The sequence below is a fragment of the Delphinus delphis genome, chromosome 13, assembly GCF_949987515.2.
Source record: "Delphinus delphis chromosome 13, mDelDel1.2, whole genome shotgun sequence".
Taxonomy (NCBI): domain Eukaryota; kingdom Metazoa; phylum Chordata; class Mammalia; order Artiodactyla; family Delphinidae; genus Delphinus; species Delphinus delphis.
The window spans coordinates 35,185,420-35,329,598 of NC_082695.1; positions in this window are offsets into that span (position 1 = coordinate 35,185,420).

Consider the following 144,179-nt stretch of genomic DNA (forward strand, 5'->3'; position numbering starts at 1 on the left):
TGTCTTTTGGTTGGAGCATTTAATGCATTTACATGTAAGGTAATTATCGATATGTATGTTCCTACTACCATTTTCTTATTTGTTTTGGGTTTATTATTGTAGGTCTTTTCCTTCTCTTGTGTTTCCTGCCTAGAGAAGTTCCTTTAGCATTTGTCTTAAAGCTGGTTTGGTGGTGCTGAATTCTCTTTGGTTTTCCTTGTCTGTAAAGCTTTTAATTTCTCTGTCGAATGTGAATGAGATCCTTGCTGGGTAGAGTAATCTTGGTTGTAGGTTTTTCCCTCTCATCACTTTAAATATGTCCTGTCACTGCCTTCTGGCTTGCCGAGTTTCTGCTGAGAGGTCAGCTGTTTACCTTATTGGGATTCCCTTGTGTGTTATTTGTTGTTTTTCCCTTGCTGCTTTTAATATTTTTTTTATTCAAGTTTTGATAGTTTGATTAATATGTGTCTTTGCATATTTCTCCTTGGATTTATCCTGTATGGGACTCTCTGTGCTTCCTGGACTTGATTAACTATTTCCTTTCCCATATTAGGGAAGTGTTCAACTATAATGTCTTCAAATATTTTCTCAGTACCTTTCTTGTTCTCTTCTTCTTCTGGGACACCTATAATTCAAATGTTGGTGTGTTTAATATTATCCCAGAGGTCTCTGAGACTGTCCTCAATTCTTTTCATTCTTTTTTCTTTATTCTGCTCTGCAGTAGTTATTTCCACTATTTTGTGTTCCAGGTCACTTATCTGTTCTGCTGCCTCAGTTATTCTGCTATTGATCCCTTCTAGAGAATTTTTAATTTCATTTATTGTGTTGTTCATGATTGTTTATTTGCTCTTTAGTTTTTCTAGTTCCTTGCTAAATGTTTCTTCTATTTTCTCCATTCTATTTCCAAGATTTTGGATCATCTTTCCTATCATTATTCTGAATTCTTTTTCAGGTAGATTGCCTATTTCCTCTTCATTTGTTAGGTCTGGTGGGTTTTTATCTTGCTCCTTCATCTGCTGTGTGTTTTTCAGTCTTCTCATTTTGCTTATCTTACTGTGTTTGGGGTCTCCTTTTTGCAGGCTGCAGGTTCATAGTTTCTGTTGTTTTTGGTTTCTGTCCCCAGTGGCTAAGGTTGGTTCAGTGGGTTGTGTAGGCTTTCTGGTGGAGGGGACTAGTGCCTGTGTTTTGGTGGATAAGGCTGGATCTTGTCTTTCTGGTGGGCAGGTCCACGTTTGGTGGTGTGTTTTGGGGTTTCTGTGGACTTATTATGATTTTAGGCAGCCTCTGTGCTAATGGATGGGGTTGTTTTCCTGTCTTGCTAGTTGTTTGGCATAGGGTGTCCTGCACTGTAGCTTGCTGGTCGTTGAGTGGAGTTGGGTCTTGGCGTTGAGATGGAGGGCTCTGGGAGATTTTCACCAGTTAATATTACGTGGAGCTGGGAGGTCTCTTGTGGACCAGTGTTCTGTACTTGTCTCTCCCACCACAGTGGCACAGCTCTGACGCCTGGCTGGAGCACCAAGAGCCTGTTCTCCGCACGGCTCAGAAGAAAAGGAAGAAAAAAAAGAAAGAAGAAGATAAAATAAAGTGAAATAAAATAAAGTTATTAAAATAAAAAATAATTATTAAGGAAAAAAGTTTTTCAAGTAAAAAAAAAAAAAGGAGAGATAGAATCCTAGGACAAATGGTAAAAGCAAAGCTATACAGGCAAAATCATACACAGAAGCATACAGATACACACTCACAAAAAGAGAAAAAGGGAAAAAAATATATATCGTTGCTCCCAAAGTCCACCTCCTCAATTTGGATGATTCGTTGTCTATTCAGGTATTCCACAGATGCAGGGTACATCAAGTTGATTGTGAAGATTTAATCTGCTGCTCCTGAGGCTGCTGGGAGAGATTTCCCTTTCTCTTCTTTGTTCGCACAGCTCCCGGGGCGAAGGGAGCTTCTAGTGTGTGGAAACCTTTCCTCCTTCTCACTCCCTCTCACTGTTTTTTCTTTTGCCGTACCCAGGTACGTGGGGGAGTTTCTTGCCTTTTGGGAGGTCTGAGGTCTTCTGCCAGCGTTCAATAGGTGTTCTGTAGGAGTTGTTCCACATGTAGATGTATTTCTGATTTGTGGGGAGGAAGGTGATCTCCGTGTCTTACTCTTCCGCCATCTTGAAGTTCCTCCCAAATTTCCCATTTTTAAAAGGACATCAGGTGTGCTGGATTATGGCCCACCCTTATGACCACATTTTAATTTGATTATCTCTGTAAAGAACCTATTTCCAAATATGATCACAACATATAAATTTGGGGGGTGGCACAATTTAACTTGTAAATCTCCAAAAGGGACTATTCCTTGCGCTTCTAGAATAGCTTATTGCTTTTCTGAAGACTTGGTTTGTTCCTTGCTCTAAAGTGGGCACAAGTACGGAAATTTTAGGGCTGGAAAAGGGTGAGAATACTGGAGGTGATGTTTTGGGAATTCTCAGACATAGATAAGCAGGAGACTGCTTGCAAACTGTGAAGTACTTGATGTTCCATGTGAATTACCATGCTTAAGATTCAACTTAAGATTGATATGAGAGTTCACAAGTAATTTGACCTCCTGGGTAGCTTTTCATTAGCTTTATCTCTGGCTCTGATCTCTCAGTAACAGACAGTAAAAGAGTTGAAAGAGGCAGAGACTCTGTACGTGGCAGAACCCTGGGGCTTGCTGTGAGGGACGTGGTTAATGGAAAGGAGACAAAACCCTGTTGTACCCTTATTCTGGCCACAAGAGTGTACCCTATTCTGCTTACAAAAATCTAGCTGTGGAGAAAAATGGGGAAATAATTCCTTTAACAATAATTAGAACCAGAAAGGAAATAGCAGAGAGGGTGTAAGTAGAGATATTTCTGTTTACAAATCTCAGTGAAATCTTAGTAAAATTGTGAGGAAAAAAAGGCGAGAGAGTAGTTCTTGTATAGCTATGGGAAGGAAATAGTGAAAGGAGCATTTCTGGAAGTGAGTGCGCTGTAGGGTGTGGGATAGCCAGCTGCAGAAAGTTGCCCCATCCTGACATTACTGTAGGGCCTGGCTTAGCTCCAGCGCCATGTGCTCGTCCCATTCAGTTCTGTGCACCCAGCTGCACATTCACCCCAGTGCTCTGGGTTCCCTTGCTCTCTGATTCCCTGGCTCTAAATGTGGGCTGTCTGTTTGTGATTCCCGATTTTACCACCCATGCAGTCCTTACTCCAACTGCTGTGCGAGTCTTTGCTGAGCAGGCTCCCTTGCTCTTAGAGATGCTGTCAGCATTGGAGAAGAGAAAATCCCCCTGCTAGTTCAGTAGTGCCATGGAACCCCAACCACAGGTTCTTGCTTCTCCTTTTCTGGCTGAAGGAATGAATTTGTAGCCAGACTGATCAACCCCTCTTCTGCTCCCTAACTGCTTGAGGAGAATGAAATCAGAAAGCTGCTTATGAAAACTTCCTAGAGATGTAAAAATATGTATATTTTATAGTTTCAAGGACTATGCAGCTTAGGTGTATTTGCTCTGGGGGTGAAAAGCAAATTCAGTGTGAAGTGGGGTGACTCACTAGTTGCTTTTATACTTGAGTGCTTCAGCCTGCCATGCCTTCTGGCTGGGATTTGACATATAAATTTCATTAGAAAATATTTCTTTGGGTTGTCAGAGGTTGGAAAGAAGAATGCTGAGACTGGAGGATCACAAAGACAGGATCTGAAGTGGGCAGTATGCTAAGAGGATGCTAAGGGAAAAGAGAAATGAGAAGGGTCTTTGGTGTTATACATAAGCACTGGATTTGCTTCTTGCAGAGAGCGTTAATTGTGGTTTCTCTGATTTGTAGAGACTGGTTTGCAGAGGCAGGGACTGGAGCCTCCTGGGAGGCATTCTTTTTTCCCTTGACTTCCAAACCCTTGTCCTTCTCCTTGCCTGAAACCTCAGTTACTCTGCCTCTCCTTGCTCTCTACTCCCTCCTTCCAGTCCCATGTCATTTTTGTAGTTGTCTCAACACTCCCCCGGTTGCCAGACTACTTGTCTTTCTTTCTTTCTTTAGAAGACCCCAGTACAAAGAGTATAAAGTTTTTTTGGAGAGGGAAGGAGGAAAGGCAGGCTCTTAATGAAAAATAAGGACAACAGGCCTTGAAATTCTAGTGGAATTCATTGAACTTCTAGACATAATATTAGTGGAATGGTGTTTCTGTTTTGATTCTCAAACTAGTGTTAAATGTCAAGTCAGGACCCAAGCTTTCAGTATAATTCTTAACAGTTTCTCATCTCAAAATAAGGGAAGAACATTGACTTCTCACGGTGGATGACAACAGTAACTCCTCTGGAGGAGGCTTTTCTTGGCACTTTGGTTATAAAAGGCTCTTATATGATTATAGCATATGGTGATAGAAGCTAACAATTTCTGCCTCTTCCTTCCTTCCTTCCTTTCTCTTTCTTTCTCTATCAAGGGTCAATCATGTGGTCTTATCTCCCTTGCTAGTTGACTTGGAGGTGGGCAGATGACCCAGTCCTGGCCAGCGGAACCCAAAGGTCAATCTGCTCTGGAGCTTCTGGGAAAGGTTTCTTTAACTCAAAAAGAAAACAACAACAAACAAGCAAAACAGATACTCAGTATGGAATGCCCCTCTTCTTCACTGCATGTTGTCTGTCACCTGTGATGCTTAGAGTTGCAGCCTTCTGGGACCATGAAGGGAGGCAATACTGATACATCAGAGTGGAAGAGTGAAAGAACTTAGGTTCTAGCAATCATCCTACCAGTGGGTTTTTTGTTATGTTTGTTGTTTGTTTTGTCATGCCTCTTATTGGTTAAGCTATTTTTCAGTACAGCTTATTCTGAGAAGTTGGTTTATCGTTTATTAATATAATTCTTTCAAATATATCCTGGACAAATATGACGTAAGTCTATAGACATAGAATGAAATATGAGCAGCTACAAAGAAGAAATACAGGAGGGAGTTAAGAACATAGGCTCTGCAACCAGTTGCCTCAGTGTGCCTCTCTCTTCCATCTCGTAGTACCTTAGGCTGAAGCAGGGGAAATTATTTAGCCTTTCTGTCTCTCAGTTGCCTGGTATGTAAAATGGGGATAATAATGGTACTTGTCTAGGGCTAAATGATTAATGGAGGCAAAGCGCTGAGCACAATGGCTGGCACAGATTACATACCCGATAAATATTAGCTATTGTAGTTGTTGTATTTGAAATATCAGCAAGAGTTCCAGAGAAGGTTTAAAAATTGTCAGATTTTGGTGAAAAAAAAGTTTCTCAGAGATAAAAAATGTTATGACTGTTCATGATTTTCACTGCTAAATTACAAAAATAAAAAAAAGATCTGGTAATAAAGATGCATAGAATGTAGAATATTTTCAAAAACGAATATAAAGAATGTTTTGTTTTCACAGAAAATTTTAAGGTGATGTAAAAAAATCAGAGACATAATAGCACTACGCTGCCCTAATTTGAATATTATCATACAGAAAAGAGTGAATTGTGATTTAACAGCTAATCTGAGAGTGGTAGGAAATAGAAGAAAGGTTTAGGGACAGATTACCCAACATCTGTGTTTACCCCAACGGTAATGCTTCCTTCAAGTAGCAATGGATGGTTGGGATTTAACTATCGACTAATATAAATTTGGGCTTTATCTGTGAATCCTAATTACTCATATCAAATCATTAGGGATAGTTGGGAGTTAGTTGCATTGCAGGATGGAATAACATGACGACTGGTTTAGATTGTTTTCAACTGAAACAAAGTGTCACATCCATCCCCAAGCTGAATACTTATTACCTCTTCAAACACACCATGGCATATTTACTCCCGATACATGTTTGTGTTGACCTTCTGATGTGGAAGTGTTCAGTTGTAAAGTGTTTTGCTGGAAATAAATAGTGTGAGAGATCAGTTGACTTAAGAATGTGAAACTGACTTTCAGCTGTAGCTGCTTATCAGAAAACCTTGGTAGTATCCTAGCATTCCCTGTGGAATTCTGTAATAGTTTAAGTGTCATGCAAAACATTTTGCCATTTATCATTATAATGTAATAGAGAGGTACCTTATGGGGATGAGGCTAGAAAAGGCTTTTTTATGATTACATCATATGGTGATAAATGCTAACAATTTGCACTTATTATGAGAACAGTTTTCTGAAGAGAATTCTTGATAAATTTTGCAATTGCTCTTCCCTAGATGTATATAGATATAACATATTATATCATAAATATAGATAACAAAGTTAAAAATAGGCAAGAGGAATTTAGAATTTGCCTGGATAGAACAGATAAGAATTTGTGCATGCTTGCTCCGGTTTCGTTTTGATTAAAGGATGACTGGGAAGAATGGGAAAAAAGAACAATTCTAAGAAAATATTTACTAGAATTATAATCCATGCCTTTGTAATCCAAGACTTCTGGAATAAATTATTGAAGGGCATATAAGCAGAGGTCAGAAAGAATATTCCTTAGATATTTGAATTGGAACAATACGTGGACTGAGAATTATTCAATATCCAGAGATCAGTATATCTGTATTCTTAAAGCTCAGATCACAAGATAAGTAAGAGGCCTTGTACTGCCCCTAGGAGTTTATTTTGGAGCTGCTGAGCTGAGGACATGTGTACTTCAGAAATGAAGGTGTCTTTCTGCCTCCAGTAACTTTAGGGCTAATGTTACCAGGCTACGAAGAGCTCAAAGGCTCTGCTAGTACCCACCTGTTACCATATATCTGGAGGAAGGTAAAGTGTCCCTGTATTTTACTTGACTGGCTAATAAGTCAATGTCAGTCAACCAAAATTTAATGAATGTTTACTATAGACTTAGCACTGTGAAAGATACTATGAGATATCAGGAAAGCTTAATCCATGGCTCCTACTCACTAAATGCTATAATCAGGATTTATAACCAGGTCTACCTGACTCTAACTCCTATATATTTTACTATGCTATACCATTGGCTAGGCATTTCTCTTACATTATTTTATTTAATATTTACAGTAAGCTTGTAAAGAAATTATTATTATTTATAATTTATGCAAGAAACCTCAGCCATTACAGCAGAAGGAACCCAGTTAGGGATATAAGAAATGGAAAAGCATTTTTCAAAATCAAAGGAACTAAGCCGATTACACTCCATATACAGGCTCTTGCTTATGCAGCTGCAAAAGCATTATCATTCTCATTTTATATGAGGAAACAGAGGTCCAGAAGAGGTAAATAAACTTCCTAAGTTTTTACTGTTGGAGCAGTATATGCAGAGCTCATATATAAATCCAAGCCTGTTGAGTTTTCCCTATCTCATGCTGCTTTCCTTGAGACTGGGGATTTCAGCCTGGCCATGGCAGACAGGATTTTTATGGACAGACAGGAAGAGTATGTGTAGGAATGATAACCACCCATCTCTTAAGGTGATTAGAGAGATGCCTATGTGACTCTAAACAAGGCCAACCCTCCTTGGAGGACTTTGCTTATAATAGGTACTTAATACCCACTAGTTGAAAGAGTGAAGATCTGAAAATTTTTATCCAGATTCTTAAACATGCCCCTAAGGGACTTCTTCATGAACCAAAACATTTGTCTTCAAAGGGTGTTCAACACACTATATTAGCCCAGTTTTCTTTTGACAAGTGCTCGGTGATCACTAATTTTAAAACTACGGGAGATGAAGAAGACAATCTGAATTGGAACCCACCCTAGAACATTCAATGCATATGGGAATAGGTGCCCTTATCCCATCTGCTTCTGGAAGATGTAGAAGCCACAGGCCAACAGTAAGCATTTTCATATTACCATTTATCAGGGCTCAGTAGTGTTCACCAGATGGGCTTTTATGAGCCAGTAGAGTTGCTTCTCTTTCTACAGTAGCTTACCTACATCCTTTTTTTTAATTGTAATTCGACTCTGAAGTACCAGAAAATGAACTGCTTGGTGTAATCATTAATTTGAAAAGTTTAAATATCACCCATTTTGTGCAAGTTGTATTTCAAGATTTAAAAAAAGTTCATTTAAAGGGTGAAAAAAAGTAGCGACAGCAGTCTTTTCCAAGGAACATCAGGGTTTCCATCGTTAATTAGTTAATATAGTACTTGTAAAGTGCTTAGAAGATGAAAAGCATCGTGTAATTAAGTGTCGCCTTTCTTATCAGTACCAATAGATTTTAATCACATTATAAGGTCATAGCCTATCTATTTTGCTCCACTGGAGAGTTTTTTTTTTTTTCCTTTCTTATATTGTAGGTATTTCTTTAGAAGAAAATAAGGAAAGAAATTATTCTCCCTGGGTTTCTGTTAATGTTTTCTGCCCTTAAACCAATAGAGACTTCTGTGGTTTTTGTGGGTTTTGTAATCCAGTCATGGGTTCATAATGCCTGGGGTGTGGGGCTGGGGGACTGGAGGGGGTCTGGAGTGGCAATGAAATGTAAAACCTCTCTAATCCTGACCTCCATCCTCTTCTGAGTATTCTACTTCTTGCAGCCTATTGGACAGCTGTCCTCAGATGTTTACTGACCCCCTAAAAACAAAACATGATTTGAACCAAGCTTTCCACTCAGACTGTTGCCCCTAACTTTATTCTGTTGTAAGCACTGCCATCCTTCTTTACTCTCAGAATTGTAAATTTGTAGTTACCATTTATCACTCCTCTCTTCAGTCTTAGTTGTCTAGCCAGTTATTAAGTCCCAAGGCTTATTGGATTTCTCTCCTCTTTATGGAGACCCCAGTGACAGCTTTGGTTTAGGTCTTCTGGCCACTTGTCACTTTTCTGCTTCCCGTTGTTTATAATATAAGCACATTCTTAGATTTTGAAAGGGTCCTTGAGCATCCCAGATGAAAGTTTTTTTTTCCTTTAAGCAAGTAATTTTATTTAAACTATGAAAAATAGCCTCATACACTGTGAATAGCATTTGTTATTATTAACTTGTGAGGTTAATACCTTAAAATTCTACCATAAGCAGAGGTCCTGCCTAGGAAAGTCCTAACAGTTTGTTGGGGGAGATAACTAAGTAGATTTTTTTTCCATTAGTGAATTATTTATTTTGCAATTAATCAAGGTTGTAATATTCTTTAAACTTTTATGTTGAAGACATAATTTAAACAAATTATTTGTTTATAATCCCAACACCCAACTATGTAGGGAGAAACAAAGCAATGAATTCATAATCACATAGAGTTACTTATGTAGGGGAGGAAGAATTCTCCTCTACCCTCTTGGGTGTCCGGCTGGGCCTAAGAATTACACTGACATAAGACAGATGAACAGGAGCAAAGCATACATATTTTATGGAAATTTTACATGTAAATGGGAGGCTTCACAAGAGAATAAAGACCTGAAGAAGTGACCAGAGCAGGAAGCTTTTATATCTTTTAGACAAAGGAATGAAAAATTTGTGAAGAATTCACAAGACAAAGGGGTTGGGGCTATGGGTAGTAAATAGTGAAGAGGTAACTAGAAAGATGAGGGTTAGCTTAACACGTTTGTTTATATAGCCTCCTTGGCCCTAAATTCCCAGTGGTGATAAGGATGTCTTCTACCCTCCTGGTAGAGGGAGAATGCCTTTTCACATGTAGCCATAATTCCCATGGTTGTTTCAGCCGTTGGTCTGTATTTACTTAAATAATTTCAAAGCTTCCCACTATCATCATTTTATCATAGCCTCTCTGTTTTGTAGTTCTTTGTTTTGATTCACCTTGTCTTTGATCGGAATTACTATTCAGTAGTTTTTTTAAGAAGGATTGCATTCATGTGCTTTCATTTAAGTAATGTTTTATTTGTTCTTTTTTTCCTGAGCTCATTAAATATACTTTTAAATCTCCTTTTGAATAAAAAACCAGAATGTTTCACAAATTTGTCATCCTTTCTCAAGGCCCATGCTCATACAACCTCAATCTTTAAAATTACAGGACATGTACTGCAGCCTATAGGCTGTATGATATTACTATCATTTAACTCATCAGCAATAGCCATGCTTTGAGTAGTGCTGTTGTAAAGCTATGGGGCAAAGCCTGGACATTTTCCCTTTTATAAATTTTACATTTTATTTTATTTTTAAAAATTAATTAATTAATTTAATTTTGGCTGCATCGGGTCTTTGTTGTTGCACGCGGACTTTCTCTACTTGTGGCAAGCGGGGGTACTCTTCGTTGTGATATGAGGGCTTCTCATTGTGGTGCCTTCTTTTGTTGTGGAGCACAGGCTCTAAGCGCACAGGATTCAGTAGTTGTGGCAAGTGGGCTCAGTAGTTGTGGCTCACGGGCTCTAGAGCGCAGGCTCAGTAGTTGTGGCAATGGGCTTAGTTGCTCTGCGGCATGTGGGATCTTCCCAGACCAGGGCTTGAACTCGTGTCCCCTGCATTGGCAGGCAAATTCTTAAGCACTGCGCCACCAGGGAAGTCCCTTACATTTTAAAAGTTTTTTTTTTCTTAACATCTTTACCAGAGTATAATTACTTTACAGTGGTGTATTAGTTTCTGCTTTATAACATAGTGAATCAGCTATACATGTACGTATATCCCCATATCTCCGCCCTTTTGCGTCTCCCTCCCAGCCTCCCTATCCCACCCCTCTAGGTGGTCACAAAGCACAGAGCAGATCTCCCAGTGTTATGCGGCTGCTTCCCATTAGCTATCTGTTTTACACTTGGCAGTATATATAAGTCCATGCCAATCTCTCACTTCGTCCCAGGTTACACTTCCCCCTCCTCATGTCCTCAAGTGCAATTTCTACGTCTGCGTCTTTATTCCTATCCTGCCCCTAGGTTCTTCATAACCATTTTTTTTTTAGATTATATATATATATGTTAGCATATGGTATTTGTTTTTCTCTTTCTGACTTACTTAACTCTGTATGACAGACTCTAGCTCCATCCACCTCACTGCAAAAAACTCAATTTTGTTTCTTTTTATGGTTGAGTAATATTCCATTGTATATATATGCCACATCTTCTTTATCCATTCATGTGTCGATGGACACTTAGGTTGCTTCCATGTCCTGCCTATTATAAATGGAGCTGCAATGAACATTGTGGTACATGACTCTTTTTGAATTATAGTTTTCTCAAGGTATATGCCTAGTAGTGGGATTGCTGGGTCGTATGGTAGTTCTATTTTTAGTTTATTAAGGAACCTCCATACTGTTATCCATAGTGGCTGTATAAATTTACATTCTCAACAACAGTGCAAGAGGGTTCCCTTTTCTCCACACCCTCTCCATTATTTATTGTTTGTAGATTTTTTGATGATGGCCATTCTGACTGGTGTGAGGTGATATCTCATTGTAGTTTTGATTTGCATTTCTCTAATAATTAATGATGTTGAGCATTCTTTCATGTGTTTGTTGGCAATCTGTATATCTTCTTTGGAGAAATGTCTATTTAGGTCTTCTGCCCATTTTTGGATTGATTGTTTGTTTTTATGATATTGAGCTGCATGAGCTGCTTGTAAATTTTGGAGATTAACCCTTTGTCAGTTACTTCGTTTGCAAATATTTTCTCCCATTCTGAGGGTTGTCTTTTCATCTTCTTTATGGTTTCCTTTGCTGTGCAAAAGTTTTTAAGCTTCATTAGTACCATTTGTTTATTTTTGTTTTTATTTCCATTTCTTTAGGAGGCTGGGAGGGAGACGCAAAAGGGCCGAGATATGGGGATATACGTACATGTATAGCTGATTCACTATGTTATAAAGCAGAAACTAATACACCACTGTAAAGCAATTATACTCTGGTAAAGATGTTAAGAAAAAAAAAAACTTTTAAAATGTAAGGGACTTCCCTGGTGGCGCAGTGCTTAAGAATTTGCCTGCCAATGCAGGGGACACGAGTTCAAGGATCTTGCTATGATTTATGTCATAGAGTGTTCTGCCTATGTTTTCCTCTAAGAGCTTTATAATGTCTGGCCTTACATTTAGGTCTTTAATCCAATTTGAGTTTATTTTCGTGTATGGTGTTAGGGAGTGTTCTAATATCATTCTTTTACAAGGAGCTGTCCAGTTTTCCCAGCACCATTTATTGAAGAGGCTGTCTTTTCTCCACTGTATATTTTTGCCTCCTTTATCAAAGATAAAGTGACCATATGTGTGTGGGTTTATCTCTGGGCTTTCTATCCTGTTCCATTGATCTATATTTCTGTTTTTGTGCCAGTACCATACTGTCTTGATGACTGTAGCTTTGTAATACAGTCTGAAGTCAGGGATCCTGATTCCTCCAGCTCCATTTTTCTTTCTCAAGATTGCTTTGGCTATTCGGGGTTTTTTGTGTTTCCATAAAATTGTGAAATTTTTTGTCCTAGCTCTGTGAAAAATGCCATAGGTAGTTTGATAGGGATTGCATTGAATCTGTGGATTGCTTTGGGTAGTATAGTCATTTTCACAATGTTGATTCTTCCAATCCAATGACATGGTATATCTCTCCAGCTGTTTGTATCATCTTTAATGTCTGTCATCAGTGTCTTATAGTTTTCTGCATACAGGTCTTTTGTCTGCTTAGGTAGGTTTATTCCTAGGTATATTATTCTTTTTGTTGCCATGGTAAATGGGAGTGTTTCCTCAATTTCTCTTTCAGATTTTTCATCATTAGTGTTTAGGAATGCAAGAGATTTCTGTGCATTAATTTTTTACCCTGCTACTTTACCAAATTCATTGATTAGCTCTAGTAGTTTTCTGGTAGCATCTTTAGGATTCTCTATGTTTAGTATCATGTCATCTGCAAACAGTGACAGCTTTATTCTTCTTTTCTGATTTGGATTCCTTTTATTTGTTTTTCTTCTCTGATTGCTGTGGCTAACACTTCCCAAAATATGTTGAATAGTAGTGGTGAGAGTGGGCAACCTTGTCTTGTTCCTGATCTTAGTGGAAATGGTTTCAGTTTTTCACCATTGAGAATGTTGATGGTTCTTGGTTTGGCATATATGGCCTTTATTATGTTGAGGTAAGTTCCCTCTACTCCTACTTTCTGCAGGGTTTTTATCATAAATGGATGCTGAATTTTGTTGAAAGCTTTTTTTGCATCTATTGAGATGATCATATGGTTTTTCTCCTTCAATTTGTTAATATGGTGTATCACATTGGTTGATTTGCATATACTGAAGAATCCTTGCATTCCTGGGATAAACCCCATTTGATTATGGTATATAATCCTTTTAATGTGCTGTTGGATTCTGTTTGCTAGTATTTTGTTGAGGATTTTTGCATCTATGTTCATCAGTGATATTGGCCTGTAGATTTCTTCTTTTGCAACATCTTTGTCTGGTTTTGGTATCAGGGTGATGGTGGCCTCATAGAATGAGTTTGGGAATGTTCCTCCCTCTGCTATATTTTGGAAAAGTTTGAGAAGGATAGGTGTTAACTCTTCTCTAATGTTTGATAGAATTCACCTGTGAAGCCACCTGGTTCCGGGCTTTTGTTTATTGGAAGATTTTTAACCACAGCCTCAGTTTCAGTGCTTGTGATCGGTCTGTTTATATTTTCTATTTCTTCCTAGTTTTTTCTCATAAGCTTGTGCTTTTCTAAAAATTAGTCCATTTCTTCCATGGTTGTCCATTTTATTGTCATATAGTTGCTTGTAGTAATCTCTAATGATCCTTTGTATTTCTGCAGTGTCAGTTGTTACTTTTCCTTTTTCATTTCTAATTCTGTTGATTTGAGTCTTCTCCCTTTTTTTCTTGATGAGTCTGGCGAATGGTTTATCAATTTTGTTTATCTTCTCAAAGAACCAGCTTTTAGTTTTATTGATCTTTGCTATTGTTTCATTCATTTTTTTCATTTATTTCTGATCTGATCTTTATTATTTCTTTTCTTCTGCTAACTTTGGGATCTTTTTGTTCTTCTTTCTCTAATTGCTTTAGGTGTATGTTTAGATTGTTTATTTGAGAGTTTTCTTGTTTCTTTAGGTAGGATTGTATTGCTATAAACCTACCTTTCAGAACTGCTTTTGTTGCATCCTATAGGTTTTGGGTAATCGTGTTTTCATTGTGATTTTTTCTAGGTATTTTTTGATTTCCTTTTTGATTTCTTCAGTGATCTCTTGGTTATTTAGTAGTGTATTATTTGGCCTCCATGTGTTTTTGTCTTCTATAGTTTTTTTTTTCCTGTAATTTATATCTAGTCTCATAGCATTGTCTTTGGAAATGCTACTGGATACGAGTTCAATTTTCTTAAATTTACGAAGGCTTGATTTGTGACCCAAGATAGGATCTAACCTGGAGAATGTTCCATGAGCACTTGAGAAGAAAGTGTATTTTGTTGTTTTTGGATGGAATGTCCTATAAATATCAATTAAGTCCATTTTGTTTAATGTATCATTTAAAGCTGTGTTTCCTTATTGATTTTCATTTTGGATGATCTGTCCATTGGTGAAAGTGGTGTATTAAAGTCCCCTTTTATGATTGTGTTACTGTCTATTTCCCCTTTTATGGCTGTTAGCATTGCCTTATGTATTGAGGTGCTCCTACGTTGGGTGCATATATATTTACAATTGTTATATCTTCTTCTTGGATTGATCCCTTGATCATTATGCAGTGTCTTTGTCTCTTTTGATAGTCTTTATTTTAAAGTCTATTTTGTCTGATATGAGAACTGCTACTCCAGCTTTCTTTTGATTTCCATTTGCATGGAATACCTTTTTCCATCCCTTCACTTTCAGTCTGTATGTGTCCCTAGGTCTGAAGTGGGTCTCTTGTAGATGCCATATATACAGGTCTTGTTTTTGTATCCATTCAGCCAGTCTATATCTTTTGGTTGGAGCATTTAATCCATTTACATTTAAGGTAATTATCGATATGTATGTTCCTATTACCATTTTCTTATTTGTTTTGGGTTTGTTATTTTAGGTCTTTTCCTTCTCTTGTTTTTCCTGCCTAGAGAATTTCCTTTAGCATTTGTCTTAAAGCTGGTTTGGTGGTGCTGAATTCTCTTAGCTTTTGATTGTCTGTAAAGGTTTTAATTTCTCTGTTGAATCTGAATGAGATCCTTGCTGGGTAGAGTAATCTTGGTTGTAGGTTTTTCCTTTCATCACTTTAAATATGTCCTGCCGCTCCCTTCTGGCTTGCAGAGTTTCTGCTGAAAGATCAGCTGTTAACCATATGGGGATTCCCTTGTATGTTATTTGTTGCTTTTCACTTGCTACTTTTAATATTTTTTCTTTGTATTTAACTTTTGATAGTTTGATTAATATGTGTGTTTGTGTGTTTCTCCTTGGATTTTTCCTGTATGGGACTCTCTGTGGTTCCTGGACTTGATTAACTATTTCCTTTCCCATATTAGGGAAGTTTTCAAGTATAATCTCTTCAGATATTTTCTCAATCCATTTCTTTTTCTCTTCTCCTTCTGGGACGCCTATAATTTGAATGTTCGTGTATTTAATGTTGTCCCAGATGTCTCTGAGACTGTCCTCAATGCTTTTTATACTTTTTTGTTTATTCTGTTCTTGCAGTAGTTATTCCACTATTTTATCTTCCAGGTCACTTGTCCGTTCTTCTGCCTCAGTTATTCTGCTATTGATTCCTTCTAGAGAATTTTTAATTTAATTTATTGTGTTGTTCATCATTGTTTGTTTGCTCCTTACTTATTCTAGGTCCTTGTTAAATATTTCTTGCATTTTCTCTATTCTATTTCCAAGATTTTGGATCATCTTTACTATCATTATTCTGAATTCTTTTTCAGGTAGACTGCATATTTCCTCTTCATTTGTTAGGTCTGGTGGGTTTTTATCTTGCTCCTTCTTCTGCTGTGTGTCTTCTGCTTCTTCTGTCTTTTCATTTTGCTTATCTTACTGTGTTTGGGGTCTTCTTTTTGCAGGCTGCAAGTTCGTAGTTCCCGTTGTTTTTGGTGTCTGTCCCCAGTGGCTAAAGTTGGTTCAGTGGGTTGTGTAGGCTTCCTGGTGGAGGGGACTAGTGCCTGTTTTCTGGTGGATGAGGCTGGATGTTGTCTTTCTGGTGGGCAGGTCCACATCTGGTGGTGTGTTTTGGGGGTGTCTGTGGACTTATTATGATTTGAGGCAGCCTCTCTGCTAATGGGTGCGGTTGTGTTCCTGTCTTGTTAGTTGTTTGGCATAGGGTGTCCAGCACTGTAGCTTGTGGGTCAATGAGTGGAGCTGGGTCTTAGCGTTGAGATGGTGATCTCTGAGGGAATTTCCACCGTTTGATGTTACGTGGGGCCAGGAGGTCTCTTGTGGACCAATGTCCTGAACTCAGCTCTCCTACCTCAGAGGCACAGGCCTGACACCCGGCCGGAGCGCCAAGACCCTGTCAGCCACATGGCTCAGAAAAAAAGGGAGAAAAAAAGAAAGAAAAAAAGAAAAAAAAATTAAAATAAAAAATAATTTTTAAAAACAAAAAATTAGTAATAAAGGAAAAAAAAAGAATGAAAGAAAGAAGAGAGTAACCAAACCAAAAAACAAATCCACCAATGATAACAAGTACTAAAAAGTATACTTAAAAAAATACAAAAAAACAAAAAAACCTGACAGACAGAACCCTAGGACAAATGGTAAAAGTGTCAATTTATGACAAAATCACACAAAGAAGCATACAGATACAGACTCACAAAAAGAGAAAAAGGGAAAAAAATATATATCATTGCTCCCAAAGTCTACCACCTCAATTTTGGGATGATTTGTTGTCTCTTCAGGTATTCCACAGATGCAGGGTACATCACGTTGATTGTGGAGATTTAATCCTCTGCTCCTGAGGCTGCTGGGAGAGATTTCCCTTTCTGTTCTTTGTTCGCACAGCTCCTGGGGTTCAGGTTTGGATTTTGCCCCTCCTCTCCCTGTAGGTCACCTGAGAGCCACTGTTCCCTGCTGAGACAGGATGGGCAGCTGATTCAGGGGCTCTGGCTCACTCAGGTTAGGGGGAGGGAGGGGTACGGAATGTGGGGTGGACCTGTAGCGGCAGAGGCCGGCATGACGTTGCAACAGCCTGAGGTGCGCCTTATGTTCTCCTGGGGTAGTTGTCCCTGGATCACAGGATCCTGGCAGTGGCGGGCTGCACAGGCTCCTGGGAGGGGAGGTGTGGATAGTGACCTGTGCTTGCATGCAGGCTTTTTGTTGGCTGCAGCAGCAGCCTTAGCGTTTCATGCCCGTCTCTGGTGTCCACGCTGATAGCCGCAGCTCGGGCCCATCTCTGGAGCTCATTTAGGCAGTGCTCTGAATCCCCTCTCCTTGGGCACCCCAAGACAGTGGTTTCTTGCCTCTTAGGCAGGTCCAGAGTTTTCCCTGGACTCCCTGCTGGCTAGCTGTGGCACACTAGCCCCCTTCAGTCTGTATTCACGCAGCCAACCCCAGTCCTCTCACTGGGGTCTGACTTCCAAAGCCCGAGCCTCAGCTCCCAGCCCCCACCTGTCCCAGCGGCTGAGCAAACAAGGCTCTCGGGCTGGTGAGTGCTGGTCGGCAGCGATCCTCTGTGCGGGAATCTCTCCGCTCTGCCCTCTGCACCCCTGTTGCTGCACTCTCCTCTGTGGCTCCGAAGATTCCCCACCCCCCGACACCCCCTGTCTCTGCCAGTGAAGGGGCTTCCTAGTGTGCGGAAACTTTACCTCCTTCACATTCCCTCCCAGTAGTGCGGGTCCCTTCCCTATTCTTTTGTCTCTGTTTTTTCTTTTTTCTTTTGCCCTACCCAGGTACATGGGGAGTTTCTTGCCTTTTGGGAGGTCTGAGGTCTTCTGCCAGTGTTTGGTAGGTGTTCTGTAGGAGTTGTTCCACATGTAGGTGTATTTCTGATGTATTTGTGGGGAGGAAGGTGATCTCCACGTCTTACTCCTCCTCCATCTTGAAGGTCTCCCCCATTTTAGAAGTTTTTATTGTGCTTTATCATATGCACATATAACAGACACTTAAGTGTTGGAATTTCCTTAGAGATCCTCTAGTCAACCTTGAACTCCATGAATTTTTTGTCTTCTTACAATATCATTGAAAAATTTCCAACTCCTGCTTGAAGTCTTCCACTGACATGGTGCTCGCTATTTTAGTTGAAGTTCTTTTGATTGTTGAAAATTCTTATATTGAATAGAAAGCTCTGTCATTGTCATGTCTGCTCATTAGCTGGTATAATGAAAGTATGCCTGTTTCCTCTTCTTTGAGATTCTTTCAACAATTTGAAGAATATGTCTAACCTAATTCTTCTCCATTCACACTTTCCTCCTTTGTTATCTGTATTTTGAAGAAAGGTCTTCTGGGAAAATTTACCTGTAATCTTCCCTTCTTTTTAATTAGCTCAATAGCTTTTTAAATTACTTACTTCCTTTTTGAGAATTCTGTGCAAATATAGTTTATGAGTATGGATTGTTTTGTGAGTAAAATTATAAAGTAGCAAGTCATTTGCATTAAGAATATACATGATGTCTGTATAGTATAAATTCATATCTACTGAGCGGATGACATCAAAGCTTGGTAAATAAAAATATCACACACATATCGAGGACTGATCTTGTGTTCCCAAAACACAAAAAAATTCTATGAGACCACATAAAAACTGTCCATTTAGGCAGGGGGCCTGGAGTACAAGACATGGGGAATAGAGGTTCCCTCCACTGGGTGACGGAAAGAGCACAGGCTGCTCACTCCATGCAACGTAGGCGATAAAATCCTCTAAAAAGCCATTCCAGGATGGAGAAGCTTTGAAGATGGTTTTCATCTCCAATTTCTGTGGACATGTCTGACCTTTAATATTACTAAGTAAGTTAAGAACTAGAGGAAACATCAGTGCCCTTTCTCTCCGTCTTCTCCATTTCTTTCTCTTTTTTTTCCAGAATAAATAGAAGATGGAGGAGAGACAGACTGTTGTTGTTGGTTTCTCAGCAGGACTGGGGAAAAACTCTCTGTGGCAGAGAAAGTGATAAAAAACCTTAGAACTTTTTTTGAAATGTAAATCTAAATATGCTTAGTGGTCAGTATTCCTCTTAATTACCTAGTGATAATTATCCAAATGAAACCCAAACTATAGCATCATGTGCACACAGTATTTTCAAATTCTTGATCTGGACCGCTTCTCTGACTAATGCATCTCATTTTCATCATCCTATTTAGGCTGCTTTATACTGTTGGCTCATACTGATTTTATCCTTAAAGAAATTAGCAGGTAATTTTCATAAGAAATGTAGTTAAAGCAGATCTCCTTATGCTATATTTGTGCAATTAAAAATATCCCCAAATTTAAATGTAAGATTTTACATTTATTCTTGTCTAATTTTTTTGATGTAGTTTCAAACACCAAGATAATTTTGAATATTAGGTCTATCCGTCATCACATCAGTGCTTTATTTGGCTTTCTATGAGAACCTGATAAGGATATCTTCATGTGTCTTCATTTAGATAAAAAATTACAAGGAGTTGAATAAAACAGGAGCAAGGTCGTGGTCCTGTGACTTGGCACAAATATTCTAGGTGGGTATTTGGCCATTAATCAATGTTCTGGACACTTCATGCAGATCAGCTGGCCTTGAATCCATGCAACCAAAATTTCAGTGTTTTAGCCACGTGAACCAATAAGCTCACATTTTAATGGAGAAGATGTCTAAAATTAAGATATATGGTATAGACAGCATTCTCCAATATAATATGCCATTCTTAAATATTTGATTTTTTCCCCCAATTTCTTCTTTATTATTGATATTTTCATTTATGTTTAATTAAGCTATTTGGTCATTTTTTTCCCCCAAAGTACTTCTTTAGCCATTCTCATTATTCTGCTCTGTTATCACTTTGAGGCATTCTTAATAGAACACATAATTGCAGTTGTGCTGATACATAGATATATACCCAAAGGAAATGATATGCTTGGTTACTTACTGATTATTTATAAGAGAATTAAGAATCATGTCTCTTTAGCATTAAGCTTGAGTGGTTCTTAACATTTGAATGATAGCTTTCTAAAGAAACCAAAACAAAGCATTTTATCTTCAAAATATTGAGCTATAGAAATGGGGAAATTGTTTGATTTAATTTTCTCCCATCCAGATGTAACTTGTGGATCTAGCCTACAGGTAAAATAATAAGAAAAGATCAAAGGCAAAGAGATGGCAGGATGCTAGAAATTTTAAATGGCTTCAATAAAATCTTATGATCTATCACATCAAGTGCTTTGAACCAGTTCCAGACAGAAAAAAAGATGAGTGAAAGACAAACACATAGGATATTTAATAATGAAGGATGAGTCTGGCAGATGGTAGGTTCCCTTCTCTATTCCCAAGCAGGAGAGGATAAAGTAGACTTTCCTTTGTAGAAAAGAGAAAATAGCTCTTTTCCACCTTGATAGACACCTGCAGATCTGGGTATGTCCTCAATCTTTGTCTGATATCTCTGTAATATGATTCTGAAATAGAGCCCGTCTGGGATATACTGGCAGAGATTCTTTCTTCATACTTCAAATAACAATTGTGAAAAACCAGTTCTGAATCACTACATTAGAATTTTCTCATGATCATTTGCAATGAGTTGTCAGTATCAGAGAAATTAAAGGAATATATAAGAACATCACAAGAGTTAGGCTACATAGTTAGAACTCTTTTATCTGTCAAGAGGCCAGTTATATAATTAGAGCATTTCTGAGTTGTAGGAGTCTTTAAGATTGTTTAATCCAACCCCCATATTTTTGGAGCTCAATGATTTATTTGCTTTTGGGAAAGGATTTTCAAATTTAGAGATAATTAGGATTACATTAAGGTTCTTTGTGCCAAGATAAAACAATTAATAAAGAGCGTCCACTAGTTCCAGTATAATAACAACAATAAAAGTGAAATTTATTGAGTGCCAGGTACCGTTCTAAACACTTTGCATGTAGTAGCACATTTAATCCTTACAATCACCTTAGGAGATTGGTGTAATTTTTATACCTCATTTTTCTGTTGGAGAAGCAGAAGCACACAAAGGTAATTTGCCTAAGAATTGAGATGTGGCAGAGCCCAGGATTTGAGCCCAAGAAATCTAGTTCTGTAGCTTACAGCACTTAACCACAATGCTGTCCTGCCTGTCAGGATTATGGAGATATAAAGCAACTACAAGTTTGAAGTCTGAACTACAGTATTTGCTCAAAGTCAATTAATCAGTGGAATAGATAATCAAGGATACTATGTTGGTGGCAGTTCTAGATTGATAACATAAAAATGCTGGATTTGTCAAATGTAAGTACTGTCCTCAGTAGGTTTGGCGTTGTTTATAGTAATTTTTCTGGTCTTTGTCCCGGGTTCTTTGCTTCGAGATTCTGAAACCCTTGAACTTCCCGAGTGCTAGAAGTGTCTTTGTTATTCATGAGCCCCTTGGATCACATCTGAGTTTATGCTAATGAGGGACTCATGGTAGACCCCTAGATAGCTTCAGGTTGGGGACTCGCTATCACAAAGACCAACCGTATGATTACAGAATTGGAACTTTGAGGCAGCCTGACCTCTGAGGAGGGACAGAACGAGTTAAATCATGTGGCCAATGATTCAATCAGTCGTGCTTATGTAATGAAACCCAAATAAAAATTCTGGACACCTAACCTTAGTGATGCTTACTGGTTGGTGACCACGTTGATGTGCCAGGAGGGTGATGTGCCCCAATTCCATGAAGACAGGGCACAGAAGCTCTGAGTTTGGGATCCTCTTAGACCTCACCCTGTGTGTCTCTTTATTTGGCTGTTCTTGAGTTGTATCATTTTAATAGAACTGTCATCATAAGGATAGAGTTTTCCTGAGTTCTATGGTTCATTCTAGTGAATTATCAAACATTAGGGGGCTTGTGGGAACCCCCCAAGTTTGTAGCTAGTTGGTCTGAAGTGAGGCAGTCTTTTTGTAGACTGGGCCCTTTAACTGGTGGGGTCTGTTAACCCCAGGTGGTTCATACCAGAATTGAATTGAAGTACACCAGTTGGTATTGAAACATATTGGGGTGAATAAAGATAAACACTAATCATTACTTCCTCATATTTGGTAACAAAGCTAAGACTTCATTTCATTAAATACTGCAGTCAAGGTTGTAGAGGGGTGCAGAAGATGACTGGTTTTGGGCTCCTCTTGAAGGATGTTTGTGTATATGTAAATGCATGGTGTGAGTATGTATATAAAATTGGAACTTTAAAAAAAATTGAAGTATAGTTGATTTACAGTGTTGTGTTATTTTCGGGTGTACAGCAAAGTGATTCAGTTTTTTATATACATATACATTCTTTTTCAGATTCTTTTCTATTATTGAATATAGGCCCTGTGCTATACAGTAGATCCTTGTTGTTTATTTTATATGTAGCAGTGTGTATCTGTTAATACCAAACTCCTAATTTATCCCTTCCCCCTCACTTTCCCCTTTGGTAATCATAAGTTTGTTTACTATGTCTGTGAGTCTGTATCAGTTTTGTAAATAAGTTCATTTGTATTATTTTTTTAGATTCTACATATAAGTGATATCATATGATTTTTGTCTTTCTCTGTCTAACTTACTTCACTTAGTATGATAATCTCTAGGTCCATCCATGTTGCTGCAAATGGCATTATTTCATTCTTTTCAATGCCTGAGTAATATTCCATTGCATATGTATACCATATCTTCTTTATCCATTCATCTGGTGATGGACACTTAGGTTACTTCCATATCTTGGCTATTGTAAAGAGTGCTGCTGCTATGAACATTGGGGTGCATGTATCTTTTCAAATTAGAGTTTTCATCTTTTCCAGATATATGCCCAGGAGTGGGATTGCTGGATCATATGATAACTCTAATTTTAGCTTTTTATGGAACCTCCATACTGTTCTCCATAGTGGCTGTACCAATTTACATTCCCACCAACAGTGTAGGAGTGTTCCCTTTTCTCAACACCCTCTCCAGCATTTATTATTTGTAGATTTTTTGATGATGGCCACTCTGACTGGTGTGTGGTGATACCTTATTGTAGTTTTGATTTGCATTTTTCCAATAATTAGTAATGTTGAGCATTTTCTCACATGACTGTTGGATATCTGTATGTCTTCTTTGGATAAATGTATATTTAGCTCTTCTGCCCATTTTTTTGACTGGGTCTTTTTTTTTTTTTGGATATTGAGATGCATGAGTTGTTTGTATATTTTGGAGATTAAGCCGTTGTTGGTTGTGTAATTTGCAAATATTTTCTCCCAGTCAGTAGGTTGTTGTTTTGTTTTGTTTATAGTTTCCTTTGCTCTGCAAAAGCTTTTAAATTTAATTAGGTTCCCTTTGTTTATTTTTGCTTTTGTTTCCATTACTGTAGGAGGCGGATCCAAAAAAATATTGCTGCAATTTATGTCAAAGTGTTCTACCTATGTTTTCCTCCAGGACTTTTATAGTGTCTGCTCTTACATTTAGGTCTTTAATCCATTTTGAGTTTGTTTTTGTACATGCATTAGAAAATGTTCTAATTTCATTCCTTTACATGTAGCTGTCCAGTTTTCCCAGTACCACTTATTGAAGAGACTGACGACTGTCTTTTCTCCATCATATATTCTTGCCTCCTTTGTTGTAGATTAATTGACCGTAAGTGTGTGGGTCTTTTTCTGGGCTTTCCATCCTGTTCCATTGATCTGTGTGTCTGTTTCTGTGCCAGTACCATACTGTTTTAATTACTGTAGCTTTGTAGTATAGTCTGAAGTCAGGAAGCATGATTCCTCCAGCTCCATTCTTCTTTCACAGGATTATTTTGGCTATTCGGGGTCTTTTGTATTTCCACACAAATTTTAAAATTATTTGTTCGAGTTCTGTGAAAAATGCCATTGGTAATTTGATAGGGATTGCATTGAATCTGTAGATTGCCTTGGGTAGTTTGGTCATTTTGACAAAATTGATCCTTCCAATCAATGAACACGATATATCTTTCTATCTGTTTGTGTTGTCTTCAATTTCTTTTATCAGCATCTTATTGTTTTTGGAGTACAGGTCTTTTGCCTCCTTAGGTAGGTTTATTCCTAGACATTTTATTCTTTTTGATATGACAGTAAATGGGATTGTTTCCTTAATTTCTCTTTCTAATAGTTCATTGTTAGTGTATAGAAATGCAACAGATTTTTGTATTAAAATTGGAACATTTTGAACTATATGTTATTAAAAGCTTTGATTGGAGAAAACAAAAAAATACTTACCAAGAAAACAGTAGCTGGAACAGTTTCATTGACTTAGAATCTTCCTTTTCATTGTAAATCTATAAACACTTAGGCAGGAAGGGGCTCATGATATCATTGAATTCAATCCCCTTATTGTACTGATAAGGACACTGAAGTCCATCTCAGATTTCATAACTTGTCTAAGGTCACATGTCTAGTTAGGGTAGAGTTGGGACTAGATTCCAAATAGCTCTAAGGCTGGATTGCAATCTAGCTTTGATGTTTTCTAACCTACAGCTCTATCCACTGAAGAAGAGGTTGTGCATAAACATCCATATTTTTGTAAATTGGCAAGTAATATATAGATGTATTCTTACTGAAAGTTTCAACAACACAGAAATGCCTAGAATAAATATCAAAGTTCCTTCTCCCCACACCAATCACAATTCTCTCTCACAAGTTTTATCATTTGGTGAGTATTCCTCCAAACATTTCCCTATGCATTTACATACACATTGTGATATATTGGCTCGGTTAAAAGTGCTTTTCCGTAAAAGAGTTCATGAATACATATTGCTCTTTAACTTTCTTTTCACACACAATGAGGTATTAGTTGTATTTCTATGTCAGCATTATAGTTCTAATCCATTCTTCTAACGCCTGCATGGATTGTACATACTCAATTGCGTGTAAAAAAGTTAAAAAGAAGCCACATTCACATCCCCTGACTGAAAGAAAACTAAAGGAGTTTCAGTTTTACTTTTTGGACTTCCAGTGCTTTCCCTGTATTATTTTTGCTTCCAGTGTTGTCCTCGTTCCCTGAAACTAAGCTGTTTTATCTAAATGTCTGTCATCTTTCTCTTTCCTGAAAAAATATACTTACAATAGTTGCATTTTACAGCATTTTTCTAACTTTAGCTTATTTCAATCCTTCGTCATGTGATTAACTGTAAATCTAAGTTTAACTCTTTAGGTACCGTGATGAGAAGGATTTACCATCATTAGATCAGAAATTATTCATGAGTTGCAAATAAATGAAACAGAAGAAAATGGTGTATGCTTCAAGTATGTATAATTACTTAAAATGTTTTTCTATGTGCTTGAGCTGGCATAGCATCAGACCTTCACTGCATTATTTATTAAATGTTCTTAGTACAAATTTATAATATTAAGTGGTTGTTCTCCCTAGGAAAGATTAGAAATTAAGGGTGAGCTCAGTGACTGAAACACATTCACACACTTTCTTCTTGGTTTAATCATCTTTAAATTTTTTTGATGGAATGTGTCCCCTAATTCTTGTTTCCCATACTTGTTCAGTTCTGATGAAGACTGCCTAGAGCTCAGTTTGGTTAAAAATGGAAACTTGTTTTTACTGATTGCGATAGGTAGCTTATCACATAAATAATGGTCTCTGAAGTTCATGTAGTAGATTGCATTCGTTCTTTTGTTTAGAGTTGAGAGACAAGCAAGTTTCACGTGGCTTGTCAATAGGATCAAAATAGAAGCAGTGTTTCCAGTATATAAGTTTGACATGAAATACAAATAAGCAAACATAATAGCACACACACACACACTCATATGCTTTCTAATTAGAAAAATTTTAATGTAAATGTTTATGTTATATAGGCCCTTGCATTTAGTCAGTTTGCCAGTGACTAAGTAAATATTATTCATGCTGTTGAAGAAAAGTTTTGATGTGTATGAATCATCACCATATTTTCTCCATTCTTCATCATTGTCTATTTGAATATAGTATTATGCCAAGTTCACCAATGCCCACATGTGAAATGGTCTGCCATGCCTGACAAGAACATAAAACAAAGTTTAAGAACAAAATTAATCAAATTAATTGCTGAGGTAATACAGGTTTTTCCTAAAAATCTCAAGTTGGAATATTTCACTCCTGCATTTCCTCCTTCCTTCTGGTGTCTCCTTCACGTGCAGTTTACTAGTTCCTCCTCATATCCTTATCCTCCAAATTTTGGAGTATCTCAGGTCTAAGTCCTTGGACTTCTTCATTTTTCTCTCCACGCTTTTCCCCTAAGTAATCTTACCCAGTCTCATGGCTTTAAATATGATCTATGTCCTGATGATTCTAAAAGGTACATCTCCAGCCTAGACTTCTTTCTCGAATTGTCTCCGCTTGAATATCCAGTAGATATCTCAGACTTAACATATCCGAGAATGAGTTCCTGATTTTTTCCTCCAAACTTGCTCACCCCATTTTGTCTATCTTTTTCTCTGTTCTTTAAATATTTACAATAGTTATTTAAAAATCCAAGTCTGTTAATGACATCATCTTGATCAACTTTGGATCTGCTTCTGTGCCCTTTTCTCTCCCTTGATTATAGGTCACACTTTCTTTTCTTTTTTAAAAATATTTACTTACTTATTTATTTATTTTGCTGCACCAGGTCTTAGTTGCGGCATGTGTGATCTTTAGTTGCAGCATGTAGGCTCTCAGATGTGGCATGTGGGATCTAGTTCCCTGACCAGGGATTGAACCTGGGCCCCCTGAATTGGGAGTATGGAATCTTAACCACTGGACCACCAGGGAAGTCCCTAGGTCACATTTTCATACTTTGGCCCATGTCTCATAATTTTTGATTGTATGCTGGATATTGTATGCAAAAAACAGAAGAAATTGAACTAGATTTTTTTTAATAGAAGACATGCCTTTTCCTTTGTGAGGAAGCTAAGGTGAAGGGTTGATATTTTTTGTTTTATTAGAGTTGGGCTGGGTCAGTACTAGGTTGAAACTTTAATTAATTTCAGGTCATCTCTGTTTTTAAATATCTTATGAGTGAGTTCAGTCCCATTTCTCGGGCAGGACTTTGTGACTCGGGAACTCAAAGTCTATATCTCTCTCTGCTTTTGACCCCTGGCCTCAGTTGCTACTTGAGTAATAAGATTGGGGAAGAACTCTGGATCAGCATGATTAACATTACATTTAGGGCTCCTTCTAGATTTTACACTATCTTTCCAGATCATACAGTCATACAATTTTGTTTGGTTTTCTTCTTGTCCCAACAAATCATGCTTATGGCAGACCAGCTCCTGCACCTGTTTCTATCTCCAGATGTGACATATCCCCAGGTATGAAAGCAGTCACAAGTCTTTAAGCACCTAGAAAGGGCTCATGCTCCTCTGTACATCTGACTTCTTTGTATCTACTGTTCTTTGATGATTTTAAAGAAAAGCATACTTTTTAGTTTATCTGGTGTTTTCTTGTTACAGCAGGAGCAATATTATTTACAATTTTCTACACTCTAAGTATAAGTGGAGTTGTAGAATTTAATTTGATACCTTTAATAATAAAAGAGGTTGATAAAAATCCTTCCTTAAAGGTACTTTGAGAATACTTACACTCAGGGTGCTATTCAAAACAGTGTAGTAGAGGACCAATTAAGATACACATTGGCTAGTACAGCCACTGGTGAGGGGATTGGCATATTTTAAAGTAGCACTGTTATGATAACATGAGTATAAGTAGGTTGATATGAAAGTCTTGTAAAATAGTGAATGAAATGAGCATTTAAAATTTTGCATTTCAAGTGAAAGTTTAACCAATACAACTCTCATTCTGAATGGTGTTTGCAATATCCGGTTCTAAGTAATTTTTTCCCCATACCTATTACCTGTCTGGTATTTGAGAGAGGTCACACCATGAATCTACATTTCCTATCTTTTGACTAGTTATAGTCTAAACCAGTTAGAGGGACCTTCTTGTTTAACCAGCTAAAATTCTGCTTTTGAAAATCCTGTCAGTTGGCACTGTGTAAAAAGAATGCCCTGGTGGAAAAAATAGAGGCTCAGCTTCCTTTATAGATTTTGTTCACAATGGGAGGCAAGGGCTGTGATCCCTATCATGCTGGCAGCGCAGTGATATAAATCAGGCTCTTTCACTTCAGTCAACTTTACCCACAATGAATGAAATCCAGGTCTTTAAATAACATATGGCTGGGCTGTCGTTTCATTGCTCTGACAGAACGTGATCTAAGCTGTCAATTTCTAATCTAAGGAAAGATAGGGAAAATGAGGAGGAAATGACAATGAAGCATTTTATTTCTTTTGGAAAGAAGGCAGGATGTAATGCTCCAGTAAATACATGAATAAATAAAATAACTGCATTTGAGGGTTGATTTTAGAGTTCTTGCCCATCTGGCCCTACCTAGAATCTCTGTGGTCCATTGGATTTTACTGTCTTTACCCTAAACTTTAAGATATTCAAGAGGAGAATGCAGTGCCTTTTTTTTTTTAACATTTTACATTCATGACAGTACACATTGTAAGACAGAATTTTGATCCTAATCTCACACTTGAGTGCATTTCTGAATCCATACTTTGAAAAAACATACTATATCTTCAAAAGAGGAACAAATAAGAGCAACTACCATTATACTAACTTTATCTATGCACTCACTAAGTGCCATGTCTGCTATAAACATACCAAGTAGTTCAAGAAAATGCTGGATGGAAATCTAACACCCTTGTACATATTGTAATAAATGGATGTAAAAGACAAGAAAAAAATTTTGTACTATTGGTAATCAGTAGAAATCAATAACAAAAATGATATTTTTTGAGTTGAAACAGTACTTTTTGAGGAAATATCTAAGCACTTAGATAAAAAGGACTGTTGAAGTATGGTCCCACAGGTAGGCAGATTTTAAATCTCCAAAAAGAGATAAAAGAAAGATGCTTTTAGCTCCAGTCTAACGATCCTGATGTGTGCGTTTTTGGCCATCTGACACAAACTGTGAAGCCATCCCTAAATTCTAAAGACTTTCTAATGAATTCTAAATACTTTTTTCAGCATAATTCCTGAAATGTTCATTTACAGTTTTACTGGGTGTTTCACTTTGTCTGTACTTTCTCTGTACTTGTTTCTCCAGTGTTCTACAATTGCACTCATCTTTTAGATTTTCTGCTTGCTATGCTGGAGAAACACGGGGTTTTTAATAATCACTGTTTACTTAGAAATTTAAATATAAACACAGGGAAATTTTTCCTTTGCAAGAGGAGGTGATGGAAAACATTTTAGACACTGGAAAATGGACAAAGGTAGTCTTTTCTAGGTGGAAAAGCTCAAATGAGTAACTCTGAGCTGATATTTTCTATTTGCCCCTCCAGATCCACTGTCCACCTTTCTTCACCTTGTTCTCCGCCCCAGCAGGTTGATCAGTATGGATCCCATTTCCTTGGTCTTCAGCTGAGTCTTCATGGTGGGGAGACTTGGTAAAAGATCAGAGGGAGGGAGGAGAGTGCTGACTGGGTATTCATTTCCCTGGATTCCTTATTGTGAGGTTGATTCCATGCCTTTCAACAGAAGTCTCTGGTCCTCTCAAGGGGTTCTTCTTGACTTGACTCTCTCCCCTCCAGATTCAGTAGCCACTGAACCCATTATTCATTCTGGTACAGGAGTGGTCACAGTCAGGCTACTCCCAGCCCTGGGTGATTCTCCTGTATATTGTGGTTCCCCAAATAGCACTGCCTTTATAATTAATCCCTTCGTAAATAAGTTCTCAAATTAGCCTGTTTCAAGTGTGCCACCTGTTTCCTGTTGGGATTCTGACTGGTAAAAATTCTTTTAATCCTCAAGAAAGCAAAGTTATTAAGGATCTGTATATTAAGCACAGAATGTTGTTAGATTTACATTGGATCAGTATTTAATACTTAACCTCACAAAAAAGAAAAACAATATTATTTCTATTACCTAGAAGAATATTAAATCAAGACTGTTAGGATTTCAAAGATCATGTGACTATCATGCTTTTATGAATTTGTTCTTAAGGAAAATAAAATTTTGTGTATGCAGCCAGCAGCTTGGTTCTTGAGTACCAGCTTTTACTTGTTTTTCCTGGAGGTAAGTGTGCTTTCAAATCTTTCTTGATTCCTGTGAAGAGACAGCTTAAAAAAAAGCTAACCTGTTTATTTCATGAAATATAATTTTGATTTAAATGGAAACACATTGATTTTGTACCATATTCTAGGAAGACTTTTTTTGACAGTGAGTTCTGCTTAACCATGGAAGTGTTAAGTTAGAGAGACTGTGGAATTTTATTCATGAAGGGAATGATAGTGAAAACAGAATGCATTTTTTTACTCATGAAGTTCACTTGGGTAGGCTTAGAGCTAGGAAAGTATGAAGTCAGTGGCTTTTTTTTCAAACAATCTTCTTCCTAGATATACAGGAGTCACCTCGAATCAATATGTCAGTTTTAATTCAAGGGGTATTTAGTAAGCATCTAGAATGTGTTGGAGCCTGTACATGGTGATAGAGACAGTGGTTAATGTGACAGCGTGGTCCGGGACCTCTTGCAGATTGTAGGCTGGTAGTAAAGACGTATGTGGCATTTCCAGGGTGATGCATGTTATGAAAAAAGCATGAGAATATCTAGAGCTCTTATCAGAAGGGAAGGCAATTGTATCTTCCTAAACCATCACCACCCAGTAACCCAAGTTAGAGATCTGTCATTCTTTTTTTTTTTTAAAGAAGATGTTGGGGGTGGGAGTTAATTAATTAATTAATTAATTTTTGCTGTGTCGGGTCTTTGTTTCTGTGCGAGGGCTTTCTCTAGTTGTGGCAATCGGGGGCCACTCTTCATCGTGGTGCGCGGGCCTCTCACTATCGCAACCTCTCTTGTTGCGGAGCACAGGCTCCAGATGCGCAGGCTCCGTAGTTGTGGCTCATGGGCCTAGTTGCGCCGAGGCATGTGGGATCCTCCCAGACCAGGGCTCGAACCCGTGTCCCCTGCATTAGCAGGCAGATTCTCAACCACTGTGCCACCAGGGAAGCCCTGACTGTCATTCTTGAATTTTGACCTCCAAAAGTCACCAAATTGTACTTATTTTGTATCTTACACCTGTTCCCATTTCTACATCCTTACAACTATTGCTCTAGTTGAAGTCCTCATCATTCCTCTCCTGATGTCCTATACCTTACCCCGCTTCCAGTCCTGCCCTTCAAATCCATCTTTCACATTATCATCAGAGTGTTCTATCTATAAGCCAAAACTGACCATTTTATAGTGTTCATAAAATTCCTCAGTGACCTTCCAATGTCTAAAAGATAAGGTACGAGGGTCTCTATGACCATGTACCATGATAAGGTACATGACTCTGCTTGTACCTTCCATTGCACCCCTCCCTTTGAAGGGCAGGCACTAAACGTTGAATGAATGAATTAAAAACATTTAAAATGGTTTCACTGACCAAAGATGAACATATAAAGGTGTTTTATGTAAAGGTGTTTTACTAAACTGCACAGAGATGTTGGGAATGGTTCTGTGCTAGTTAAGAGCCACCCCAATAAAAAACTTGATTCATTCATTTGATATTGATTTAATGCATGCATGTATTGGGCTTCAAAGGGATATGTAAGAAATTATCTGCTGATGTGGACAGAGTTCACAATTTCTCTGACAAGATATTGCTCAGTTAGGCATTAATGCAAGGCAGGTTTTAATAAGGGCCAACATTTGCAATTTGAAATCACTTGTAGGAATTCATAGGAGAAAATCCCCTGTGGGGCAGAGGTTGAGCTGCACTGGATGTGTAAGTGAGTTCTTCCCTGAGGGCATATCTGTTTTTTGGGGAATTGGCCACACTCTTCTTGGAAATCAGAGAGTTTTCAAGCAGAACTTTACCACCCTGACTCTGTAGATCTCAGACCTCTCACCGCTGAGGACTTTATCGCAGAAAAGTGACTGATAAAACGATTCTGCTTCTGCTGGGATCCTTTTGAGATGGAATGGGGCCCAGGATCCTGTTTCTCTTTGGGTTCTTTCAAGTGACCATTATCTCTGGGCAGTCATGTCCAGGGCCTGATGGAAGCTGGGGGAAATGACGAGGCACCCGCTGTTCAGTGGATCCCAGACGCCTGAGGGAGAGGTTAAGATGAGTCACTGAACATGAAGGGAACAAAACCAAGTCTACTTTGTTTTTTGTGTTCTGGCAGTTGACAATGTGAATTCAAATCTTCCCTCTTCTCTGACCTGGGAATTATGCTACAGGATACTCTTTTTATATAAGAAGGCTTCATGATGGCTTTTTATTGTCTCCCACTTTAAGAAAGAGATCCAGGACATTTCTGATAACGTCTTTTTCCTTTGTCCCTTCTCTGCAAGTGTGGTGTATTCTTAAAGAGCCAAGGAAAACAATAATCCGTATAAAGTTTTGTTTTGTTATACTATATAAACCCAAGTGCTGATGCATTTATTGTATAAAGAGCCTACCTCTGGAATTCTTTGTGTGGTTAACATTCTAGGGTTTGACCAAAATGTTTTTTTTTAAACATGTTTTTTAAGCATGTTTTATTGATACCCATTTACTGAAATATGCTTTTAACAGCAGGATATGAAAAGGTAAGCTCTCTGGAGAGAGTAACCTACCTGGAATATAGCAAAAACTCAGTTTCTCTCAATGTTAATTTCTGGTCTGAAAGGAAAGGAACTTTTGTACTGAAATTTCTTGGTGATTTCAATAAAAATTAAAGTTCCTAGTGTGGCCCAAAGATTGCCATCAATAAAATAAAATTAGGATTTCATTAGAAGCATACATTGAGGACTCAACTCGTCTGAAAGATCTCACTAGGCCTATTTCATAGCCATTTAAAGTGTCACAAATATCCCATAAGAAGTAATGAATGGAACCTGACTGCTTTTGCACCTTCCCTTCTTTCTGGACCCTATGACCTATTCCTAATTTGTCAATTTTTTTTCTAGTGGTATTATACATGTTATAAGTAACTGATAGGCCTTATATCTTTATTCAAAAGGCTGTTAATTTCATAAAATAGTATTATATTCCTAGAGATACATTTGTAAGCATTTTAAGGGTCAACTTGCTGCAGTAATAACAGCTAAAACTTGGGAAGTGCTTATTATGTGTAAAGTACCATTCAAAGTGTTTTATATGCAGCAAATCACTCATTCCTTGGAACTATCTCATGAAGTAGGTATGATTACTATTCATTTTACAGCTTAGGAAACCAAGGCTGAGAGATTTTAATTAACTTGCCTAAATTCTTATAGGTAGTAAACGATGTTTCTGAAATTTGATTCCAAATACTATGACTTCAGGATCAAGTTGCACTATACTGCCCCTTCATAGAATATTTAAACTGATGTGTCATAGTAGAATGACCAGGTGATTTGGAAGGTCCTGGAAAATCTTAAATCCACAGAAAATGCTTGAGGTTTCCATTTTATACTTCCTTATGTCATCACTTTGGAACTTTCTTTTAACATTTGAAATGAACTTATCAAACACTTACTGAGAACCCACTGTTCATGTGCGTATGTGTGTGTGTGTAATTTAAGAGGAGAGAACCAAATGTTCTTGCTTTTTCAGAGTGATGGGTGTGGCAGTGGGTGGTTAGGTCTCTCTCGGTAGTAAGATGCCATAAGAAATTGCATAAGATGGTAGGCAACAGAGAGGAAGAATGAGGAAGACGTTGCATTGGAAGACAAGTCACACAGTTAAAACACCTTGACAATGAGTTTGGCTCATTGTGTGTTCCATGGCCACCCCATGCCATGTGAAACCTTCAGGAATTCTTGCAATGCCAGAGTGAGATAGTGTTTATAAGGAGTGAATGATGTTTAGATGTTGGCATTTGAGAGAGATTGTTCCAGAAGCTTTTTATAGAGTACATTGCAGCTGGAGATACAAGGTAGTGGTCCAGCTAAGAGGCTGTCATTTTTTTCCAGACTGGATATAAAGCAAAGCAAAAATTCAAGAGATGCTGCAGAAAGATACATAAGATGGATATGGTGCTAAAATTAGAGATGCTAGTTTGTTGTAGGAGAATGAGGGTGATTCTAAAATTTAATTTGAGGATTAAAATATTCCACATATCACCAGCATATTAAGATAGAGATATCCAGTCGACATCCAGACACAGAGCAGACTAACTGGAGATTTGGTTGTCAGGTGCACGAATGCAGCATGTTTTAGTCAGATCACTGCATAGCCTCCTGGCCAGTCTTGCTGTTCCCATTCTTCTCCCTCTCTGGTTCATTCTCTGCTCAATAGCCAGAGTGATCTTTTAAGGGAGTAATTGGAACATATTGCTTCCTACTTAAATTTCTTTAATACACTAATTCTAAATGGGGAAGAAAGGGATGCTTAGAAGGCATTTTCAAAAGGAGAGGAGGTGTTTTGAGTTGTCACATTGAAGGTGGAGCTACTATTTATTGGGCATGAGTAAGGAATTCTCCATATCCTGAAATACTGCAATGCTTAAGCATTTATATGTGGAAATTCACATTGTTCCATTATAAATTATTATTTCCCCTTTATGATACTGTTAGGATATTATATTTTAAAAAAAATATTATGTATATGCAAATAAGTTATATATTATCTATGGACTTCATTTCAGGGAAAGAAGGGAGTTTTATAAAATATTTCTTATAAAGTATTACTTTCTAATTCTATTCATCACTGAAGGCAATTAAGTAAGAAATAATAAGTATTAGTTCAAAAGAATATATTGGGATTTGGAGAGACATTCTAACTGTAGATGAGTCTAAATTTAAACACAATTATTTTTAAGCCTTGAGTTCATCTCATTATTGCTAACAAGAATGAATGGTGCCACCCTGAAGTAAATTGTGGTGAGGTGGATGGACCTAGAGTCTGTCATACAGAGTGAAGTAAGTCAGAAAGAGAAAAACAAATACTGTATGCTAACACATATATATGGAATCTAAGAAAAAAAAAAAAAGGTCATGAAGAACCTAGGGTAAGACGGGAATAAAGACACAGACCTACTAGAGCATGGACTTGAGGATATGGGGAGGGGGAGGAGTAGGCTGTGACGAGGTGAGAGAGTGGCATGGACATATATACACTACCAAGCATAAAGTGGATAGCTAGTGGGAAGCAGCAGCGTAGCACAGGGAGATCAGCTCGGTGGTGTGTGACCGCCTAGAGGGGTGGGATAGGGAGGGTGGGAGGGAGGGAGACTCAGGAGGGAAGAGATATGGGAACATGTGTATATGTATAACTGATTCACTTTGTTATAAAGCAGAAACTAACACACCATTGTAAAGCAATTATACTCCAATAAAGATGTTACAGAAATAAATAAATTTTAAAAATAAATAAATTAAAAAAAAAAAAAAGAAAGAACACAAGAGCTGTCATCCTGGGTCAGGCCTGGGCCCCACATCCTGGAACACTACCTCGGAGAGTGGCACAGAGGGGTAGGTTGGAAACCTGCTGAGTGACAACTCTGACGTCTGCCTGGATGTTAGGTTTTACCATTCCTAGTCTACCTTGGTTCGCTATGGTAAATATGCCATTCATAAATTTGTTCTGAGCTGCTTCCGAATCTATTTATATTTTCATTCTATACCAAATTTTGGAAGAGAGAAAATTCTATAAGTTTACTTCCAACTGTCCTGCACAGAGTGTTTTTGAGCTACGAGAGATGCTCCCTAGGGAAAATTATCCGAAATTTAGTAAGTTGCGGAGATTCACAAGAACAGTGGCTCCCCAAGAGGATCCATGTTGCACTAATCTGTCCTGTTACTCTATAAAATGGGTTCTGTGGTAACATGTACTTGGAAAACGCTTTGTATTAATTCTTTTCTAGGAGAATCACGGTACACATTAGCACAGTGAAGATCCTGGAAGGAAAGGAAATGTGATCACAAAACTTCTCTGTGTGCAACACTCCGCAGAGCTAGTGCCCCATGGGGAAAGCTGTCCTAGCAGTTTAGGAACAAACTATTAGAGCTTTTTATGTTTTTATACCGACTAAGGGAAAGTTGTCAGATGGTGGCAAGCAGATCATTTTCCGCTCTCCTCACCCATTTCTAATGCAAATTATTGACTCAGAGTGGTGAGACAGTGGGCCACCTGTCTAATGAGTCCGTCACCAATATCAGGGCAGCCAAACAACAAGGACAGCAAACTCATGGAAAGAACATGAGCTTTGGAATAAGACATGAATTGGAGTCCCTGCTCAGTTATCACTTGCAGCCGTGTGATCTTGGGAGGGTCATTTTGTTCTCTGAGTTTCCTCATGTATGAAATGGGGATAATAGTAATAGCTATTTATTACTAGAATTACTTTGTGAATTGTATTTGCTAATGTGTGTGCACACTTGGCAGAGTGTATTGGTTATTTTTTATATATTTAAAGTATTTAATAAATTCTAAATGAGAATGAATCCTGGTGTTCTAATTAGTGAATTGAATAATTAAACATGTAGTAGGTGATGTTTTAGGTTTAAGGTTAAAATCATCTGTTGTGTACAAATATGTAAAGGGAAGAGAAATCCAACCCTTCCTCTTCCAAAAAGAAAAAAAACTCAGAGGGGTTAATAACTGTGCTCTTCCACTGTCCCGGTGCAGACATCAGCCTCTTAGGTGGGAAAGGCAGCTGACCCCAGTTAGTGCTCAGCACCCGTCTTTAGCTTTGCTCCGTTGCAACTTGAAATGTAAAGAGTAGCTTCTGAAAAACTGGTTTTAATACCTTGTTAAGATAATATCCCCAAGAGTTTAGCTCCACAAATAAATAGCATCTTTCATTATTTGCTTTTATAGCAAAAAGGATTTCAATCTGGATTTGTTAAAATGTCTTCTTACTTTCTGTAAAGGAAGCAAAAAAAAAAAGCTACACATAGAACTCAGATTTTTCCCCTCCAAATCTGAAAAGGAGACAGAATCACAGAGCCCTTTAAAATACTCAAGAGCCAGAAACAGTTGAAGAAATATGTTAGCTTCCTGATATAGGTAATTTAAGGAAATATTCTTAGGTCTTGAATGTATAATGGATGTGCAGTTAAGAATGAGTTCATAAGGCAACACTTATCAGCAGTGGTTTGGCCATTTCAAAACAAAAATTATTTGAATCTACTCACACTTAGAACCCACATATAAGTCATAGGCTACTGCTCAGAGATGAGTTATGACAACATCATCAAATGATGAGATGATGCATCTCTTGGAGGTTGAGTCCCTCCTGTTATAGAACATGCTCAGGGTACAGCTCTGTGCTTCCAGGCAAAAAACAAGTTGCCCCTACGTTGTAGAAGTTGGATTTGAATTAGGTTTGGAGAGGTAAATTTTGGAGATAATCTTAGGCATTATGAATGACGACCACAGGGAAAAGTATTAAGGATGGAAAGAAAGGACAGCCTTATTTTGTTTTATTTTTCCTGATGGCAGTGTTGGTGGTGTTGGTGTTGGTGGTGTGTGTGTGCAAGAAATCAAATGTGTGTTCTGTATCCTAAAGTCATGCCGAGCCTGTTAAAGATTGAAGAAAAACGTATAGTACAGTAAGTGTCAACAACTCAAATGCACTTTGTGCAGCAGGTAAATTACAGGATGAAGAGGGAAGGATGAAGGCTATAAGGACTGGTGTGAGCTGTGATGTAAAAAACATACATACCTCCTAAAGGCATTTAAAGTACATTTCTTAAAAAAAAAAAAGTACATTTCTTTTTTGAAAACACCATGCAGCCCAAACCCAAACAGCTATATGGGCTCAAATCCATCTCCTGGTGGCCAGTTTGCAAACTTTGGGCAAAAGTTTAGAGTAGGGGCTCTGAAGTCAAACTGTCCAGGTTTAGTTCCTCTTAACCAGACTAGCTAAGTTTGGCAAACTATTTAACATCTGAAAGCCTCACTTTCCTTATCTCTAAAATGTGAATAATAATAGTGCTTATCTCATGTGATTATTGTGAGAATATTGTGATAATATATATATACATACATACTTGGAATGACTAGCACTAGTTAGCACTTAATAAATATTAACTGTGTTCACATACACACACACACATGAAATAGTTATCTGGGAAAGGTATACACTTTTTTTTTTTTTAAATTTTTTTTTTATTTTTCGCTGTACGCGGGCCTCTCACTGTTGTGGTTTCTCCCGTTGCGGAGCACAGGCTCCAGATGCGCAGGCTCAGCGGCCATGGCTCACGGGCCCAGCCGCTCCGCGGCATGTGGGATCTTCCCGGACCGGGGCACGAACCCGCGTCCCCTGCATCGGCAGGCGGACTCTCAACCACTGCGCCACCAGGGAAGCCCGGTATACACTTTTTAATGATGTCTTGTGGCATGTTCTTTTGAGTGTAATTGATGGCAGCAAATACTTTCAGAGAGTGGGCAGGGATTTGAGCTTTGGAAAGTATCATAAGTCCTTTGAAGTAAAGGCAGATGAATAAGATAAATAATCAACCTGGGTCATACAATTTTTTTTTTAGCAAAAGTAAGCTAATGAAAGGAAACAAGAATTTAGGCATAAAAGGGTGTGTAGAGTGGAGATAGGGATTCAGAGAGAATGCGTCGTAATTATTTTGTTGGGTTTCTACCTCCCTGATATTCTTTTCTAGCACGTCGTCTTGATGTGTACATGTGGGAGAAACCTGGGGCTCAGTAATTGAGCCTCTCCTCCATCTATTCTCACTCTCCCTAGGTGATCTGATCCAGTCTCATGACTTTAATACCTTCTTTTTGCTTAACTCCTAAATTTGTATCTTCAGCTAGGCTCTGTCCTCTGGACTCTAAGCTTATATATCCAACCACCCAGTTGACACATCCACACAGATGTCAAATGAGCTCCTCAAACTTATGTCAGGAATGGAGCTCCTGATATCCACTACTTCCTTTCCAAACCAGTGTCTCTTGTATTTTTCCTTGTCTCTGCTCATGGCAACTCTGTTATTCCAGTTGTCAGTGTGAAAACTTTGGCATCATGCTTGACACCTCTCTTTTTCTCATCTTGCACATCTGGTCCATCAGCAAATTCTGTCCACTCTATCACTTTCAGTTCTACCATCCTGGCCCAAACCACCCTCATCTCTCCCCTGGATTATTACAATAGTCCTTCCTGCTGCTATTCTTGTTCTCTTCCTAGACACATCACCATGGTGATTCTGTTAAAATGAAAATATGGTCATGATACTACTCCATGGCTTCCCATCTGAGTCCTTGCTGTCCTTACCATGACCTACAAAGCTTTCCATAAACTTGTCCCCTGTTGAACCTCTTGGACTTCATTGACTTTCTCATCATTCACTCACACCTGCCACACCAGCCTCCTTTCTGTTCCTTGCACACACCAGGAGCCACTACCCCAAAACCTTCACTCTTGCTCTTCCCTCTGTCTGGAATGCTTTTCTGGTATATATTTGCTTGGCTAATTTTCTCACTGCCTTTAGGTCTTTACTTAAAAGTCACCTTCCCTGGCTACCTCATGTAGAAATTTTATTTCCTCCGCCATACTTTCCTTTGTTTATTTTCTCCTAGCAATTGTTTTTCTGTCTCTTACTATAGAGGGTAAACTCCATGAAGACAGTGGCTTTTTAAAAAAATTTAAAATTCTATATTGAAGTATAGTTGATTTACAGTGTTCTGTTAGTTTCAGGTATACAGCAAAGTGATTCAGTTATACATAGACACATATTTATTCTTTTTCAGATTCTTTTCCCATATAGGTTATTACAGAATATTGAGTAGAGTTCCCTGTGTTATAGGGTCCTTGTTGATCATCTATTTTATATATAGTAGTGTGTATATGTTAATCCCAAACTCCTAATTCGTCCCTTCCCCCTCACTTTCCCCTTTGGTAACCATAAGTTTGTTTTCTAAGTCTGTGAGTCTGTTTCTGTTTTGTAAATAAGTTTATTTGTATCATTTTTTAAGATTCCACATATAAGTGATATCATATGATATTTGTCTTTCTCTGTCTGACTTACTTCACTTAGTATGATAATCTCTAGGTACATCCATGTTGCTGCAGATGGCATTATTTCATTCTTTTTTATGGCTGAGTAATATTCCATTGTATATATGTACCACATCTTCTTTATCCATTCCTCTGTTGATGGACATTTGGGTTGCTTCCATGTCTTGGCTATTACAAACAGGCTGCAATGAACATTGGGGTACATGTATATTTTTGAAGTATGGTTTTCTCCAGATAAATACCTAGGAGTAGGATTGCTGGATCTTATGGTAACTCTATTTTTAGTTTTTTAAGGAATCTCCATACTCTTCTCCATAATGGCTATACAAATTCACATTCCCACTAACAGTGTAGGAGAGTTTCCTTTTCTATACACCCTCTCCAGCATTTATAGTTTGTAGATTTTTTGATGATGGCCATTCTGACTGGTGTGAGGTGATACCTCATTGTAGTTTTGATTTGCATTTCAATAATAATTAGTGATGTTGATCATCTTTTCATGTACTTTTTGACCATCTGTATGTCTTTTTTGGAGAAATGTCTATTTAGACCTTCTGCCCATTTTTTGATTGGGTTGTTTTTGTGTTTTTGATATTGAGCTGCATGAGGTGTTTGTATATATTTTGGAGATTAATCCCTTGTTGGTTGTATCGTTTGCAAATATTTTCTCCCATTCTGTAGGTTGTCTTTTTGGTGTGTTTATGGTTTCCTTTGCTGTGCAAAAGCTTTTAAGTTTCATTAGGTCCCATTTGTTTATTTTTGTTTTTATTTGCATTACTCTAAGAGGTGGATCCGAAAAGATATTGCTGTGATTTATGTCAAAGAGTGTTCTGCCTATGTTTTCCTCTAAGAGTTTTATAGTGTCTGGACTTACATTAAGTCTTTAATCCATTTTGATTTTATTTTTGTGTATGGCATTAGAAAATGTTCTAATTTCATTCTTTTACATGTAGCTCCAGTTTTCCCAGCACCACATATTGAAGAGACAAAGACAGTGACTCTTGACTGTTTTATTTACTGTTGTATCCCCAGTGCCTGCAATATGCCTGGTCCAAAATAAGGACTCAGTAAATTTTTGTTGAATAAGTGAATAAATGAATTCATTGCCCTTTCTGCTACCTAATTCAAAAGGATGCAGGCACCGTGGAAGAGGTAGGCCATGAGGTATAGTGGAGAAAGCATTGGATCCAGGCACTCTATGTGTACCCCTAAGTAGCCATGTAGTTTTGGGACTGTTGCTTTACTTCTGTAAGGCTTGATATCCTCATCTGCAAAATGAGGCAGTTAAATGAGATAGATAGACAGTTACTTGAATCTCTGGGGTTATGTGACTCAGCTCTAACTAAGAAGATGCTTGTAGCAACAAAGATCTGTGCTCTATTTCAGACCAACTTAGAACTTTCTGTGATAGCCAGAAACAGTGCATTTCTGTGTCTCTCCTTTCAAAGGTTACCGTTAATAATCCCTGTCTTTGAGGGAGGACCAAAGCCAGACAGTGGGTAGAGGAAGCGGTAATTCCCCAGTGTTGGTCCTCAGCTCACTTATTGGCTTAACACATTCCCTTACCAGGCTGGCAACTTATTTTGCACTACTTGCTGTAATGCTGATGCCATAATATCAAGTTATATATTTTTTCCTAACTATTTCTATGTGTACTGATTGTAATCACAACATCACCCTGGAGAATATAGATCAGGTTTCATTAATCTTCATATACAGAAGCTAAAAGCAGAGAACCAGAGGGTAATTAATTGACATTGTCATAGAGAAAGTTTGTAGCAAGTCAAGGCCAGAACTCCATAACAAGAAGTGTTCTTTTTTTAGGAACAGAGTGCCATCATAAGAAGCTGAAGTCAGAACTGGTAGCATACTTGCCAGTGTCTCCAAGTCTGGAGTGGTAGGTTATTTAGAAACACATATATAAATGTTTCTGCAACTCATGGAGTGCCAGGAATGCCACAACATTTTGTTGGAGACGTGAAGATTTTCAGTGCCCTGTGGAGTTGAAAGAACAGATCCTCTTGACCCTGGGCTTTGTAGGATAAGTGCCCCTTCCCTTCTTGCCTCTCAAATTAAATGAAGATAATGGTCCTACCTAGGCATTTTATCAGAGCAGCAATAGAATTCTGACCCCTGAATTTCTGGTTAAAAAAAGGGGAGTATGTGCAGCAAGATGTGCTAAATTATTGAGCAACCCAATATGTCTCAGTTGAAAGCAGAAGTGAGCAATGGCAGATATAACTATTCAGATAATTTTTAACCAGTGCAGAATTTTTAAAGACCTTAATTCAAAATCAAAGTTTGGCTAACTAGAAAGTTTATCACAGTTTAGAAAACATAAAAAATTACAAAGACTTAGATATCCAGGCTCAGTATTTAGAATACAATTGAGGTCATATATGTGGAACCTAGAAAAATGGTACAGATGAACCGGTTTGCAGGACAGAAATAGAGACACGGATGTAGAGAACAAACGTATGGACACCAAGGGGGAAAAGTGGCGGGGGTGGTGGTGGTGGTGGTGGTGGTGTGATGAATTGGGAGATTGGGATTGACATATATACACTAATATGTATAAAATAGAGAACTAATAAGAAAATTAAAAAATAATAGAATACAGTTGCCTTCAAGATCAGATATCTTACTGAGACCAATTTGAATTAAGCCCATCCTGGGTAGATTTGGCTTCTGGTAAGATGGGACTTAGAGACTGAGGCAAGATGGCAACAGGGTTCCAAGACTGAGTATGTAGAAACTATAGGGTTGAACCTTACCTCTTTTCCTGGAAAAGCTGGAGAGTGGTTTCTAAAAGCTGGATTCCTTAGTTATACTTTTAAAATCAGTAATTTTTGATAACAAGGTCAAATATATCGCATTGAGGAGAAAATTGGGAAAACAGTGTAGTAAGTATAATGTATACAGTATTGTCTTTGAGTTTTTACTCTTGGGGACAGAATACTTAAGGCAGGAAGTGTCAAGGGCATATGCATTTTAGGTCTGTTTGTAGCTGAAGCCCCAATACCCCAGAGACTCTTCCTGGCAAGGGAACAGATTAAACCTTCCTCTTGGCTCCAGTACCCCAGAGAGAATGCACTCATTAGAGTAGAGACTTCAACACATGAAGTTTATGTTAGAGCTGCCTAAGCCAGCAGGCAAATAAAAGCTATTCCAAGAGAAAACGAGTAAAGCAGACTGAAAGCATTTTGCAAAGCATATTAGTATGAAACGATATAAATCAACAGGTAAAGAAGAACTTTGAATATTTTCATATACCAATACTGATCATACTGAACGGAAGTAGCGTTAGTCCTAGGGCAGCATAGCACAGAGATATTCAGCAGATCTGGGGCCACCCAGGAAGATGATGGTCCCAGCTGAACCATCTGATACTGTACTCTTAATCATACTAGCTACGTGTGCTTGCCATTGTCTTCAGACGACCTGAAAGTCAATTTCAGAACCTATGGCTTTATATATATATATATATATATATATATATATATATATATATATATATATATTTGTCTTTAAGTGTGGGTTGAGTCATTCCCAATGAGTACTTTTGGCCGACTCGTGTTCCTCAGCTAAAAGAACCCCTGTAGGGATTGTTATATTTAGATACCTGGATTGCGTGGACCCTGAATGTTACTGATAATTGTGGGGATTCTGACATCCAATGAATGCCGTATTAGTAGGTCTGATTTCTGTTTCAGTAGCAATTTATAACTTACTATTCTCTGAGAGATGCTGGTTAGCGTCCTTTCCATACATTGCTTCTGGAATCATATGCTCTCAGAATTATAATATAAGCTTAGGTTTCACTGTAATCTTTGCCACATAACTCACAAAAGTATTTATGAACATTCTTATAGAGGTGGTTTTCCAGAAGCTGTTAGATATAGATTAATCTGTCTCTCTAGCACACACACACAGGAAAGAAAATGAACTCTCTCTTTTTTTTTTTTTTTTTGCGGTACGCGGGCCTCTCACTGCTGTGGCTCCTCCCGCCGCGGAGCACAGGCTCCAGACGCGCAGGCCCAGTGGCCATGGCTCACGGGCCCAGCCGCTCCACAGCATGTGGGATCTTCCCGGACCGGGGCACGAACCCGTGTCCCCTGCATCGGCAGGCGGACTCCCAACCACTGCGCCACCAGGGAAGCCCAAAAATGAACTCTTTTGGACAAGAGACCACAGTAACACACAAGCTCATGTTCTGGAGAGTATATCTACAGACCTTCTTTTCTCTTTATTAAGACCTAACTAAAATTGTCACTGAGGCAGTTCTTCTACCCAGGTGACTCACTGTTCAGTGGGTAACAAATCTGACTATGCTGCTTATCGGCATAAAGCCTTCATTGACTCCACATCACCTATGGGATCTAGCTCAAAGTCCATCATGGACCACATGACACTTCATCTTTGCTGTCCCTGCTGTCCCTGTCACATTTCATGCTGTAGTGGCAGCACACTGCTTCCAGCTCCTTGAACACATCACACTGTTCATTGCTTTTTTTCCTAGGTTTGTGCTCTTCCCTCTGGAATATCTTCATCTCATTTCCTTCTGACTATTCATACTAAAGATTTTTCAACTGTTTCCTCTTTTAGGAAGCCTTTTAAGATAATGTCTCCTCCTGTTCTTTTCCACCTCCATCAGGCCTTCTGTTCTCAGCTGGTTGGGTGAGGTGCCCCTCTGAGTTACCACTGACCTCAGTGCAGATCACTGTGAAACACATTTTATTTGTTTATTTGTCTGTCTCTTCCAGTAGACTCCAAGTTCCTTGAAGGCAGAGGGTTTATTTTTCATTAATCTTTGAGTTTCCAAAGATTAATATCTAATTATTTTAGATAATCTTTGGGATTATCTAGCTTACTGCTTGATATATAGCCGCTGAAGTAAATATTTATTTATTTAATTGAAATGATATTATCATTGAAAAAATAGCAAACAATATTGAGAAGCCCAACAGAACTTGTTGTGACAGAACACATATTAAAGTCCAATTTTGAAGACTAGCAAGAATGATAACTTAGATCTGGTTTCATCTCCACTTTTTTACTACCAAATTGGCAAACAAGCAATGCAAAGAAAGCAAGAAATAAGGAGTCAGGTGAATGAATGGCTCTGATACAGTTTCTCAGGTTCCCAATACCTCCTCAGATTCTGAATACCCTAGTAATCTCCTCAGTTCTTCAAGGAATTGTGCTCAAAGCTCACTGGTCAGGCTAGAAGCTAGAAGCTAATGGGATCCTTGCCTTGGACAGCAGGAGGCTGAGGAAGACGCCACATCAGCACACAGGGGTCTGTCTACCACCACAAATGGCAATTCTTTCTTTGCCATGGACATACATTTTGGGGTTTTATTTGTCAGTGTGGCCAAGGCCCAACCATCAACATTTCTTTTCACATGCCACCAGAAAGTAGCCTCAGTGTGTCATCAAGTTCCAGACCAAATAATATCTGAAAAGCAGTAATTATGTACAAAGTCCTCTATGGCTGTAGGTCTGCCACAAACCACACAGATACTTTACTAAAGATTTTCATAGCATTATTCATGAGATTTACCATGTATATAAAATTTACTAAGATCATGTTCAACTTACAAAAACCTAGAATTAAAATCACCTCCTAGATCCTAGCAACTAAGAGAACAATATAAAGGCAAATAAAAATCCCAAGAAAAAATGAAAGTTCAGGTTGAGGTTACAGAAAGTTTGTTTGGATGCTTTGTTAATAAAAGCTGTAGAAATATGAAGAAGGGCTGATACATGGAATTTTCCACATGCTGCGAGAGAGGGAACATTTTACATTTAAGGAAATGGTATTGTGCTTTTTTTTTTTTTCTCAAAAAGCATGTGTATGTGTGTGTTTGGGGAGGAAAAGTGATGACCTCTGATTAAAAATCTATGCTTTTTGAATATATAAATCATCCTTTCTTGGGCTACTTAAAATACACTGGAGTGCCTATTCTAGATGATGCAGAGTGATTCATGCTGTCTCATTAGATTGATATAGGCTTTTCCTGTTTTCAGGCATTTAGTTCTGGTCTAGCCACTCACTAGACCATTCGTAACTCTAGTTTGGACTTCTGGAAGGTTAGCAAGGTTGAACAGAGTTAGCTGCAGAATTAGGCCATAGGATTTAATGTATATTTAAAAATCTATGTCATGGTGTCTTGGAAATTCAAATTTTCCCATTTGCCATCCTACCAGTTTTATTTCCTGTTCCTCCCCAGCCAGTACCCTCTGCTCTACTGGGCTTCTTATTTCCCCTCATTGTGCTGAGGACTTGCTGTGCTCATTTCTACCTATGTTTCTTTGCTTCTGCTCTTTCCCTGTAACTGGGATGTTGTTTTCCTTTCTGCTGTATATATTTAAGGTCTGGGAATTCTTCAGGTTGCAACTCATCTACTACCTCCTCTATCAGTCTTCAAGTTCTCAAACATATTTGTTTCTCTCTTTTTGAACTATTACAAAAACTGTTTTGTTTATTTTATCTGAGGTAGTTATCATTATTGTTTCAGGCATAGGTGTTGGCCTTAACGAATCTCCATAGTAACTTCCATCCTTGAGATCCTGACTCTAGATTGTCTCCTTAACCAAATAGCAAGCGCTATAAAGGGGTTCATTTAGGGATTGATTTATTTTTTGGAATCACTTATAATGTCTAGAACAGTACAGAGCACATAGATGCCTAATAAGTATAGTATTAACTGCTGAAAAGAAATAAAGTTGAGATTTAAAAAATGGAATAAGACATCTATTTTCAGGGAGAAGATGTAGATAGATGTGCAGAATGAAACCACTTGTACTCAATTGATAAAACTGACATTGATTATCTAAATTTTTTGCTGATCTACTTATACTTTTTTTAAAATTAATTAATTAATTAATTTTACTTTTTTGGCTGTGTTGGGTCTTCATTGCTGCGCGCGGGCTTTCTCTAGGTGCGGCAAGCGGGGGCTACTCTTCATTGTGGTGTGCGGGCTTCTCATTTCGCTGGCTTCTCTCGTGGAGCACGGGCTCTAGGTGCGTGGGTTTCAGTAGTTGTGGCACGTGGGCTCAGTAGTTGTGGCTCACGGGCTCTAGAGCACAGGCTCAGTAGTTGTGGCGCATGGGCTTAGTTGCTCCATGGCATGTGGGATCTTCCCGGACCAGGGATCGAACCCATGTCTCCTGAATTAGCAGGCGGATTCTCAACCACTGTGCCACCAGGGAAGCCCAAGTCTACCCTTTTAACTTTTATTTCCAGCTTTGCTTTAAAGTATTTGTTTATGTGTATTGAAGGAGGGTTCCAGACCAAGAGAGCCAATAGTAATATTGCACTTAAAGAAAAAATAGCACTTAAGGAACGTGTATGGAAAATGTTTTAAATTTTAGAATCTCAAGTTTAAACATTTCAGGAAATCTGACTTTTTAAATGAAAAATGGAAGTAAGAGACGTCTACATGGGAAATAGGAGGAAATAAAGATATTAATTTTTATCGAGCTAGAAGCTTTGCCTGTATTATCTCACTGAATTTTGATAACAATCAGTCTTCTGGGGATAGGTGTGATTATTCCCATTGCATAGCTGACAAATTGAGGTTCAATTTCACTTTCAGGGCTAGCCAGTCAGTGAGTGGTCGAGCTAGAATACAAACACAGGCCGGCTGATACCAGACCCCTGATCTATTGGCTATGTCATGCTGTCTATCACTAACCATTGGCAGAATTTAAGATTCTTATTTTTTCTTATTAGATGTCCTATTCTCATCACAAGGCAGCTGTGAATTTGCCAGCCTTTTACTTTCTATCATTGGGTCTTGGTTTTAGCGTAAACTGGACTGGCTTGGAGAATTGGCATGAAAGAGTGAGAAGTAAGGCTTGGATACTGTAGTATTTAGGGTTCTCCAGAGAAACAGAACAAAATGAACCATCATAGATGCTGCGGTCTCTGCCATTACTGGATGTTGGTTAGTGAACCAGTGATGTCTTCATTGTGACCCTGAGTTTACTAATAAAGATAAGGGTAATACTTGAAGTCATGCCTTCAAATTCTGGCTCTTGTTTTTCCTTTTGGTTTTGGTTTGGTAGGAATATTCATGTAATTTTTGTTTTGATACAGTATAATATAAAGAACCATAGACCCATAGCTCAATGAAAAAGACACAGAGATATTTTGCCTGGAAAATCTATTCACTTATTCTGCTTTCTGAATGCTTGTTTTGTAAATGTATTGTTATCAAAATATTCTTTACTCTTGGAATATCTAGTGACCACTGGTAAGCAAAGTGCTTTGTTTTCTAGGATGAGAGATGTCTCATATATTGGAAATGGTCTATATTTTGTAAAATCTGACAAGCAAACTAACACTGAGGTGCTGTTATTAAGAGTGTGTGTGTATGTAAATGTCTTGACATTGGGACAAAAATCAAGATATTCTTTTTTCCATTTTATTTTAACATACGTTTTTTACTCTTTTCGTATCTTTCTGTAGAAACTGCAAATATCATCATGCAGAAATTTCACTTCTTCAGTTTCCTGAGCTCATAGGTCACATTGCTTTTTTACTGGAATCTCTACCTGGTTTAGTAACCAAGGCAACAAATCCCTGGTTAATGATTCAGTAGAAATTCACTGTGGAGGTGGCTTATTAGTTTTTTTCCCCCAAGAGCTGGGATAAAAAGCTTGCTCATGGTTTTTTTCATCTATTTCTCCTTTCTCTCTTACTTGTGATCCTGACAGCTTAAAGTGAATTTAATTAAAATCAATAGATAAAAAATATCCAGTCTTTAAATTACGATTTTGGGACTTACAGTGTTTGTTTATGTAAATATAAAATATTAATAAGTTTAAGAGTATTTTATTTTATGACTCTTCTTTCAGTTTTCATTTTTGACATGTGGATAAAAGAACAGAAATAATTTTAAGATGGTGGTTTTCGGTTTAAGCATTACGTATCCTAGTCCTTTGAAGAGTTGTTGGAGAAGGCATCTTTAAGAAGGTACTAACGTGCCTTAAGGGAAAGCAGACAGGACAGGTAAAAAACAGAAGTTTGAACGGAAAGAAAATCAGCTTTATGAAAAGGAGTAAGTGCGGGATGAAATTGACAAGAGGCAAACAACAACAACAACAACAATGACAAAACCCAACAAAAACTAAACTCAAAAAACCCTTGGCATTGCTTAAAAATATCCCACAATGTGCAAAGATATGGTTTTAATGGATGAATAAATCCAAATACATTTCTGGAAAATTTGTTTTTTCTACCAAATTATTTAAAGGGAGGTAAGAGGGAGAGCAAATGATAGAATGATATTTGACATGTTTCTCAAGTGTTTACAAAAGAGAAAAAGGCAGTGACACTGGTGAACACGGTTACCTGGCTTGAAAGTGCTAAAAGGAATGGGCCTCTTAAGGAGGCATCGAGGAACAGGGGAGAGACATTAACCACAGACTTTTAACACATTCCCTCTTGCCACAGGGAGCTTTTAGTGCCATGTTAAAAGGGTAAAAATAGCTAAAATCATGAGTCAAGACCTGTTAACTCAGGGAAATCTTTTAGGACCCTATTAAGAATTGGAGATGATTAATACAAAAAAATTAAACTTCATAAATTAATAGAAAGTATTTGTTTATGGTGTTATAGTTGTTCATATGCCAAAAAACAGACAATGAAAAAAACACGTGATTTTGTTATATTGAGATCTTGAGAAGAGCACACTAAAGGACAGTGGAAGTCCAAGTACACTGTTAGTATCTGTTATTTTATGTTATACAAATTTAGAAATTGTTTCTGGGAGAACACATAAGAATTGCATTTGATAGTTCTGTAGAATGTGTTTGCCATTAGGGAACATCATGTTAGCATTATAAAGATCCCACAGAGGGCTAGTATTCTGATGAAATTTATTGCTAAGAAAAATAGTAACAAATTACCTGAAAATCAGAAGTGGATGCAGTACTGCAAGTGGCTATGGATTGGTTTTGTTCCACGTTGTCGGTGTTCCCCCTACCACAGTTTTGCCTGGAGGCCACTCTGCCTCCCCTCTTGACCCACAAGCTTTGGGTTGGAGCTGCCTCTACCCCTGGGCTCCAGAGGTGGAGCCCTTACCTAAGCTGAGCCAGTCAGTACCACCAATCTGGCCAATCTCAACCAAGAAGACTTAATCCAGACTTTTGTTTGAGCTTTTGTTCGACGCTCCCTCTGGTTTGGGATTGCTGGTGATAGGAGCCTGAAGTTGCAGGAACCCCTGCATGGAACCTGAGAAGGGAGTCACCTCAGAGGAAGCAAAGAACACTGATGATATCATCTGAGTCCTGAATAAACCATCTCTGTAGTCTCTACTGGTATGACCTTTCATTTGAATGAACAGTATGTGCATTTTTGTTTAAGCCAGTTTGAGATTTTTTTTTTCCTACTTCCAACTAAAAGATTTCTAACAGAAGCAGAAGTCTTGAAGCTATCCACAGGTGCAGAACTTCCAGACTAGAACAGTAGGGGCTGAGTAAAGTAATTCTGTAAAAAAGGCAAGTGTTGCTCATGCAGGGGATCTTCTTTTGGTTAATGACGGGAGTATCAGAAAAGAATTTAAAGGCAGGTACTATTCTTTCAAGAAGGCTGTATCGTAGTTAAGGAAAAAGAACAGTAGCAAAAACCCAAAGAACTATTAGGCACTATGCTCTGCTATTCTGATTTAGTAAATGCACCAAGAATACACAGGAGGGAGGAGATGATTAATCATGGGAAGGCTTTCAGAAGGAGATGGGCAGCATGGCAAATAAAGAGAATAACTGAGTTAAATGCCTATGATTCATGGGCCAAAATTTAAGTGTTTATTATGGCAGATAGTCTGGAAGTTTTGAAAATATCTTGTAGTTTATTCCACTGAGATTGTCTATACCAGTTAACATTTTAGTAGAAAGTAAATCACCAGGTCACTTGATGGTATGTGAACAAATACTGAGAAGAAATATTTCAGTTTTTGGAACATAAATTAGGAACCAGGGTACCAAACTGAGAGAATATTTTAAATGCTTTTGTAGCAGATGTGAGCAACGTTTTTCATTAATAATGTGATTCTCCTTGAAAAAATGAATGCTCTAGTTTTAGCCACTCGGAAGTGGTTCTATGCTTTCTAGACTTTTTTTTTCTTTGCCTTGTGAGAACATACTGCAGATCTACTGTTCAGTTATAAGAAATGTTTATTTTCCAACTACTTTTTTCCTATTCTCAAAAGGTAACATTGGAATAAATTGAAGATCAGTCAGAAATGATGTTTTGATATTTTCATGCATTAGTACAGTTTTAGTACTTCTTTGTTTTAAATTTAATAGGTGGGCCCATAGGGCACTTGGGTGACAAAGAGAAGTCAACAAGTTAGTTAGAAAGGAGTATAGCGTCTTCTTACTGAAATATTGAGAGTATAAGAAATCCTAACATCATCACTGACCACCAGTGAAGAAAGGGTGGATGGATTTTTCAGGGGTGATAATAAAAAATAAGTGAAACATACATTGAGAGACTGCTGGGGACAGTAAAAGAAGTATAACTACAGGGATTAAGTCTGAAATGCTGAATCTGTTGTGAGAAAGGGTGGAATTCAATTTGTAAATTGAAAGAATAAAGAGAAGAGGTAAGAGAAAATATAGTGAGCAGAGTAGCATTTTTGTCAGAAATATTGATTTATTGTGTGTCTATTTTATTCATTTCTCTTATAAAAAGGAACTCAGAACATCTTGGATCTTTAGAGTTCTTTAGAATAGAGCAGACAACTCTGTAAATCAAGTCTGTGGTTGAACTTGCAACTTAAGTTAAATGGAAGTATGACATAGTGGCAAAGTTCACAGGGTAGGATATTGAAGTCTGATTTTTTGCAGCTGTCAAAAATGGTGAAATATCTTCCCTTTTCTCATAAAATACTTGATTCTCAGAAAATAAACAAAAATGAAATTGATGTCATCCTGCTGGTTTGTGTTACAAAGCATAAATCATTGGTTCTTATAGATACGGTATGTCACAGCTGAAGAACAGAATTAACAGACTGTCAAGTTACCTCAATCTCATGGTATCATACATCTCTAAGAACTTTGCCAGAAATTACTTCCCTAAGTCTTGAAATGGAAACAAAGAAGCAAACAAAGCCCTGTAAAGTAGCCCAACTCCCAGTCTAAGAAAAGAGAGGACTGGAATAGACTAGAGTCCAGTCTGGCCTTTCTGAGGTAGATTAGATGTTTCTTTTGATTATTGTTAGGACCCATTTCTGATAATTAAACCTAAGTGGTTAAATACCCACTGGGTACTAAATATTTTAATAAAAATAACAAGAAAATCTCTTAATGGGTTTAGGAGTTAAATGCCTTTCAAAGATATTGTGTCTTAGGGTAACATGAAAATCCTGACTGTGAAAGACTTTTTTTTTTGCGGTACACGGGCCTCTTACTGTTGTGGCCTCTCCCGTTGTAGAGCACAGGCTCCGGACGCGCAGGCTCAGCGGCTATGGCTCACGGGCCCAGCCGCTCCGCGGCATGTGGGATCTTCCCGGACTGGGGCACGAACCCGTCTCCCCTGCATCGGCAGGTGGACTCTCAACCACTGTGCCACAAGGGAAGCCCAGATTAGGTCATTTTTACCCACTGTTCTGGGTTCTCATGGATTCTTCCAATGCGAAAATATTTTCTTCAGTTTTGGAAAATTTTCTATTTTCTGCATTCTTTTTTTCTGGAACTCTTTCATTATGATCTTGGACCTCTTGAACTTAGCCTCTAATTTTCTCTTTTCTTTCTTATTTTTCATACCTTGTCTTTTTTGTTCTACTTTGTGAGAGATATCCTCATCTTTATCCTTCAGTCATTCTACTGAGATTTTCATTTCTACTACCATTTAAAAAAATTCTCAAAGCTCTTTTTTGAAATTTTCTTTTCTGCAGTATTATATTCATGCTTCATTGATGCAAAATCTTATTTCTCTCTGAGAATACTGATGATACAATTAAAACTGTTCTTTTTTTTTATTGAATAGTCTCCATTTCCTTCAAGTTTCTTTATCTGTCTTTGGTTTGTCTCGCTCCTAAAACTAAGTCTTTCTTCCAGTGTCTATTAGCCTTGGTCTGTGAATTAATATTTGAATGTGGTCTGCTAAGAGGCTGGTTGTGTACGTAGGGCATGCTGACCATGGTCTTCACAATAGGCTGAGCTGATTTAGTTGTTTCATTGAGGACACACTCAAATATCAATATTTTTAGTTTCTTTTTGTAGGTTGGTCAGATTCTGCAGATAAGGATCTTCTAGTCTCCTGCAAGTGTTCTGTGAGCCAAGTCAGGGAAGGGGCTGGGGTTTCAACATCCAATCTCCTTCATCAGGGTACCCCTGGCTTCAACTGTGTGGGGTGTCCCAGTCCAGAGGACCTCTATTTTCCCACTCCTTGGGGTGAACGAGTGGCAGTCCCTCAGCTGAATAAATTAGGGGAGTTCATTTGGGTCTTCTTAATCAAACTTTGAACTTTCTTCATAGTTTTAGCTGCAACTTCACTTCCAATACCAGAATTTCCTAGAGATGCTGATTTCTGAGGTCTTTGAAGTACTGGTTTGTAATTTAGATTTCTGCTTAGTTGTTCCCATTGACAACTTAAGATTCAGCGTTTTCCATTCTGCAAAGTAAATATCCATTTATCCTTCTGCTTTGTATCTCTCCACACATTCCTGCCATTTAAAAAAATAGACTTTAATTTTTAGAGCAGTTTTAGGTTCACAGCAACACTGAGTGGAAAGTACAGAGAGTTCCCATATACCCCATGCCCCACATATGCACAGCCTTCCCCATTACTAATGTTCCCTCACTGGAGTGGTACATTTGTTACACATTATGAACCTACACTGACACATCATTATCACCCAAAGTCCATAATTTACATTAGGGTTACTCTTGGTATTGTACATTATATGGTTTGAACAAGTGTATAATGACATGTATGCACCATTATAGTATCATACAGGATAGTTTCACTGCCCTAAAAATTCTCTGTGTTCTGCTTATTCATTCTTCACTCCCCCAATCCCTGCCATTGTTTTTTCAGTCTCCTTGTGCTTATGTTAGTACTTTCTTTTAAAAATATCTCCTTTACAGTTTTGTTAGTGGGGATTTACAATATAGAAGAGGCAAATGTGTGTGTTTAATCTGCCACATGATAACCAGCCTGAAAAAAATATTTTTAAAAACAGAGCGGTGTACAATAATTTCATTTCCAGAAATTCACTCTAAGGAAATAATTGGAAATGGCAACAATACAAAAAATTAAGAAACAGAAACCTCATTAAATAGAGTTGGGAGATGATCAAGGGAAGCTCTCACGCTCTGCTATGATAGCAGAGCCCAACAGAAGAAGGAAGTCGCCTCTTCTTTCCTGGCAAGGACTCAGCCAATGAAAAGCCATAGACCCTTTGTTTACTATAGCCCTCCCAACTTCCTTTTCCCCTCTATAAAAGAGTTCCCCCATTGCTGGGCAAGGACTTACACGTGGCTCACCGTGATTGCAGACCTGGAATTGCAATTCTCTGCTGATCCTAAATAAACATCTTTGCAGGAGAAGAAAAACCTTCCAAAACCAAAAAACAAACAAAAAAACCCCAGAGTGATGTACATTTTATTTATTTTCTCAAATTTGATGGTCAAAAAATAACAAATCAATATATCATAGTTAAAAGTTAGGTTTCAGGACGTTTCATTTTTGCTTTGGATTAGACAGTGAAACACTTAAGTAGTTTATTTTTTTTGTTTTTTATTTTTATTATTTTTGTGGTACGCGGGCCTTTCACAGTTGTGGCCTCTCCCGTTGTGGAGCACAGGCTCCGGAGGCGCAGGCTCAGCGGCCACGGGTCACGGGCCCAGCCGCTCCGCGGCATGTGGGATCTTCCCGGACGGGGGCACGAACCTGTGTCCCCTGCATCGGCAGGCGGACTCTCAACCACTGCGCCACCAGGGAAGCCCTTAAGTAGTTTATTTTTGTCCTAAAGAAAATGTCTTAAAATTTGGACATTATGCCTTTCAGTAAAATAAATATAGTTGGTAGAACGTTTCACCCTTTCCCCTCAAAAACACTATTAAAACCTCAACACTTATACAACTTCAAAATGATCATTTTGCTCAATATTTAATTTCTAAGTAATTGAGGCCCGGGAATTAGGTGGCATCTTGAAGCTGTACCTTCTATTTCTGGAAGAAATGAAACTAGAGCCCAGATGTTTTGAGGGAAGAGTGATGATGATGGAAAAGGCAAGGAGAGGGAGGTTATGGGTTAGGAAAAAAAAAATCAGTAAAATACCAGCCTGAGGAATAATTGTCTCTTAACTGAAGTATGACTGGTTTTGGTGTCATTTATGCTTCTTTAAACTCCCTCTTCATTAGAGAGCTAATGCTTCCAACATGTTCAATTTTTCTCATGAGAAGGAAGGCAGCTCTTATGAATCACACACTGACTTTAATTATATTTGTTCCCTGGATGGGGGTGGGACAGTGGGTGAAATAGGTGAAGGGGATTAAGAGGCAAACAAGCCTCCAGTTATAAAATAAATAAGCCATGGGGATGTAATATACTACAACATAAGGAATATGGTCAATAATATTGTAATAACTTTGTATGGGGACAGATGGTTACTAGACTTATCATGGTGATCAATTTCATAATGTGTACAAATGTCAAATCACTATGTAGTATACCTGAAACTAAGATAACGTTGAACATCAACTATATTTCAGTAAAAAAATTTATATATGTTACTTCTCCAGGAATATTTACATTTTCAAAGAGGGTATGAGAAGAGGCATTCTTAGGTTACTCTAATGATGAAATTTTAGATGTCTTGATTACTTTATGTAGGCTGATTATTTTGCAACAATAGTTCTTTGCAGAGGCACCTCAGTTAATCTTCTATTTTTGGCTACTTTGTGAGACCACCCTGGACATCCTTCCTCACTTCTCCCAATGGGGACATTTCTGGAAATCTTTCTTCTGATGAAGTATTTAGCTCTAGTTTGAACCTCATTCTATCTGTAATAACTGTTGGGTTTTTCATCAAATTCTGTATTATTTAGCTAGCAATATTTGCAAATTCTTTATATAATTGATGTAATCTCGTTTCCCTTCTCATTGCAATGGTAAAAACCAGGATTAAAAAAAAAAGAATCAGAAATAATGCTACTGGAAATGATTTAACTATTATCAATTTTTTAATGTACAAACTGCTTATATAGTTAGAAAGCTTAAGAGTACAAATTAAACAATGATTATAATTAATTAAAGTTTAGAAGACTAGATATTATCAAATCCAAAATAAAGATGTTTCCTTTATGCTAATGATAATTAATTATAAAAATATATTAATAAAATGATTTCCTTCATAATAAAAAACCATGAATAACCTTAGAAAAAAACGTGTGAGAAGTATATGAACAAAGTATATGTAACCTTAGTTGTATTTGATTGAAACAGAATTAAATCTATCTATACATAAATTTGGGAAGAATCGATATCTATAGAAAGATTGACATTATAAAGGTATTAATTTTTTCCCAATTTAATATTTAGATTAATACAGTTCTAAGTAAATACATTAAGATTTTTTTTTTAAGTAGGACACTATTTTTCTGAAATTTGTATGGAAGAATAAGCGGGCAAGATATGCAAAGACTTTTAAAAAGAATTATGTATACTTACCATAATTGCCATATAATAGGATAATTATTAAATAATAATACTCAAAATGTGTTTCTAATACAAAAATAGACAAAAAGTAATGGAAAAGGTTAGGCCAGAAACAGACTCTGATATATAAAATTAATAGATGATTAAGTAGACATCATGATAAATATCAAATTTATAAGTTTTGAATAACCAATTAAGGAAAATTGGCTAGAAAAGTTTAAAAATCTAGTTCAGATTCTTATAATTTTAAAAAGAAATGTAGGTGTCCTGATGAGTTAAATTAAAACTATCAGACTATAAAATGTTGGATGAATATGTACAGAAATAGCTGATATCTCTATGTATAAGAATTCTCTAGGTTTAAGTTGGTAGAAGAAATTACACAGAAAATTTAATAGGTTTTTTACCTAAAAAAGAAAACCTTTTATGTAGGAAAAATTAAAACCCTAAAATATTTAAAAGGCAAATAAAAACTATATAAAACAATGGGCTTTTTTTTTTTTTTTTTTTTTTTTTTTTTTGTGGTACGCGGGCCTCTCACTGTTGTGGCCTCTCCCGTTGCGGAGCACAGGCTCTGGACGCGCAGGCCCAGCGGCCAGAGCTCACGGGCCCAGCCGCTCTGCGGCATGTGGGATCTTCCCGGACCGGGGCACGAACCCGTGTCCCCTGCATCGGCAGGCGGACTCTCAACCACTGCGCCACCAGGGAAGCCCTGGGCTTTTTATATATATGTATATATGACAAAGAATGAATACCTTCACTATATATTAAAAAAACAATAGATATCAATAAAAAACAACAAATCTGTTCAAATATATTGGCAAAGAAAAAGACCATTTACAAAGTACTGGAAGAGACTGGGTGAGAAAATACTACTGTAGAGAAAATGTTTATTCTCTCTAGTAGAGAAATGTAAAGTGAAATAAAAAAGAAAAGTTGTATTTTTATTATGTTTTCAAAAAAATGATAATTGGTGCTAGAATGAGGACTTGTTATTGCCTCTGATAGTATAAACTAGAAATTTACATGGTTTAGCAATATGCAACAAGAGCTTTAACAAAGAAGGCCTTTGAAGCAGTAATATGGCTTAAGGAAATCCAGCCTAAAGAAATAACCCTGACACCAAAAGTACAAAGAACAAATGCAAATGTAGACAAGTAGGATTACATCAAACTAAAAAGCTTCTGCACAGCAAAGGAAACAGTCAACACAATGAAAAGGAAATCTACAGAATGAGAGAAAATATTCACAAACCATATATATGATAAGGGGTTAATATATCCAAAGAACAGAAGGAACTCTTACAACTCAATCAAAAAAAATCCCAACAAATAACCAGATTAAATAAAGGGCAAAGGACTTGAATAGACATTTCTTCAAAGACAACATACAAATGGCCAACAGGTATATGAAAAGATGCTCAACGTCATTAATCATCAGGGAAATGCAAATCAAAACCACAATGAGGGCTTCCCTGGTGGCGCAGTGGTTGAGAGTCCGCCTGCCGATGCAGGGGACACAGGTTCGTGCCCCGGTCCGGGAAGATCCCACATGCTGCGGAGCGGCTGGGCCCGTGAGCCACGGCCGCTGAGCCTGCGTGTCCGGAGCCTGTGCTCCACAACGGGAGAGGCCACAACAGTGAGAGGCCCGCGTACCGCAAAAAAAAAAAAAAAAAACCAAAAAGAAAAATCGCATCATGCTTGTTAGGATGTATATAGTAGCAAAAAAGCAAAAGACAGTACATACTGGCAAGGATGTGAAGAAATTGGAATCCTTGTACAATGTTGGTGGGAATGTAAATTGGTGCAGTCACTATGGAAAACAGGATGGAGGTTTCTCTGAAAATTAAAAATAGAACTCCATATGATCCATCAATCTAACTTCTGGGTATTTATCCCAAAGAATTGAAACCAGTATCTTGAAGAGATATATGCAATCTCATGTTCACTGCAGAATTATTCACAGTAGCCAAGATATAGAAAACACTTAAATGTCCATCGACAGATGAATAAAGAAAATGTGGTATATACATACGATGGAGTATTATTCAGCGTTAAAAATAAGGAAATCTTGCCATATGCAACAACATGGATGAACCTGGGGACATTTTGCTAAGTGGAATAAGCTAGTCACAGAAGGACATATACTGCCTGATACCACTTATATGAGGTACCTGAAATAGTCAAGCCCATAGAAACCCACAGTGGAATGGTGGTTGCCAGGGACTGAGGGGAGGAGGAAATGAGGAGTTGCTGATCAACAGGTATCAAGTTTCAGTCATGTAACATGAATAAGTTCTAGACATCTGTACAACATCGCACCTATAGTTAACAATACTATAGTGTGCATTTAAAGATTTGTTAAGAGAGCAGAACAGTAAGTCCCCTACACACGAACGAGTTCTGTTCGGAGAGCGCGTTCGTTAAGTCCAAATTGTTCATAAGTCCAACAAAGTTAGCCTAGGTACCCAATTAACGCAATCGGCTATACAGTACTGTACTGTAAAAGGTTTATAATACTTTTCACACAAATAATACATAACAAACACAAAAAATAAAACATTTTTAATCTTATAGTACAGTATCTTGAAAAGTACAGTAGTACAGTACAACAGCTGGGATACAGGGGCTGGCATCGAGTGAACAGATAAGAAGAGTTACTGACTGGAGGAGGGAGAGCAGGTGGGAGATGGTAGAGCTGAAGGATCGTCAGCAATAGGGATGGAGGGCAAGCTACAATTTCACTCATGCCTGACGTTGATGGGCACAGGTTCTAGTTCCTTGCTGCATTCAATTCTATCTACGCTCTTGTTTCTGGACATCCTGGGCTTGAAATAAAGATACTGTACTACTGTACTCTATACAGTACAGTACTGTACAGTAAAGTACACAAAAGCACAACCACTTGTAGAGGATGCATGCACATGGCAGTGTGCGCCAGACATGTGAACACACATTCGTATCTTTGAAAGCTTTCAACTTGAAGGTTCGTATGTAGGGGACTTACTGTACTCACGTTGAATGTTCTTACTACAATAAAAAAGAAGAAATCCAAATAAAGATAAAAAAACTGATGTGTAAATGCGTTCTGAAGTACAGTTTATAGTGCTAAAAAACTGGAAACTAAATACCCCGAAATAAAAAAAAGGTAATAAAACTGTGGTATATCTATACAATAAATATTATATTACAATTAAAAACATTTGCATAGCATTTCTAATAACATGTTAAGGGATAAAAGTAGAATCCAAATTTAAATGTAGTAGTAGTTTCACAACTATAGAAAATGCATTTAAGAAATAGAAGGAAATGCACTAGAATATTTGAAACATTTGGTTTTGGATTGTGGGATAATGAGTATTTTTTTTCTTCTATTAACTTTGATGCATTTTCTAAATTTTTTCAAGAGGCATCTTACATTGCAATTAGGAAAAATACACCATAAAAACAATCACTACCCTTTTTCCATGTAAAATTTGACTTGCTTACATTTTTAGTTTCTCTTTGACTTTTTCAGTAACATCCTACCTTTCTTTTTCTCCTTTTGAATAAAAATTATTTTTCATATATTTTTACTTTTTCATTTCTTCATCAACTTCAGTTTTCTTTCCCCTTTTCTTCTTCGTCATCTACCAACTTTTTTGCTCTTTTTTGTAATTCTGCATCTTTCTATCATCTTTGTTATGTTCCAGCTGGTCCTTTATTTCCTTTCTTATCTCAGTAAAGTCTCTTCTGAAAGATTTCAATTTTATTACCTCAAAACTGACTTTGTCACATTAGACGTCCTTTTCTCTAGCTCATATCTATTAAAGGCTCCACATTATATTAACAGTAAAAAAAAGTCAAATGCAGTGACACATGCCTCTGTGTAATCAATTTTCTAGCAGCTTAAAAAAATTCACAGTTATGTTTTCTATTTTCAGTTATAATAGAGTATGAATGTAATTAATCCATATAGTATGAGAATTGTGAAATATAAATCCTTCCTCAAATGTTGCATGATAGCATTGAATTTATGGAGGGTGCTAAACAAACGTTAAATATTAAACAGTAAGAGGTCTTGGTATTCACTTTTTTCTGGGTTTAGTAATCTTTTATAGATGTATTTGAAAAGATGATTACAAATATATTTTCTTTTAGACATAAACTTCTCTCTTCCCCTGCTCACTCTCATTTCCAGTAAAATCTTCTTTGCTATTGCTTCCTCAACTCTACCTCATTCTTGGTGGTCATACTTTGAAGGCTGAGGAAACAAAATGAGTTTTCAAATTCTGCAAGTTTCCCCCTTTGTATTTTCCTCCTTTTGTATTTTGTCTCCATAAGGAAATAGCAAGTGGACCTAAGTAATCATTGATCGGGCAGTCAGGCTTTTGAAAAAGGAGATTCAGGCCTGTGGGTTTGAGAAGAGTGGCAAAGGCCACCCTGCAGCCTGGCTGGTGACGGGAGTCTGGACATGTGCTACTTGGAGTGGAAACTTCCTGACACTTGACCCACATGTGTACACTTCAACTCAAAGATAGAAATTCACCCTTGTGGTCCCCGTGGGGGTCCTTCAGGGCAGGTCCCTGGGACAGTGCAGGGCTAAGCACTGGTGAAATTAGTTTTTTTCCTTCTCTGTTTGGATTTGTTAATTGGAGGCTGATGAAACAATAGGACATTTTCTAGCTTGGAATTTTCTGAAACATAGGCTATTTTCTTAGAAGGATATATATAGGTTAGGGAAAAAATAATCTGAATTGAATTTATTTTGCTTCACATCTGCCAGTTGATAGCTACTGTTGTAAAAGAAAGCTTTGATAGATAATAGCCAGGGAAATTTTCTGTATCTTTGGGTCCTGCTTCTAGCTGGTCTCTTGAGGGAGAGCTGTTAATAAATCCTCATCTGGGGTGGGGAGGAGAGGACACTTTCCTGCCACATAAAATATTAATGTAAAAGTGGATCAAGGCAGTTCAGCAGCAAACCTGCTTTTTGTCTCCTGGAAAGTATGCCTCTGCTGCTGATTTCTTTCAGTGACAGAGAACTACAATGGAACTGACAGAATTCTTTTTGTTTCTATTCAGCAAGGGTTCAAGCTTTAAAAAACCTGGAAATTCTGTCACCTATACCTTCTCATATACACGTCACCACAAAATTAAATTAAAAAAATCAAACCATTAAAAATAACCTGTGACCGTCCAGCCTTAACGGGGATATGAAAGCTGCCTGGATTGGGGTTCCTGAGCTTTCTTCATTGTCAGAACGTTCCTTAGGCTGACATGGCTGGTTGTGAAATGTTTATTTTCCACACCTTCCAGCCTCAAAAGCTTCCTGATCCCATGGGAGACGTCAGCTCTGAAGGAAGGAAAATGGTCTTTGGCTTTCTACCATTCATCCTCTTTTCTTTTTTCTCTCATTTCTCTTTCTTTGTCCTCCTGCACGTCTCTCTTCTACACAGATACACACACACATACAGACACACAGACATCACACATGCACACAGACATACACACATTCACACACACACACTGCACACACAATATGATGCACACACATACATACACTTGTAGACATCACACACACGGACACAAACACCATGTACACACACACAGATACCATACACAGACAGCATGCACATAGACGGACATTCCCCCTCCCAACATACACATGGGTAAACCTTAGATTTAGATTTCTGCTATATATTAATGGTTTTTAATGATATTTTTGTTGTTGTGTCTTTAACACAGTAATACTATTTGGCAATATTTGATATCATCTGAGAACCCCTATTGAGTTATATCACACTGTTTTCTTAAGACCTCTCTGGTTCTATATGACCTAATGCAAATTTCCCTTCTTTATTAGGCTCTTGTAATTAATCATGAGGTAGGATTAAAAACAGACAGGCATGTGGAAATATGGAAAGAATGAGTAAGGAAGGCCTGACTATATGGAGACTCTGGCTAATGTCCAATAATCAGGGTTCTAGTGAATTCGCTATTTCTTTTTAGTTTACTTCAGTAGAGGAAAATATATGTTGACCTTGAATCTTTACTGAAAAATGCAAGATATGTGAGTATACAATTATTTGTGAAATTCAAATTGAGTGTTAACTGATTATTACAAATGGCATTAATAAAGGAGGATCATTTCACTTCTAATGTTGTTATTTTTCTTTGTTAAGAAAGGCTAAAAGGGAACCTGAGAAATGAATGTGTTGATTGCAGGTTATAAAAAGAGGTGGTTTAAAAAAACCCAGCTTCTTCTAGTAATAATAATAATTATAGATTCCTAAACTGTAGGAAAAGGGTAAAATGCAATGTAAAAATGAGATTGATATAAATATCAACATCAGAGAAGAAAAACAATATGTGAAATCAAGTATAAACCTTAGAAGAACGAGAACTTGCTTGGGATTATTGTTAATTTGTATAAATAAAAGCAAACACAACTTTGTAAGTCATTATTTCTTTTTAATTGAATGGTAGTGAAGTGAAGAGTACTTTCCAATTGGAATTAGGAAGATTTTCCTGGATTTTATGAAAAAACAGGAAGTAATCCTTTCATATAAAATCCTCAAAGAAATGTGATGATTATTTTTAAGAAAGAACTGGATATTTCAAATTCACTGAGCTTTTACAGTCTATAAACGTACAGTTTTCTAAACTTAAAAGCATGTTATAGGAAGTCTTTTAAATTTTCTCTCTAAAATACTGAAATGTTGGGGTTTTATTTTTAGTCTCGGACTGTGCAAAGAGGCTGTTGACCTTCACTGTCAATCCACAGAAATTTATGTAATTTTCCAAGAAGAATAATGATTGTCATTCAGATGATAATGTTGAGATTCTTCTATTCGATCACAGTATTTTCAGAGTGAAAGAAACATTCAACAATTGGAGGTTCAAAGTTCTAAATGTGACCTTCAGTGAGATGGGTCTCATTTGCCTTCAGTGCATAAAGTCTTTTGCTTGCTGGGTTTAGGTAGGTTTGAAAAAAGTAAAAAGAGAGTTTTAATTATGAAGTAAATTGAAAACAGAATTTTTTAAATTATTAATGCACAAAGCTCTTTAAATCATACAATGGCAAAGACCATGAAGAAATGCCTATTCCATATTGAACAGATTTGTCTGTATGAGTTCAAAGGAGGAAATACTTCTTTGTTGTTGTATTCTTTTATTTTCAGGCTCTGACTCCATGTTTAGGACTTTGAATTACAATTGATTCTATACTAAATTGAGGGAAGCGTGTGTAAGAATGATGAATAAATTTTGTTATGATGTCCAAAGCTGCCTTCACAGAACCTAGAAAATGTACTCCCACTTCTTTGGGAGTTTTCTTTCAAAAAGGATTGGAAAAAAGAAAAAAGATAAAAACTTTCTGAAAGGGCTTTCACTGATTGAAGAGAAGTTTGAGGACTGAGGAGGAGGATAGTAAGCAGAACAGTGTGAATCATATACTGAATTGTGCATTAATGCAAAGGCATACAAAGCAGCTAACACAGATGTAGGCTATTCTTCAAGAAACTAGGAATGCTGTATCCAAATCTTAAATCCCTCCTTGAGCTTCTGGGGATATTTAAGAAGTAATCTAACCTTTCACAGTCTGAGTTGGGGATAATAGTGTGGGTGTTGGAGTGAGGGTGATTTAACTGTGACATTTACTGCTTCATTGATCACCAGGGTTTATTTGGAAGATGTGACAGACTTGGCAGCTGTTCACAGTGTACTATGTGTGAGTCCCTCAGAACAGGTCAACTTGCAAGAAGAATATGTACGTAGTCTCTTCACAGAGAGAGTGAATCAGTTTAGGTAATGTTCTGGTAGCAAACAATCCCAAATCCCAGCATCCTAAAATGGCTCTAACACTGCTACTTGGGTTGAAAGTGATGAGCTGTTAAGTTCAGACAGAGGGGTAATAGGATAAATCAGTGGCTGCAGGAATTAAAGCAGCAAAGTGATAGTGTTTAGTGGGTACAGTTTTCTCCTAGTGTCATTGGGATGACATTTTGCTTCTCGCTGGTACTCACTAGTAGGATAAAAGAAATAATCCCAAGCTTCATTATCATTTCCCCAAAATATTTTAGGGGGACAATGGAAATATAACAGTAATGACTAGGGAAACTTGTTTATGACGTTTCATTTTCTATCTTTAAATTCCGAGACAAGGTGAATTACATCAGCTGTCTTGTAGGAGTTGGGTATTCTCTACCGTGAAGTGAAGGAGCTTTCTCAGTCATTTTGAGGTTCTAGTCAGAGATAAATGATTTCATCCGAAGAACCCAGTGAAAGCCAGATTTTAGTCCTACCTCTCCTTCCCTTTTGTCTTTCTGTTCTATGAAATAACTCCCTTTGTGATAATGTGAACTAAGCGCAGATTACAGATAGACTGTCAAGGGTGTGAAATATCAAAAACCAAACTCTACATATTGAATAAAACAAAGTAGAAAGATGAGTTTATTGCAAGGCTTTTGACTTGCAGGCTGGGAAACTCCGGGCTATGGGAGTTCTGAGCTGCTCACAGACTAAGGGGTCTTTATGGAGTAAATGGGGAAGTTATTTGGCTTTTTCAGCTGATTGGTTGCCTAGTGGTCTTCTTCCCTGTTTGGATCAAGGTAGCAAAGTCAGAGGAACAAGCAAGTCCAGAGATGGTGTGAATGTAGTTGGCATTTGGGAACTGGCTTGTGTCCTTTGCTGATTTCTGAGAAGAGCTGTACATTCCTGTAAGGTTAGGCTAAGTTTCCCTTATGCACCTGTGCTGACTCTCTCCATTTTGTCCCTGACATAAGTGACTCCATTTTAGTTTGGTTCTGCAAATGTGACTAAGATCTTTACCAGAACATGTTATGCATAGAGCCCCAAATTAGTTTATAACACACATAATAAGAATATGTTTGACTTATCTGGATTTTCTTTAATTAAAAAAACCACATTGCTAACATCCCAGTGAATTCCTCCTTCCCCATGCATTTTTATGATGGATGGTACTCATCTGGCTCTAAGGTCTGTGACAGAGAATTTGAACAGGCTTGGAAAACTGCATCCCACATTTTCTACTTAAGTGACATCTCTGTGCAGTCGTCTGTCTGAGCTGCAGCAATTTCTCCTTCGCATTCTAGAAGAGAAATAAATTTGAAGCATAAAAATAGTTCTTGGATGCCTAGCACATACTAGGCAATTTAATCAGAGTGAGGAAATTCCATTTTCTAGTTGCTAGGAAATGGCATTTCTGTACATTTGACAAGAAGAAGGATCAGGAGTTGTGTCTGATACAAAGACATATTTGAGTCAAATTAATTTGATTCTGACTACCATCAATAAAAGGTGAAATATTTGTCATATGGAGGCAGCTTTACACATGTAATTTCCAAAGTTGTTTCTTAGATTTCAGTTGTTTTTAATCATCTGTTAAACTGTACAGTTTTTTTTACTACAATTCATTTCAGTGTATAAAAACTTCAAAAATGGGCAGTCTGTTTCTGTAAGAGAAAATGATATGTCATTTTAATGGTTGAATACACAAATTAATTAGTTTAGTTCTTACAAAAGGAAAAAAATGAGGAAAACTATGTAATAGCCAACATACTACTTAGAGTAACTAGTGAAGTACATATCTGGTTAATAATCGTCTTCAAAGAGTATTGAATGTTATTTTGTGATAATGTTAAGCACATTCATAGAAACAGTTTTTCTTCTTTATTCTACCAACAGTAGATTTTTTTCCAGTAGGCAAAACATTTTTTAAAGAGCTCTATTGAAGTATAATTTCTGTACCGTAAAATTCAGTCTTTGTAAATGTACAAATCACATTCAAATCTGGTCTTAAGATGACTACTATCCTCTCAGAAAGTTCCCTTGTACCCATTTGCAATCAATCACTGCTCCTATCTCTAACCACAAAAAAGTGCTGATGTACTTTTGGTCTAATTTTTTAAAAAATGAAACCATTAACTTTATGCTACAAGTGGAATCATACAACATGTAGTTTTTAGGATCTGGTTTCTTTCAAAAAAGCATAATATTTTCAAGGTTCATCTGTATTGCAGCACACACAGTAGTTTGTTACTTTTTATTGCTGAGTACTATTCCATTTTATTTATCCATGGGCTAGTTGATAGACATTTGGGTTGTTTCCATTTTTTGGCTATTATGAATATTCATGTAAAAGTTTTTGTGGGAACAACTGGGTTTATTTCTTTTGAGTAGATACCTAAGAGTGGAATTTTGGGGTTATTTGGCATGCTTATGCTTAAAACTTTTTGAAGACACTACCAAACTGTTTTCTTAAGAGATTGTGCCATTTTGCATTCTCACCAGTGATACGTGAGGGTTCCAGCTTATCCACATTGTTACCAACACTTGATATTGCCAGTTTTTCTGATCATAGCTATTCTAGTGTGTATATAGTGGTATTTCCTTTGTGATTTTAGTTTACATTTTTCTATGCAGTGACTAATGATGTTGAGCATTTTTTCATGTTTATTAGCTATCCATATGTCTTCTTTGGTGAATGTCTATTCAAATCTTTTGCCCGTTAAAAGAAATTAGGTTATTTTCTTGTAATTGAGTTGTAAGATTTTTAAAAATCTATATGTTCTGGATGTAAGTACTCTGTTGATATATGATTTGCAGTTATTTTCTCCTAGTCTGTAAATTGTGTTTTCATTTTCATAATGATGCCATTTGACGAATGAGAGTTTTAAATTTGGATGAGGTACAATTTTTCAGTTTTCAATTTTTTCTTTCATAGATCATGTTTTTGTGTTATACCTAAGAAATTTTTGCTTAACTCAACCTGTGTTCTTCTAGTAGTTTTATAGTTTAGTTCTACATTTAGGTCTATGGTTTATTTTAAGTTACTTTGGTCCATGGTGTGTGGGAGTGTGTGAGAAAAGGATATAGCATGAGGTAACAGTCTGAGTTCATTTATTTTGCATATAAATATCTTTTGTTCTTTTGAGTATTGCCATATTAACACTCTTGAGTCTTCAATCCATGCATATGGAACATTTCTCCATTTATTTAGGTCTTTTAAGATTTCTCTCAGCAATGTTTTATAGTTTTCAGAGCTCAGCCTTTTAAATTTATATTTCATTTTTTGATGCTTTGATAAATGTAATTTTTTCGGTGTACAACATAATAATTTAATATATGTATATATTGTGAAATGATCACGCCAATAAGTTTGGTTAGCATCCTTCACCACACATAGTTACTATAGTTTTTCTTGTGATGAGGGCTTTTAAAACCTATTCTCTTAGCAGCTTTCAAATATACAGTACAGTTAATTGTAGCCACCATGCTGTACCTTACATTTCCAGGACTTATTTATCTTATAACTAAAAGTTTGTAGCTTTTGACCACCTTAACCTATTTTCCAACTCTCAACCCCAGACTCTGACAGCTATCAATCTGTTCTCTGTGTTTGTGAGTTCAGTTCTTTTTTTAAATAAATATTTTACATATAAGTGACATCATACATTATTTGTCTTTCTCTGGCTTATTTCACTTAGCATAATGCCCTCAAAGTTCATCTGTGTCATTGCAAATGGCAGGATTTCCTTCTTTCTCATGGCTGAATAATATTCCATTGTATATATATCCCACATTTTCTTTATCTACTCCTCCATTGATGGATATTTAGGTTGCTTCCATGTCTTGGCTATTGTAAATAATGCTGCAATAAACATGGGGGTGCAGATATCTTTTCTACATAGTGATTTTGTTTCCCTCAGGTAAATACCCAGAAGTGGAATTGCTGGGTCATATGATAGTTCTATTTTTAATTTTTTGAGGAAACTCCATAACATTTTCCACAGTGTTTGCACCAATTTACATTACAACCAACAGTGCACAAGGGTTCCTTTTTCTCTACATCCTGATCGACACCATATTTCTTGTCTTTTTGATAATAGCCATTCTAATAGTTGTGATGTGATTTCTCATTGTGGTTTTGATTTGCATTTCCCTGATGTTTAATGTTGTTGAACATCTTTTCATGTACCTGTTGTCCATTTGTATGTCTTCTTTGGAAAATGTCTATTCAGATCCTCTATCCATTTTTAAGTTGGATTATTATTATTTTTCTATTGAGTTGCATGAGGTCTTTATATATTTTTGTTATTAACCCCTTATCGTATATATAATTTGAAATTTTTTTCTCCCATTCAGTAGTTTTCTTTTTCATTTTGTAGATGGCTTACTTTGTTGTATAGAAGCTTTTTAGATTGTAGTCCCACTTGTTTATTTTTGCTTTTATTGCCTTTTCTTTTGGTGTCAAATCTAAAAAAATCATTGCCAAGACCAGTGTCACCCCTATGTTTTCTTCTAGAAGTTTTATGATTTTAAGTTTTACATTCAAGTCTTTAATCATTTTGAGTTGATTTTTGTGTGTGGTGTAAGATACTGGTCCAGTTTCATTCTTTTCATGTGGATATCCGTTTTTTCTCAACACCATTTATTGAAGAGACTATCTTTCCCACATTTATTATTCTTGCCTTCTTTGTTTTAAATTAATCGATCATATATGTGTGGGTTTATTTCTGTGCTCTCTATTCTTTTTCATTGATCTATATCTATTTTATATGCAAGTACCATACTGTTTTGATTACTACAGCTTTCTAATATAGTTTGAAATCCAGACGTATGATGCCTTCAGTTTTTTTCTTCTTTCTCAAGATTGTTTTGGCTATATGGAGTCTTTGTGGTTCATATAAAATTTGGGATCATTCTATATCTGTGAAAAATGCCACTGAAATTTTGATAGGGATTGTATTGAATCTATAGATTGCTTTGGTTAGTATGGACATTTTAGCAATATTAATTCTTCTAATCCATGACAAGGGATATCCATTTATTTGTGTCTTCTTCAATTTCATTCAACAATGTCTTATAGTTTTCAGTGTACAGATCTTTCACCGCCTTAGTTAAATTTATTCTTAGGTATTTTATTCTTATTGATACAATTGTAAATGGGATTAAAAATATTTTTTCTGATAGTCTGTTATTAGTCTACAGAAATGTTACTGATTCTTGTTTATTGATTTTGTATCCTGCAACTTTACTGAATTCCTTTATTAGTTCTAACAGTTTTTTGATGGAATCTTTAGGGTTTTCTATATATAATATCATGTCATCTGAAAATAGAGACAGTTTTACTTCTTTTGCTCTGACTTGGATGCCTTATTTCTTTTTCTTGCCTAATTGCTCTGACTAGGACTTCCTGTACTGTGTTGGATAAAATGGTGAGTTAGCATCCTTGTATTGTTTCTGATTGTAGAGAGAAAAGTTTCAGCTTCTTATCATTGAGTATGGTATTAGCTGTGGATTTGTTATATATGGCCTTTATTATGTTGAGGCATGTTCTTCTATACCCACCTCGCTGAGATTTTTTTTTACCATCAATGGATGTTGAAATTTGTCACATGCTTTTACTGTATCTATTGGGATGATCATATGATTTTTATCCTTAATTTTTAATGTGATATATCATATTGATTGATATGTGGATATTGAACCATCCTTGCATCCCTTGAATAAATCACATCTTATCATGGTGTATGATCCTTTTAATGTATTGTTGAATTTGGTTTGCTAACATTTTGTTGAGGATTTTGACCTCTATGTTTATCAGAGATATTAGCCTATAATTTTCTTTTCTTGTAGTATCCTTGTCTGGTTTTAGTATCAGGTTAATGCTGGTCTTGTAAAATGAGTTTGGATGTATTTTATCCTTTGCTATTTGTGTTAAATAAATGCATTTTTGTGTTAAATAAAGGATTTTGGGTATTCCATTATATTTTATCAGTTGATTTTTGGCTATATATTTCAATTAAAAATATTTGTTTAGAACCTTATGCAGTTTTATTTAGTATAATTTCTTTTAGGTATACACTAATTTATTCAAGTAAAATATATTAACTCTTCTATACAATAGCTCCATTTCCTCCCCTTTCCTTTGTGCTACTACTTTCATATATGTTATATTGACATGTGTTTAAACAACCCAACAAAACATTGTTATAATCTTTCCTCTAAATACTTTAATGACTTTTAAAGAAGTCAAGATAATTAAATATAAAAAGGTACTTTATTTTATATTTATGCATAGATATCATTTCTGGTGCTCTTCATTCCTTTTTCTGCATTCAAGTTACTATATGGTATCATTTTTCTTTCAATTTGTTTAGAATTTTTTGTCACTTTTTTTTTTTTACCAACAAATCATCTATTTTTGTTCAGTTGGTTGTTTTTTTTAACTTTCTTTTTTTTAATGGATAGTTTTGGTATATATAGAATTCTTGATTGCCAATTTTATTTTCCTTTCAGAAGATTGATTATGTTTTTCCACTTCCTTCAGGCCTCCATTGTTCTTATGAGAAATCATCTGATAATCATATTGTTCCTGGTACATGATGAGTTGATTTATTTTTCACTAGTTTTACTGTGAAATGATTAAATTTGGATACTTTGTGTTTATTGCACCTGGAGTTAATTGGTTTCTCTCTCATGGGGCATACAGTGATGTCTTTTCTCTGTTTTTTAACTTTCATTTTTAGTATTTACCCTGGCTTTGTAAGGGCTGCCCTAGAAACTCTAAATCTGCACAGCCTAGAGGTCAGACAAACATATGGACAAATATGCTCAAACATTTCTATCCAATAAGGCGTCCATTCTGTCAACTGATCTTATTGGGGTTGAGGGAGCCTATTCAGAGTTCATCTAGTTCTCCAGTCTCCTTTGGCTTTTAATTTCTGCCCAGATTGCTTGGGTCTTTTCCATACAAATGGTAGTTCGCTAGCAGCAAGCTATGTGGGAGATTTATGTTGCCTTTATAGTTTTCTCATTTTCAGGTTCTACCAGTTAGATCTCTGACCGATCCACAGCCCGTTGAAGCTAGAACTGCAACTTCAGGCTAGCAAAGTTGCAAGTTTCCTTTGTTCATTTCCCTTCAGCTTTGCCACTTTTAGTTGATAAAATTGCAGGTTTTCTTTGTGTCCCCCAAGTTGATATTGCATCCCCTTTGGCAATAAAGCTGCTAGTTTTTGAGGCCAGCCCCTCATTGGTAAAGCTATTGCTTTTGCCAGCTGAGCTGGGTGGGGGCTGAGGGGGTGAATGAAAGCAACCCCAGCTAAGAAGACCATTGACTTTCTGTGTTCTTAAGCAAAGTTTAAGTCATTTTTCAAGAATAAAATCTTCTAAATTTGTTGTCTCCTTCTGATTGATTTTCAAAGCCCTGAAATATTTGCATTTTTAACTTGCCTCCTCCTTCTCCTCTTCTCTTTCCCCTTCTCCTTCCTCTTCTCCCCCTCCTCCTTCTTCTTCTTATTATTATAATGGAAACAATGACTGGTTCAGATTATTATATCTGGAAGTCCCTTACATATTATCTTTTTAAAAAAATACATTTATTTATTTATTTTTGGCTGCATTGGGTCTTTTTTGCTGTGCATGGGCTTTCTTTAGTTGTGGCAAGTGGGGGCTACTCTTCATTGTGGTGAGCGGGCTTCTCATTGAGGTGTCTTCTCTTGTAGCAGAGCATGGGTTCTAGGTATGCAGGCTTAGTTGCTCCATGGCATGTGGGATCTTCCTGGAGCAGGGCTTGAACCCATGTCCCCTGCATTGGCAGGTGTATTCTTAACCACTGTGCCACCAGGGAAGCCCACATATTATCTTTTTAAAGACAGTAATATGCTTTAAAATTATTTTTAAAGCTTTAAAAAATAATTTTAAAAGTTCTTTATAGCTAGTAACATAATTGTCTTTGGGGAATAATTCTATAACTGTCACTTGGTTAGAATATACTTTGACAGCATAAAATTTATTTCACACAAAGGCCATAATGATGATCTTATGCTTCAAATTAAGAATGATAAAATTAATAAATTCTTAGAATATTTTTTAAAGAAACAGAGAGTGGAACCCTCCTTAGCATACATGATATGAAAAGAGGTGGCACATTCTTTTTCTTGATTATTCCCATTCATATTTTAGGAGAAGTTTACCTAAATTCAGCTTAGAAATCTTAAAATTGAATGAACAGAAAACATAAGGGGGTATAAGAAGCTGCTGAGGAAGAGATGGCAGTAATTTCCGTGCACCTTAACTAAATAATAAAAATAAATGATGTGTATACACATTGAATTTAAGCCTAATTGCTAATGGTCCAAACTATTAACATTTTCCCAAACTAGGCTACATGATTTATGAGTCAGTATTAAAAAGGTAAAACACTTGTGAAAGTGAACCAGACAATAAAAAAGTCTGTCTAGTCATTTAAAAATAGATAAATAAAATACACATCTTATTTACTCAGCTATAGAAATATGGTACAATGAATGTCATTTGTAATAGGAATAAAATTGTCCTGAAGTGTCTTTAGATGAATGTGTGCATGTGTGTGTATGTGCATAGGACAAGATAAGACAGAGATGAATAATGGGGCAATTGCTCATACACACACACCCATATATCCTTGTGGGAAAAGGGAGAGATTTAAAAATAAAAAGTATAATTTTGTCTCTTGTCCTCATTAGATTAATAAAAAAGTAATATTTTGAGTGATCCCTAGTGAGGTTTAATTGATAACTTTATGTTACCCAAAGGATAGCCTAATAATTTCTATTTTTCCTGAACTTAAACATCACTTACTACCTTATTATTACATGTCTAATTTTTCTGTAAGAAATGTATCAGCTCTTATGATATGAGCAGTGATTTTTTTACTTTTAGAAAAGTACCTAATTTACAAATGATTGATGGGAAGACTTTATATCATCTTCCAATATTTATTTTAGAAATATTATCTTCACAGAAACTTATTGCTCAACTCTCTTTAGGGTTGGCATAACCTTTTTATATGACTTTATCAATTCAACTGTTGAATTCTTTCACCAGTATTCTCTGTCCATTGGTAGATGCTCAATCTTGCTTATTGAATAATTGATGAGTATTTGATTATATTTATTAGAAATAACTATATAAAATTGCCAGTATTTGACCATTTGACCTACAGAAATGTCAATTTTGTAAAGTTAAACCCAGAACATATTAATTATGAACAAGCTCCAATCCTATTTGGGTCTTTAAGCTTTTCCCAGGACTCAGTCAAAGACTGGAATGTCCTTCGTTATCTTTGCTTACTTTTCATTGTCTCTTTCTCTCAAACTCCTATCTTTAACATGTAACTTATCTTAGACCTGCTGCAAATACTCTTTGTTTCCTTAGGTATACATAGCCATAAACTAAATAATTTATCTACGATCTCAATAGGAAGTTCAAACCTTTACTTGAACATAATATTAATGTTTTAAAATAAATCTCCTGTGTGCATTTGCAAGCATCTTATCTACTGAATTTCTTTTATAATTAGAAAAAATCAGTGCTGTCTTAGACTTTACATTCTTTGAGAAGAGGTTCTGTTCTGTTAACTCAAACTGCAATATGACTAGTGCAATTCACCAATATCCTTAAGTGCTTGTGCATTATCCAGGAAGGTACTAGGGGAGTGTATGTAAAGTTGGCTGAGGCAGCTTAGTGGGGGCAGAGAAGGGACAAGCTTGGTCCTGTCTCAGTCCCTAGAGTTTAAACTTTGTATAATCTAGATGGGTTAAAGTACACACACATGCAATGACATGACAATATAGAAGTCTTGACACCCATATAGGAGTCTTTTTGGATGAAAAACATTTTTGGAAATTTCTTAAGGGCTGAAAGTACTAGGAATATGAGTTAATTGGAAGGTCTGGAAAAGAAGAGGCAGTGTTTCTTTTATGAAAAACTCAGATTTCATGGAAAAGGAAGCTCCTTTTGTCTGGCGAACTCACTGGTCACCATCTGGCTCTGTTAATTAAAGGAATAATCCAAGCAGAGGAACCTGCTGCGTTGTGGCAAAGGTTGTAGCCCAGTGGGTTTCAGGTATTTAGCAGGAGATAAGCAGTCACATTCCATGTTCCCAGACACTTGAGGTCAAAGACGGATGTGTTCTGTTGATATGCTCTGGAAGATGCCTGCAGCCATGGGGTCAAACTAATAACCTTGGACATCTTTGGTTTTCTTATAGAGAATCAAAATTTAAAAGAAGTTTGTAAAACAACAGCTTTAACTGTGAGAGGCAGAAGATCAATATCAAGATCTGATCTGAGGAAGTTAGGGTGTTCTTATTTTTATTATTTTGAAATTTGTAGGAGGGAACTTCATTCAGTATCTTGGTAGAAGAAATCATATCTATGTCTATATCTCTATATCTGTCTGTTTATCTGTGTATTTACCATCAATCTGTCATCTATCTATTTAGATGTGTGTGATGTACTAGAAACAATAAATTTTGATTTGAATGATGAGCTTGAATTCTGGTTTCATTTTTTAGTAACTCTGCACTTTAGGTGTCAATAAATACTTCTGAACTTGAACTTTCTACACCTTTGAAAAAGGCCTTATTTACTTCACAGAGTTGAGTGAGATCAAGTGAGATATTTATGTAAAAAGATTCTGTAAGCAATGAGAGGCACAAATATTAGTTATCCTTAATACAATCTAGAGAATTTTACTAAAGGTTTGTAGAAAGTAGAATAAATTATCTGTTACTGTGCTCAAAAGTGGATGGCAATATTTTTCAGTTGTATTACTATAATTCTTGGTGATATGAAAATGAAACTTTAGTTATCATAGGTCTACTTAATTGGTTCATACTTTGATACTCCCCACTTCCCCAACAATACCCACTGGAAAATTATAGTGGTAGAGTAAGATATTTTCATATTGGTAATTGGAGAAGCACGTAACATTAATTTAGTCTGGTTCAAATCAACTTTTTTTGTTTCTAATATAGTGTCACAAGCTACACCGTTAGTGAGTTAGCACCTTGAATTGAGGCATTGTATATACAGGAGTACAGTATTAAAATTCAAATAATGCATCTTCAGAAGGAATAACAAAATAACCTGTGATTTGTTGATAATTAACATTGTATAGAAAAGAAATAAGATTCAAGTTGATACTGTCCTTGTAATTTAGAGGCACGTTTGTCATCCTGTTTAGCATTTATTAATCTAAGTCCTAGTTTTGAGTTTCAGGTTCATTAAAATAGAATGATAATTTGATATGATTCTAATATGATCACTTTGGGAACCAAGGAATAATACATAACATCTTAATATAATTGTATCTTAACAGGTATTAGAGAAAAGTGGATCAATAGCAGCAGTATCTAGAAAATATTTTATTAACTATAAAGAAAGGATGTTTCATTAAAGTCTTCAATCCAAAGGTCTAGTTCATAAACATTTTGTTGTACTTTTCTCATATATACTCTTAAAGTTTTTGATAAGATTTTATAAGACCAGTAAGCCTCAGAGCAATAATAAGTAAGAATCTGAAGGTGCTAGGAAAACAACCAAAATTAAATTTGGTATGATATTGACTGAATGTGATAAAACAAATTTTTGTCAACAGTCTTAATAGAATATCACAAGAAGAGAATTTCCACTTAAAACTTTCTTATTCCAAATCTCCTTCTGTCAGCTTTACCTTCCTTCTCTCTCTTGATAGCAAAAATACTTAAAAAATTACCCACACCTCTTTCTATCCTCACCTTTCACTTTCTGTTCAACCCTCTGCAATCTGGTTACTGTCTGCATTACACTTACATTTTTTGAATGACTAATATTTTGTAGGCATGGAGCTAACTATTTTATATATTATCATTCTTTTCTTAACAGCAATCTTGTGGATAGGCATTAGGAATTTCTTTTTTTTTAAACATCTTTATTGGAGTATAATTGCTTTACAATGGTGTGTTAATTTCTGCCGTATAACAAAGTGAATCAGCTATAGATATACATATCCCCATATCTCCTCCCTCTTGCGTCTCCCGCCCACCCTCCCTATCCTACCCTTCTAGGTGAACACAGAACACCGAGGTGATCTCCCTGTGCTGTGTGGCTGCTTCCCACTAGCTATCTATTTTACATTTGGTAGTGTATATATGTCCATGCCACTCTCTTACTTCGTCCCAGCTTACCCGTTCCCCTCCCCGTGTCCTCAAGTCCATTCTCTCATCTGGGTCTTTATTCCTGTCCTGCCCCTAGGTTCTTCACAACCATTTTTTTTTCTTAGATTCCATATATATGTGTTAGCATATGGTATTTGTTCTTCTCTTTCTGACTTCACTCTGTATGAAAGACTCTAGGTCCATCCACCTCACTACAAATAACTCAATTTCATTTCTTTTTATGGGTGAGTAATATTCCATTGTGTATATGTGCCACATCTTCTTTATCCATTCATCTGTCGATGGACACTTAGGTTGCTTCAATGTCCTGGCTATTGTAAATAGAGCTGCAATGAACATTGTGGTACATGACTCTTTTTGAATTATGGGTTGTCTCAGGGTATATGCCCAGTAGTGGGATTGCTGGGTCGTATGGTAGTTCTATTTTTAGTTTTTTTTTTTTTTTTTTTTTTTTAGTTTTAGTTTTTTAAGGAACCTCCATACAGTTCTCCATAAGGGCGGTATCAATTTAGATTCCCACCAACAGTGCAAGAGGGTTCCCTTTTCTCCACACCCTCTCCAGCATTTATTGTTTGTAGATTTTTAGATGATGGGCATTCTGAATGGTGTGAGGTGATAACTCATTGTAGTTTTGATGTGCGTTTCTCTAATGATTAGTGATGTTGAGCATCCTTTCATGTGTTTGTTGGCAATCTGTATATCTTCTTTGGAGAAATGTCTATTTAGGTCTTCTGCCCATTTTTGGAGTGGATTGTTTGTTTTTTTAGTATTGAGCTGCATGAGCTGCTTGTATAATTTGGTGATTAATCCTTTGTCAGTTGCTACGTTTGCAAATATTTTCTCCCATTCTGAGGGTTGTCTTTTTGTCTTCTTTATGGTTTCCTTTGCTGTGCAAAAGCTTTTAAATTTCATTAGGTCCCATTTGTTTATTTTTACTTTTATTTCCATTTCTCTAGGAGGTGGGTCAAAATGGATCTTGCTGCGATTTATGTCATAGAGTGTTCTGCCTATGTTTTCCTCTAAGAGTTTTATAGTGTCTGGCCTTACATTTAGGTCTTTAATCCATTTTGAGTTTATTTTTGTGTATGGTGTTAGGGAATATTCTAATTTCATTGTTTTACATGTAGCTGTCCAGTTTTCCCAGCACCACTTATTGGAGAGGCTGTCTTTTCTCCATTGTGTATTCTTTATCAAAGGTAAGGTTACCATATGTGCATGGGTTTATCTCTGGGCTTTCTATCCTGTTCCATTGATCCATACTTCTGTTTTTGTGCCAGTACCGTACTGTCTTCATTACTGTAGCTTTGTAGTATAGTCTGAAGTCAGGGATCCTGATTTCTCCAGCTCCATTTTTCTTTCCCAAAATTGCTTGTGCTCTTTGGGGTCCTTTGTGTTTCCATACGAATTGAGAAATTTTTTGTTCTAGTTCTGTGAAAAATGCCATTGGTAGTTTGATAGAGATTGCATTGAATCTGTAGATTTCTTTGCCAGTCCAAGAACATGGTATATCTCTCCATCTGTTTGTATCATCTTTGATTTCTTTCATCAGTGTCTTATAATTTTCTGCATACAGGTTTTTTGTCCCCTTAGGTAGGTTTATTCCTAGGTATTTTATTCTTTTTGTTGCAGTGGTAAATGGAGTGTTTCCTTAATTTCCCTTTCAGATTTTTCATCATTAGTGTATAGGAATGCAAGAGATTTCTGTGCATTAATTTTGTATCCTGCTACTTTATCAAATCCATTGATTAGCTCTAGTAGCTTTCTGGTAGCATCTTTAGGATTCTCTATGTATAGTATTATGTCTACTGCAGACAGTAACAGTTTTACTTCTTCTTTTCCAATTTGGATTCCTTTTATTTCTTTTTCGTCTCTGATTTCTGTGGCTAATCTTCCAAAACTATGATGAATAATAGTGGTGAGGGTGGGCAACCCTGTCTTGTTCCTGACCTTAGTGGAAATGCTTTTAGTTTTTCACTATTGAGAATGATGTTGGCTGTGGGTTTGTCATATATGGCCTTTATTATGTTGAGGTAAGTTCCCTCTATGCCTACATTCTGGAGAGGTTTTTTTTTTTTTTTTTTTTTTACCATAAATGGGTGTTGAATTTTTTCAAAACCTTTTTCTGCATCTATAGAGATGAATATGTGAGTTTTCTTCTACAGTTTGTTAATATGGTGTATCACATTGATTGATCTGCATATATTGAACAATCCTTGCATTCCTGGGATAAACCTCACTTGATCATGGTATATGAGCCTTTTAATGTGCTGCTGGATTCTGTTTAATAGTATTTAGTTGAGGATTTTTGCATCTATGTTCATCAGTGATATTGGCCTGTAGTTTTCTTCTTTGCCACATCTTTGTCTGGTTTTGTTATCAGGGTGATGGTGGCCTCGTAGAATGAATTTGGGAGTGTTCCTCCCTCTGCTATATATTGGAAGAGATTGAGAAGGATAGGTGTTAGCTCTTCTGTAAATGTTTGATAGAATTCTTTTGTGAATCCATCTGGTCCTGGGTTTTTGTTTGTTGGAAGATTTTTAATCAGTTTCAATTTCAGTGCTTGTGACACGCTTCAGTTTACATTTTCTATTTTTTCCTGGTTCAGTCTTGGGAGGTTGTGCTTTTGTAAGAATTAGTCCATTTCTTCCAGGTTGTCCATTTTCTTGGCATATAGTTGCTTGTAGTAATCCCTCATGATCCTTTGTATTTCTGCATTGTCAGTTGTTACTTCGCCTTTTTCATTTCTAATTCTGTTGATTTGAATCTTCTCCCTTTTTTTCTTGATGAGTCTGGCTAATGGTTTATCAATTTTGTTTTTCTTCTCAAAGAACCAGCTTTTAGTTTTATTGATCTTTCCTATTGGTTCCTTCATTTCTTTTTCATTTATTTCTGATCTGATCTTTATGATTTCTTTCCTTCTGCTAACTTTGGGTTTTTTTTGTTCTTCTTTCTTTAATTGCTTCCATTGTAAGGTTAGGTTTTTTTACTTGAGATGTTTCTTGTTTCCTGAGGTAGATTGTATTGCTATAAACTTCCCTCTTAGAACTGCTTTTGCTGCATCCCATAGCTGGTCATCATATTTTCATTGTAATTTGTTTCTAGGTATTTTTAAATTTCCCCTTTGATTTCTTCAGTGATCTCTTGGTTATTTAGGAGTGTATTGTTTAGCCTCCATGTGTTTGTATTTTTTACAGATTTTTTCCTATAATTGATATCTAGTCTCATGGCATTGTGGTTGGAAAAGATACTTGATGTGATTTCAGTCTTCTTATATTTACCAAGGCTTGATTTGTGACCCAAGATATGATCTATTCTGGAGAATGTTCCATGGACACCTGAGAAAAAAGTGTATTCTGTTGTTTTGGGACAGAATGTCCTATAAATATCAATTAAGTTCATCTTGTTTAATGTATCATTTAAAGCTTGTGTTTCCTTATTGATTTTCATTTTGGATGATCTGTCCATTCATGAAAGTGAGGTGTTAAAGCCCCTAGTATGATTCTGTGACTGTCGATTTCTGCTTTTATGGCTGTTAGCCTTTGCCTTATGTATTGAGGTGCTCCTATGTTGGGTGCATAAATATTTACCATTGTTATATCTTCTTCTTGGATTGATCCCTTGATCATTGTGTAGTGTCCTTCTTTGTCTCTTGTAATAGTCTTTATTTTAAAGTCTATTTTGTCTGATATGAGAATTGCTACTCCAACTTTCTTTTGATTTCCATTTGCATGGAATATCTCTTTCCATCCCCTCACTTTCAGTCTGTTTGTGTCCTTATGTCTGATGAGGGTCTGTTGTAGATGGCATATATACAGGTCTTGTGTTTGTATCCATTCAGCCAGTCTATGTCTTTTGGTTGAAGCATTTAATCTATTTACATTTAAGGTAATTATCGAAATGTATATTTCTATTACCATTTCCTTAATTGTTTTGTGTTTGGTTTTGTAGGTCTTTTCCTTCTCTTGTGTTTCCTGCCTAGAGAAGTTCCTTTAGCATTTGTTGTAAAGCTGGTTTTGTGCTGCTTAATCCTCTTAGCTTTTGCTTGTCTGTAAAGGTTTTAATTTCTCCATCGAATCTTAATGAGATCCTTGCTGGGTAGAGAAATCTTGGTTGTAGGTTTTTCCCTTTCATCACTTTACATATTTCCTTCCACTCCCTTCTGGCTTGCAGAATTTCTGCTGGAAGATCAGCTGATAACCTCTGGGGCTTCCCTTTATGTTATTTGTTGGTTTTCAGTTGCCGCTTTTAATATTTTTTCTTTGTATTTAATTTTTGATAGTTTGACTAATATGTATCCGGGCGTGTTTCTCCTTGCATTTATCCTGTATGGAACTCTCTGCGCTTCTTGGACTTGATTGACTATTTCCTTTCCCATATTAGAGAAGTTTTCAACTATAATCTCTTCAGATATTTTCACAGTCCCTTTTCTCTTCTTCTTCTGGGACCCCTATAATTCAAATGTTGGTGCATTTAATGTTGTCCCAGAGGTCTCTGAGGCTGTCCTCAATTCTTTTCATTCTTTTTTCTTTTTTATGGTCTGTGGTGGTTATTTCCACTATTTTATCTTCCAGGTCACTTATCCGTTCGTCTGCCTCACTTATTCTGCTATTGATTCCATCTAGAGAATTTTTAATTTCATTTATTGTGTTGTTCATCATTGTTTGTTTGCTGTTTGGTTGTTCGAAGTCTTTGTTAAATGTTTTGTGTACTTCCTTCATTCTATTTCCAAGCATTTGGATGATGTTTTCTGTCATTACTCTGAATTCTTTTTCAGGTAGACTGCCTATCTTCTATTCATTTGTTTAGTCTGGTTTGTTTTTACCTTGCTCCTTCATCTGCTGTGTATTTCCCTGTTTTCTCACTTTGCTTAACTTACCGTATTTGGGGTCTCCTTTTTGCAGGCTGCAGATTCATAATTCCCATTGTTTTTGGTGTCTGCCCCCAGTGGCTAAGGTTGGTTCAGTGGGTTGTGTAGGCTTCCTGGTGGAGGGAACTGGTGCCTGTTTTCTGGTGGATGAGGCTGGATCTTGTATTTCTGGTGGGCAGGACTGTGTCTGGTGGTGTGTTTTGGGGTGTCTGTGACCTTATTATGATTTTAGGCAGCCTCTCCGCTAATGGGTGGGGTTGTGTTCCTGTCTTGCTAGGTGTTTGGCATGGGGTGTCCAGTACTGGAACTTGCTGGTTGTTGAGTGTAGCTAGGTCTTAGCGTTGAGATGGAGGTCTCTGGGAGAGCTCTCACCGATTGATGTTACATGTCGCCAGGAGGTTTCTGTGGTCCAATGTCCTGAACTTGGCTCCTCCACATCAGAGGCTCAGGCCTGACACCCAGCCGGAGCACCAATACCTTGTCAGCCAGACGGCTCAACTCGGTAGAATGGATGCTTGCCTGTGAATTAATGTGTGAAAAAGACACAAGGCATGAATACTATGTTCCAGGCACTTTCCTCTGCTTTGATTTCCTTGTCCTCAAGGAGCACACAGTCCTCAAAGGTGGTGCATGTGGTGCCAGGTCTGGTTCCAAGGAGTCCTTTAATGTTTCTTAAAGGAAGGAAAAGTTTAGGTCTACATATTTCACGGTTGTCTTTATCATGTTATAGTATATTAATATTAATGTTAATTTTGACTTCTGAATTATAAAGGTAATTTTTTTCCTTTTCGTTGTTACCATTAATGTCAACTGCCTCCATTCATTAAGACACTTGTAGCATGTTGACATTATATAGCTTCTAATTTGGAGTAGAGACTACATCTCTTTTAAGTGAGATCTATCTTTCAATTATAAAGAAGGCTATATATAGGAAGTCCCTGATGGTGCAGTGGTTGGGAATTCCTGCTTCCACTGCAGGGGTCATGAGTTCGATCCCTGGTTAGGAACTAAGATCCTGCAAGCCATGTGGCCAAAAAAAAAAAAATAATAATAATAGAAGGCTATATAAGAAATGCTCATCCTTGGACATGTGCTATATATGGAAGGAAGTAGACAGTAAGACAGTAACAGCCTTGTACCATATTAACATACACTGTGTACGTATCTTGAAATCGTTCTCTACTTTTTCCTTTTAATAGTTCTCAGCACTAGAATGAAAACTATGGGCAAAGGTTGTGCATTTTTCCTGTGCTTCATACTTAAAAAAATTTAAAATCACACTAGACAGTTATTTATTTGACATTTGAGAAGTGCTTCTTGTATAGATGGTGTTATTGATGCATCATTTTTTTAACATCTTTATTAGAGTATAACTGCTTTACAATCTTGTGTTAGTTTCTGCTGTATTACAAAGTGAATCAGCTATATGTATACATATATCTCCATATCCCCTCCCTCTTGTGTCTCCCTCCCACCCTCCCTATCGATGCATCATTGATATAGCAGCAAGAGCCCTGGGGCACAGCTTAGGTTTCCAGGCTCAACATTGCCCAGTTGCTGGTAATGTGACCTTGGGCAGTACTTAACCTCTTCTTTGATTTTCTCATTTATAAAAAGATATGACAGTTTCTGCCCTGCTTAGTAAAGGATTGCTTGAAGAGTCAAATTGCTTGATATTGAATTGTAAAATATTATAAAGTATTAAGGAATAAAAGCATGGGTAGGTGATTTTTCATAATTTCATAATACCCCTTGAAACAATTAAGTTTAACCAGCTAAAATTGCATGTAACTGATAAAAAACAAATACGAACCAAAGCAACAAATGACTTAAACTTTGTTAAGCTTCTTTAATTTTTAATTTTTAATTTCTTTGAGATAATTAGGGATCTTACAGCAGGATGCTTCATCCTCTGATTTGATGAAGTACGTTTCTTTAAACCTTTCAGCATGAAAGTAATGAGAAGAGCTCTTATCTTGGGTCATGATGGGATTAAATATAATGAAACTCTCTTCAATAGGAAAGCACTGAAATAGAGATAAATAAATATATATTTTTTGACAGCCTGGATAAAATTCTTCCTAGTGTAAATATAGCCTCTACTGCAAAAGAGAGTTAGGAGATTAAAAGATTAACTTTAATCTTTATGAACTAGTCTGAGTTCCTCTAGGAAAAGACACTTTATTTAGCAAGTTTACAATACTACATAACTTTTTATGGAGTAATTTTGGCTAAGAATTTGAACTTTGATATAGTTTACTAAGAAACCAATATAAATTATGAAGGCAGTTTTAAAAATGTCTATTTCCACTCCTAATCTTGTAAAACTCTAGCACTTCAAGGTAAGAGAGATATATTTACATATGCTTAAAGTTAGTTTTATGCTATTAATAAAAGCAGAACTTTACATTTCACTAGAGAACATCCAGAAGAAATGCTACCTTCTAAATGTAACTTTATATTTTTCTGTCCAAAGGTAAGGCACTGCGCCTTCTGTGGAAGTAAGATGGTTTGTCTAAAAAATGAAAACTCATACAAAGAAGTATAAAAATTATATGGCAGTGAAATTATTATAGGAAGTGGGAATACTTTTATTTCTCTCACTATCTGTAACACTAAAATGAACTCATTTTAATCATGTTCTTAATTTAGTATCTGCAATAATGGGAAATGACAGTCTTTCCTCCAACAAAAGCTCTAGCTATTAAGAAATTTATAAAAAGAAAGCTCCCACTCCAAGTGTTGAAAACAGGAACTATATTAATCCTTGGATTTGGGAATGGGATATTCTTACTAGTTGAAGTTTTGGGTTAGCTAAATTTGAAATTTTCGGCAAGGAAAATTACTTGTGCATTTTTGATAGAAGAAAAGAAGGAGGGAAGGAGGAGAGAGAGATTGATAAGACGTAACACTTAGCTGAGTATCCTGAGGTTAAATTTCCAGAGGTTTCTGTTTGATACTCAGCCTTATCCTTCAACAAACCTAGGTTCCTTGTGATATGACAAAGACACTGCTTTTCAGTTTGTTCTTATCCTGTTGCTTCGGAAGGTCTTGATGCCCTTTATTCTCTGTTTTTTTAAAAATATAGGGTATATTGAAAAAAATGTGGATGAGGTCAAAAATGTAGAATTAGACTGAAAAAAACTGTGGTGCTATATGGAACCTGGAAGCCTAGTGATAAATGAATTTATTTGAATGTGTCATAAAGTATTAATTTTCCATTTTATTTTTAGGTATAGCAGAACCCAATATTAAACAAAACGGTGTCCAGCACACATTAAATTCCTCCTACAGAGATGTAGCAAGTTGATAAAAATTTGAACTCGGATGAGATTGATCAGGCATTAGGTCATGAAAACTGAAAATATCTCGAAAGTCTAAAATAAATCCTAAAACAAACAAACAAAACCAAAATAAGCTGTTGTTTTATCTCCTAGTACAAAGCATTCAGAATCTATGGACAACTAAAATAATTATTAAAAAAAAACTTTGAAGCTTAATGAAGGTAAAAGAACTGTGTATGAACCAGTGATGAAACAGTAGGGAAGGATTAGAAGTATTTTAGAATAATCTCTTGAGATCTCATTAGTGTTTAAAGAGTCTGAAATTCCTCTGAGACTACAGAAATTATGTAACAGTTTGAAGCAGCTTAACTGAGTCTAAAATATGTATTGTCAAAGCTTTAGGGGGCTTGTTTTCACTTTTATAGAAATATATTTAGAATGTTATATGTATTTACCTGGATCCAAAGGAGCACTTATCTAATTATCTAATTGATCTTATTTGCTGAAAGGATGACCCAGAGAAAGAACTTTACATTTCATCATTTCAGAATAATGTCACATATCACAAATATTTTCTACATGGTATGTATCATTACTGGTTAGTGCCCAAAGGGATTGCCATAGCATATGCAAGTGTGCTATGCAATCTTTGGGAAAGATTGCTAATAATTCATCTGTAGGGTAGAGGTGGGGGCCATTCAGTACCTGGGGTTAGAAACCTCAGGTGGCAAGGAAAGCGAGGCTTCATCTGGCATGTGTACATCAGTAGAAGTCATTCTTGAATTGGGAGGAGGTGATATTTCAGAGTTCAATAGATAGACATCTGTAAACAGCACACACATGCACGCGCGCACGCACACACGCACACACACACACACACACACACACACACACACACTTCTTTTGGCTAACTTTTTCCAGTATTTCTCCTTTTAAATTGTTGCACCATGGATTTCTTTGTTGCTTTCTAGAGGGAGAGAGAATTATTTTTCTCAAATACATGATTTTTGGTGTGAGCCAAGAATATTTCCAGACCTTCTGGCAGTTAGGATGCAAAGATGAAAATGGCTCTCCTGATAATTCTGGAAAGGCGAGTCAAGCTATTAAAAAGCTCTGGGTCCTTGAAAATAATGTCTGTCTAGAGAGCTGTGTAAGACGAATGCATGTTTTTTTCCCCTTCCATAGTGTTTCTGTTCTGTATCATCTAACGTTGCCATCAGAATCATGCAACATTAACTTATTATGCTGTATTGAAATAGTGCAGTGACTTTGTGAAACTACCAGCCCCTGTTTTACTTTACAAAACCATAGAGTCAGGAGAGACAACAGTGAAATTTTATTTTTTTGAGCAAGTCTATTTTGTTTTAGGTTTTGTTATAATACATCCATAAAGATTTTTCAGGTTTTATTAATCTCTGCCTCAAGGCTTCTGCTGAATCTATTCTATCCTCGTTTAGATCCATATATGGAACACAAGGAAAGTTTGCTTCATTCTTTCTTTTTGCAGGCAGACAAATATTCAGTGTGTCATGTAAGTACAATGAAAGAGGAAAACCAGTTACACATTTGTTCAGTATTGTCATAACCCTGCTTATGAAATGTTTGATGACTCAAATGTCTCAATATTATTTATAGTCAAGAAAAGAATTATAAGCCCCCCCTCTTTTTTGCTTTTCAATTTGATGTTGGTTTTCTTCCATTTCTGATTCAATTTCCTTTAGTGCTTTCTAGACTTTTGTAGGAAATTGCTTTAAATGTTTTTGTATGGGAATAAAATGTCTTTTAAATTACATTTATGTTCCAGTTGAAAAAGTAATACATTCTCGTAACTTTGGAAAAACCAGAACTTTAAGAAGAAAATTATGATTGCACTCCTTCCACTAGCTAGAGATAATCTTTGTAGTATTTTACCCCCTAGTTAAAAAAATTCATATGTAAAAAGTAAATCTATGTGTAATATGCTTTTTTACTCACAGAACATGTATAAATATGTAGGAATATGACATATCAGAGTTGAGTTTATATTGTTATATATATATTTTTTAATCCTTTTTTGTTCACTTAATGTCATGTTGCTGGGGTTGATTAAAATGGTCACAGGTTCTTTGCGGCTTCTCCCACTGAGAGATGCAGTCTATTTTCCCTTCCCTTGAATTGGAGACTGGCCCTGGGACATGTTTTGACCAGTAAAATGCAGCAGAGGAGACACTGTAACTTCTGAGGCTAGGCCTTAGAAACCTGTAGCTTCCACTTATGATGCTTGGAACATTTCTTCTTAGATTCTAGTCCCCATTCTCTGAGTCCAGGGAACTCTACAGAGCGGGTCATGTGGAGGGCTAGACTTATGAGAGAGGCTGCTTTGATATGTTCCAATAACCCCATCATAAGTTGAAAATATCATAAGCCCAAAATGCATTTAATACACCTCACCTACCGAACATCATTGCTTAGCCTAGCCTACCTTAAATGTGCTCAGAACACTTACATTAGCCTGTGATTGGGCAAAATCACCTAACACAAAGCCAATCTTATAATAAAGTGTTCAGTATCTCACGTAATTTATTGAATAGTGTACTGAAAGTGAAAAAGAGAATGGTTTCATGGGTACAAATGGTTGTAAGCATATGAGTTTTTCACCCTTGTGATCACGTGGCCAAGTGGGAGCTGCGCTCCTGCCACGGTCCCACATCACAAGAGAGTCCATACTGCATATCAGTAGCCTGGGAAAGATCCAAATTCAAAATTCAGAGTACAGTTTCTACTGGACGTGTATCACTTTTAAACCACTGTAAAGTCGAAAAATCATAAGTTGAACCATCTTAAGTCAGAGACTGTCTATAATGTGAACATTTATAAAACCATCATTGAAGATTTCTAAGTGTTTTCCCATAAACATTAAACAAATTGACACTGCTTTAAACAGAGTGCTTAGAGTATGTCTTTCATTATACCTTATCAGCACTGAACACAAGCATTTGAGAAGCAAAACAATAAAAATAAAGCAATAAAAAAATTCGAGGATTTTGCTAGTTTGATAGGCAAAAATGATATTTTGTTTTAAAATTACAATTCCTTCTTGGTGAGGTTAAACCATTTAAATATTTAATAGTCCCTTTCAATTTACTTTATTGAATTGATATTAATATCATTTACCATTAAAATTGTAGTGTGAGTATTTCTCTCACCAATTTGTAACAGCTGTTTAAAGATGTTAATTTTTTATGTTTCTGGCAAATATTTTTAAAGAGCTTATTGCTTGCCTTTTAATTTTGTTGCATTTTTTGATTTATGTAAGTTTAAAATTTTATTTACTCATGTTTATCCACTTCCTTTTATGTGACTTGCATTGCCTTTAAACTTAAATGTTACTTCTAGTACAGCATCTTAATCCTTTAGGAAAATATGATTATATTCCACGTGGTTGGATATTTAACAGTTTCTGCTATTTCTCTCATTCCTTTTTCCTTCTTTTTTGTTTTTGTATCTCCTTCGAGAACTTGGTCTGTATCATTTGTGCTGTGTGGGCTAAATTGAAGTTTTCTTTGTGGCCCAGTCATGATTCGCTTTAGTAAACCTTTGATTTATAGAAGCATTTTCCATTTCTGGGGCCCAAATTTCAGCATATATTAATGTAACCTTGTTATATAGTTCAATTCTTCTATGCCCTTATTTATTTTTTATTGAATTGACTTGTCATAGATTGATAGTGGTGGGTTAAAATATCTCATGATTGCATGACTGTCATTTCTACTTTAATTTATAAAAGTTTTTATATTATGTATTTTGATGTCATGTTATTTAGTGCAAAAGATTTGTGACTGTGTCTTATTCAACATTTATCAAGAGCTGGAGATAAAAAGATAAATAAGATGTGGCCACTCCTCTCAAAGAACTCACAGAGTAGCAGAGAAACACAGCAGGAGACATGACAACAATACAGTTAGAGAGGGTTGCAAGAGAGCTGAGGGGGGTTGGGAAGAAAACTAATCCAGACTGGATGGAGGAGGATAGGTGGGCATCATTTAGTCAAATTAAGTGATCCTCTGCCTTGCTTAATGCTTTCATCTTGAATTCTCCTTCATTTCATAATTGTGCCACTCCTACATTTCCATTCTTTTGTAAGCTGCTGTAATAGGACTTTCTTTTAAAATTCAATCTGAAAGTCTGGCTTTTAGAAAAAGAGATACTGAATCTCTTGAGTTCCTACTGTGTGCCAGGTACTGGGCTAAGCCTGGGGATAAAATGGCAAAGGCAACCAATGCTCAAGGGGCTTGCAGTTCACTGCAGGAGTGGCAAATATATAAGCTAAAAAAGTACTAACGGAGCCCACAGGAGGAGTTCCCAATGTAGATATAGTCTTGAGTCCTGAAAGATAGCTAAGAGTTATCTATTAGGAGAGGAAAACAGGGATGGGCATCTCAGACAGAAAATAACATGTGTAAAGGCTAGGGTCTGAGAGACAGCATGATCCATTCTAGAAAGTGCAAGTAGTTGAGTATAGAATCACTGAGGCTGTGGGGTGATGGAAGTGGTGGGAGTTGTGAGAGGGGGAGCTAGAGAGACAGATGGGGCAGTCACGACGGATCCTATAAAGAGGTTCTTCTCCACTCAGAAGATTCTCAAGAGCCATATTAAGCTGTTGAGTGATATGACTGGATCTGCTTTTGAGTGATTCCTTTGCTGATAGCATGGGGGAATGGATAGGATCCGGGCTAGCCTAGAAGCAAAGGGACCAATTAGAGGTTGTTACAATATTTCAGTAGGAGAGAATGATGGAGTAGCATTTAAGATGAAAAAAATTGGACTGATTCTAAAGATACCAATAAAGTAAAATCATCAGGACTTTATGATTGATTGGATACAGGAGATGAAGGAGGCTGCATCCAAGCTAATACCAACTTCCTCTTTACTCACCCATTCCATTTTCCCAAATTTCGGAAACTGGAAGGATGACGGGTTCCCTTCATTGACATGATAAATACTGTAGGAGGAACTGATTTTGGAAATTTTGGAGAGGTTGCATTTGAAGCACTTGGAGGATATCTGGGTGGAGTTGTCTGACAGGCAATTAGCTATAGAGTCTGGGACACAGGATAGAACTCTGAGGAGGCACCATACGGCTGCTGGTCAGTAACTCAGAACTTGGAGCTAAATTCTTGGAGGAGGAGGCAATCACCCAGGTGCAGAGAGAGAAAAGGGTCAAAAATTCTCAACCACTTCTGTTTTTGTCTTCTGTCATCTTACTTTATATTATGTTTCCTTCCTAATTTTTTTCATATATTTATATGGATATTTAATTTAAGATACTTTGGTTGCAAAGAGTAGAAGACCCTTCAAGTTGTCTCAATTACCAGGAGGTTATTATTGGAATGAGGAAAAATGGGATTCTTAGCTATGTAGACAGCTTCCTGGGAAAAGAAGATCCAGCAAGGCCAGATGGAGTTTAGACCTGGATTCTGGGGCTTTTACAGACCCAAGCAGTAGAATATCTAGGATGGTCATTTGGACACAGTCGTTAATGGACTCAGCTACTATCATGGTTTCTGCATTTCCTTGTGTGTCTTCTTGCTTCTGTTCCTTCTGTTAATTGGCTTCCTCACTGTCTGTATTGTGTAACTTCTCTTCTACCTAACAGCTCTGATTACTACTAGTTTCTCTCACTGCATAACTCAACTTAGTTTTAATTTTTGTTTGTTCGAAGCCTCTTTCAGTGCAGCTTCTCCCTTTTAGTTACTGCTCCTAATTGCCTGAATATTTCTGTAATTTCGAATTGTAATTCCAGATATCAAGAATCAGATTAATTCAAATTGTTTTCATTAAAACAGAGTTTTTATCATTAGGATGTCTCACAGGGCACCAGACATTCTCATGCATTCATGATGGTTTATATGTACTGGCTCTCTGTTTCCAATAACTTGCAAAATCTGTTACTGGATGCTCACCCCTGTGTTCATGACTCCTTAGGGGATATAGGAGAGAGAACATTAGGACATGTGGAATCTCAGGACATTTAACTAAAAGCTTTTGGAAGGTTAGTGATATTATGGAAACAGTCTATACCCCAAATTAAGTCTGACTAAGGAAACTTCCAAAATTTTTAACATGTTACTCTAATTATGGCTGTTATATCTTATCTCATGTCCTCCTAATTATCCCCTCTGTCTTCCCTACAACAAGTACATTCCATAATGAACAGTTATATTTGAAATTGCCAAAATCAAAAGGCATAAGATGGGAAGACTCTGATGCTTGCTTTTCAGATGTCTTAGATTTTTTTTCTTTCATCATCATATAAGCATTATTTCACAAATTTAAGCAGTTAAATTCATGATGTCACCAACTATCTTGGATGTTAATCCAGACAACCTAAGACCTACCAGAACATATTACTTCTTACGTTATATATTGAAGAGTTATAAAATTGCTGAAATTTTGTATATCAAACAGGGTTAAACTAAGCAACAATCAAGAGGGCCTCAAAACACTACAGAGAAGCTGGGATGAAGTGAGAGAGTAGCACTGACATATATACACTACCACATGTAAAATAGATGGCTAGTAGGAAGCAGCCGCATAGCACAGGGAGATCAGCTTGTTGCTTTGTGTCCACCTAGAGGTGTGGGATAGGGAGGGTGGGAGGGAGATGCAAGAGGGAGGAGATACGGGGATATTTGTATACGATTAGGTGATTCACTTTGTCATACAGCAGAAACTAACACACCATTGTAAAGCAATTATACTCCAATTAACATGTTAAAAAAAATGAAGTGTTAATTCCTGCCTGGCCTGCTGATTCCCTGGTTTCTCAATCCATTTTGTAGACATTGCCCCTTTGTTGACTGCTAACATCTTCTGACTGTCTCTTGGCACAAATGCTGTACATCTTGGAAACAGTAACTAATGCTGTAAAAACACAGGGTAAATGACCACAGTAATAAATCATCTTATTTGCCTCTAATGCTATTGTGAAATTAGTACCACGTGGGGATCTAAAGGGTTGCAAAATGAATCTTAAGCTGATTGAGCAAAAGGTAATATAGTAAAAGTTGTTGTCTTTTATACTTTGACAACAGGAAGTTTCCGTTGTCATTTTGGGTTATAGTCATTATAGATATTTCTAATATTCTTTATTGTAAATTTTAATCAAGTAATTTGCACCAATTTGGAGATAAATCTGAATAGGCCTATTAGAGTCTTAGGATTATCAGTGAGGTTGCAAGAAGTTTATTTCTGAGTTATGACTTTTTGTGTGTGTGTGTTAGGTGAGCAAAATCAAATCTCTATCCATAGTCATCTTTACCAGAGTTGCAATGGATGGCCTGTAAATTATATATTTATAAAAGCTGGTAGAAGAGCCAAGGAAATGAAAAGGGGAGGACAACTGAGGAATTGTAAAGTAAAAATGAAAAATTTTTGTTATACAAGAATCCCCCAATTTGCCAGATAAATGTACATACTGAATCTTCATGTAAAATAAACAAGAATCATTTTAAATGCATTCCTTCTGTTTATGTCAATAATTAACTTATCACTAGAAAAACTGTACATAGATATCCTTTCCCATTTAAAAATGGAAAACTTACTGATACCAGTTTTTAAATGTCCTCTTGAGAGAAAAAAAGAGCAATACTATAACATTTATAATGCTTAGATTTCTGGAAAAATAATGGAATAATTTTTTAAAAGAATAAATATGATTTTACTTTAGAAAATGAGAAATTACTAATGTCTTGCTCAACCAGTGGAACCTGAACTCCATTCATATTGCTCTATAAGAGAGCAATGTATTGGAATTCAGGTGGCTTACGATCCAAGGTGGATCACATTTGACCAAGCATTGATAAATGTCTTAAATATTAAAATAGAAACTAAATAATTACTTCTTTAAACTATAAAATTCCACCTATATTTTTACAGTTTTGCAACTTGATTAACAAAAAATCATTTGGTTAGCATTCAAATCAAAGCTTTTAAATATAAATGTACATATATATTTTGTGGGATATATATATATATATATATATATATATCACATTTTAAAAAACTAGGCATAAAATATTTACTGTTGATATTAATAGCAAATTGTGTTCTGTGAAAGTGAATCCCAAATAAAAATTTCAGGAAAAAAACAGGGAAATGTAATGTTTTAAGGTAAGACGCAAAATCATGTTATGAATTCAGACCATGAGCATTCATATCCACTGGTATTTTCATTCAACACTTTTTACAACTTTGCCCTAATTTTCACTCACTTGGATAATTAAATTCAATTGATCCTTTAAAAATTAAACACAATATATTTTTAAAATAATACGCAAGATGTTCTTAGTCATTTGCAAAAAATGTACACTATAAAATAAATAATTAATGATGAGTTAAAGTATAGGAAAGTAAATTCTCATTATTTTATCATTGAGAATACAGTACTACATTAGAATATAGAGCATGATGAGTCAGATCATGTTTTATTAAAAATATTGAGAAGTCTTTATATTTAAATCATTTAGAGAGGGCAAACTGCTAATGTCCTCTTTCCAAAACTTCTCTCACTGATGACCTTGACAGACACCATGAACTGATCATAGCACTCTTCACTGGGCCTGTACTGAGCCTCACGTTTTTTCTCAGTACTCAAGGCACCATTACTGATCATCTGGATTTGGCACTTGAGATGAAACTTCTTTGCCATCTGAGATAGACAGTCCTTTTTTGGAAAAGGAAATTGAAAGGCATAGAGATGATATGACTTGGCCCAAATCACATCATGGCTCTGTGACTACATCCCAGATTGGCTACCTGTTGGTCTACTGAGTCCTGCATTCCCTAGTTTATATTACATTCTTTTACTGTGTTTGCTTCTTAAGTGGATTTAGGATAGAGTTCTACATATAGCATTAATTCATTAAATATTTTTGAATGGCAGTCTCAATAGTAGGCATAAAGTCATTTTTATTGGAAACTAAATGAAATATAATCACTAATGTAGAAATCATTAGATATTTCCTTTATACACTTCTGGCTGAGTACAGATTCTGAGATGCTGCTGCTATGGAAAAAAGGAACGCTTTAGTGATGGAGAGAGTGCTTACCTTTTACTTTTAGAGAAAATGAAGCTGTGTAATTCTAGGAAGGTTTTCTGTGAAGGCAAGAATGTACAAAACAGTCAGCCAAGATAATAAAATTTTAATTTGTTTATTCAACAGTGTGCCTATGGGAAAAAGTAGGGAATTGCTTCTGTTGAAAAGAAATATAATGGAAAGAGGAAAACAGCTTGGGGTCTATCCATGTTGCTGCAAATAGCATTATTTCATTCTTTTTTAATGGCTGAGTAGTATTCCATTGTATATAAATACCACATCTTTATCCCTTCATCTGTCAATGGACATTTAGGTTGCTTCCATGTCTTGGCTATTGTACATAGTGCTGCTATGAACATTGGGGTGCATGTGTCTTTGAAATAGAGTTTTCTCTGGATATATGCATAAGAGTGGGATTGCTGGATCATATGGCAACTCTATTTTTAGTTTTTTAAGGAACCTCCATACTGTTTCCATAGTGGCTGCACCAATTTACATTCCTACCAACAATGTAGGGGGGTTCTCTTTTCTCTGCACCCTCTCTAGCATTTATTATTTGTAGACTTTTTAATGACGGCCATTCTGACCAGTGTGAGGTGGTACCTCATTGTAGTTTTGATTTGAATTTCTTTAATAATTAGCAATGTTGAGCATCTTTTCATGTGCCTATTGGCCATCTGTTTGTCTTCTTTGGAGAAATGTCTGTTTAGGTCTTCTGCCCATTTTGTGATTGGGTTGTTTGTTTTTTTGTTATTGAGTTGTGTGGACTGTTTGTGTATTTTGGAAATTAATCCCTTGTCAGTCACATCATTTGCAAATATTTTCTCCCAGCCTGTAGGTTGCTTTTTGTTTTGTTTATGGTCTCCTTTGCTATGCAAAAGGTTATAAGTTTGATTAGGTCCCTTTTGTTTATTTTTGCTTTTATTTCTATTGCCTTGGGAGACTGACCTAAGAAAACGTTGCTATGATTTATGTCAGAGGATTTTTTGCTTCTGTTCCCTTCTAGGAGTTTTATGGTGTCATGTCTCATATTTAAGTCTTTAAGCCACTTTGAGTTTATTTTTGTGAATGGTGTGAGGGAGTGTTCTAGCTTCATTGATTTACATGCAGCTGTCCAGCTTTCCCAACATCACCTGCTGAAGAGACAGTCTTTTCTCCATTGTATATTTTTACCTTCTTTGTCTAAGATTAATTGACCATAGGTGTGTGGATTTATTTCTGGGCTGCCTATTCTACTCCACTGATCTATATGTTTGTTTTTGTGACAATACCATGCTGTTTTGATTACTGTAGCTTTGTATATAGTCTAAAGTCAGGGAGGGTTATGCCTCCAGTTTTGTTCTTTTTCCTCAGCATTGCTTTGACAATTCTGGCTCTTTTGTGTTCCATATAAATTTTCAGACTATTTGTTCTAGTTCTGTGAAAAATGTCATGGGTAATTTGCCAGGGATCACATTAAATCTGTAGATTGCTTTTGGTAGTATGGCCATTTTAACAATTTTAATACCTCCAATACAAGAGTGTGGGATATCTTTCCATTTCTTTGAATCATCTTCAATTTCCTTTATCAGTGTTTTATAGTTCTCAGGATATAGGTCTTTCACCTTCTTGGTTAGGTTTATTACTAAGTATTTTATTTTTTTGTATTCAATTTTAAAAGAATTTTTTTTTACTTACCCTTTTTGATATTTTATTGTTAGTGTAAAGAAATGCAACATATTTTTGCATGTTAATCTTGTATTCTGCTACCTTGCTGAATTTGTTTATCAGTTCTAGTAGTTTTTGTGTGGAGTATCTAGGGTTTTCTATATATAGTATCATGTAATCTGCATATAATGACAGTTTTATCTCTTCCCTTCCAATTTGTATAACTTTTATTTCTTTTTCTTATCTGATTGCTGTGTTTAGGACTTCCAATACAATATTGAATAGAAGTGGTGAGAGTGAGCATCCTTGTCTTGTTCCAGATTTTAGTGGGAAGGCTTTCAGCTTTTCACCATTGAGTATTATGTTGGCTGTGAGTTTGTCATAAATAGCTTTTATTATGTTGAGATATGTTCCTTCTATGCCCATTTTGGTAAGAGTTTTTATCATAAATGGATGTTGAATTTTATCAAATGCTTTTTCTGCATCTGAGATGATCATGTGGTTTTTGTCTTTTTGTTGTTGTGGTGCATCACATTGGTTGATGAGTCTAGTTTTTTAACCTATCAACAGCAAAACAATTAGAGCCACTCCCAGCTGCTCTAGCTAACATGTTGAATCCAGGCTCTTCATTATATTCACCTATATCAACAAGTTCAGCCCTATCTAAACTCATGTTCCTCCTCCCTCGATTCATCCTCACCCTAACTCTGTCTGCTGAGAGAAACCGACACACCAATTACTAGGGCTTTGAGTACTACCTTGGTGAGAGGTGCTCCTGCATCCTGACTTTGTCCACAGTGGGTAGGGTGCAGAGCAGCAGCATCTTGGCCCTAGTTATGCTGGGCCAAATCCCTGACTAGGGGCCCAGGGGGTGGGGCCCAGGGCAATATCAGCACTCCCTGGTGATTATGGAGCAAAGCTGTGACTGAGGACTGGGGGGTGGGGGTCCTGAACAACAGTAGTGCAGCCCAGTTATAGTGGGTTGAAACCCCAACTTGGGACCCAGATGATGCAGTGAAGAGCAGTGGCAACTCAGCACCAGTAATGGCAGGTCAAAGCATGACTTGGGACCGAGGGGTGGGGCACAGTGCAGCGACCTTGACTTAAGACCCTGGGTGGGGAGGGGGGATGCAGAGCAGTGGCAGCTCCAGTGCCCTATATGGCAAGGTGCTGTGGCATCCTGATCTTGTAGAGCTTGGCACAGCAGTAGGAGCAGGTCTCACTGCAGAGACAGCTCCATTCTTGAAGGGGAGATTCAGCAGTGGGGACTCTGGGCAGCTCTGTCATTCAGATTCAGTGTTGATAAAGACTGTGGGGCTCCTCAGTAGCACAGGCTGCAAACATCCACTGTGGTGAGGCTTGCTGGGGTCCTCCTGCTCTCCTTTTCCCTGTGGGGTAAAACCCCTCTGAGGGGATCCTTCTTGTTGCTGAGCTGCCCTGGACTGGGCTATGGGGCAATGCAGGTAAAATGCTCCCTATGCTCTACTAGATGGCCATCCTTTGTTTTTGAGCTCCACAGGGTTTCTGCTGTTTCTTCATTGTAGTTTAGAGCTCTCCCAGAGCTATTTTCATCAGTTTGTAGTTGTTTATTTATTGTTTTTGTTGTTTTTGTAGGAATGATGAGTGTTGGGACCTCCTAGTCTACCGTCTTACTAATGTCACCTCCAGCAACCACTAATTTTTTTCCTTCATAGTTTTGCCTTTTCAAGAATGTCATATAGTTGGAATCATACAGTGTGTAACATTTTAATATTGGCTTGTTTCACTTAATAATATGCATTTAAGGTTCTTCTGTGTCTTCCCATGTCTTGACATCTCACTTCTTTTTAGTACTTAATAAATTCCAGCGTCTGGGTGTGTTAATCCATTCAGTTGATCAATCCATTCACTTACTGAAGAACATCTCGGTTGCTTCCAAGTTTAGGCAATTATGAATAAAGCTGCTATAAGCATCCCTATTCAGGTCTCTGAGCAGATTTAAGATTTCAGCTTCTATGGGTAAATACCAAGGAGCACATTGCTGGATCATGTGGTAAAAGTATGTTTAGTTTTGTTTAAAAAACTGCTAAAATGTCTTCTAAAATGCCTGTACCATTTTGCATTCCCACCAGCAATGAATGAAAGTTCTTGTCGCTCCACATCCCTACCAGCATTTAGTGTTATCAGTGTTTGGGATTTTGGAAATTCTAATAGGTGTGTAGTGATGTCTTTTTTAAATTTGCAATTCCCTAATGATATATAATGTAGAATAGCTTTCAAAATGCTTATTTGACATATATATATATATATGTATGTGTGTGTGTGTGTGTGTGGGTATGGGTGTATACATATTCCCCTTTGGCATGCTGTCTATTCAGATCTTTTTTGTCCATTTTTAAATTGAGTTTTTAAACATTGTTGAGTTTTAAGAGTTGTTTGTATATTTTGGATCACAGTCCTTTATCAAATACATCTTTTGCAAATATTTTCTCCCAGTATGTGTCTTGTTTTCTCATTCCATTGACAGTTTCTTTTACAGTGTGTTTTGGAGCTCTACTTTAAGACAGCCACAAGATAGAGTAAGTTTTCTGCACATTTAGCCTTTCAAAGATTGATATTCTGTGTAAAGGATTAAGAGATGCCTGGTAGGTCTCCTCTGAGGAAGAGCTAAAGGAAGAGAGAATAGTGATGCAGACTTTTACCTTTATGTCATGTAAGTGACATATATCTGGCATATATCTTTTTAGTACTTAAGATTGAGAAAGGAGAAGGAACAGGTTAACAGAACAAGGCATGAGCCACTGGTATAGTTGGTTCAATCGCAGTATTTATTGTGTGACTTTACCATGTGACCTTACTGTGTAACCTTGAGCAAGTCACTTATCCTTTTTGAGCCACAACTTCTTTATCTCTAAAATAGGTGGAATATTGCCTACTTGTAGGGTTTCTGTGAGCACTCAGTGACACAGCATAGCACCTAGTACAGTGTCTTGTTTGTGATATGTGCTCCCCACATTAACCACTACTCACCTTTCCTTCTTTCCTTAGCACTCCTTTTTTGTGGAGGTATTCAAGGCTGCAAAATGAATAGCCATGAAAACAGATTATGAGTGATCCAATACCAGTTTTAAACATATATAGTGACTCTCAGTGACTATATATATTATACATTTGTGTGTCTTTATAAAAGAAAAATTCTACCATATGTCACTTCTGTTAAATAGTGAGTAGGCCAAAAGGCCCATTTGAAAACAACCACTGAGGATGCAGAACCTAGTTTTAATAAAATAAGATTCTGTAAGGTGAAAACCAAACTAATAGTTCCAAAGGTCATGATAAATGAATTAGGAAAGTAATCAAAATGGCTTAGCAAAGCAATGCTGTCATTCTTCATCTTAATGAATCTCTTAAAGAGTAAATAAAAGGAGAAAGATGAAAGTAATTATTGGCTGTGTACCTAGTTATTGGAGCTGCTGCTATCTCCAAGGGATACAGTTCATAAAGCTGAGGCTGTAGGTGAATATACATATATCACATAGCTGCCTCAGAGCTTGGGAGCTATATGTCATGCTTACATAGTGAATGCACAAATACTTGTCTTAATGAACATGTTATGTTGACCTCTATCCCTCTGTCACACCCTACTAAATGTATAGGGCCAGTGTCTTGGGAGTTAGAAGGGCTACAGAGAACATGGCCGTAGGAGACAGAGGCTTGAGCCGGCTCCCATTTCTGCCATTTCTTGCTGAACAGAGAAGACATTAAATTTCCTGGCCTGCCATCGAACAGCAAAAGAGATGGAGGAAACAAATGAGGGGAAAAGACTTTTAGAGTTTCAAAAAGGGAGGATGAATGATTCACAATATTATTGCTATGTGAAATGTAATAAACACTCTTTCCATGTATATTGCATTAGAGGACCTTTTACTGATGCACTTTTATTTGCACCAACTCAATAGGACAGTATTAAAGCTGGGACTTTCCTGTTCATTTGAATGGTTGATGAAGAATATACAGATTAGTCTTGCCATTTTGTCATTTTGACTGACAGATATTACATCATCTTTTTCAGTAAGTTTTTACTCATTATTTAAAAATCATATTACTTTACACTTCAAATTTAAAGGCAGTTATAAATTTTGTCATGAAAATGTTATAAAGCCACTATGGAAATGTTATTCCATATTTTATACGTATATTAATATATGTATAAAAATAGGTTACATAAAATAATTTTATATATATGACTTTTTAAAAACAAAAAGATATTATACATACTGTTTTGTTAATAGATTTATTTTACTTAGCAGTGTACTATGAATAAGTTTCATGTTATTGCATATTCTTTCACATTATTTTTAAAGGTTGTATAGATTCTGGAATGTGTATATGCCATAGTTTATTTAACCAAACTCTATAGTTGGCTGTTTCGGTCATTTCCATTCTTTTAATAACCCTGTTGTAAATGTATTTATAGCTGAATTTCTGTGCTCCTCTATGAGTCCTTCCTTAGAATGGAATCCTAGTAGTGAAATTGATGAGTGAAGAGTCACAGCAACTTTAGGGCAGAAAAGTTTCAAATAAACCTGAAACATTTAAAGAACTTGATTTTAGAAACAACAAAGAATTAAGAAAAACGATGGAAACTCTCTTGAAGCAGGGAGAGCTCTAATGATCAGAGCTGGATTTCACACTTCAGAGAAGGGCGTTGTTAATACAACCCAGGGAATTACACAATCAGGGTTACGACTGTAAAGAGAGCTTTTAAAGAAATTCACTTCATATTAGGAGAGTGGATTTAAGACTAAAGAAAGGGTGTGCTTTTCCTGGTGATAAAGCAACTGAATGTATTGTTCATGATGGACTGGAGGGCTAAAGAGGATGTGGTTTGGAAAGCTTCCTAAAAATCATGGGGCAGTATTTTGCAGTTGTGGGTTATATTTTATCATAGTATAATGGTTCTGACTCATGTGGAAGCAACAGGAAGAGGCGGGTTTTCCTAGTAACTATGACTGTAAATTATTCTTTGGAACAGAGGTTTTAAGAGGCAAATATTTCAGACCTTGACCGCACAGCATTATAGAATTGACCTTTTTCAGAATGATTCTTTTTGTTGTTGTTGTTGTAGGGGAGGATCATTTTAGGGTTGGTTTAGACTTAGTGTATCCTTTTGACTGCAGTTGATTCAATTCTGTTCTGAAAATGTTAAGTTTTGGATTGACTGTTTTTCAGGCATATTTTTCTGTGTAGAAATAACCTAAATGGCAGATAGGAAGGGGTGCTGAAAATGTCAGCTATATCTGCAAACCAAAAGGCAACCTGGGGCTACATATATGTCATTTTTATCATACTTACACAGAGGGTGTGTCAATCTCAGCTTCCCTAAGCACTGCTGAGCATCAAGCCCTAAAGAATTTCAGCTGGAAAAAGTAGCCACATTCAGTGTTTGTATCAATACTAACCAAATCTGTAAGGGTATTTAGCACCTTACCTTCTCTAGGGGGTGAGGTGAGGAATTAGTCTAACATCTGCAGTTTGAATTCCTTGAGAAGCTATAGTCTCAGCACCCCCAGTATCCTCAACACCCCCGAGTATATCCACACTGTATAACTGGGCTGGAACTTGAATTCTGTTTGACTGGGGGCCTAGGAACCTCCCCATGACAGACACTTCTCCTTATTCCAGACTTTTAGCTGGAATAAGCTGGGTTATGTCTTGCATCATCCTGGGCACATTACCTTTTATCCAGAACTTACCCCTTACAACCTGCTTCTTAGGTGTTGTATGGTCTCCTGCTGCTCTGATCTTCATTCACCATATTAGTCTTTTTGAATATTGACTTTTGCCTGTATTGGACCCAGAGCACCAAGTTGATTTGTATCTGCTGAGAGACCATAAAGATGTTTACAGTTTCCTTCTAGCCTTTGCCCCACCCCTCCTAATATATTCTCATCTCTCCTGTTTGCTTTTAAGATCTTAGCACACCTAATAGATGCAGAAAAAGCTTTTGACAAAGTGCAACACTGATTTATGATAAAAACTCTCCAGAAAGTGGGCATAGAGGGAACCTACCTCAACATAATAAAGGCCATATATGACAAACCCATAGCAAACATCATTCTCAATAGTGAAAAACTGAAAGCATTTCCTCTAAGATCAGGAAAAAGACAAGGATGTCAACTCTCGCCATTATTATTCAACATAGTTTTCAAAGTCCTAGCCATGGCATTCAGAGAAGAAAAAGGAATACAAATTGGAAAAGAAGAAGTAAAACTGTCACTGTTTGCAGATGAAATGATAGTATACACAGAGAATCCTAAAGATGCTACCAGAAAACTACTAGAGCTAATCAATGAATTTGGGAACGTTGCAGGATACGAAGTTAATGCACAGAAGTCTCCTGCATTCCTATACACTAACAACGAAAGATCAGAAAGAGAAATTAAGGAAACAATCCCATTCACCATTGCAACAAAAAGAATAAAATACCTAGGAATAAACCTACATAAGGAGGTAAAAGACCTGTATGCAGAAAACTATAAGACACTGATGAAAGAAATCAAAGATGACACAAACAGATGGAGAGATATACCATGTTCTTGGATTGGAAAAATCAATATTGTGAAAATGAGTATACTACCCAAAGCAATCTACAGATTCAATGCAATCCCTATCAAATAACCAGTGGCATTTTTTACAGAACTAGAACAAAAAATCTTAAAATTTGTATGGAGACATAAAAGACCCCGAATAGTCAAAGCAGTCTTGAGGAAAAAAAACCAGAGCTGGAGGAATCAGGCTCCCTGACTTCAGACTATACTACAAAGCTACAGTAATCAAGACAGTATGGTACTGGTACAAAAACAGAAATATAGATCAATGGAACAGAGTAGAAAGCCCAGAGATAAACCCATGCACCTATGGTCAACTAATCTATGACAGAGGAGGCAAGGATATACAATGGAGAAAAGACAGCCTCTTCAATAAGTGGTGCTGGGAAAACTGGACAGCTACGTGTAAAACAATGAAATTAGAACACCATACACAAAAATAAACTCAAAATGGATTAGAGACCTAAATGTAAGACTGGACACTATAAAACTCTTAGAGGAAAACATAGGAAGAAGACTCTTTGACATAAATCACAGCAAGATTTTTTTGGATCCACCTCCTAGAGAAATGGAAATAAAAACAAAAATAAACAAGTGGGACCTAATGACACTTAAAAGCTTTTGCAAAGCAAAGGAAACTACAAACAAGACAAAAAGACAACCCTCAGAATGGGAGAAAATATTTGCAAACAAATCAGCGGACAAAGGATTAATCTCCAAAATATATAAACAGCTCATGCAGCTCAATATTAAAAAGACAAAGAACCCAATCAAAAAATGGGCAGAAGACCTAAACAGACATTTCTCCAAAGAAGACATACAGATGGCCAAGCAGCACATGAAAATATGCTCAGTGTCACTAATTATTAGAGAAATGCAAATCAGAACTACAATGAGGTATCCCCTCACACCTGTTAGAATGGGCATCATCAGAAAATCTACAAACAAATGCTGGAGAGGGTGTGGAGAAAAGGGAACCCTCTTGCACTGTTGGTGGGAATGTAAATTGATACAGCCACTATGGAGAACAGTATGGAGGTTCCTTAAAAAACTAAAAATAGAATTACCATATGACCCAACAATCCCACTACTGGGCATATGCCCAGAGAATACCATAATTCAAAAAGACACATGCACCCCAATGTTCATTGCAGCACTATTTACAATAGCCAGGTCATGGAAGCAATGTAAATGCCCATCAACAGACAAATGGATAAAGAAGATGTGGTCCATATATACAATGGAATATTACTCAGCCATAAAAAGGAAAGAAATTGGGTCATTTGTAGAGACGTGGATGGATCTAGAGACTGTGATACAGAGTGAAATAAGTCAGAAAGAGAAAAACAAATATCATATATTAATGCATACATGTGGAACCTAGAAAAATGGTACAGATGAACCGGTTTGCAGGGCAGAAATAGAGACACAGATGTAGAGAACAAACATATGGACACCAAGGTGGGGAAAGTGGCAAGCGTGGTGGTGGTGGTGGGATGAATTGGGAGATTGGGATTGACACGCATACACTACTATGTATAAAATGGATAACTAATAAGAACCTGCTGTATAAAAAAATAAATAAAATTAAATTAAAAATAAAAGAGAGATCTTAGCACAACTAGAGGCTGAGCAAGTTGTACTAATGATGATGAGGGCGTACTGTAGGCAAAGTGCTATATTTGTTGCCCCATCTTTAAGTATGAAAATGAGCTTATTTATTGCAAATAATGTAATATTCAATTTAAATGACCACTTTTACTGCATTATTTTCTATTAACAGTTTCCCTTTTTGTCAATTCTGGAAACACAATGCAAGAATTTTTTTTTCCTGGGTTATAGTTCTTTACAACAACAGTCTGGAATCGCTAAAGGTATGGCAGTCTGGAAGCGCTAAAGGTATGGCAATGGAAAAAGCGTGAACTGTGTTTAATTTTGTTTGCCTATATTTAGTGGAAGTGTTAATCAACATTTGTAATCTTTTAATAGATTTAGTCGGAAGGTCTGAACAGTTACCATTGCCTCACTGGAAGAGGCTTATATGAAAACAATTTATATTTCTTCCTTAAAATGATAGTCATGAAGATATATTAATGGGAGGTATGCTATCCACTGGAGGTACCTGAATCTAGGAAGTGCTATTTAGACCAAGTTTGTTGGATTTGTACTTGTATATATTTTGTTATTCTATTCTATTTTAGTGATAAAGTCTTTAAGATGAGGGGCAGAGGAGGAAAGAGAATATGATTATAGTCTGTAATAATACATTTATTTTTGTTAAGTAAATTTAATGCCAATACTTAATTAGCATTGAATGATGAAAACCATTCAGATATAGAGTTTTACATTTTTAACTCTCAAATCAGTAACGTTAAATTTGTCCAGACATTCATATTTTGCAATTTGCAATTGAAATTGTTAATTTTAAGATAAACATAATGAAATTCTGACCATTTTCAATGAGCCCTGTACACATTTATGTACACTGACACTCTGTATAGTAAGAGCAAGTTTGGTTTAGTGGAAGGGGTGCTGGTATTGAAGTTGGAATATTTGGGTTTGAATCCAGATGGCTCTGCCTATTAACTGTGTAAACTTACATGGGGTAGGTTATTTAATTTTTTCAGATCTCAGTATCCTCATCTGTAAAATAAGAACAATAATAGCTACCTCACCAGGTTATTATGGAGATGGCATTTGAAAGCCACTAGACTAGGGTTAATACATGGTAGGTACTCTGCACACATTTCTTTCTTTTTTCGGTTTCTAGAAATGTTTAAGCATAGACAGGACAATTCAGACCACAGGTGTAGTGGATGACTTCCAGGTGACCTTGAAAGTCATATCTAACCTTAGTTTCTCTGACCAGTTGTTCATAAATGGACCTTTGTCATTACAATGTTTTACATTCAATTCAATTTTATTGGTATTTACTATGTGTTAGATAATGTATCGTGTCTTTGTAAGTATACAGGGGGCATGGGAGCATATGGGGAATGCATTTGCCTCTTTTCTGCCTTGCATTCTTGGCCCCACAGTGTACTAGCACCTCCTCATTATCTAATCTGGAGCTTGTCCCTTGTGTCTGTCTGCCGTGGTGTATTCTCAGCATCCTGTGTATGCTTCTTCCATACTACGTATGGCTCACGCCATAGCCTCTGAGGTAATACCGAGCTCAGAGGCTGCTGTGAGGGTAAATGAGTTAATACATTAAAACACTTAGAACAGTGCTTGGCATTAAGTGCTCAATAGATTTTAGTTACTGTTGTCTGCCCATTCCCCGTGGGCTGGGGCTTGTTCTACTGGGTCAGTCACCTTCTGTTCAGGTGCTTTCTGGACAAGAAGATCCCTTGCTGTCTGTGAAGAGTATGAGAAAGATCAGAGCAAGGATAAAACTCTTGGTATTAGGATTAAAAACAACATTGCAAATGACCTTTATTAGGTAAGAAACTACAAAGTTCTCCATAGGACAAGCATATTTTATACAATAAAATATTGATAAATAAATGTTACTTACAATTTGTCAAAGGTTATATCTGTTTTCTAATACTTTCCATGCTTTTAAGTTTTGTGATCAATTTGTATATATATATATAAGGTATCAAAAACTGAGAAAAACTCCAGAGAAAAAGCATCCATGCACAATCACATCTTCATTCCCCAAACAACTCAGTTTATTTCTAACAAGACCGTCAGAAAGTTTCTTACCATGGGAGAATGACCTTTAAAGAAAAGACCTGACAATCAGATAAACTACGCACCATTTACAGAAGGATTCAGGGGAATTTACTCCATCCATTTCCCTGGCCTCTGGAGGAAATTATTCATTCTTGAAGGGCAAAGCTGATTGAGGAAGGAAGAGTCAGGTTGAAAACAGACAAATGCTTTTAGCTGTGTTTATGAGAAAGAGTCTAGACCTCTGGGTTTTCACCTATAGAGCAAGGTGGTTGGACCAAATCATTTTAAAGGAGCTTTCCAGATCAAACAGGGTGAGCTCTACCGTGCTAAGCTATGCCATGTCTGTGCTGTTTAGGTAGAAATCATAAGCTCACTACCAGACTGCAAACACCTTGCTAGATGAGGAACTTCAGTTACTAGTCCTTGGATCCTCAGTATTAACCCAATGCCTGGCCAGTATTCTAGGTTCTATCCATTGGACCTGCAGAAAGAATCTGTAGCAGAGTTGTGGTGAGGGACAGGTAAGGTGATGTATTTACAAGTGCTTAGAGAGCTGCAAAGGTTTTTTTTTGTTTTTTGTGTTTGTGGGTTTTTTTTTTAATGTACAGTGAAATTGTAAAATAAAGGAACTAAGGATAGACTGAGAATATTTCTTTGGTTTTTGAGAACTTCAGAGCTGGAAGAAAATGTGACATCTAGTGCAACCAAGTCACTTACAATGGAGGAAGTGGGTTATACAGATAAAGTGAGTACTCAGTAAGGTTGCTGGTGTCTGAAAGATAACAGAAAGCAGTGTCATGATTCTGAATTCATGAACCTACAGTTTTTGATTAGTTAATATTAAAATTTATAAAAGAGAATAAAGCAACATAAGGGAAAAAAGTTTATGTACACCAATATAACACTCTAATGGTGACCATTGCTATATTTGCCCTTCAAGATTTCAATAAGTAATAGTCATTTTCCACAAGGACACTACACTGTAAATCAGGTGTCCCCCTAAACAGTAGAAATATGAGCCTAAGTGTAGGAATAGCTTACTCTTCTCATGTAGATGCTGACTTTTGCTTTCACCTGGGAGACTTTGGGCAGAGGCTACATTTATTTACCCTCACCCAGTTAGTTTTCATATATGCAGAACATCTCTTGACTTGGTAGTAGTGAGCCAGGCCCTCAATTTGCCTCACATACCAATGTATATTTTCAGCTTAATCACTGAGAAATTGAAATTGAAACATATTTACTTGTTATAAATGCAGCTTTTAAGTGAAATGCTTGCAAATTTCTTAGTTCATAGGGCCCAGGAGAGATTCTATAAGCTCAGGAACATGCTATAAAGGTGTTCATGTTGTGTGTGGATATGTCTTTAGGATGACGTGAATTTTCAAAATTTACCATTTACCAACAGATGATTAGCACTGGTGTTCATTGTAACAAAGCAGTCTTTGCAGTGTGGATGGTGTGAGTGGGCACTGACCATCAGGTGAGTTAGGAGATGAGTGCTCAGAGAGATTGGATAGAAATAGAAAAAGAAGAATTAAGCACACTCTTCACATATGCCTTTTAAAATAATGGTCTTACAAGAATGATATGCTCATTTTAGAACATTTAGAAGATACCAATAACCACACAGAAAAAGGGGAAAAAACCCCCCTGCAATCCTGTTATTCAGAGATTAAAAACTACCAATTTAGTATGTAGCACTCCCTAGGCTGTTTTCTATATATTTAAATAATATGTATAAACAAACATAAAGTCTTCTTGTTTCATAATCTGTCTTTTCCACCTATAATACCATGAATATATTTTCAAGTAATTAAGTACAGCATGTTCTTTAAATCTAGTTTAATCTTTAAACTAGATTACTTAGGGTCACTGGAACCAAATATCACATATAAAAACTTGATTTGTAAAATGCCTTAAATTTTTTAGTTCCTATCAAGATCCTACTTTGGTGCCAGACACATAAGAGATTTTATGATGATGATATAACTGTTAAGTGGTACTATGAGAGAGATTTTTGAGGATAGTGGTCTGGATTTTTACTTGGGACTTGTGATTTAAAATTCATAGCACTGGTTCTCAGGCATACTTACACTCACAACATAGAAGTAACAAACCTTTTACCCAGAAGCTTCTCCTATATTGTCCTGCCTTCATAAGATGAGGAGAAATAAGGACTTGAGAACTTCTGGACAATGTATTATATAAGGTAGTTTAATAAAGTTCTCTGGATTATGATATACAAGGCATATTGATTAGGGCACCTAACTCAGGAACTCCTTTCAGATGTCCATTTATTGCTTTGAGGAGCCATGAATGAGATGAACCAGCACTATACACACACCCGAAAACTCTCCTATATTCAAGATGCTGTGACTGAGATAAACCATCTCATTTTTTTACTGAAAGAACTAAATACCCAAAAGAAAGAAGATAAACAATATGGCTTTAATTCTAATGTGTGACAAAGAACCATTTATATTTTTCTATGAGTTGGGAAAAATTTACTAGAATTCCTGCTAAATTAGTAATAGAAATCAATAATGTAAAGATTCAAAATAATTTTTAACATAGTTGACTCATTCATGCATATGTTCATTTATTTATTGAAAAAATATTTATTCAATACTTAGCATATGTCAGGCTCAGCTCAATCATAGGGTAACACACCTTGCAGGGAAATGGCCCTTCTGTTACTGTATTTTTATAACTCTTGTTAGAATATTGTGCTTATTGTATTTTGCTTTGGTATTTTGCTGATTGGTGTTGTGGAAGCTGTTCTCATCAGAGGGGTGAAATCTTTCATGGTGTCAGCTACCTGGGGAAGAAGTGGTCTCTGTTTGGTTGATCTAAAGTGATCTGAGAAGGACAGTCCTTAATCTTGAAGAAAGTTGTAAGATTTCTAGGAGGGAGGGGAGCCAGTGAGTTGCATTTGGGGATGTGATACACCTGCTTTGGCAAAGGCTAGAACTGTCCATGGTGCTGAAGACCTGTGAGAAGGCTTCTGTTTAGCATTTCTCAGTTACGTTTACTGACTCAGTGCTCACAACATAAAATAAATCACCACTAATCATTACAATTGACCTGCAAAATAAGAGACATTTTATTTATTTTTACATGAGGAAACTGGATGTTAGAGACAGGAAACAACTTATGAAGGTTCATTTGCAAAGGACAGAAATCACTCGAGCTATTTTGAATGAAAAGGAATTTAATTTAAAAATTGTAGTGTTTACAAAATTATGGAAAGTGGTGAAGCAGCAACCCCTACCCTGGGCCTCCTGGAATGACTCCCAGAACACCACCACAGAACTATCTAGCCAAAGGAACTTCTATCTCTACTGCATTTGGGTAACGGGGAATCATGAAGCTTCATGCCAACTTCTGCTCCAAGACCACACTGTCTTGGCTATGATCTGGGGTTGAGTTGCTAGCATCAGAACTAGGCACTCCAGAGCCAAGCTGAGACTACAACAAATACGTAACAAAATGGATAATCTGTTTGCCTCTCAACATTCACTAAGCCAGTTCCTGGACACTCCGATCTTTGCTGATGCCGTTTTGGGAAAACCACATCCCTATAATCCCTGTATCCTGGCACACCAGCAGAAATAATAGGAGCTGCAGAAGTGGCTTCTGGAGACTTCTGTTTTCCAGATCTCCCATGAGTACTTCATATTAGTGGAACCTAAAACACATCCTGAACTTTAGTTGTAAGGGAACCTGGGAGAAGTCAAACTGAAAGGAAGGTAGAACAAATGAGCATTAGGTGACTTTACCTATCACCAATGGGGAGCTATTATTTAGACTCAGAATTGTCTAAGTTTAAAGCCCTGGGTTCTTTCTGTACCACAGAAGTTGATTTGGAATCGATATGAAATTTACTCAGGTAACCCTGGGGATTATTTGTATTCATTTCTGGTATGTAAGAGGGAACTTTAAAAAAATTTAATTAATTAATTAATTTTTGGCTACGTTGGGTCTTCGTTGCTGCGTGCGGGCTTTCTCTAGTTGCAGTGAGGCGGGGGCTACTCTTGGTTGCGGTGCACAGGCTTCTCATTTTGGTGGCTTCTCTTGTTGTAGAGCACGGGCTCTAGGCACGTGGGCTTCTATAGTTGTGGCATGCGGCCTTCAGTAGTTGTGGCTCGCAGGCTCTAGAGCGCAGGCTCAGTAGTTGTGGCACATGGGCTTAGTTGCTCTGTGGCATGTGGGATCTTCCTGGACCAGGGTTCAAACCCATGTCACCTGCATTAGCAGGTGGATTCTTAACCACTGCAGTGCCAGGGAAGTCCCCAAGAGGGAACTTTTTGATCAGGAAGGACTTGAGTCAGAGTTAGAGAAAACTGTTATAGCTGTCTTCGAGTTAGAAGCCTGTGGGACTCTTCGGTTGGAATAGACTGAAAAGCCATGATCATGGTCGGGCTGAATGAGAGAAATCATAACAAAAAGAGTTAGGATGTCTGTTTAGTCTCAAGGGGAAGTGCTAGTCTCAATCTAAGTCACATTCATGGATATTCGTGATAACAGTAGTGAAAGTGATACTTGGTTGTTCATTTATCTATAGTTTTTCTAATCAGTTTAGTTCAGAAGTAAGTTGGGGCTTATATTTCAACTCCATACTATGTTCCTTTCCCTATATAAAGCTAAAAAATAAAATTAAACATAAAATGGACAGAAGATAAAAAGAAAACTGTAAATAGCAGACATGAAGCTAGAAAGAGAAAGAAAAAAAGATACAACAGCTCAGCTGTTGGGAAAAATTCATAGGAGGAATAGTCAACTCCAAATATCAAAATCCCAGAGTACACAGCACAACACAATAATTAACGTTCATGATGATAATCCTTGATCCATCAAGAAAAATTGAATTATGTCCAGCAGACTTACTTTTCTTTACCTAAGCTGGGGAAGAATGTGGAATATATTTTAGAAAGATTTATTCTTTTGATAAAGGAAATATCACTTATATTTGCTGGACTCTCTAAAGAATACTATTGTGAAACTACTTGAATATAGAAAGGCAGAAGGGATTATTGAGGATAACTTCTTAAGCATACATTATCTTTAAAATTAAAGATTTTTACCACAGCATCTGCATTTTCCCATTCTCATTCAATATGCCTAATAAGGATTAATTTTGGAAGTTTTACATTAATTGGTAAAATCAGCTCTAAAGTGCCTGTTTTTAACATGGTAGATCTTGTTTTTTCAGCAAAAGATGTAAAGCATCCATTTGGATTGAAATTAAGCTGAATCTTGAGCTTCTGCCTCATCAGATTTATTTATTTATTTATAATAATTTTTTTAACATCTTTATTGGAGTATAATTGCTTTACAATGTTGTGTTAGTTTCTGCTTTATAACAAAGTGAATCAGCTATACATATACATATATCCCCATATCTCCTCCCTCTTGCGTCTCCCTCCCACCTTCCCTATCCCACCCCTCTAGGTGATCACAAAGCACCGAGGTGATCTCCCTGTGCTATGCGGCTGCGTCCCACTAGCTATCTATTTTATATTTGGTAGTATTTTTTCTGAATACCAAAGCACATAAAGATATTGCTGAATTGTTAAGGGTCAGTGAATACCAATGGAATTATTCATCCCAATAATGTGATATCAGAAGAGCAATTTTGCAAGATTAAAATATAATAAGGCAAAGAGTCATCAGATTTAAATTGTAACTAAATAAACTCACAGTCATGGATGAACAATGTTGTATTCATTCCAGAGCATGGGTGTTCTAACTGACATTGCAAGTAGGAAAGGGGGAAGTTTGGCAGTCTGAATGTCTTCAGGAGAAGGTGTGAAGATGTAAAATCTTCACGGAGAGACCCTGCACGGTGGCATTATGTTGGTTCCTTTTGTACAGCCCAGGACCTGGCTTTGTCAGAGCCCTGGAGTTGAGCTGACTGAGAAGGGCTGACCTCATGCTGTTCATTCCATAAGAGACTAAAATACACAAAGCAGACTGCCAGTTTATCAAATCACAACGGAGTAGGGGAAGGTGAGGAGGAATATTCATAACCTCATCCAGGACACTCTCTTTGTTGCATCAGCATACCTCAGAGACCAAATTAATAATGTAAAGGTTGTTTGGTAAGCATGTAATTAAAGCAAAGAGAGGTGGGTGATCTTGGTGATTTCAAGCAGCTGATGGTAGGGCCTATTGAATCATCCCTGAGCTGCAGTGGAGTTAGAGTAATATATGGTAATACTTATTAATCACCTTGTCAGGCACATTATAAATACCTTAACTTATATCAATTCATTAATACTCCGAGCAGCCCCATGAGGTAACGTCCGAGAAGGTGTCCTCCCCAATAAGTAGATATGAAAGTGGAGGAACCAGAGCTTAAGTAACTCTCCTAAGGTTACAGGGCTGGCAAATTTCAGAGGTTGGAGTCCAAAGCCAACATTCTTAAGAGCTACACTATTTATCTCTCTAGGATTAGTTTTTTTTGTCCTGGATTCAGTGTTTCTTCTCTCAGGATAGTGCTGAAAATTCTCAATTTTTCCACTCTCCATTTCTATGTTCCAAGCTCTCCAATGCGATTTTGTTCTTAGGCTTCCTCCAGACAAATTATGGGCATAGAGGTTGTTACTGTTTACTAACTTACACTCACATTTTAGTCCTTTCACTCTGAGATTTCATCCAGTCCATTTGAATTGCGTGTTAGGTGTTTGCACATTCTCTGGTCATCCATTTACACAATGTTTGAATTACTATCAGAGGGGCTGAGAGTCTTGAAGCTCATTCCCACCTAATATTTAACTAGCTTTACAGCAACCTACTTCCTGTTACTTTTAAATTCTTAAGAATATGGTAAAACATGCTTCTCATTATTGCCTTCACATACCACCAACAATTAATGGATAAAATATTGGTAGAAAATAGTCTCAAGATGGATTATTTAACTTGTGACAAATGGGTACTTTCTTAAGAATTTCAAAATTCTCATTATTAGGTGAATCCCAATCTTGTACAGTTTTCTTTCTAATTTCATTGAATTTTAAGAACTGAGACTGGCAAAAAAGTCTTACTTTTTACAGTTTATTTATTTTTATCTGCATTTAGAGGTTGTCTAAGAATAACATGGAAGGGGATTTGACATTTGTCATTTCTAGTATGATCAATTTCCCATCATTAATCATATGAATCATGGCTGTGAAATGAGGCTAAAATTCCCCCAAATTTAATTTATGTTCTCCTGCAAGTGAAGAGGTAATATCCAACCTGAATGCTAATGTTAGGATATATTTCAGATCCTCTGAGCAGTTCCTTGAGATCCTTGGAAAAAAAGTGCTTTATATAGCCTCTTACAAAGTATTTGAGACAGCCACTTATGAATTACTATGTGCTGATGACTTTATCTGACTGTAGCAAAAGACGAGGGGTGGATTATGAATGAGTTGTGGAGGAAACTCAATTTTCTGGCTGTCAATCACCTTAAAGACAGGTGAGTTCGTGTAACAAATAACCTTGCTCTTCCAAAATCCTGTGTGGATTCTCAGACCTTCTGAAAGCTTTGAATGGATTTTCCTGCCTTGGCAGTAAACTGTCAAATGATCAGCAAAGTCAGAGTGTCACTTGGCAGAGTGGCAGGAGTGGCTGCTTGCATGCACCAACAGGAGGAACAGAAGGGGATGGGATTTTCTAACCTTCTGTACAGATGTGAGGCCAGGATTATACCCTGGGTTCCATTCAGTCTTTGGAGTTGTTTCAATTCATAAATCATAAATGTCATATATTGCTGAACAGGTCATGAGAGAATAATAGATGATAATTCCAAGACTGTTATTAGAGGAAAACAATCCTTTGGGAGATGGGAAGGTGGGATGCAGTACAAAGAGAAGGAATTAGAAATGCATGTAGTCCAGAGAGGCTGAAGTAATGCTATCATGACAATTAGAGTTTGGAAATGTCAGCAGCCATCTGACATGGGATCTGCCATCACTTGCCAATTGCAGACTGTTAAGGTCCCCATAACAAATGAATGATTCCCTTGGAGCAAAGGGTGATATTACAAAACAATAGCAGAAATGTCTAAGGAGTTTGAAACTGTGGAACAGCTATTTAGCCATAAACATACCCTGTTGGGAGGGATGTTGTATGAGAGAGTAAAATACAAACAAGGAGAATACATACAGTATTCATACATACTTACAGCTAAAGTTTAAGAATTATGTGAGTCTTCACAGATATAGAGAACAAGCTAGTGGTTACCAGTGGGGAGACGGAAGGGGGAGGAGGGGCAAGGTAGGAGGAGGGGAGTAAGAGGTACAAGCCATTATTTACAAAATCAGCTACAAGGTATATTGTACAACACAGGGAATATAGCCAATATTCTATAATAACTATAAGTGGAGTATAACCTTTAAAAATTGTGAATTACTACATTGTACACCTGTCACATATAATGGGGTATATCAACTATACTTCAATTTAAAAAATATGTTCTAGTATAAAAAAAGAATTATGTGAGTGTTGTTCAAAACTAAATGAAGTCACAATCATAAAAAACTTTCTTGGGTTGCCTATTTTTGAATGAAATAATCTCCCTTTTGCGTTTGGAAAAACCTGTTTTACAGGAATAGCCCATAAATTGATTTCAAAATTGAAAGTCAAAAAATAAAGTCATAGTAAAAAATGTTGTTTTTCCAAGCTCAAAATATGTATTTTTCACATCACCTTTCTTCAGTTGGATGAGATATAATGCAAATCTAACCATTACCTACTTCATGCTCTCATTTTGTTAACTAACAGGCAGACAAGTTGGTCAGCAAGCAAACAAAATGCAGAAAAACGCAATAGAGAGAAGAATGTCACCTTAATACAAAAACATTATAAGTAAGAATACTGTATCTTTTGTCCTCCAGCAAATTTCATTAAAAAAGCACATTCTCTTTCACTAAGATGGTAAAGAAAAATCACTCTATTTCTTGTTTTGTTTCTCACTCTTTGTCCCTTTCTACATCAAGTCCAGGGTGAAGGAAGCATTGAGTGGTGTGGTGTACATTTCCAGTTGAGCTTTTGTTTCTTTTTAACTTTTGATAGAAAAGTTTGTTAATTGGGAAATGGGTAGGAATGACTAACTCACTATCAATATATTCTGACAATGGGACTGCTAACCTAGACCATAGTAAGCAATACAATTCAATTTTGTAGTTTGATTAGTTTATAAGAGTGTACATTTTTCTTTTGGACCTAAGTTTGTTTGTAGAACTTTGGTTATTACTGAAACAGTAAAATCACATTTCCAAACATGTGGGGAAAATGGCTTCAAAGCCTAAAAAATATCTCATTTTTGGTCAAGATTCAGAGTTTCTTTTAAAAGGTAGAAATCCTGAAGCTCAATTCAAACAAGTTGAAATTAATAAATTTATATATTTTTATTGATTGCTTTTCATATCAGGGAAGTGATAAATAATGCAACTGTTTCCCAGATGGGCCTATTTCAACTTTCCTACTTACGTTTGTCAAAACTGAGGCAGACACTAGTGGGCACTCATATTGCAGTTGTGTAGGAAACACATGACCTTCCTCACAGCAGACCAAATGGAACCACAGAATTTATCCTAATTTGTTCCGTAAAGAATTTTGGGGGATTAAACAATAAGGACTTACTATATAGCGTAGGGAACTATATTCAATATCTTGTAATAGGGCTTCTCTGGTGGCGCGGTGGTTGAGAGTCCGCCTGCCGATGCAGGGGACACGGGTTCGTGCCCCGGTCCGGGAAGATCCCACATGCCGCGGAGCGGCTGGGCCCGTGAGCCATGGCCGCTGAGCCTGCGCGTCCGGAGCCTGTGCTCCGCAACGGGAGAGGCCACAACAGTGAAAGGCCCGCGTACCGCAAAACAAAAAACAAAACAAAAAACAAAAAACAAATATCTTGTAATAACCTATAATGGAAAAGAATTGAAAAAAGAATATATATATATTTTATATATATATATATGAATCATTTTGCTGTATACCTGAAACTACACAATATTATAAATCGACTATAGTTCAATTTTTAAAAAAAGTAGCGTACTTAAAGAAAGGAATTTGGGGGAATTGGGACAAATACATTGGCTGCAGGTCAATAATGACATAGCAGAAGAATTTCTCGAACATGTGACCAAACTCCATGCAGAGGAGTGTGGAATGGGTCCCTGGTGGAGGCAGGTATTTGGTAAAATAGGTCTTTCCTTGCAGAAGCAAAATTCTCAGTCTCTTAACTGAGGTTCTGGGGTGGAACCACACTTTCTGGAAAGAATGTTAGTGGTATTCCAGGTCCCAGGTCACACAGGGGTAGGGGCAAGATGACTACACAGATGGAGGGGACTGTAACTGTGAATAGCCCCAGTTTTTGTTTGGAGAAGTCCCACTCTCAGCCCATGTGGTTTAGGTGGGTAGATCTCACTATTAGTTCCTGGGATGAGCCCTTATTGGCCAACATCAGGGACAACATGCTATCTCCTTAGTCATGGTTTAGGGATGAAAATAGGAGCCAAACTATGAGACTTTTACGAGGCTTCAGGAAGAAAGGTACTCTTTTCTGCAAGACTCGAATAAGAATATGTGAAGAAGAGTTGCAGCCACCTTGCTCTAGTTTTGATCACTGCATCAGTACTGAGGACTTTGGAGCCAAGAAATGGAAAGAGAGGACTCAGATCCTGGTGACATTGTTAGAGCTCCAGCATTAAGCTCTGCTGAGACAGGAGTAAAGTGCTGCTGAGGAATAATACTAGTGAGAGGAAAAGGGAAAAAGAAGGATTGGGCCAGAGAATAATTGGCGTATTCCTAATGGGGTATTTCAGGCTCTCAGGCATGCAGTTGGCTTCACTATCTTACGAAGTGTGCAAGTTTTAAGCCTAACGTTAAGAGGGCTGCTGCCCATGTGTCTTATTCATGAGGGCACCTCTATTTCCATATCCTCTTTCATTCTGCCCTTAATTTCACATCTCTCCAATATGACAAATTCTTTGACAGAAGCATTTAATATCAACTAAAAAAAGCAGAACTGAGAAAAAGTAATGTAAGACTTGAGTCAAGTCACTTATTTTCTGTGGGTCTCAGTTTCATTTCCTGGCAAATGAGGGGTGGATCCGGATGATGTCTAAGGTCCTTCCAGCCCTTAGATTCTAATATGTTGTGGAAACAGTTTTGACAGGGGGCTTCCCTGGTGGCGCAGTGGTTGAGAGTCCACCTGCCGATGCAGGGGACACGGGTTCGTGCCTCGGTCTGGGAGGATCCCACATGCCGCGGAGCGGCTGGGAGCCATGGCTGCTGTGCCTGCGCATCCAGAGCCTGTGCGCTGCAACGGGAGAGGCCACAACAGTGAGAGGCCTGTGTACTGCAAAAAAAAAGTGGATTCCAGGGCCCAAGAATATTACGGAATATACTTGCAAGAGGAAGCCAGAATTAGAGACAGCGTGGGAAAAATGAGGAATGAAGTGATAATATATTTGGAGAGAATCAGATATTACAATAGAAAAATAGAGGAAGTAGGAAAATTAATTCATTTATTCCACCAGATATGTACTGGGAATCCTTTGAATGCCACCCCAGTAGGCCTTAGGGATACACATATATAAAGGACATTATCCCTTACTCTGAGTAGCCAGTAATCTAATTGTGGAGACATATTGACAAATAAATGCCAGAGTCTAACACGTGCTTCTTTGGAATAGGTAAGTAACAAATGCTGTGTCATTACATGGTCAAAATGATCTTATACTGTGGCAGATTTGTAGAGGAGTTTGCATCGAAGAAACTCTCTTTTTGAACTCTATAACTTAACTAGACTTCAGAGTTTCTTTTTTATTTTTTTAACATATTTATTGGAGTATTATTGCTTTACAATGGTGTGTTAGTTTCTGCTTTATAACAAAGAGAATCAGCTATACATATACATATATCCCTGCATCTCCTCCCTCTGCTTCTCCCTCCCACCCTCCCTATCCCACCCCTCTAGGTGGTCACAAAGCACGGAGCTGATCTCCCTGTGCTACGCGGCTGCTTCCATTCAATAGCTATCTACTTTACTTTTGGTAGTATATATAAGTCGATGCCACTCTCCCACTTCGTCCCAGCTTACCCTTCCCCCTCCCCATGTTTTCAAGTCGATTTTCTACATGTGTCTTTATTCGTGTCCTACCCTTAGGTTCTTAAGAACCTTTTTTTTTTTTAGATTCTATATATGTGTTAGCATATGGTATTTATTTTTTTCTCTTTCTGACTTACTTCACTCTGTATGACAGACTCTAGGTCCATCCACCTCACTACAAATAACTCGATTTTGTTTCTTTTTATGGCTGAGTAATATTCCATTGTATATACGTGCCACATCTTCTTTATCCATTCATCTGTTGATGGACACTTAGGTTGCTTCCATGTCCTGGCTATTGTAAATAGAGCTGCAATGAACATTTTGGTACATGACTCTTTTTGAATTAAGGTTTTCTCAGGGTATATGCCTGGTAGTGGAATTGCTGGATCGTATGGTAGTTCTATTTTTAGTTTATTAAGGAACCTCCATACTGTTCTCCATAGTGGCTGGATCAATTTACATTCCCACCAACAGTGCAAGAGGGTTCCCTTTTCTCCACACCCTCTCCAGCATTTATTGTTTGTAGATATTTTGATGATGGCCATTCTGACTGGTGTGAGGTGATAGTAGTAATTTTGTAGTTTTGATTTGCATTTCTCTAGTGATTAATGATGTTGAGCATCATTTCATGTGTTTGTTTGCAATCTGCATATCTTCTTTGGAGAAATTTAGGTCTTCTACCCATTTTTGGATTGGGTTGTTTGTTTTTTTGAGATCGAGCTGCATGAGCTGCTTGTAAATTTTGGGGATTAATCTCTTGTCCGTTGCTTCATTTGCAAATATTTTCTCCCATTCTGAAGGTTATCATTTCATCTTGTTCATGGTTTCCTTTGCTGTGCAAAAGCTTTTAAGTTTCATTAGGTCCCATTTGTTTATTTTTATTTCCATTTTTCTAGGAGGTGGGTCAAAAAGGATCTTGCTGTGATTTATGTCATAGAGTGTTCCGCTTATGTTTTCCTCTAAGAGTTTTATAGTGTCTGGCCTTACATTTAGATCTTTAATCCATTTTGAGTTTATTTTCATGTATGGTGTTAGGGAGTGTTCTTATTTCATTCTTTTACATGTAGCTGTCCAGTTTTCCCAGCACCACTTATTGAAGAGGCTTTCTTTTCTCCATTGGATATTCTTGCCTCCTTTATCAAAAATAAGGTGAACATATGTGTGTGGGTTTATCTCTGGACTTTCTATCCTGTTCCATTGATCTATATTTCTGTTTTTGTGCCAGTACCATACTGTCTTGATGACTGTAGCTTTGTAGTATAGTCTGAAGTCAGGGAGCCTGATTCCTCCAGCTCCATTTTTCTTTCTCAAGATTGCTTTGGCTATTCGGGGTCTTTTGTGTTTCCATACAAATTGTGAAATTTTTTGTTCTAGTTCTGTGAAAAATGCCATTGGCAGTTTGATAGGGATTGCATTGAATCTGTAGATAGCTTTGGGTAGTAGAGTCATTTTCACAATGTTGATTCCTCCATTCCAAGAACATGGTATATCTCTCCATCTGTTTGTGTCATCTTTGATTTCTTGCATCAGTGTCTTACAATTTTCTGCATACAGGTCTTCTGTATCCTTAGGTAGGTTTATTCCTATGTATTTTATTCTTTTTGTTGCAGTGGTAAATGGAAGTGTTTCCTTAATTTCTCTTTCAGATTTTTCATCATTAGTGTATAGGAATTCAAGAGATTTCTGTGCATTAATTTTGTATCCTGCTACTTTACCAAATTCATTGATTAGCTCTAATAGTTTTCTGGTAGTGTCTTTAGGATTCTGTATGTATAGTTTCATGTCACCTGCAAATAGTGACAGCATTACTTTTTCTTTTCTGATTTGGATTCCTTTCACTTCTTTTCTTCTCTGATTGCTGTGGCTAAAACTTCCAAAACTATTTTGAATATTAGTGGTGAGAGTGGACAACCTTGCTTGTTCCTGATCTGAGAGGAAATGGTTACAGTTTTTAACCGTTGGGAACGATGGCTGTCGGTTTGTCATATATGGCTTTTATTATGTTGAGGAGTTCCCTCTATGCCTACTTTCTGGAGGGTTGTTATCATAAATGGGTGTTGAATTTTGTTAAAAGCTTTTCCTGCATCTATTGAGATGATCATATGGTTTTTCTCCTTCCATTTGTTAATATGGTGTGTCACATTGATTGATTTGCATATATTGAAGAATCCTTGCATTCCTGGCATAAACCCCACTTGATCATGGTGTATGATCCTTTTAATGTGCTGTTGGATTCTGTTTGCTAGTATTTTATTGAGGGTATTTGCATCTCTGTTCATCAGTGTAATTGGCCTGTAGTTTTCTTTCTGTGTGACATGTTTGTCTGGTTTTGGTACAGGGTGATGGTGGCCTCATAGAATGAGTTTGTGAGTGTTCCTCCCTCTGCTATATTTTGGAAGAGTTTGAGAAGAATAGGTGTTAGTGTTTCTCTAAATGTTTAATAGAATTCACCTGTGAGTCCATCTGTGCTGGGCTTTTGTTTATTGGAATATTTTAAATCACAGTTTCAATTTCAGTGCTTGTGACATGCTTCAGTTTATATTTTCTATTTCTTCCTGTTTCAGCTCAGGAAGTTGTGCTTCTCTAAGAATTTTTCCATTTCTTCCAAGTTGTCCATTTTATTGGCATATAGTTGCTTGTAGTAATCTCTTATGATCCTTTGTATTTCTGCAGTGTCAGTTGTTACTTCTCCTTTTTCATTTCTAATTCTATTGAATTGAGTCTTTTCCCTTTTTTTCTTCTTAAGTCTGGCTAATGGTTTATCAATTTTGTTTATCTTCTCAAAGAACCAGCTCTTAGTTTTATTGATCTTTCTTATTGTTTCCTTCATTTCTTTTTCATTTATTTCTAATCTGATCTTTATGATTTCTTTCCTTCTGCTAACTTTTGGGTTTTTTTGTTCTTCTTTCTCTAATTGCTTTAGGTGTAAGATTAGGTTGTTTTTTTGACATGTTTCTTGTTTCTTGAGGTAGGACTCTATGGCTGTGAACTTCCCTCTTAGAACTGCTTTTGCTGCATCCCATAGATTTTGGGTCATTGTGTTTTCATTGTCATTTGTTTCTACTTATTTTTTGATTTCCTCTTTGATTTCTTCAGTGATCTCTTGTTTATTAAGTAGTGTATTGTTTAGCCTCCATGTGTTTGTATTTTTTTACAGATTTTCTCCTGTAATTGATATCTAGTCTCAGAGCATTGTGGTCAGAAAAGATACTTGGTATGATTTCAATTTTTTAAAATTTACCAAGGCTTGTTTTGTGACCCAAGATATGATCTCTCCTAGAGAATGTTCCATGAGCACTTGAGAAGAATGTATATTCTGTTGTTTTTGGATGGAATGTCGTATAAATATAAATTTAGTCCATCGTATTTAATATATCATTTAAAGCTTGTGTTTCCTTATTTATTTTCATTTTGGTTGACCTGTACCTTGGTGAAAGTGGGGTATTAAAGTCCCCTACTATGATTGTGTTACTGTCAAATTCCCCTTTTATTGCTGTTAGTATTTGCCTTATGTATAGAGGTGCTCCTATGTTGGGTGCATAAATATTTACAACTGTTATATCTTCTTCTAGGATTGATCCCTTGATCATTATGTAGTGTCCATCTTTGTCTCTTATAATAGTCTTTATTTTGAAGTCCATTTTTTCTGATATAAGAATTCCTACTCCAGCTTTCTTTTGATTTCCATTTGCATGGAATATCTTTTTCCATCCCTTCACTTTCAGTCTGTATGTGTCCCTAGGTCTGAAGTGGGTCTCTTGTAGACAGCATATATACACATCTTGGTTTTTTACTCATTCATCCAGTCTATGTCTTTTGTTTGGAGCATTTAATCCACTTAGATTTAAGGTAATTATAGACATGTATGTTCCTATTACCATTTTATTAATTGTTTTGTGTTTGTTATTGTAGGTCTTTTCCTTCTCTTGTGTTTCCTGCCTAGAGAAATTCCTTTAGCATTTGTTGTAAAGCTGGTTTGGTGGTGCTCAATTCTCTTAGCTTTTCTTGTCTGTAAAACTTTAATTTCTCCATCAAATCTGAATGAGATCCTTGCTGGGTAGAGCAATCTTGGTTGTAGGTTTTTCCCTTTCATCACTTTAAATATGTCATGCCACTCCATTCTGGCTTCCAGTTTTTGTTGAAAGACCAGCTGTTAACTTTATGGGGATTCCTTTTTATGTTATTTGTTGTTTCCCTTGCTGTTTTTAATATTTTTTCATTGTACTTATTTTTTGATTGTTTGATTAGTATGTGTGTTGGCATGTTTCTCCTTGGATTTATCCTATATGGCACTCTCTGTGCTTCCTGGGCTTGATTATTCCTTTCCCATATTAGGGAAGTTTTCAACTATAATCTCTTCAAATATTTTCTCAGTCCCTTTCTTTTTCTCCTGGGACCCCTATAACTCGAATGTTGGTGCATTTAATGTTGTCCCAGAGGTCTCTAAGACTGCCCTCAATTCTTTTCATTCTGTTTTCTTTATTCTGCTCTGCAGTAGTTATTTCCACTACTTTATCTTCCAGGTCACTTTTCCGTTCTTCTGCTTCAGTTATTCTACTATTGATTCCTTCTAGAGAATTTTAAATTTCATTTATTGTGTTGTTCATCTTTGTTTGTTTGCTCTTTAGTTCTTCTAGGTCCTTGTTAAACGTTTCTTGTATCTTCTCCATTCTATTTCCAAGTTTTTGGATCATCTTTACTATCACTACTCTGAATTCTTTTTCAGGTAGACTGCCTATTTCCTCTTAATTTGTTTGGTCTGGTGGGTTTTTACCTTGCTCCTTCATCTGCTGTGAGTTTCTCTGTCTTCTCATTTTGCTTAACTTACTGTGTTTGTGGTCTCCTTTTCACAGACTGCAGTTTTGTAGTTCCTGTTGTTTTTGGTGTCTGCCCCCATTGGCTAATGTTGGTTCAGTGGGTTGTGTAGGCTTCCTGGTGGAGGGGACTAGTGCTTGTGTTCTGGTGGATGAGGCTGGATCTTGTCTTTCTTTTGGGCAGGACCCCGTCTGGTGGTGTGTTTTGTTGTGTCTGTGACCTTATTATGATTTTAGGTAACCTCTTTGCTAATGGGTGGGGTTGTGTTCCTGTCTTGCTAATTGCTTGGCATAGGGTGTCCAGCACTGTAGCTTGCTGGTCATTGAGTGGAGCTGGGTCTTAGCATTGAGATGGAGATCTCTGGGACAGCTTTCGCCATTTGATATTACATGGAGCTGGGAGGTCTCTGGTGGACCAATGTCCTGAACTCGGCTGTCCCATGTCAGAGGCACAGGCCTGACACCCGGCTGGAGCACCAAGGCCCTGTCAGCCACAGGCCTCAGAAGAGAAGGGGGAAAAAAAGAAAGAAAAAAATAGAATAAAAAGAAAAAGTTATTGAAATAAAAAATTTAAAAAATTAGTATAAGAAAAAATTTAAAAGTAATATAAAACAAAGAGAAAGGCAAGAAAAAAAGAAGTGAGCAATGAAACCAAAAAACAAATTCACCAATTTTAATAAGCGCTAAAACCTATATTAAAAAAAAATGGACAGACAGAACTCTAGGACAAATGCTAAAAGCAGAGCTATACAGAAAATAAACACACAAAGAAACTTAAACACATACACACTCACAAAAAGAGCAAAAGGAAAAAAATATATATCTTTTGGGAAGTCTGAGGTCTTCTGCCAGCATTCAATAGGTGTTCTGTCGGAGTTGCTGCACATGTAGATGTATTTCTCATGTATTTTTGGGGAGGAAGGTGATCTCTATGTCTTACTCCTCTGCCATCTTGAAGGTCTCCCACTTCACAGTTTCTTTGATGAGTTATTCACACACCAAATTTATAATGCTGAAATAGAATTTTTATGATTAAGTTTATTTACTAATTTAAAAAAATCCATGCAATGCCAAATTTTAATTTTGGGACCAAATCTTACTTTGTTTGTTTGTGAGAAAGATGGGAAGAGAGACATAAAGCCCTTAAAAATTAAATCTAGTAATTGCTGGAACAATCTTTACCAAGCCCAACCAATAAATTGTTATACTCTAAATATAACTTGTCATCTTATGACAAAATCCAATTTTGAGAATAATTGAAAGTCCATTTTAATTTGCAATTGTTTAGTATACTTGGAAACCAAAAATGTATGATGGCACTTTTATATTTATTTTGTGTCAGGTGATAGGGAATTATATCCTCTGTGTCCATAGTAGATGGTGAGATTGATGAATTGCTTATGTAGGCAGTCAGAATTCAGTTCAGATGCTGTTAAATAATGCACTGTCTCCACTTACTTTAGCTTAACATGCTTTCACCCCTACGTCATTTCTGAATATCACCCACAAAAAATTTAATTCATTGACCTTATGCCTCAAAGAGTGATTCTATATGGTAGTTGTCTGACAGTTAATATAATTCATGACTGGTAATTGTTCTTACTGACATACAGAAATTCTCAAAATAATTTGTGTTTTAGATATTAAAATGCAAGATTTAATTTTCATTATAAGGAGTGAACAACATTTAAAGCCTGAGGTAGAGGACAAAAGTATAATGAAGAGAAAAATTAAAAGAACATAAAGAGACAATAACAATTTGTAACTGTTTCAAAAACATTCTCTTACTAATGCTTAGCTACAGCCAGCCAAGCAAAAATAAATCGCCTTAATGTAGCCAAGTTAATGTAATCAAACTTTCAATTAAAAAAAAACCTAGGTGAATTTAATTTGTCCTTGCCAGTTGCCAATTGTTTCTAGGCATGCTTCCTTTTATAGGTTGCAGAAGAAAAAATGTTTTGAAAATTTAGTCTTTTTTAGACCCTAACTAAATAATTCTGTTTTTCACCAAATAAAATTAGTAGAATTTGATGGTGAGAGGTGGAAATACCTGCTTTTGTAGGAGAAAAAATATTTCAGTACAGACATTCATCTTCTTGAGGGGTTAAGGGTAAACATATTTGAAAACCAGGGACAGAGAAAGTGAATCAGTTCTCAAACTGATCAGTTCTCAAAAGTCTATCCTCTTTTGTTTTTGCATTTAAAAAATTCAGGTATAATGTGCATGCTAGTAAAATGCTTGAATCTTAAGTATAACTACCAACCAGATCAAGATGAGATGAAGAGCATTTCCATTACTCCACAAGTTCCTTTTTGCCCCTTTCTAAGTAATATGACTCTCTCCTAAGAGGTAACTATTTTTCTGACTTCTATCATGATAAATTAGCTTTACCTGTTCTTGAACTTGATATAAAGGTTTGTATAGTTCTGTGATTATTACTTTTTAAATCATGTCTACATCATCACTATAAATTTGTTTAGGTGTCACAATATACCAGAATTAGTGCTTCAAACTCATTATGTTCTCTCTCTCCAATATTGGGTTTCCTATCTGTATCATAATTAAAAGTGGATTACTTTTGCTTAAGTTAAATGATTCTGAATTTAAATGGGATGGGTATGAAGTAGTTCATTGTGGTGGAATAGAGCACCCTGGGGGATCTGGGTCATGAACTAGGCTAGCAGGTGGGCAGAGGGGCTTCCTGTGCTGGGGTGAGCAGAGTCATTGACACATTTCTGAGTCTAGATTGCTGGAACAGAGAATATATTAGGTTCTGTTTGCAGAAGTGGGGTACATGGTGAGGCAGGGAGAATGTGATTCACCTCAGGACTGGGACCATACATCTGCCTGTATCCATTCCTTTCAGCAAATGTCAAGATTAATTCTTCTGCCTGTGATGGTTGATACCAGCCTGCAGATGGAAGTCAGGTGACTCCAACCCCCAGTTCTGCGAGGTGACACATAGAAGTTAGGAAAAAGCAGGACCAGCCTTCTTACAGTATCTATGAGATAAAGGCCTGGCTCACATTACCAGACCTGTGCTTTGGCTGGTTTCAGCTGCCAGCACTCTGCTAGAGGCACTCTAAATTTCAGGTGATCAGAGCTCTGTACGGACTGCTTCATCTGCCTGCATTGTCCTTCCCCCCTTACCAGCTGGAATAAATAGCCATGTGCAGATAGGGAGAAAGCAAGCTCAGAGAACTGGCTTGTCTGGACTTTCATCTAAGCTCTATCTCTTACCAGTCTTGTGACTCTGGGCAAGTTACTTTACTTCTCCAAGTCTCAGTTTCTCTTTTCGCCAAAGAGGGATGTAATAGTACTTACCTCATGGAGTTAAATTAGATAAACTCTAAGTGGCTGGTTGCCCAGTTGGTCACTATTTCCACTGGATGGTAAAGAACCTATTTAAACTATAGGCCCTCAAAATTCAATGAAAACCACTCTCTATTCAGAAGACTTCTCTGATCCTACCAGGAAGAGTAAAGTTTTACATAGCACTCTGCTTCCCACACTTAAAAAAAATAATTTCCTTTCTAACTCCTCCTCTGGACACTATACTATCTGAGGGTAGGGACAGTGTCTTTCATGCTTATAGTTCTGGTGCCTCCATGGGGTCAGGCACGCAGTGGCATTCAGGAAATATTTGTCACGGGCATGAATAAAGTCTTATTTGGCAATTGTATGTTGCACCACATTTGTTTTTGTTAGTTTTCCTTCAGTGCAGGGTTCATATTCAAGACAATTTTGTAGGGAAGGTATGAGTTTCACTGAATCTTTCAAATATACCTGTCAAGCTACTCTTTGCTATCTTAAATTGGCTTGACAATCAACAGCAACACAAAATTACTGTTTATGAACTGATTCTCTGTTGGAAGGCTCAGCAGTGACAGTGGAAATAGCTATAATTTAGCAATTCAGTAGCATTTGCCTCAGTGAAGGAGTTAGTATAAATAATAACCATCAGCTTCAACTGAAACCACAAAACCTGTGTCAGACTTCTGGGATGAAGATTTACATAGGAGCCTCACTATTAATTTCACATTACACTTTCACTATTGTCATAATATATAAGTAAGTTTAGGTTCTGACTATAAGCCCCAAGACTTGAGAAATGAGACTAGCAAAACAGGAAACTTTCCCACCCACCAGGAATGTAACTACAAGATTCTTTTCATATTGGATTATTAATATTGTGACAAAATAGAGAAAGCTTCTCTGCCAGCCCACCAGCAAGGGAAGTAAGATGAAGGCCACAGGCAATTCCTGTGATGTTGCTAGCAGTCTGCGCTCTTCTCCCTGGCTCTTCCTAATGTTTTTCTAGGAAGAAACACACAAATGTCCTCTCTATGCTATAGAACAGTTTACATTTAACTACATTTAACTATAGGACAGTTTAAATTCTAAAGAAACAAACATCCCTAGTACTTATTTATCTTATAACTGGAAGACTGTAACTTTTGACCACCTTCATCTAATTCCCCCTCCCCTATCCCATGTATCTGGTTGCCACAAATATGATCTCTTTTTTGTACGAGTTTGTTTGTTTCCTTCTGCTAACTTTGGGTTTATTTTGTTACTTTTCTGGTTACTTGAGGTGTAAAGTTAGGTTGTTGATTTGATATCTTTTTTCTTTTTTAATATTGGCATTTATTATTATATACTTCCTTCACAATACTGCTTTTGCTACATCCTATAAGTTTGGTATGTTGTGTTCTCATTTTCATTTCTCTGAAGATATTTTCTAATTTAATTTCCCTTGTGAATTATTCTTTGATGCATTGGTTGTTCAAGAGTGTTTTTTTTAATCTACATATTTGTGAATTTTCCTGCTTTCCCTTGCTGTTGATTTCTAGTTTCATTCTATTGTGGTCAGAAAAGATTCTTGGTATGATTTCAATCTTTTAAAATTTGTTAAAACTTATTTTGTGGCCTAACTTGTGATTTGTCCTGGAGAAATATTTGTGTGCACTTGAAAACAATATGTATTCTGCTGCAGTTAGAGGGAATGTTCTATATATGTTTGTTAGGTCCCCTGGGCTATGGTGTTGTTTATATCCTCTCCTTCCTATTGATCTTCTGTCTCATTGTTCTATACACTATTGAAATTGGGATACTGAAATTTCTTCTTATTATTGTGTTACTGTCTATTTCTCCCTTTTTTTTTGTCAGTTTGCTTCATGTCGTTGGGTGCTCTGCTGTTAGGTGCATATATATTTATAATTGTTATATCTTTCTGGTGAATTCATACTTTTGTCATGTCCTTCTTTGTCTTTTGTTACTTAAGTTTTTGACTTAAAATACATTTTGCATGATAAAAGTATGACCACTTTCAGCCCATGTGTTACATTTAAAGTGAGACCCCTATAGACAGCAATAGACAGCATATAGATGGATCTTGTTTTTGTTTTTTGTTTGTTTTGTTTTTAATCAACTCAGCCACTCTATGTCTTTTGAATGGGGAATTCAATCATTTATATTTTCAGTAATTATTATTATTTTTAAAATAAATTTATTTATTTATTTTTGGGTATGTTGGGTCTTCGTTTCTGTGCGAGGGCTTTCTCTAGTTGCAGTGAGCGGGGGCCACTCTTCTTCATGGTGTGCAGGCCTCTCACTGTCGCGGTCTCTCTTGTTGCGGAGCACAGGCTCCAGATGTGCAGGCTCAGTAGTTGTGGCTCATGGGCCAAGTCGCTCCGCGGCACGTGGGATCTTCCCAGACCAGGGCTTGAACCCATGTCCCCTGCATTGGCAGGCAGACTCTCAACCACTGTGCCACCAGGGAAGCCCTTCAGTAATTATTGATGGGGAAGGACATACTATTGCCATTAAAAATGTTTTCTGTATATCTTGTAATTATTTTGTCCTCCTTTTCTTCGTTTCCTACCTTCTTTGATTGATTTTTTTTTGTAGTGACATGCCTTGATTCCTTTCTTTTTTTCTTTAAATACATTTATTTATTTATTTACTTTTGTGTTGAGTCTTTGTTGCTGTGCACGGGCTTTCTCTAGTTGTGGTGAGTGGGGGCTACTCTTTGTTGCGGTGCGTGGGCTTCTCATTGTGGTGGCTTGTCTTTGTTGTGGAGCATGGCCTTTAGCTGCGCAGGCTTCAGTAGTTGTGGCACACAAGCTCAGTAGTTGTGGCTTGTGGGCTCTAGAGTGCAGGCTCAGTAGTTGTGGCACACGGGCTTAGTTGCTCTGCAGCATGTGGGATCTTCCCGGACCAGGGCTCGAACCCATGTCCTCTGCATTGGCAGGCAGTTTCTTAACCACTGTGCCACCAGACAAGTCCTCGATTCCTTTCTTATTTTCTTTTGTGTGTCTTCTATCAATATTTCCTATGTGGTTACCATAGAGGATTATTAAAACATCTTATAACAATCGATTTGAAACTGATAGCAAATTAACTTCAATTGCATAAAAATCTCTACTCCTTTACATCCCCCCCATTTATGTTATCAGTGTCACAAAATATACCTTTTATATTTTGTGTACATTATCATAGTTTTATAGTTATTTTTATGCTTTTATATCTTAAGTTCTATATTAGAATTAAAATAGATTTACACACTACAATTACAGTATTTCCAAATTCTGTATTTTCCTATATATTTACCTGTACCAGAGAGCTTTATTTTCAGGTTCTATAATCCTTTCATTACAGTTCTAAGGACTTTAGTATTTCTCATGAGGCAGGTCTAGTGGTGATGAAATCTCTCAGCTTTTGTTTATATGGGAAGGTCTTTATTTCTCCATCATTCTTGAAGGATAGTTTTGTCAGATAAAGTATTCTTGGTTGGCATTATTTTTTTCTTTTAGCACTTTGAATATATCATTCCACTCCCTTCTGACTTGTAATGTTTCTGCTGAGAAATCCATTGATAATCTTATGGGAGTGCCCTTGAATGTGATGAGTTGCATTCTTCTTGCTTCTTTCATAAATCCTCTCTTTGTCTTTGATTTTTGACAGTTTGATTATAATGTGTTTCAGTGTGGGTCGCTTTGGGTTCATCCTAGTTGGAATCTTTTGAGTTTCTTATATTTGGTTGTCCATTTTCTTCCTCAAATTTGGGAATATTTGGCCATCATTTCTTCAAGTACACTCTCTGCTTCTATCTCTCTGTCTTCTAGGACTTTCATAATGTGTATATTGGCCCACCTAATGGTGTCTCATTAGCCCCTAAGACTTTTTTTCCACTTATATTCATTCTTTTTCCTTTTTGTTTCACTGACTTGATAATTTCAAATGGCCTATCTTTGAGTTTGCTGATATTTCTTTGGTTTGATGAGAACTGTTGAACCCTGCTACTGTATTTTTCAATTTGGTTATTGTATTCTTCAATTCCAGAAATTCTATTTTTTAAAACTCTGTCTCTTTGTTAATATTCTTATTTTGTTCATGCATAATTTTCCTGATTTCATTTGGTTGTCAGTTTTCTCTTAAAGTTCATTGAGCTTCTTTAAGATGATTATTTTGACTCTTTGTCATATAATCCTTAGGTCTCTATTTCATTAAGGTGTGTTTCTGTGCTGGCTTGGGGGAAGAGCTATTATGGGTGAAATGCAATAGCTTTTCTTATCCATTTCAATGAGGCTGGGCTTGGCTTTGCACTTGTCTGGGATACTGTGGTTTCTTAACTAGTGCCTGGAGTTCTCTTAAAGGCTTTTTAGGTGGTATATTGTTGTTAAGTTTGTGTTTCTATGGGGAACAAAGTCTGAGGCTTTTTATTTCACTGTCTTGTTAAAGTCACCCTATAGGAACATTTTAAAAGTACATCCATTTCCCTTATTTGTAATCTTTGCAATATGACTGGGAACTAATGTGCCTGAAGTAGTAATGCTAGCTATACTACTTTAAACATCTTAAGGAAATTTACAGACATTATATTTATTCTTAGAAAGCCTTGCAAGAGAGACATTTTATTCTTATGTTCCAGTTTAGGAAACAGGTTTTCTAAGAAGTTAAACTTGCCCAAGGTTAACAATAATTTGGAATTCAACCTCAGGCCTGCCTGGCTCCCAAGCCCCTGCTTTTCATATTCCACCATTTTCTGCTGCGGAGTGGTCTGTTGGGAAAGGACACACATTATTGAAATATGGTAGTCATGGAGAGGCTTGTTGTATATATTACTTCTGAAATACTATTGAATGTAACTACCAGTGTAAATTGCTGTGTTAGTAATGCTTTAGATGTGAAGAATATATTGGTTGGGTTATTCCTTGAACTTTGCACCTTTTTCTTAACAAGGTTAATTTTGTTTTTAAAAATTTGGGTTACTTTAGATTTTTCTAGTAATCACAACATTGCCATAGGGTATTAACTTCATTCAACACATCACTTTTCTGTTATAGACTTCTCAGGAAAAAAAGATTTTCTTTAAAAATTAGTTATCTGCAGGCAATAAGCTTGACACATATCCAAATTAGAGCAAATTCTGACGATTGTAAATAAACGATTACCATGTAACTCCTCCAGCTTTACATTAAAAGAAACTAGAAATGCTGTTACAGATTCACATCTATTCATAAGTAGTGATGGCAAAGAATTACCTAACACTCTAAAAGTGGAGTCTTTTCCATACCTATTTAATATTTTTCTCAAGGAATCAAATATCTTAGAGGCATCCTATAATTAATCTTCACATATCTTGACATTTCTCTGTAATTCTGATGAATGTGAATTAACAGTGCATATTAATTATGCAGGCAAATGAAGTAGGCTGTGTACCTAATGGTTAAGAATCATTATGAGTTCCCAGCCTGGTTCCACCACTTACCACTGTGTGACCTTAGGCAAGATCATTAACTTTTCTCCATCTGTAAGATAGGTCTGGGCAACAATAGAACATATTTCCTTGCTGAGTATCAAGGTTTAAATACAATAAGAAGTGTTTGGAACATAGAGATAAATCAATGAATGTCAGTTATTATATTTTAGGGAAACCTGGTACAGGTAGAAATGTTTCACCAGCTTATTTAGAGAGACAGATATATATTTGAATTCTTCTGAGGCATAGAATAAACTTTAAAGAGTCAGTAGGATATGTTACAAAATAAAATCAAATATTTCTAAAATGTGAAAACACTGAAGATATTCAGCTTAGAAAGTATTGAACCAATATATTTGAGCTATAAACATTTATCATCTATCCAGGTGTATTGGGGAAAACAAATCAAGCCTTTGCTCAGGCAATTATAATCTATCTAGTTAGGAAAGGCCAACATGTTTTGAGAAAGATAGAATATTAAGTGTCAAAATGAGTGGAAACTTGCAGTAGGAATTCTACAAAAGAGAGAGCATGGTGAGGGAGAGTGGTACAAGGTAGCTTCATGGAGAACAGTTCTGAGCTTGGGGAGTTTGATTAGAGAAGAGAAGACCCTTTAAATGAGGGGGCACTGTGGTACAGATAAGCAAAGAGCTTTACAGTGAACATATGGATCATCTTGCAGACTTGTTAAAATGTGGAGTCTGAATCAGTTATAGAGAACAAACTAGTGGTTACCAGCGGGGAAAAGGAAGAGGGAAGGGGCAATATAGGATAAAGAGGTACAAACTATTAGGGTAAAATAAGCTACAAGGATATATTGTACAACAGGGCAATATAGCCAATATTTTCTAATAACTATAAATGGAGTATAACCTTTAAAAATTGTGAAACACTATATTGTACACCTGTAACTTATATACTATTACTATATATCAACTATACTTCAATAAAAAAGTAGACTGCTTTTCTAAATATACCTTACCAAAAATTAAAATGCAGACAAAATACTGAACACAATTTTTTAACATGTATGAAAGAAAAAGGGCCAATAACTCTAAAATGCAGTCATCATTATAATCATCATCAATGACAAATGCTAACCTCCGTAGTATGTTAAGAGTTCTAATTAACCAATTAAAAAAAAGGCAATGACTACATAGAAAAATGAGATTAATAAAATTTTATAAGGGAGGAAATAAAAATTTAACAAAGAATAAGTTTGATAAATAAGCCAAAAAATATTTTTACCCTCATACACAATGATCTGTAAGCTAAAAAACAAAACACCAGTTTTTAGCTACAATTTGAGAAAAAAATTAAAGCTGTAAATTTATTATTTTAGGGGTATAAATGTGTACCATATTTCTGAAATTATTTGGCAATATGCACCAAATTTTTTTTTAACGTATATATCCTCAGATAATAGCCAAATGGTTGAGAAATATGTAGAGGCTAATGGAGAGCCTATCTCAGGCCTTACCAAGTGGTTAGAAAAATATTTTGGACCCATGCAGGAAAATATATGAAGCCATCTGGTTAGTTTACAGTAATTTCCTACTATTGTTTTAGTCCGGGTTTTCTAATTGGTTAGACTTAACTGGATGGGACAAACTAAATGACTGACAAAGATGCATCATTACTCTGGGAACCCTGCCTATATTACTATTTAATAATTTAATCTGTGGATTGTTAAATAGTTTAAATCCCAGGAAGTGTAGAAGATTCTGACTTTTGCTTCCACTGAGCTTTTTAACCCAAAGAATCAAATGAGAGTCTGTGAGACAAATGATAGTGACTTTGTGAGTTTTTCTGGCATTTCAGCAAGGTATTAAGAGGCCAGACATTTCCTCAGTTTGCAGAGATCAAATATTAATAATAACAAGAAAGCCCACATTCTCTGTCCTGGAAATGGACAGGAAGCCTATAAATCTTTCTATCCTTGCTCCATTTCTATTTCCTGACAAGCCAACTACTTAGGGGGCAATCCTTCAGAGCAGCTATACTGACAAAATGAAAAAAAAAAGATTAGTTGCTTTCATTTATTTACTCATTTAGTCATGGAATTTCCTGCAAGCATGTATTATAATAACTTGATAAGCAAATTATTCTGTACATCTTATTTCATTTTTTTCTAAAGAGGAGCTTTCCTTGTTATCCTACACTCTAAAATTGTAAAATGGTAAAACATTCATTTCTGGTGGACTCCTTGCTTTTATTTTTTACAAGACAAAGGCACTTTGTTCTGACAGATGTGACAGACCAACTAGTTGTAAACTAAATAGCCAGATGATATAATATGTTATTAAGTATTCATGAAGTAATCTGGGAGAGTATGCAGCTGGTCCCCTGTTCCTTAACAGATGTAAGAATTCCCAGCATATTTCCCTGATTGATTACATGAATTTCCTTATTACAGTGGTATATTAGAAAACAAGTCTTTAATCATCTGATTAAAGACTGTATCTGTATTATCTGTACAGAACTTTTGTAGAGTCTTTTCTCTACAAGACTGTCTTTCTGGAATAAAAGGGACATCTGTTTTCATACTAACAGCAGTAATAGCATTTGTCCAGAGAAATTCTAGATAGAAGTATTGGTAGATTAAAATATAGATTGTATACTAGAATTACTTAATTGGAGTTGCTTAATTGTTTATTTGAAATGAATCATGTTGGCAGTAAGTCACTACATGTATGTTAAACATCCAGCTATTCCTGAATATGGGGAAACTATCTTTGGGTTTCACCCCGCAAATATCAGGTTATTTCCCCTCACATACTATGTAAGCTCAAATGAATGAACAGAATCACATAATGCTCTTCAGGTAAATTTGCTTTGAAGTTGAGAATATGTCCAAAACATGTAAGTCCAAAACTAAACCATCTTGGAAAGTTCCAGTGACTATAAATAGAATTTCTAAGTTCAAAATGTCATTTCAAACTTCTCCACCTCATTGCTTGACTCTAATAATTGCTGTTACCTTAATTTCCTTTAGTACACTGTGACCATTTCCTAAGATTATTGGGTATTATGTGATATTTTTCACTTACATTCAGTAGCATCATATGAAGATTATCTGATAGGGGAAGAAGCATAGTCATAATATAAACAACTTTGTATAGCTGACCTTTAAACCTGCTGGTTGTCTTTGTAAGATACCAACACTGCCAGCAGCAATTTTATTCTTGAAGCCACTTAAGAGTTCATTTCAGTGGTTGTTTTCCATTACACCCACTGATGTAATCTACACAGCAGGGCGGTCTAAAACCATAATTATTAATTATTTTGATGTCCTGCTATGCAAATTTAAATATAGATATGGAATTCAGGACCTTGAATGAGACCATAAAGATAACCAAGTTAAATCATTTTATTTAGAAAGAGCAAGTAAGGACAAAAGACTTTCCCCAGACCACACAGCTGTGGAAGAACTGATTGTAGAACAAGGGTCTCCTATTTCCAAGGTCAGCACTGGATGGAGCATAATTGATGGCTTTGGCTGACACTTATTGAATAAATTGTGCTGGAAACCTTCTGCTACCATGACTATAGAAATTTTTTTATACTTTTGTTGAGTATATAACAAAAACAAACATACAAATTTTAAATCACAGAGAAAACAGGAGTGGGAAATTCTCATTTTCATCATTTATTTCTTATCAGCTTATATTTTTATTATATAGATACAGAAATGTTTCACTAGTAATTTCTATAGACCAAGTAAACTGAAAAAACAAAGATTAAACAGCTAGTATTTAAGTCTGTTGCTATGTAGTTTAGAAATAAGAAATTAGGATTTTTGAGTTGAATAACATAATTTCTTTGAAAAGTCTGAGCTTTATTACTCTACCTAGAGGTAAGAGGCCAGAGTGTCACACGTCTATGAAGAAAATAAAAATGCAAAGTTACACAAGGATAAGATACATTTATCTCTTCTTCCCCACAACCATACGAGCCAATAAAGGGTTCCTTTTGGTAGATTTTAAAGAGTATTTAACGAACCTGCAGTGTGAGAAGGACCAAGCAGATTCAAATAATTTATTTGAATAAAATCTGTGTGGCCATTAGATCTCAGCAGTATCTATGGAGTTATTTATATTTCCACGTGCTCTAAGTTCACGTTAAGTAATACAATATGCACCTATTTATGATGGCTTCATCTCCTTTTTAATTCCCTAGTCCTCTGCTGTCAGGAAAGATGCCAGCTTTCAACTATCAGTTGAAATTAACTTCTCTTTGTCCTATATGTTAAAAGATGACTACACCTTTAGTTTATTGCAGATATCAAAGGCAGCCAGCAATCTCTTCATCATCTCCCCAACTATGCAACTCAAAGTACATCTGTTTCCATCTGACAATATGCTTGCTGCTTCCCAAGGCTAAATCCCACTGTCCTATAACCTAACTCTCTCTGCCTTCTCCTCCCATACACCTTCAGTTCATTCAATAAATAGTCCTCTTCGGTCACCCGATGGAGTCTTTCTCCTTGACCCATAAACATGTTCTGGTTACTTCTAAATTGAACAAAATCTTTATTTGACCCTAATGCCTTTTCAGGTTCTTTTCCTTCATTTTTCAGGCAAGCTGAGTTTATCCATTAAAAGGCATATTATAATAGAATGCTTAATGTCATGGGGGAAATGTTTAAAATATATTTTAAAGGTAAATACAAAACTGAATGGAGAGCATGATTCCAATTTTGTGAAAAAATATGTATGTTTGCATAGAAAAAGGTGTGCAAGGCTGTACACACACAGAGAGAGACACACATACACCCAGAGAGATAAAGAGAGAGAGACAAAGACAGAGAGAGAGAGAGAGAGAGAGAGACAGATTTCTCTGGGTAATGAAGTTACATGTGATTTTTTATTCATGCTTTTCTCTTTTTAAAATTGAAGTATAGTTGATTTACTGTATTATATTAATTTCAGGTGTACAACATAGTGATTCAATTGACAAAACAAAAACACAACCTACCGAATGGGAGAAAATATTTGCAAATGATATGACCAATAATGGGTTAATATTCAAAATATATAAACAGCTCATACAACTCAATTAAAAAAAAACAAACAGCCTGTTTGAAAAAGGCACAGAAAACCTGAATAGACATTTTTGCAAGGAGGATATGCAGATGACCAGCAGGCACATGAAAAGATGCTCAGCATCACTAATCATCAGAGAAATGTAAATCAAAACCACAGTGGTATATCACCTCACACATGTCAGAATGGGTATCATAAAAAAAGTCTATAAATAACAAATGTTGGCCAGGATGTGGAGAAAAGGGAACCCTAAGACACTGTTGGTGGGAATGTAAATTGGTGCAGACATTGTGGAAAACAGTATGGAAGTTCCTTTAAAAAATAGAACTACCATATGATCTTTATAATTTTCTATATTTTCAAATTTTTCTTAAAACTTTTTAATTAATAAAATTTATTTCATTTGGAGAGTTTTAGGTTCTCAGCAAAATTGAACAAAAAGTACAGATACAAGGGATATATATATATCCCTTGTCCCTCCACAGCTTTGCCTACAATCAACATCCCACACCAAAGTGGTATATTTTTTACAGTTGATGAACCTATATTGACACATCATTAACACCCAAAGTTTCTAGCTTATATTACTGTTCACTTTTGTTGTTATATATTTTATGGGTTTGGAGAAATGTATAATGACATACAGCCATCATTACAATAATGTATAGAGCATTTACACTACCCTAAAAATCCTCTGTGCTCTGCCTATTCATCACCCTCTACTTCCCTAACCCCTGGCCAACACTGATCTTTTTTTTTTTTTTAACGTTTTTATTGGAGTACAATTGCTTTACAATGGTGTGTTAGTAACCCCATATCTCTTCCCTCTTGCATCTCCCTCCCTCCCCCCCTCCCTATCCCACCCTTCTAGCTGGTCAGAAAGCACCGGGCTGATCTCCCTGTGCTTTGCGACTGCTTCCCACTAGCTAGCTATTTTACATTTGGTAGTGTATATATATCCATATATACACTACCACTCTCTCACTTTTTCCCAGCTTACCCTTCCCCCTCCCCGTGTCCTCAAGTCCATTCTCTAGTACGTCTGCATCTTTATTCCCATCTTGCCCCTAGGTTCTTCATGAACTTTTTTTTTTTTGCGATACTCGGGCCTCTCACTGTTGTGGCCTCTCCCGTTGCGGAGCACAGGCTCCAGACGCGCAGGCTCTGCGGCCATGGCTTACGGGCCTAGCGGCTCCACGGCATGTGGGATCCTCCCGGACCGGGGCACAAACCCGTGTCTCCTGCATCGGCAGGCAGACTCTCAACCACTGCGCCACCAGGGAAACCCCCCATTTTTTTTTTTTTTAGATTCCATATATATGTGTTAGCATATGGTATTTGTTTTTCTCTTTCTGACTTACTTCACTCTGTATGACAGACTCTAGGTCCATCCACCTCACTACAAATAACTCAATTTCGTTTCTTTTTATGGCTGAGTAATATTCCATTGTATATATGTGCCACATCTTCTTTATCCATTCATCTGTCGATGGACACTTAGGTTGCTTCCATGTCCTGGCTATTGTAAATAGAGCTGCAATGAACATTTTGGTACATGACTCTTTCTGAATTATGGTTTTCTGAGGGTATATGCCCAGTAGTGCTGGGATTGCTGGGTTGTGTGGTAGTTCTATTTTTAGTTTTCTGAGGAACCTCCATACTGTTCTCCGTAGTGGCTGTATCAATTTACATTCCCACCAACAGTGTATGAGGGTTCCCTTTTCTCCACACCCTCTCCAGTGTTTATTGTTCTAGATTTTTTGATGATGGCCATTCTGACCAGTGTGAGATGATATCACATTGTAGTTTTGATTTGCATTTCTCTAATGATTAATGATGTTGAGCATTCTTTCATGTGTTTGTTGGCAGTCTGTATATCTTCTTTGGAGAAATGTCTATTTAGGTCTTCTGCCCATTTTTGGATTGGGTTGTTTGTTTTTTTTGATATTGAGCTGCATGAGCTGCTTGTAAATTTTGGAGATTAGTCCTTTGTCAGTTTCTTCATTTGCAAATATTTTCTCCCATTCTGAGGGTTGTCTTTTGGTGTTGTTTATGGTTTCCTTTGCTGTGCAAAAAGCTTTGAAGTTTCATTAGGTCCCATTTGTTTATTTTTGGTTTTATTTCCATTTCTCTAGGAGGTGGGTCAAAAAGGATCTTGCTGTGATTTATGTCATAGAGTGTTCTGCCTATGTTTTCCTCTAAGAGTTTGATGGTGTCTGGCCTTACATTTAGGTCTTTAATCCATTTTGAGTTTGTTTTCGTGTATGGTGTTAGGGAGTGTTCTAATTTCATTCTTTTACATGGAGCTGTCCAGTTTTCCCAGCACCACTTATTGAAGAGGCTGTCTTTTCTCCACTGTATATTCTTACTTCCTTTATCAAAGATAAGGTGACCATATGGCCAACACTGATCTTTGATTGTCTCTATAGTTTCATCTTTTCCAGAATTTCATGTAGTTGGAATCATGCAGTGTATAGCCTTTCCTGATTGGCTTCTTTCACTAGTAATATGCACTTAAGGTTTCACTGTGCTGTTCCATGTCTTGACATCTTACTTCTTTTTAGCACTAAAATAATGTTGCATTGTCTGGATGTACCATAGTTTATTTATTCATTCACCTATGGAAGGACATCATGGTTGCTCTCAAGTGAACATAAAATTTTGACTCCTTTGGATAAATACGAAGAAGTGTGATTGCTGGATTGTATGGTAAGAGTATGTTTACTTTTTTTTTTCTCTGCTGAACACTTCCTGTTGAATTTTATTTTATTTTTAAATTTTTTTAAAATTTTTAATTTTTTTAACATCTTTATTGGAGTATAAGTACTTTACAATGGTGTGTTAGTTTCTACTTTATAACAAAGTGAATCAGCTATACATATATGTATGTCCCCATATCTCTTTCCTCTTGAATCTCCCTCCCTCCCACCCTCCCCATCCCATCCCTCTAGGTGGTCACAAAGCACCAAGCTGATCTCCCTGTGCCATGCGGCTGCTTCTCACTAGCTATCTATTTTACATTTGGTAGTGTATATATGTCCATGCCACTCTCTCACTTTGTCCCAGCTTACCCTTCCCCCTCCCTGTGTCCTCGGGAGTATGTTTACTTTTGTAAGAAACTGCCAAACTGCCTTCCAATGTGGCTGTATTTCATTCCCACCAGCAATGAATGAGAGTTCTTGTTGCCTCCAAATCTCAACAGCATTTGGTATTGTCAGTATTCCAGATTTTGAACATTTTAATAGATGTGTAGAAGTATTTCAGTTATTTTAATTTGCATTTTCCTGATTACATATAATGAAGAACTTCTTTTCATATGCTTATTTGCTATCTATATATCTTCTTTTGTAAGGGGTTTGTTCAGGTCTGTGGCCCTTTTTTTTTTTTTTTTTTTGCGGTACGCGGGCCTCTCACTGTTGTGGCCTCTCCCGTTGCGGAGCACAGGCTCCGGACGCGCAGGCTCAGTGGCCATGGCTCATGGGCCTAGCTGCTCTGCAGCATGTGGGATCTTCCCGGACCGGGGCACGAACCCGTGTCCCCTGCGTCGGCAGGCGGACTCTCAACCACCATGCCACCAGGGAAGCCCATGTGGCCCATTTTTTAATGGGGTTGTTTTTAATTGTTGAATTTTAAGAGTTCTTTGTTTATTTTGGATAAGAGTTCTTTATCAGATGTTTCTTTTGCAAATATTTTCTCTCAGTTTGTGACTTGTCTTCTCATTCTCTCTTTTTTTTGCTCTCCCCTCTTTCTCTTGATATTATCTTTCACAGAACAGAAGTTTTTAATTTTAATGTAGTCCAGTTTATCCATTATTTCTTTAAGTATCATGCCTTGAGTGTTGTACCTAAAAAGTTGTCACCATGCACAAGGTCAACTAGGTTCTCTCCTATGTTCTAGAAATTTTATAATTTTGCCTTTTACAGTTATGTCTGTAATCTACTTTGAGTTAATTTTTGTGAAGGGTTTAAGGTCTGTATGTAGATTGCTTTTTTTTTCTTGACATGTGGATGTCCAGTTGTTCCGAGTACCATTTATTGAAAAGACTATTTTTGCTTCATTGTACTGCCTTTGCTCCTTTGTCAAAAATCAGTTGACTATATTTCTTTGGGTCTAATTTTGGGCCGTCTAGTCTGTTCCATTGATCTATTTGCCTATTCTTTCACCAGTATCACTCTGCTTTGATTATTTAGTTTTGTAGTAAGTGTTGAATTTAGGTGGTGTTGATCAACTGACTTCATTCTTCTCCTTCAATATTGAATTGGCTATTCTGGATTGTTTGCTTCTCCATACAGACGGAGAATTGTTTGTCAATATCCACAAAATGCTAGGATTTTGATTTGGGTTGCATTGCATCTATAGATTAAGTTGGGAAGAACTAACATCTGGACAATATTGAGTATTCTTATCCATGGACATGGAACATCTCTCCATATATTTAGTTGTTTTGATTTGCATGGATATTTTTATTCCTCTTGATTTATTTTGTCAAATGACTTTACTAAAGGAAGTGCTATAGCATCATCATGGTTAAAAGTACATTAGTTACGTTAATTTACCTCACCTCAGTTTCCTCATCTGTATGATTTTGTAGATTTGTGAGGATGAAGTGTGTTAGTATATGAAAAGTGCTTAGAAAAACTTTTATCCTGGCACCAGTAATGTATGAAGATATGAATTTCATTGAATTTTTACCCAACTGGGTTTTATTTGAAAAACCCATTTTTAAGGTTTATGAAAAATTATACCTTTTTGATTTATATTAAAACTTTTTCTCTATTAAAATTTTCCCCAAACGTCACTTTGGAGAAAATGAAAATGGTTAGGTCCTTGACACTTGTTTCTTTTAAATAAAGGAAGATCTTTCATTTTCACAATGAAGCCCTTTGCCAGCTGTTGAAGGTCAGTTTCTCAATAGGGAGTATGGAGTGCAAAGGAATTCTTGAAATCTTATTTACAAGTAAATGGGAAGCAAACCATGTCTTTCTAATCAGTCTTTGTGGATTAACATCCATGGGAACTTTTGGAAGATTGGACTTTAAATAAGTCTTTTAGATAGAAGGAAAAAGTTTCAGGGTTTGGAAGAAAAGACTTGGAAACTTTGTGACAAAATAAACACAGTTGTTTTATTTTGATTTTTATATCCACCCTTAACTTCTTCCATGAATTTGTGCTTCTAGTGCATTATCATGTTTTGTGTGCTTTTTTCCAGTAGGAGAATTTAAAATCAAAGATTCCATGGGGAGTAGAAGAACCACAGTATTTCGTAGTGGAATTTGATAGTTTAGGAATAATATGGGCTACCACATGACCTAGACAAGGTAGAGGAAAGAATGTAGAATATTTTTTGCTAAAAATCTTATTGGGTATTGGTAAATAGAGAAAAGATATGCTACCATTTTCAAGTGAGTATTTGGAAGGTGAAAGCAGTCTATAGGGTAGTTGTCATGGAAACTGAACCAAAAACCAAAAAAAAAAAAATTGTCAACAGTTGTTTCATAGTATGCATTCCAGATAAAGATGAGAAAGAATAAATAGAAAGTTTCACAGATTTGTAGAATGGTGTTGTCAAATTGCTGTCCTAAATTTTGTGGAAATTTTGTCCGAAATGTTCTGGTCTGTACCTTGAGGAATATATTATCAGTCTGGGAAGAAACTCTTCCTGAGACTGTTTACAAAAGTTTTATATTGCTGAGTATTCATTAAGGCAATTTTGCTGAACTTCTGTAGGTGAACTTGTTTGTTATTCGATGGCAATAAATATCAACTTTAGGTATCGAAGGAGGGATGTTTCAGGTTTCCCGAGAGCCAAAGGGAAAATTAACTCTGTTTAAATGGGGGGAAAGCCTGAAGGAAACTCAGCTTCCCAGGCCAAGATATCTGCAGTCTTGGTTCTTTTTGCTCTTCTGTTACATAGAAGAAAGAGCAGGAGTTGCTAGGAGCCAGGTGCCAGCATCTCTGCAGCCCTGGTAGAGATGCTGAGACAGAGAGAATGAGGAGTTAATGTTGGGGCTTAAAGTTGAGGAGCAAGTTAGGAAACAGAGCAGGAAATGCAAATATTTAGGAGAAAGCCTATCTTAAGGGACACAGGAGACAGCAGGGCAGCCATGAAAGAGATGACAAGTATCATCCACCAGAACAGATAGTAGATCACAAATTTAGGACAGGCAAGAGAGTAGCAGTCAGCAATGATGGTTCAGTTGTTCCAGGACACCCTGATCTTGAGTAAGGTTTCTGATCCAGCCAGAGGGCTCTGCACATATTGTCCTGATTCGAGGGAGAGCTCAGGTTCTCCAGAATGTAATTTGAGCATTATGAGGTGGCCATTGTAAACAGAGGAGCTAGTTCCTGAACTCTGTGCTGCTGTAGATAGTCTAGCAGGGGCACTTGGAAAAGGAAGCATGGTGGGAAGTCGGGAAGCCTGGGTCTGGTCCTGTACCTGCTGCACACTAGCTGCGTGACTTGGAGAAGATGAACTGTAAGTCTCAGTTGTCCAGTTTACAGAACAGGGATACTAATATGTTATACCCACATAACATATTGGAAAGTACTATAGGTTGAAACGTTTTATACTAATGTGCTGTTAATGGCAGTGTGCAGTGCCTGCACTCTGAATTTTAGTGAAAAGAGGCTTAATTTATTTGACATACATTTTTATTCAAGCTATATCCAATTGCCTAATTAGGTTTAAATGAAGGAAAAGTGTACAGTGTTGGGGAGGTTGCCACTGTAAGGACAAGGTCCAAAGGTTTGGGGTCAAAGATCAGGTTTCAAGTTCTAATTCTGTCACTTACTAGATTAAGGGGCATGGCCTTCAGCAAGTTCCTTAACCTCTGAGATTCAATTTTCTTCATCTGATAATAGGATAATTATAAATGCTTTATATACTTTGAAGGATTGGTGATGGGCTTTTCCAAGAATGCTTTACAAAGGAGCTATTATAATGAATGCTATTTACCCATCCCCAGCAGAATGATGTTCTATCCAAATTTCCCCAAACATAGGTGAGTGATCAGTTGCCAGAAGGCATAGGGCTTCAGCAGCAGAAAGTATAATAATTAAAAATTTCTGTACAAATAGCAGGTGATCGACTTCACTCTTTCTTGGTGGAGATCATACTCCATTCGGCTCTGGCCTCTAGGATGTCATTCTGCTGTAGGAAAACTCAAGTGTGCTTTTGGATAAACTCTTAATTTTTACTTTATTAAAATCTAACCTCTATGTACTGAGTCATGTGTCTTAACGTCTCATAGAGTGGAATTTCTGAAGACCATATATTTTTGAGCGTCAGCCCAGGATACAGACTGCCCTTGATTTCAATAAATAAGAAATAGAGCCAAAGTCAGAACAGATAGGAGGAGGGCTTTGCTTCTGTAGGGTTTAGAGTATCCAATTCCAGTCTATTTGTTCATTCATTATTAACTTCCCTTGCTTATTATTTGGTTTCCTGCTGAGATTCATAGGGTTGTCCTAGCTCATTCTCTGAAGGTTTACATTCTCTCTTTTAGTTGAGTGCACTTTTATTTCTTTAGCAGCATCTCTTTTGTTTTATATAGCCTCAGATGATATTTCCAACTCTCTTCTCTTGCATTTTTAAAGGAAAGAAATATTGTGCCAAAGCTAAAGAGACTTTGAAGGAGCAGAGCATATATAATTTATGTCAAGGAGGGGTTGGTGAAACTGCCTCTGGGACCAGTTGATTTTAATGTGTTTGAAAGCTCAGATTTTTAGAATGCAACTGCATAAGTGTTCTTCAGATTTGTAAGCTTGATCAATTTGCTTAGATGTTTTTAGATCGGAGAACTTTGCAAATGACTTCCATTTCAACAACACCAAAACAGAATCACAAGTGGGAGCATGTTGCTTTGCATTTTTCCTCTTTTAGTGGAGATTAGAGAGGCAGCTGCCGTGTAGACAGGCATGACTGCATCTCCTGGCAGGGTCTGTGCCTGACCCCGCATGC